General features: G+C 42.9%; 1 protein-coding gene across 3 annotated transcripts; it reads right to left on the reverse strand.

Moving 5' to 3' along the window:
- Positions 1 to 9,763: 9,763 nt before the first annotated feature.
- Positions 9,764 to 109,648, reverse strand: katnal2 (katanin p60 subunit A-like 2). Of its 3 annotated transcripts, XM_041193185.1 has the most exons (16): positions 109,474 to 109,648; positions 96,190 to 96,260; positions 93,922 to 94,088; positions 89,724 to 89,766; positions 79,218 to 79,320; positions 66,840 to 66,929; positions 66,637 to 66,735; positions 56,959 to 57,036; positions 56,325 to 56,423; positions 56,183 to 56,246; positions 48,551 to 48,669; positions 38,952 to 39,043; positions 25,158 to 25,268; positions 13,399 to 13,561; positions 12,294 to 12,396; positions 9,764 to 10,644 (listed from the first exon to the last, which is right to left on the reverse strand). In XM_041193185.1, exons 1-16 carry the CDS (start codon positions 109,528 to 109,530, stop codon positions 10,505 to 10,507), a joined length of 1,599 nt encoding a protein of 532 aa, XP_041049119.1. In that variant the 5' UTR covers positions 109,531 to 109,648; the 3' UTR covers positions 9,764 to 10,504. The 3 variants fall into 3 exon arrangements, with proteins under 3 accessions (XP_041049119.1, XP_041049203.1, XP_041049291.1); XM_041193269.1 differs by lacking the exon at positions 66,840 to 66,929; XM_041193357.1 differs by lacking the exon at positions 56,325 to 56,423.
- Positions 109,649 to 138,565: the final 28,917 nt, after the last annotated feature.

The following is a 138,565-nucleotide window of genomic DNA, read 5'->3' on the forward strand; positions in this document are numbered from 1 at the left end:
CTAGAAATTCTGCTGGGATGTGATCCCAGCAGTCACACCTAGATTATGTCTGTTGTGATACTCTAGCACTGAACCTGCTAAAATTCATGCGATGTTCTTAGCACTGGAAATTAAAGATTATCCTTTGTGTTTGCCTGACCAGGGAGCACTGGACACAAGAATTGAGTACTTGAAATTGGAAAGGAATTTGCACCGCCGTCCAGCCCCTCCCCCCACCCAAGCCACCAGTGGACAGGATCCTTGCTCATCACTTATTTTGTGAGCTTTCCTGCAGTCAAGGCTAGCAGTGTACAATATGGCAAACATTTATGAGTAAATCAATTGTAAACGTATGAAATGACGTAAGTGTGCAATTACCCATTTCCCATACTTTGTATTGTAGGAACACAATGAAATAAGTGCCGCCTTCCCCCAGGATTGATGAGAGAGAGTGGAATTTAATTTTTTAAATCCAGAAGACCTGGCTATAATTGATTTTTGAGAGATCGGGTAACATTAGCACCAAATTCAACATTTAAAAAAATAAATTCCATGTTTTACTGGTTGTTTGGAGCTAATAGAAGAATCACACTCTTGATACTTGTCACACTCATTCCTCAGTTTCATTCTAAACGGGTTCCTGCCAAAGTTATACAAATATCTGTGCTACAAAGTCAGCTGGGATCAAGGTAGGATCTTTATAGCAGTTAAAAGTTATGTCATAGAAAAAAATGTGCCCAATTCTGATCAAGCAGAATATCTAGGCTATGATTTATTGTCTGTGTAATGAGACTAATTTATATGAACCATCTATTCTGAAAAATTTGTTAATTACATTTCATGCATAAAATTGTTGAGTTCTCCTGACACAGAAAAGAAACCCAACACTGTATATGTTTAAAAACTCTATCCTTATTGCTATTTCATATTTTTAAACTGGACTTTTCTGCTGAACAAAGACAACTAAGATGGTTGACGCTCTGATTGGGGGTTATCCCCAGCAGTATCCAGAACAAAAGAATTCTTCTCAGTTTCAGGAATTGTTATGCCTGAGGAGCTACTAACAGACAACCTTGGACTGGTCAGACCAATTTCAAAGGGAAGGCCATCTGCATTTGATAAGCCAATTTTGCTAGCGGAGTCAATGGGTCTACTGAAACAATGGCTTCCCAAATGCCAGACCCTCAACATAAATGGCACCCCTTTCAACCCATAATGGCTGAGGCATTATTAGTCCTGAAAACAAAGTCAACTCCAGACATTGGATAACCATCCCTTTTTGAAGTCATTGGGGAGAAGCAAGGTCACATGACCTGGTCTTTTGAACAGTTTAATATTGTCTTTATGAACTGCACACCCAGTTTACTGTTTTACCATCCAACTGAACAAAGAAGCCGGCTCTGTCCAGGCAGGACAACCGACCCATGTAACCCGAATCTGCTGGAAGATTTCATACCATCATATAACCAGTATAAAACTGACTCAATTTCTGTGTGCCTACTTCATCTTGCGACATCAGCATCACCTGAAAAGCGAATCTTACAACACAGGTCTCCAGCCAACCGAACTCAAAATACCTAAGTGAAAGAATCCTGATTGGGCTTTGAATTTGGGACTCTAAAACTCATGTAAACCAATACTCAGTTTTTCTGTGGTCCTTGTACTGTAAACCTTCTTTTCTCTATAACCCTTTTACTGTATGAATGTGGAGTGAGATGTTGTGGACACTCCTTTTGTGGACTTTGAAAGTGTGAAATGAAGTAATCGTTGGTAGTATAGAGCTTGAGTACTGCTGAAAAAAGACATTTTTGTCAAAGCTTTTTGTCTTGCAGTCATCAGGACAATTGCAAGAATACCAATGTCAGGGGAAGCAACAACTTTATACTGTATAAGAGAGTACTGTGGTTGGCAAGTAGACACTGATTAGTAGAGGCATTACCATGGAGAATGCACCTGTTAATGGTGACTGACAATTAACTGCGAAGCATTGTTTGAAATTTAAACCAGGCAGCTTATCTGGACCAGGCAATGCCCTGAGGAATGAACCAGCAAATAGCTATCACTTACTTTTTATAGCTGAAACATGCTGTTATGACCACAGCAGATGTTAATAGCCGTGCAGACCAAATCCCAGAGGGAAACTTGGCTTGCGGGCCAAACCCTCTTTTTGTATTCTGAAAATGAGAAGAAAACGTACTGATCTCAGCAGCAAGAATTCTAGTAACACTTTTACTTTTAAGCTTTAAAATCCCAAAAGTTTTGTTAGCAAAAGAAAACTTAAGCACACAAGATTACAGATGCACGGTTAAAATCAGTCTTATAAAAGATTCCCCCAAAAGACCCCCTACTTGGTCAGACCCATAAGTAAACATCTTCCAGGCAACATTCCCTTATTATTGGATTTTTATAGTTAAACATTTATATTAGCTAAGGCAAACTGCTGTAGTTTTAATAAAGGCATAACATATGACCTCTCAAACACACTCCCACTCTGCTGTGGAAATCCAAAACTTCAGAACACGACTGCTTTTTGCAGCCCAAGATTTTTCTGACTTGACTGGATGGCCGATTCAAACTGCATCTTCTGCCAGCCTAGAGCTATTTCCAGGAGACCTTCCTCACTCAGCTAAGAGCTAACAACTCACAGCTACCTTAAACTTTCCACAGTAACTCTAAAATACCTTTCCCCCATTTTCATCTCAGGTTCAGTTGTTTTTGCACCTCGAAACTCCAGTCCTTCCAAACATAAAATCTTTCATGTTTCTATTTTGTCTCTGCTTTTGGATCAATAAAATGTAACATACCCTCTTCTATTTTATTTATATATTATATATATATATACACATATATATATATATATATATATATACACACACATACATACACTGTTATTCTGTAAAGAAGGCTGTATGTCTATTTCCCCCAAAATATTTTTAAAATAACATCCATTTTCACACAGGCGCATTGCATGTACGTTTTCTTTCTGTCTGCAAAGAACATGGTCCTGTGTATTATTATATGTGACTTCCAGTACTTGCGAATGTGCCACATTGCGAGCCTGACTGACAATCTTAAATGGCTGTCAGCATAATTTTTAACACAGAGGATTTTTTAGCAAATGTTGACCAATCATGGAATCACATCTAATGTTGGACACTGTTTTGAGCTTTACAACATGGGCTGGTTGGGTACGGTCTGTACCTTGCTCATTGCGAACAGTGGAAGGGACACGCTGGTTGGTATGATCCACCAGTCCTTGGGATGTAAGGTAGCATACCTGGTAGCATGCTGGCACTGTAACTCATACACCACATTACTCGTGTGTGACAGGCAGAACGTCTTTTTGGCTTGGCAGCAGCATCCTGAGATTGGCGAATACCACCATTATTGCTACTGCATAGTAGCAGCATGAACCAGCGAGCTTCGCCTGTTGTTCAAATTTTTGAGATACCTTGCCCTTCCAGTATAATCTGAGGTAAACTGGGCACTCTTCAGGGCTGAAAGTGACCACTTTAGGTCCGTTCATGAGTTTGTGCAATATGCAGCACGAAATGATCTAATTAGAGTAGCCATTACCCTGCAGGATGTCTTTGATGCACCCTATTTCAACATCAAGCTTGCATAGCAAACACATCATCCAACTCTAGCAAATGTCTTTGTTGGGTTCCATGAAAAACATGTCTTCAATGGCATGACACCTAACCTCCTACCACTTGCATATTTCCACTGTGTGGATGATATGCTTGCTATGTTTAAATCTGTAGCAGCATGTAACAATTCCCTTGCCTGTCTTAATGGGACTCCATCCTGTGCTCAAATTCACCTTTGAAATGGAGCAGTCAAATGAACTCCCTTTCCTTGACAAACTTGTTGAGAAATCTGCTAGGGGATTCCCTACCATGATCTACTGCAAGCCTACCTTCACAGGTCAAAACACAGATTGGGATTCTTACAATTCCACACGCCATAAGATTGGCCTTATCGGCAACCTCGTAAATAGGGCTCAACCATGCAAGCTTGTTGCTGAAATAGGGCACATTAAAGATGTCCTGCAGGATAATGGCTACCCTGATCAGATCATTTTGTACTGTATATCACTCAAACTCATGAATGGGCCCAAGGCCGTCACTTTCAGCCCTGAAGTGCATCTACCAATCTACCTCTGATTACCCTGGAAGGGCAAGGTATCTCAAAATTTTGAGTAACAGGTAAAGCTAGCTGTTTCACGCTGCTACTATACAGCAGTAATATGAGTTGTATTCATCAATAACAGGATGCTGCCTTCAAGCCAAAAGAGACTTTCTGCCTATCACACATGAGTAATGTGGTATATGAATTTCAGTGCCGGTGTTATGCTAGGTACGTAGGCCATATGTCCCAAAGACTGGTGGACGGTATCAAACAGCATGTCACTTCCACTGTTGCAACGGGCAAGGTACAGACCATACATGACTAGCCTGTGCTTGCAAAACTCAAAACACAGTATTCAACATTAGATGTGATTCCGTGATTGGACGACATTTGCTAAATAATCATCAGTATGCCAAAAATTATGCTGACAACCAATTTGAGATTATCAGTCAGGCTCGCAATGTGGTGCATTTGCGTGTACTGGAAGTTACATATTAATACACAGGGCCCTGTTCTTTGCAGACAGAACATGTACGCATTGTGCCTGTTTCAGCTAAACAAAAAAAGTGATTGCCATTTACTTGTTCGTTACTCAGGGCAATGCCTTGACCAGAGTCAAGCTGCCTGGTTTAAATTTCAAACAATGCTTGGCCGTTAACTGTCAGTCACCATTAATTGTTGCATTCTCTATGGCAATGCATCTACCAATCAGTATGCAATTGCCAACTAATCAGCACTTTTCTCATACTGTGTGAAGTTATTGCTTTCCCTGACATTGGTATTCTTGTGATTGTCCTGATGAGAGCCAGATGAAAAACTTTGCCAAAATGTCTTTTATCAGCTATACTTAACTAACCTTCTGAGTTAATCCTACTCAAGTTTGCTGTGGATTAGTAATGAAATTATATCACACAAAAATCGAGGAGTTGGGGAAAAAGTACATCATCGCTTATTCTTTAAAACAAACTAATCATCCGTAGTATAGTAATATAAAAGCAAAAGACTGCGGATGCTGGAAATCCAAAACAAAAACAAAAATACCTGGAAAAACTCAGCAGGTCTGGTAGCATCTGCGGAGGGGAGCACAGTGAAAGTTTCGAGTCCGAATGACCCTTCAACAGAACTAAGTAAAAATAGAGGGGAGGTGAAATATAAGCTGGTTTAAGGGGGGATGGGACAAGTAGAGCTGGATAGAAGGCCAGTGATAGGTGGAGATAACCAAAAGATGTCACAGACAAAAGGACAAAGAGATGTTGAAGGTGGTGATATTATCTAAGGAATGTGCTAATTAAGGGTAGAAAGCAGGACGAGCAAGGTACAGATAGCCCTAGTGGGGTAGGGTGGGGTGAAGGAATCAAAAAAGGCTAAAAGGTAGAGATGAAACAATGGATGGAAATACATTTAAAAATACTGGAAGTAGGCGGGAAAAGCAAAATCTATATAAATTATTGGAAAAAGGGGGTGGGGATGGAGGAGATAGTTCATGATCTATAATTGTTGAACTCAATATTCAGTCCGGAAGGCTGCAAAGTGCCTAGTCGGAAGATGAGGTGCTGTTCCTCCAGTTTGCGTTGAGCTTCACTGGAACAATGCAGCAAGCCAAGGACGGACATGTGGGCATGAGAGCAGGGTGGAGTGTTGAAATGGCAAGCGACAGGGAGGTCTGGGTAATGCTTGCGGACAGACTGAAGGTGTTCTGCAAAGCGGTCACCCAGTCTGCTTTTGGTCTCTCCGATGTAGAGGAAAGCGCATTGGGAGCAATGAATGCAGTAGACTAAGTTGAAGGAAGTGCAAGTGAAATGCTGCTTCATTTAAAAGGAGTGTTTAGGCCCTTGGACGGTGAGGAGAGGGGAAGTAAAGGGGCAGGTGTTGCACCTTCTGCGGTTGCATGGGAAGGTGCCGTGGGAGGGGGTTGAGGTGTAGGGGGTGATGGAGGAGTGGACCGGGGTGTCCCGGAGTATTTTGCTTTTATCCTAATTCAAAACCCCTTCTGTTTATGGACAGGTGGTAAGAGGAAAACTATGCTCCCCCAGAGGACTGAAGAAGTCATACAGACTTGAAACATTAACTCTGTTTCTGTCCACAGATGCTGTCAGACCTGTTGAGTTCTTCCAGCATTTTCTGTTTTTATTTCAGATTTCCAGCATTCACAGTATTTTGCTTTTACCAGCGTGCAGGGAAATCTGGGTTTCCTCTCACTGCTCTCAAAACCCACCCAGGTCAAGATCAGGGCCTTCAAGTTTCAGCACAGCTTTTGGGAGACATTGAGGTTGTTAGTTTTTAAAACTTTCAATCTACAACAAACAAACCGATGAGTAAATACAATATGAAAAATGTTTTTGTATTGTTCAAAATCTGATTTTAGGCATTAGAAGTATCAGTCTGAGGAAAAGTGGCAGAGTATTTCCAAAAAAGAATATTGACTTTTTTTTGTTTGATTCTCTTTACTGTCAAGCAGAATTAATTGTTTTACTTTTATTTCTAATCTTTCCCAACCTTAAAGGGTACTTTGGCTTTCGGAGGTTCATAAGTGTATTCACTTCTGTATTGTAAGATATGGTTTCAGGATTGGGCTGCTGAGTCACCTGTGGACACACAAATCATGAAGTTTGGCAGTTGTCATCCTAGTTTCAAGGGACTGATGACAATGTGGGAAATGTGACAGATAACTTGCACATAGCAAGGTACCCACAACCTTGTAATGTGATTGACAGATTTTTTTTAAGTGATGGGGATAACTCCCCTGTTCTTCGAAATGATGCTGAGGTACCTTTTCAATCCATTTGTGTAGACAGACGGGGCCTCAATTTAATTCTTGTCTGAAAGGTGGCACCTCTGATAGTGCAGTAGTGAAGGAGTACTGCATTGAGTGTCAGCCTTGATTCTTGTGCTGGGTCTTGAACCTACAACCATCTTGTCAAAGACTGGAGTGCTATTCACTGATCTAAAATTTCAGACAGTAAATTTTGATTTCAACAGCATGTGGATGAAGGGAAGCAGAATAAAATGTAGGCTGCAGCAAATTTGCAAATTAGGGAGTAAAGGGAAAGTTTAGAGGCTTGCACCAAATTCTGTAATATTGACCAAAATAGGAGATAATAGGGTTGAAGGCTACAGGCCATGTGCTGTTTTTGGAGGCATTGGTTAGGGATAAATATTGTCCTGATCTTCTTTGAATGGTGTCACCAATGGCTTCTTATACATCCACCTGAGCAAGCAGATGGGGTCAAGATTTAATGTCTCATCTGAACCACAGCACCTCTTGCAGTGCAGTACTTCCTTGGTGTGTCAACCTCAAGTGGAATCTGAACCCACAACCTTCCTGCTCCGAGGCAAGAGTGCTACCAAATGAGCCACGTATTTACTGTATTAGCTGCTTTCCTTAATTTTGATTTCTACATTCCCTGCATCTTCAGTTGTTTTGCTTTTTTACTTTGAGCCAATAAAGTTGGTGCAAAAATGTAATGGAAGGAAGTGCATATTCAATGCAGAGTTTAATAGGTAAAGGGTTTTTTATAACTTAGTTATGTGTGCACTTCCAGCTGTCAAACTTCACATGGGCATCATATTTAGGCTATTGTGTACTGCCCAGTACAAATTTCTGTACCCGCTTTTAAAAAGTTCAGAAAGGCAGATAGTCATTTGTGATGCAGGGGAAACCCATTTAGAACCACAAAATACCAGAAACACAATGTGTGCAGCTTCTTACTTGTCTTTAGAAATTACAACTAAAATATCTCAAACAAAGGCTATGGACCTGACAATATTCCGGCAATAGTGCTGAAGACTTGTGCTCCAGAACTGGCCACACCCCTAGCCAAGCTGTACAGCTACAACATTGGAATCTACCCGGCAATGTGGAAAATTGCCCAGGTATGTCCTGTGCACAAGAAGTAGGACAAATCCAACCTGGCCAATTACCGCCCCATCAATCTACTCTCAATCAGCAGTGCTATCAAACGGCACTTGCTTAACAATAACCCGCTGACGCCTAATTTGGGTTCTGTCCAGGCCACTGAGCTCCTGACCTCATTACAGCCTTGGTTCAAACATGGACAAAAGAGCTGAACTCCTGAGGTGAGGTGAGAGTGACTGCCCTTGACATCAAGGCAGCATTTGACCAAGTGTGGCATCAAGGAGCTCTAGCAAAACTGGAGTCGATGGGAATCAGGAGGAAAGCTCTCCACTGGTTGGAGTCATACCTAGAACAAAAGAAGATGGTTGGGGTTGTTGGACGTCAGTCATCTCAGCTCCAGGCTATCACTGCAGGAGTTCCTCATGGTAGTATCCTCAGCCCAACTATCTTTAGCTGCTTCATCAATGACCTTCCTTCCATCGTAAGATCAGAAGTGGGGAAGTTCCCTGATGATTGCACGATGTTCAGCACCATTCGCGACTCCTCAGATACTGAAGCAGTCCATGTCCAAATGCAGCAAGACCTGGACAATATCCAGGCTTGGGCTGACAAACGGCAAGTAACATTCATGCCACATAAGTGTCAGGCAATGACCATCTCCAATAAGAGAGAATCCAACCATGGCCCCACTTGCCTGGATGAGTGCAGCTCCCACAACACTCAAGAACTTGACACCATCCAGGACAAAGCAGCCCGCTTGATTGACACCAACATTCACTCCCTCCACCACCGATGCACAGTAGCAGCAGTATGTACCATATACAAGATACACTGCAGGAATTCACCAAGGCTCCTTCGACAGTACCTCCCAAACCCATGACCACTACCACATAGAAGGACAAGGGCAGCAGATAGATGGGAACACCACCACCTGGAAGTTTTCCTCCAAGTCACTCACCATCCTGACTTGGAAATATATCGCCGTTCCATCACCGTCACTGGGTCAAAATCCTGTAACTCCCTTTCTAACAGCACTGTGGGTGTACCTACACCAAATGGACTGCAGTGGTTCAAGAAGGCAGCTCACCACCACCTTTTCAAGGGCAACTAGGGATGGGCAATAAATGCTGGCCCAGCCAGCGAAGCCCACATCCCATGAATGAATAAAAAAAACTAGGGTTGTGGCCTGTAACCTGAAGAACAATGAACTCAGTAGATTGACTTGGAAAGTTCCCTGGCCAAATAACCTGACTAAACTACAAATGATCTCAGTTGTTTTTTGTGGCTTTAAAGCTCGACCTTATCAGAACAGTGCATTATCATTTCTTGCAAAACATCTTGAGAAAATGCTAGAAATCCCATCTAGTCTGGCAACATCTGTAGGAGAAACAACACAGGTTTTAGGGAAACATTAACTGTGTTTCTCCATTGATAGTTGCTGCATCATCTGCTGAGTATTTCTGGCATTTTCTGCTTACCTACTTACTACTTGCAATGCCAAAGGAGATCTGCTAGTACAGTTTTTTTAGAATTACACTGCAAAAATTTAAAAGACTGAAACATAAAATAATACATTTTTGTATAGATTTCCAGATGACCAAGGGAAGATTCATTTAACATCTCATTATTGCCTTTAGTATTGTGCACGTCTTCCTGACAGGATACTAAACTACCTGTACTTTTAAGTGTGATACCATTTAGTTACAACAAGAATTCTGCAACAGTACTAAATTCAGAAAAGGAATTAGAATCTGTAACTGTTTTAAGGTTTTTAAAAAAAAGTTTTGGACATTTGAATTTTCTAGGCAGCAAAAGTATTTATTTCCCTATCCCACAGACAGTTCACAGGTGTAATTTATCAAAAAATGTTTTAAATCCACACACTTACAAGAGAAGTATCTTGAATTAAAAGTAACGAACTAAAAGAAAATGCTGAGCAGATTTTGGTTCTTTGAGTATCAATAAGGCAAATAATGGTTCTCGAATAACATAAACCTTGTAACACAGGACGGAAAACCCAAATGTCGTGAAGCAGCCATGACTGATGAATGAATGAGAGAGCCAACAAATCACAATTCTCAGGTAATACCAAGAATTCTTTAGGTTTTACAGATTAACTTTGAGTCCTACACAACTCAAACGTGGCATAAAAAGTGAGCTCCTTTTGCTGTTCTTTTGTACATACTTGTTGAAGGTTGTTTTCTCTCCCTGCTACATCTGTGTATATTGTGATATGCTTTCCATCAGGGACAGAACCAACATTCACTTCAATCACTGAGCTGCATGTGTGACTGTTGTACCTGATGACCTTTGTCTGAGCCATTGTCTCCATTTTAGTCTTAAATCTCCCATAGTAGAAAGTCTAGAAACGGTTCTCCTGTTGAATTCAACATAGCAAAACCTTGCTGCCATCTGGCAATTAATTGCCAGCACATTCTTAAAAAGAGAACAGTTTCACTTTGAAAATGTCACAGGATGTTTGCCAGGCTGGAAGAGACAGTGATTTGCTGTAGGTCCCAGTTCTTTGCAAGCTCCAATTCATACTGACTCATATTCACGCTGCCAGGCAGTGTATTTCTGACAAAGATTCTTAGCAGATGGTTTGGTGTGAATTATCACGTCAAGAACATCATTTGTGGAGACTGTTTCCAGTTGAAAAATGGGTAGACTGTTTTTTCCTGAATATAAAAGAAATGAAAATAGTATGCACTTTAACTGGTATTTAGCACCTAAACAGGTGAAAATCATGGCTTTGCTCTAACACCCATGTCAAATGCAGCTCAGATACACTGATTAGACCTGCACTCGCTTGAGAAGAACCAAGCTGTTAACTCTATTTTGCTCTCCACAGACACTGCCACACCTGCCGAATAATTCCATCATTTTTGTTTTATTTCAGATTTTCAGAATTCACAGTATTTTGCTCTTGCGTCCAGGAGTTATGCCTGAAATCGTTTATGCCTTTATTTGCACCTATAAATTGCCTAACAGCTCATATGATGCCTACTTTACCAAATTGATATGCCTGAATGCAACCAGCAATTTGATCTGACCACCACTCTCCCAGACTTAGCCAAAGGCTGGCAATACAGAGACCCAAAACTCAAATGGTCTGCAGCTTGCCGATTTGATGTATGTGAGGCCCAAGTCCCAATTCTCTTAGTTAAGTTAGCCAAACAAACATCAGATTTAAAGGGTGGAATTTAATGGTTGCAGCGGGGGCCTGTGCACCAGCTGGAAAATCGGTGGCAATGCACCATGGCCATTTCAAGAGGTCCGATGGGATTAAGGCCTAATTGGCACCTACCTTCCTGCCATTGGCTTCCCAGCTCCTGTGAGGGGAAGCTCCCCACACAGAACTCCTGATGTGGGGTGGATGATTTTTAAAAATTCATTCACGGGATGTGCAATTCGCTGGCTGGGCCAGCATTTATTACCCATCCCTAGTTGCCCTTGAGAAGGTGGAGGTGAGCTGCCTTCTTGAACTGCTGAAGTCCAGTGCTATTAGGGAGGGAGTTCCAGGATTTTGACCTATTGACAGTGATCCATAATCCACCCTTGAGAGCAGCCAGTCAGCTAGAGGCCAGCAGCTCTACAGTACCAGCAGCCACAGCCGATACTCCAGTGGATTGGCATTGGAGTCCGGGGCAGATTTGCCGTGCCAGTCGGGGGGAGCGGGAGAAGGGGTTCAATTTAAAAGGTCAAGAGGAGAGTCTGACTCCAGGTTCCTCAGTTCTCACTTGCAGAGTGCCCAGCAAGGCGGGACTGTCCTACCAGGACCCAGGCCTACCGACCAAGGTATTCCTGATGATAGATGCACATGGCCTATCCCCAGCAGTGGCAGGATGAGGCCCTTAGGTGGTCCTTAAAGGCCTCAATTGTCCTCCAGGTGAGAACGTTGTCCTCAAACCTACTGCCCTGGCCTTAATTGAAGGAAGGCAGTAAGATGGCAGGATCTTCACCCCATGCCATTTTGGCAGATTGTCCCACCTCCAAACTCGCCTCCGAGAGGCGGGGGGGCGCAGGTCGGGGGCATGAAATTCCACCCACAATAGATTCATCTTGTAAATTTATTACAGACAAGTCTAGTTTCAGAACGTCAGAATACCACAGTGTTGTGGCTGATTAAATAGTAAGCAACTTTTCCCTTTAGTCATACATTTATTTCTTTAAAAAAAGGCTTCGGCAATACAAAATTTAAATAAAGCTATCCTGAAGCCATAGAGATTTGTTTCACGTGCATAATTAGATTACAATTTAAATCAAATTACTAATTACTTTTGTGCAGCTAACCTTTCTGCAGCTAACAAGTTTTTCTTCAGTTTACCTGTTTGGTGATTTTCTAGTGCATCAAAGATCTTTCTCACAGGTCGCATAGCTGCCTCTTTGCAAACCAACTTGATGTCGGATCCAGAATAGTCTTTAGTTTCCTGTTGGTGGAAGTACAGAATGGAATGATACTAGGAATGTGGTTGCATTTTTGTCAAATCCAAACTGATGTCTCTTGAACTGCTCACACAAAAATGTCATACAAACAAAATGTTATCCCTGTTTTTATCTTAACTCACCTAGCAGGAATGGAGAGCTTCTTGAGATAAACTCACCAGGAGGGTGGGTTAAAAATCAAAGCTGCCATGAAAATTAAACCATGAAAGCAGTATTGGGAAAACAAAGAAAGGTAGCAAAAAAAAATTGATCACGAAAGCAAGAAGATGTGGTTCGAAGAGAAGTGGGTAAGTACTTGCATGAGTCAGCCTCCTTCATATGCACGCTGATGCAGCTGCTGCTTCCCTCTTCTGTGCACACCCCTACCTCCCTCCCATGTACATTCCTATCATTGCCTATCTTCTGCATAATTCTACAGCAGCTTCTTGCCTTCTCCATGGTTCTAAGAGTTGGGTGACCAACTCTTAGGCACGCTCCTGCAACTGCCTACCTGCATGCTCCTGTACCTGTTGGTGTCCACTGTGCTCTGTCCAAGATCCACTGCCTCATTTGCCTTTTTTCCCCTGCATGTTTTCCCACCTGCTTATCTCTTCCACATACTGTCTCACCTAACTGCCTGCCTCATCTTTCAACTCCGCATTCTACAGCTTCCCAAACTCAACTGCTGCTCAACAGGATTCTGTTGTTGCCATTTACAACTTCTCTAGACTCCTCTTTTGTTTCTTTACTTGTCCCATTACTGGCCCCAGAACAAGATTTTCATCCAATCAGCCTAGGATAGTTTTCAAAGTTGGGTTCCAAAAGCTAAATAGCAGTAACTATAAACTACTCCACCTCTCAATCCCACCTTTTCTCATCCTGCTACAGTACATATTAGGAACTTTAACGTTAGTATCAACATTAGGATAAACACCACATCATCTTGCATTCGTAACTCAGACAATAATTTTAATGTACAATAATGCTTGGGTCAACGCAATACTCACTTCTCCTAACAAACTATAGTCCAGTTCAGTCCGAAGCTCTACACCACCACTGTTACTCAGAGGAGGCAGCCAGTGCAGAATCATTGCCTGCCGTGCTTCTTTGGAAGGAAGATCTACTAAAATTCGTTTCTCCAGTCGACGTAACATAGCATGGTCCAATTCCCTGCAAAAAAAATACATGTGTCATTGGTCCTGTTTATATCAAAGTGTTCTGAAGCTTCAACTGGTCTGCAGTCAATTGTCCAATTTTAACCAGTTTACATGATCAGTCAATTCATAAATATAGGCACTTGAAAGGGTGTCTTTAGCAGAAACTTTACAAGAACAGTGTAAATGGCCAGAACTCATGAGTTCTGTAATAACATTTGGAAATATTTAAAGATGCTCATGAAATTGTAAAAGTAAACAAACAGCCATTCAAAAAGCTTTAATCCTATTAACTGCTCATAAAACTTTCAATCATTAGTGGGACTTGCAGGTCAGCCAAACATTCATAATGGGATTCTAAAGCACAGCTATGTCAACATAACCTCGAGATAAATATGTTAAAGCCTTTTGAAGTAGTGGAACTGATGCCCACCTGCTCCACTGTTTCAAAAGGCTGAACAGATGGCTAGACTGAATACAATAAACTTTTTAAAGTAGTGGAACAGATGGTCATCCGCTCCACTGCTTCAAAAGCTGAACAGATGGCTGAACTCTAAATCAATGGAAAGATTAAAGCACAGGGTCCAAATGACACATGTCAATAGGATTGAATGCAGAAGAGTGCTTTATCAAGTAGATAATGTACTTTAAAGAATCTCAAAACTTTCACAATGCTGGTTAATGTAATGGTCACTTACCTTTTAAGAACAAAGCCCTAGCATCAATCACTGCATTAAAAACATACTTAAGTTATCAAGCAGCATCAAATTATGACATGTGAAGTTGCTAACAACTTTGAAAACCTACTTGTTCAAAGGGTTCTTACTTTAAAACGATGCCTCTTATCTGACGTGGTTCTCACAGGCTTCAGAAACCCACCTGCCTCGTTGAAAATTTAAACTCCAGAAGCACAAAATTGAGGTAGGCAACGACATGGAAATCCCGAGCTCTGTTTTTGTGGGAGTTGGGTCATCATGTTACACATTTCCCAAGCCAGTCAAAATGGCGACTGGCAAAAATCAAATGGCAATTTTGGAATTATGATCCCCACTCCACTCCATGTGAGTTCACCCCACGTCAGGACTTCAAAGTCCAGCCTGTGGAGTTTGAAGTTCAGCATAAAATACAAGTTCAACAGGTAATAGGGAAAGCAAATGGAATGTTGGCCTTTATTTCAAAAGGGATGGAGTATAAAAATAAGGAAGTTTGCTAAAACAATACAAGGCAATAGTTAGACCACACCTAGAATACTATGAACAATTACTAAGAAAAGATATATCGGCATTGGAGGCAGTCCAGAGAAGGTTCATTAGGTTGATCCTGGGTATGGAGGGATTTTCTTATGAGGAGAGGTTGAGTAGGCTGGACCTATACTCATTGGAGTTTAGAAGAATGAGAGGTGAACTTATTGAAACATACAAGATTCTTAGGGGGCTTGACAGGGTAGATGCTGAGTGGTTGCTTCCCCTTGGAGAGAGTCTAGAACCAGAAGGCATAATCTCAGAGAGTAAGGGGACACCCATTTAAAACAGAGATGAGGAGGAATTTCTTCTCTGAGGGTAGTGAATCTGTGGAATTCTTTACCACAGAGGGCTGTAGTGGCTTGGTCGTTAAGTATACTCAAGGCCGATATATACAGATTTTTAATCAATAAGGGAATCAAGGGTTATGGGGAAAATGCAGGAAAGTGGAGTTGGGGATTATCAGATCAGCCATGATCTCATTGAATGGCGGAGCAGACTCAATGGGCCGAGTGGCCTACTTCTGCTCTTACGTCTTATGGTCTCTGAGCTCAGGAGGACTTGGAGTTTAGGGACAACCAACTGAATTTTCTCAGTCCGTTGGAGGTGGGTTAAGTAGTGAGACCAGGAGCAAATTTGCAAAATAGACTGTAAATTCAGCTATCTGACACGTTCTGTGCAGTTTTGCCAGAGGCAAGGTCAATGCAACAGAGGTTTCATGCCCAGCAGCAGCATGTAGCCATTCTTTCATGGGATGTGGGCATCACCTGGCAAGACCAGCATTGTTGCTCATCCCTAATTGCCCTTAGCTTGCTAGGCCATTTCAAAGGGCAGTTGAATCACAATGCTGTGGGTCTGGAGTCACATGTAGGCCAGACCAGGGAAGAACAGCAGATTTCCTTCCCGAAAGTACATCCTACCAGATGAGTTTTTAAAATAATCGACAATTGTTTCATGGTCATCATTACTGGGACTAGCTCTTTTCTTTCAATTCTAGATTTATTAATTGAATTCAAATTCCACCAGCTGCCGTGGTGGAATTTGAACCCATGGCCCCAGAGCATTAGCCTGGACGTCTGGATTGTTAGTCCAGTGACATTGTCACTATGCCACCGCCTCCCCATTAGGCCTATTAATGGGCCAAATGGGGAGAATGTTGGTGGCAATGCCAGGATCTTCCTGGAGGTGGGGGAAGGTGTCAAAACCTCTACTCAATCACCCCTGGGTAGACCCGCTTTGATGCAACATCCACAGCTGCCAGCCAGACATTGCTGTTGGCCCTCCTATTGGGTCTCCAGGTCCCCTGGTCTGCCTGCCATCTTTAATTGGATGGCGGTGCTGTGTTGGCTTCTTAATTGGCTGCTTCCAGGAAGATAGCAAACAGCGTCTCGCCAAAGCCACTTTGGGTTCCTGACCTGGAATTGAGGTCATCGTTGGAATTGTGACACAAAGAGGAAAATACAGCCCAATGTTCCTGACTGAAGTAAAACAGAACAATTTTTGGACTTCTGATATTGAGCTGGCTCATCTAGGGATTAATATAGATTAACATATTAACCACAGTGAAACATCAAAATTTAATGTAGACAATGTACAGCATAGGTGGCTATTCTGGCCATCATGTCCATACTTAAAGAAAAATAGCTATCCACTCTAATCCCACTTTGCAACTCTTAGTCCATAATCTCATAGATTACGGCTCTTCAAGTACACATCCAAGCTACTTTTTAAATCTTACAAGGGTGTCTGCCTCTACTACCCTTTCAGGCAGTGAGATTCAGATCCCCACCATGCTCAGGGTGAAAGAAATCCTCCTGAACTCCCCTCTAATGCTCCTGTCAATTACCTTAAATCTACGCCACTAGATGTTTACTTCTCTGCTAAGAGAAATAGGTCCTTCCTATCTATTCTGTCTAGGTTGCTCTTAATTTTATATACCTCAACTAAATCTGTCTCTGCCTCCTTTGTTTAAAGAAAAAACAATCCCAGCCTATCCGATCTCATGGCTAAAATTCAACATTTCTGGCAACATCTATGTATATTTCTTATGTATTCTCAAGTGTGGTCACGTCTTTCTGTAACATGGTGACCAAAACTGTACGTAGTACTCTAGTTGTGGCCTAACTAGTGTTTTATACAAAACAAAAGCAGAATTACCTGGAAAAACTCAGCAGGTCTGGCAGCATCGGCGGAGAAGAAAAGAGTTGACGTTTCGAGTCCTCATGACCCTTCAACAGAACTGATGGGGTGGGGTGGGGGGAGAGAAGTGGGGGGTGTGGTGTAGTTGTAGGGTCAAGCAAGCAGTGATAGGCGCAGATAATCAAAAGATGTCATAGACAATGGAACAAAGAAGTGTTGATATTATCTAAACGAATGTGCTAATTAAGAATGGATGGCAGGGCACTCAAGGTACAGCTCTAGTGGGGGTGGGGTGGAAAGACTAGCCCGGCATACAAGATTTAAAAATAATGGAAATAGGTGGGAAAAGAAAAATCTATATAAATTATTGGAAAAAACAAAAGGAAGGGGGAAGAAATGGAAAGGGGGTGGGGCTGGAGGAGGGAGTTCAAGATCTAAAGTTGTTGAATTCAATATTCAGTCCAGAAGGCTGTAAAGTGCCTAGTCGGAAGATGAGGTGCTGTTCCTCCAGTTTGCGTTCAGCTTCACTGGAACAATGCAGCAAGCCAAGGACAGACATGTGGGCAAGAGAGCAGGGTGGAGTGTTAAAATGGCAAGCAACGGGGAGGTTTGGGTCTTTCTTGCAGACAGACCGCAGGTGTTCTGCAAAGCGGTCGCCCAGTTTACGTTTGGTCTCTCCAATGTAGAGGAGACCGCATTGGGAGCAACGAATGCAGTAGACTTAAGTTGGGGGAAATGCAAGTGAAATGCTGCTTCAGTTGAAAGGAGTGTTTGGGTCCTTGGACGGTAAGGAGAGAGGAAGTGAAGGGGCAGGTGTTGCACCTTTGCGTGGGCATGGGGGGGTGCCATAGGTAGGGGTTGAGGAGTAGGGGGTGATGGAGGAGTGGACCAGGGTGTCCCAGAGGGAACAATCCCTATGGAATGCCACTGGGGGGGGGGTGAGGGACAGATGTGTTTGGTGGTGGCATCATGCTGGAGTTGGCAGAAATGGCGGAGGATGATCCTTTGAATACGGAGGCTGGTGGGGTGATAAGTGAGGACAAGGGGGACCCTATCATGTTTCTGGGAGGGAGGAGAAAGCGTGAGGGCGGATGCGCGGGAGATGGGCCAGACATGGTTGAGGGCCCTGTCAACGACCGTGGGTTGAAAACCTCGTTAAGGAAGAAGGAGGACATGTCAGAGGAACTGTTTTTGAAGGTAGCATCATCAGAACAGATGCGACGGAGGCGAAGGAACTGAGAGAATGGGATGGAGTCCTTACAGGAAGCGGGGTGTGAGGACCTGTAGTCGAGGTAGCTGTGGGAGTCGGTAGGCTTGTAATGGATATTGGTGGACAGTCTATCGCCAGAAATTGAGACAGAAAGGTCAAGGAAGGGAAGGGAAGTGTCAGAGATGGACCATGTGAAAATGATGAAGCAGCAGCAAAGTAATCATCGATGTACCGGAGAAAGAGTTGTGGGAGGGGGCCAGAGTAGGACTGGAGCAAGGAATGTTCCACATACCCCATAAAGAGACAGGCATAGCAGGGGCCCATGCGGGTACCCATAGCCACATCTTTTATTTGGAGGAAGTGAGAGGAGTTAAAGGAGAAATTGTTCAGTGTGAGAACAAGTTCAGCCAGAAGGAGGAGAGTAGTGGTGGATGGGGATTGTTCGGGCCTCTGTTCGAGGAAGAAGCTAAGGGCCCTTAGACCATCCTGGTGGAGGATGGAGGTGTAGAGGGATTGGACGTCCATGGTGAAGAGGAAGCGGTTAGAGCCAGGGAACTGGAAACTGTTGATGTGACGTAAGGTGTCAGAGGAATCACAGATGTAGGTGGGAAGGGACCATCACATTCTGAGATCCACACTCAGTGCCATGCGCCGTCATATGAACACACTTGACCTCTCCCTCCAGCAGCACCGCCACACCCTTTTTCAAAGCTGCACGTGCCCCCAGTTTCATTTTATTCTTCGTCTCATCCGACGCCTCAACAAGAAACTTTTTCTCTTTCTCTCAAGTGCTAAGGAACAAAAGCTCCAACAACTCACCGACACCAACACCCATCTAGGACCCTCCACCCCTGCCTGTCCCTCCGTTCCCACCCCACCTTCCAATCCCAGCCCCGGCTGTGTATTCGCTATACCCCCTGACCTTCCCCTCTCCGACGCTGAACGTTCAGTGCTCAGCAAAGGACTTAGTTTAAACCCTTATGCCCTCATCTCAATGAATTTCGGGCTCGGCACGATGCTGAACTCTTCTTCTGCCGTCTTCGTCTCCGTGCTCACTTCTTTGGGCAGGAGTCCTCTCCCCGTTCAACGGATCCTTTTACCCAACTCCAATATTCTCCCTCAACCTGGACCCCTCCCTCTGGTTCCAACTGCTTCCTCTTCACCATGGACGTCCAATCCCTCTACACCTCCATCCCCCACCAGGATGGTCTAAGGGCCCTTAGCTTCTTCCTCGACCAGAGGTCCGAACAATCCCCATCCACCACTACTCTCCTCCGTCTGGCTGAACTTATTCTCACACTGAACAATTTCTCCTTTAACTCCTCTCACTTCCTCCAAATAAAAGGTGTGGCTATGGGTACCCGCATGGGCCCCAGCTATGCCTGTCTCTTTATGGGGTATGTGGAACATTCCTTGTTCCAGTCCTACTCTGGCCCCCTCCCACAACTCTTTCTCCGGTATATCGATGATTACTTTGGTGCTGCTTCATGCTCTCGTTGGGACTTGGAAAAATTTATTAATTTTGCTTCCAATCTCCACCCCTCCATCATTGTCACATGGTCCATCTCTGACACTTCCCTTCCTTGACCTCTCTGTCTCAATTTCTGGCAATAGACTGTCCACCAATATCCATTACAAGCCTACCGACTCCCACAGCTACCTCGACTACAGCTCCTCACACCCCGCTTCCTGTATGGACTCCATCCCATTCTCTCAGTTCCTTCGCCTTCGTCACATCTGTTCTGATGATGCTACCTTCAAAAACAGTTCCTCTGACATGTCCTCCTTCTTCCTTAACTGAAGTTTTCCACTCACGGTCGTTGACAGGGCCCTCAACCATGTCCGGCCCATCTCCCGCGCATCCGCCCTCATGCCTTTTCCTCCCTCCCAGAAACATGATAGGGTCCCCCTTGTCCTCACTTATCACCCCACCAGCCTCCGCATTCAAAGGATCATCCTCCGCCATTTCCGCCAACTCCAGCATGATGCCAATACCAAACACATCTTCCCCTCACCACCCCTGGTGGCGTTCCGTAGGGATCGTTCCCTCTGGGACACCCTGGTCCACTCCTCCATCACCCCCTACTCCTCAACCCCTACCTATGGCACCTCCCCATGCCCATGCAAAAGATGCAACACCTGCCCCTTCACTTCCTCTCTCCTCACCGTCCAAGGGCCCAAACACTCCTTTCAAGTGAAGCAGCATTTCACTTGCATTTCCCCCAACTTAGTCTACTGCATTCGTTGCTCCCAATGCGGCCTCCTCTACATTGGAGAGACCAAACGTAAACTGGCCAACCGCTTTGCAGAACACCTGCGGTCTGTCCGCAAGAAAGACCCAAACCTCCCCGTCGCTTGCCATTTTAACACTCCATCCTGCTCGCTTGCCCACATGTCTGTCCTTGGCTTGCTGCATTGTTCCAGTGAAGCCGAACGCAAACTGGAGGAACAGCACCTCATCTTCCGACTAGGCACTTTACAGCCTTCCGGACTGAATATTGAATTCAACAACTGTAGATCTTTTACTCCCTCCTCCATCCCCACCCCCTTTCTATTTCTTCCCCCTTTCTTTTGGTTTTTCCAATAATTTATATAGATTTTTCTTGTCCCACCTATTTCCATTATTTTTAAATCTTGTATGCAGGCTAGCCTTTCCACCCCACCCCCACTAGAGCTGTACCTTGAGTGCCCTGCCATCCATTCTTAATTAGCACATTTGTTTCGATAATATCAACACCTTCAACTTCTTTGTTCGTCTGTGACATCTTTTGATTATCTACTCCTATCACTACTTGCTTGTCCCTACAACCACACCCCCCCAATTCTCTCCTCCCCCACCCACCCCACCCCCCCAACCTTAAACCAGCGTATATTTCACCCCTTTTCTAACATTGTCAGTTCTGTTGAAGGGTCATGAGGACTCGAAACGTCAACTCTTTTCTTCTCCGCGGATGCTGCCAGACCTGCTGAGTTTTTCCAGGTAATTCTGTTTTTGTTTTGGATTTCCAGCATCCGCAGTTTTTTGTTTTTATCTTATTGTTTTATATAGTTTTAGCATAACCGCCCTGCTTTTCTATGCCTCAGCTAGTTTGTCTTCTCAATTACCTGTCCTGCTACCTTCAGGGATCTGTGGATATGCACTCAAGGTCCTCTACTCTTCTCAGTATCCTACCATTTAATGTGTATCCTCTTGCCTTGTTTGTTCCCCCTAAATACATACACACACTCCTCTGGACTGAATTCCATTTGCCACTTCCCTGCCCATCCATTGATGCCTTCATGCAATTTACAGCTTTCTTGTTCACTGTCAACCGTATAACCAATTTATGTATCATTTGCAAACTTTGGAATCATGCCCCCTACATTTAAACTCAAATAATTGATTTATACCATGAAAAGCAGAGGACCCGCTAGGAGCCCTTTGGAACCCCAATGGAAACAGCCTCACGGTCACAAAAATACCTGTTAACCATTACCCTTTGCTTCCTGCCACTCAACCAATTTTGGATCCAACTTGACACTTATCCTCAGATCCCATCAGCTCTTTTATGCCAGCCTGCCATTTGGGACTTTGTCAAAAATCTAGCTAAGAACCATGAAAACCACGGTAAACTTGCCATCCTCATCAACCTTCCTTTTACCTCCTCAAAAATTTTGATCAAATTATTCAGACAAGATCTTCCTCCTTGAATGCTCCCTCTGCTCTAACACTTCCAATCCATTTTTGCCAAATCACATCTCAGTTTAGTAAAATTGTTCTTTCCTTCATTTAAACTTTCAGCTTTGATCCATTTTTGTCGTTTTCCATAACTACACTGAATTAACTGAATTATGATCACTACCAACAAAATGCTGTCCCACTGGTACCCCTTCTATTTGTGCAGCTTCACTCCCTATAACTAAGTCTAGAACTGCTGCTTCTCTTAAAGGGTTTGCAATGTACTGGCAAAAAAAGTCCTCCTGAATGCATTTTTAAGAAATTTGCAGCTCCATCTTTACACTGATTGTATCCCAGTTAATATTAGGATAGTTGAAATCCCCAACTATTACTACCCTATTGTTTCTGCACTTTTCAGCAACTTGCATTTGCTCTTCTATCTCCCTCTGACTATTTGGGGATCTCGAGTATACTCTCAGCAGTGTGATTGTTTTTTTTTGTTTCCGTTCAACCCAAATGGCCTCATTTGATGATCTAGCACATCATCCCTCCTCAAAACTGGTTGTTTCTTCAATCCATATAGGATTCCCCCTCCTTTTTAATCCCCCCTATCCCATCTAAAAATTTTGTAACTAGGCATGATAAACTGCCATTCCTACCCTTCTTTAACCAATGTTTCAATAATAGTTATGATATCATACTCCCAAGTGTCTATCTATGCCCTCAGTTCATCAGCTGTATTCATAGACTCCTTGCATTGTTGTATATACCACAGGTCACTGAACAACTCCTTTGATGTCTATTTTCTATCCATTGTTTCCTCTGTCTTCCACACTTAGTTACTAATTTTCTGCCTTCCTTTTCCAGCTTTGCTTCTCTCCTTTCTGAATCTATGCTCAGGTTCCCACACCCCTGCCAAGCTTGTTTAAACCCTCCCCTACAGCACTAGCATAAGAACATAAGCACGAGCAGAACACACAGCCATCAAGCGTTCTCCGCCATTCAAATGATCATGGCTGATCATGGGCTTCAACTCCATTTTCTCGCCTGCTTCCCATGTCCCTTAATTCTCAGAAAGCAAAAATCTGTCTATCTTGGCCTTGAACGTATTTAACTAAAATCTATCTCTCAGTCCTCTGGGGTAGCGAATTCATAACCCTTTGAGTGAAGAGATTTCTCCTCATCTCGTCCTAAATGATCACCCCCTTATCCCGAGACCATACTCCCATGTTTTAGATTCCCTGACCAATGGAAATAATCTCTCAGCATCCACCCTATGAAGCTCCTTCAGAATTTTGTAGGCTTCATTGAGATTATCTCCAGAGAATATAAGCCCAATTTACTCAGCCTCTCATCATTGGTCCCTGGGGAGAGGAGGTTGTCCTATCTAGTGAATCTTCACTGTACCGTCTTCAATGCAAGTATATCCTTTCTTAAATGTGGAGACAAAACTGCAGTATTCCAGATGTGGTCTTAGCAAAATCCTGTACAACTGTAGCAAGACTTCCTTCTTCTTGCACTCCCATCCCCTTGCAATAAGGCCAACATGCCATTTGCCTTTCTAATTGTTTGCTGCACCTGCATGCTAACTTCCTGTGTTCCTTGTACCAGCACATCCAAGGCTCTTTGAACATCAACACCACAAGTTTCTCACCTTTTAAAAACTATTCTCTTTTTATTCTTACATCCAAAGTGAACAATTTCATATTTCCTTATATTATACTCCATCTGCCATCTTGTTGCCCAATCTGCTAATCTGTCTATCTCTCTTTGCAGCCTCTGTCTTCCCCACAGTTTACCTTTCCACCTAGTTTGGCATCATCAGCAAACTTAGATATATTACTCTGTCTCTTCATCTAAATCATTAATATAGATTGTAAATAGCTGAGGTTCCAGCACTGATCCTTGTGGTACTCCACTATTCACTGCTTACCAACTATCAACTGAAAAAGCACCGTTTATGCCTACTCTGTTTTCTGTTAACCATGGATTCTATCGATTAACCTCCCAACCACAATATTGGCCCTGGCGCTGTTCAGCAGCAATATCCCACTTTCCCAAAAACAAGTTCTAATACCTCAGGTGTCTAAAGTCTTTTCTCTAGCACCATCTCTCCAACTATACATCTATATTAACTTCATTTTCTGTACTCACTAGTGGCATGGCACCAGGAGTAATCCAGAGATTACTACCTTTGAAGTCCTATTTTTTAGTTTCTTTTCCAGATCTCCACAATATGCCTGCAGGACCTCATCCCTCTTTCCACCTGTGTCACTGGTACCGACATGGATCACAACTTCTGGCTGTTTACCCTCCCCACTCGTAGTATTCTTTAACTGCATAGTGACATTCTTGACTCTGCCACCAGGGAGGCAAAATACCTTCTTGGAGTCACGTTTGTGGCTGCAGGAATGCCTGTCTGTTCCCTTAACTATGGAATCCCTGATCACCATTGCTTTCCTGACTTTCATTCTTCCCCCCCACTCCACACAGCTGAGCCACACATGGTGCTGTGCCCTTGGTCTGGTTATAATCCCCAGAGGAACCATCACCCTCACCAGAATTCGGAACTGAATACCAGTTTGACAGCAAGAGGCATTTAGGGTACTTTCGTGCTACCTGCCTGGACCTCAGCGTCTGGCAGTCATGTATTCCCTTTCTGCCTGCACACTTTTAAGCTGCGGGATCACTACCACCTGGACTTTCCTAGCAAAGTAGCTCTAAGCCTCCTGGATGCAATATGTGACACCAACTGCTATTCAGGTTCTGAAAGCCAGGCTTGAGCTCCACCAGCTGACAACACTTCCTGCACAGTACACAAGAAGCATCCTGGAGTTCCCATATGGCACAGAATGTGCATTTCGTGGAGCTATGGTGCCCTAGCCATCGCTCTATCACTACTAATCAGCTCTGTACTCTGACCTGGGCCTCCTCTCTCATTCAGCTCCATGCTCTGACCTGGATCTTCTCTCCCACTCTATTTATGCTTAACTTGTAATTTTTAGTCTCTTAACTAATTACTTGGTCTGGTTTAAGTCATTGGTAGAGTAAGTTAAATATTTACCTGTAACATGGACCACCATACATATTGGAGGAAAAAAGCAACAGCTCCTTCCCCCTCGGCACCAAATTGCTAACTTTTGCACTCTGTTCTAATAGCTTTGGCATTGGGGATGATATCAGAAATGGGAAACTAGGTGCCCCAAGTATATATATGGAAACTGACCCCAAGGTTACAATGATGGTATTACTAAGTAATAGTATATTAAAAAAACAGAAGCAGAACAAGAATATGTCAAATGTGGCAATGTGGGCAAAAGACAAGAAATTAGTAGATGAGTAAAAGAAAAAAATAATTTCTCACCAAGGTAGGTTAGAAGCTGCTAAAACAAAGACAAGGTCATCAGAACGTGCCAAGCCATCCATCTGGACTAGGAGTTCGGTCTTCATCCGCCGGCTTCCTTCATGTTCTCCCCTGCAATAAAAAAATACAGAAATGATTTCCTCCATAAACAACTTTAGTTTTATTTATTATGATTTTCTGGTTAATTTGTTTCATTCCTTTCTCTCATTCAATTTGTTTCATTCCTTTCTCTCATTCAATTTGCGTGCTAATATTACAGGCTAAAGATCTACTTCTGCAATAAGCTATACTATAATTTGTCACTAGGAAGTGCTCAACAGCAGTTTCATCAGGATTTTTCCCTCTGTAAATCCTAGTTGGAAGTGTCTGACCTCCATGAGGCAGCATTGTTGCAAAAGCGAATTGCTGAGCCAAACCAATGTAGGAAAGAGTTGAAGGTTCAGAAGAGCTTACTTAGGAATTGTACTCAGTTTTCTAGAGAAGGAGCAGTTGCTGTGGACAATCTGAGTGAGATGCAGTGTATATGATCCTAGATAGAATGTGTCAGGTCTATCAGTTAATACATACATACATACATACAATTACATACAAACTATACTTCCTCGTTGAGAGCAGAGGTTGGGAACTTCAACTCCTGGTGGACCTTAGAGCTTTTGCGCATGTGTAGATCAGGAGTGGGCTGCACATGCACAGTTCTGCAATTTTTATGTTCTGTGGGCCCAGCGTGCCTGTGAAGGAAGAAAAAATGGTGCAGAAGTATGGAGCATCATTGCCAACAGAAGTCCCAGGCAAGGGACAAGGAGAAGTCCCAAAGGAAGAGAGGACAGGGAGAGGTCCCAAAAGACAACTCCCAGTCAGGGGACAGGGAGAGGAAAGGGTCCCATTTCGGTTAAAAAGAGATGCAGAGAAACAGGCTCCTACCAGGAAAAGGGCTGAGGGTGACAGACATTAAGTGAAGCGTGCCCAGGAGAAGCCCTGAAGTCCTAAGAAGGCAGCAGAAGGTTGGTGATTCCATACTGTGGGTGTTTGAGGCAAAGCTAACCCTTTGGGGAAATAGTATTTTGCTTGGCTCGGCCAAAGCGCTGAAGCTGTGCTTGAGTGCACACTTGGAAATCCAGGGGAACAGAATCTCGGGAGACAAGATTGAAACTCTGCTGTCCGAGTCGGAGTGACTTTTGGAGAGAATTCCAAGGTTAGATCTTCGATGGTGAAGACTGGAATCCCTCAAGAGGGAGAGAGAAAGAGTTTCAGTGAGATTGGTTGACTCATAGTATTACTGACATCTGGTTGGGTTGTTGAGAAATCCATGGACTGTTTCTTGGTCGTATCTGCCATTTATTGTGTCATGTAGTGTGTTTATTCACAGCTGGCTTGTTAATTCACATGTACCTCATACTTACCCTGAATTTTTTTATATATATATATATATATTTGTTCATGGGATGTGGGCATCACTGGCTAGGCCAGCATTTATTGCCCATTCCTAATTGCCCTTCAGAGGGCATTTAAGAGTCAACCACATTGTTGTTGGGTCTGGAGTCACATCTAGGCCAGACCAGGTGAGGGCAGCAGATTTCCTTCCCTAAAGGACATTAGTGAACCAGATGGATTTTTACAACAATTGGCAGTGGTTTCATGGTCATCATTAGACTTTTAATTCCAGATTTTTTTAATTGAATTCAAATGTCACCACCTGCTGTGGTGGGATTCAAACACGGATCCCCAGAGCATTACGTGGGTCTTTGCCTCCTGACCTTGTACAGTAAAGTTTATTCTTGTTTGTTCAAAACCCGTGGAATTGTGTGGCTTTATTCACTGAGAAGATGTTTTAAATCTCAAAACTTTGTTTACTTTAAAAATATTGTTGTTCCCAACTAGCTCTTACCAAAAACTTGGGGTCTGGTCAAGGATCATGACAAAACAAAGGATCTGTGAAGAAATAACATGACAGGCACACTACAGTAATTATAGGCAACCAGTTTGCGTCCCCATGTATATAACATGAGGAAAATGATATTGAGATCTTACATGGACTAAGGAGATGGGTTGTGGAGTCATGCGTTTTATTTGAAAGATGCAAAGGTGGCTATTGAGATCAATCTGAAATTTCATGATGATCCATTAATTAATGAGAATAAAGGAATTAGAGGCTGATACTGCAAAATATTTCCAAGAAATGCACCTACTTATGTTTTCCTCACAGTCAACTGGCAATTGCAAAAACCCCAGATGGTTACAGCTACACTACTGAGAGTGCTGCCAACCATGGATAATATAGCCAAATGGGAGACATCAATAAAGGGGCAAGGCACTACCATCCATAAAGCAAATTTCAGTCAAAGCCATGAAGACAATGCAATTAGGGATAGACATTGCCAACCTTACCAATGATGTCACATCCCCTGAATGAACAAATAAAAACATCCACAATGAAGTTATGTATAGCAAGGGCCTTGTTTGCAAGTCAACAAACATTTTAGAGAAGCAGTCATTGCTGATTGCCAGCAATATCTGTGCAGGCAGTGATGGGTAAAGTATGTGGGATAGGAAGGATGTTGGTGAGATTTGCTTCCTCTGGGTGAATGGGGTGGGACAGTAGGCAAGAGAAGGAAGATGGAATAATTAGGGCTGAAACTCATAAAGAGACACTAACCCATGCCTGGGGCGATCTTTTACAGAATGGCGAGAGAGGCTCAGAGGGTAGTTGTGGGCTTATCCAAGAGGGAATAAGGAAATAGCTTCAGGACAGTTGGAAGACAGAGGAATAGTGAAAGATTGGGTTAGGAATTGAGGGGGAGGTAGGCAAAGTATCCAAGAAGAGGGAAATGAAATGTATCATGGGTGACAGGTATAGAAGACAACATGAAAGAAACAGAAATAATGAGCTGTGCCCAGAGCAGCATCCAAAAAATGACATGAATGATCACAGGGGTGGCAGTGAGTAGAAGGGAATTTTTTTGGTTATCACGAGTGTATACCGAGGAGACAAAGTGAGGGAATCTAAAGTTAAACCCTGTGGTCCAGTTGTGTGATGAAGTTGACTTGCAGACCTGGTGGAAGTCAGTTTGGAGCAATAAGGAACCAACGTCAAGTTACAGAGGAAGCTGTGGAGAGTGAATCCAGGAGATGTTTGATGGACAAATTATTAGAAGGGACAGAATGGATGCATTGCCGAAGGTTATCCAATGGAAGAGGGCGGGGAGTATTGAAGAGTCAATCATGAGCCATTACATTGATTCAGGAGTCCAGTGGCTGCACGTAGTTGCCTCAGTTACTGTATTAATAGTGTAAACCATTAGGTTCAGTACATGAGCAGAGGAGCGAGATGCCATGTGAATGGTAAACCCAGTGCATCAATGCAGATGAGAGAGCTGGCCCAAGGACCATCTGTAGGTAGATAAGTTTGCAGGCAACTGCAGGAGTTTGAGAAGCCAGTCCAACTTTGTCCAGAAAGGAAGTTCTGTAGGATGACTAAAATCAATGCCATGAGACAAAAAGCAGAAAAGTATTATCATTTAGCAGCTAGGTAGCAGAATCCAACACAGTTTGGAAACTAGCAGGAACACAGTGAAATTTGTTTAGCATAAAGTGAAAAATTCCCAGCAGAGAAACAGAATACTGAAACTTTGGGGGCTGTTAAAAAACGCATATGCTTACCTTAATTTTAAATCGGCAGTCAGAGGTTGGGAACTTGGGTCTCCTGAACATTAGCCAGCTGGGAAGTGGCTGCACATGTGCAATAGCTGTCTTTAGGCTGTGAATTGGCCCTGCACATCTGCACAGAATCAAAGAAATGAAACTGCAGGTCAGGTGACCTGAACCGGAGAGCCATTCCAGAGAAGATGTCCCAGGGAGCAGGACACGGAGAGGGGAACGAGGAAGGGAACAGAGAGATCCCATAAGAAAGTCCCAGGCAGGGACAGAGACAGGGATCAGAAATAGATCCCCAGAAGTCAAGTTAAAAGAAAGGAGTAGAGCAATAGGTTCCAAGTTAAAGAGAGCTGTGAGGAGCAGACTTGAAGTGAAACGGGTGTGAGAGAAGCCCTGAAGATCTGAGAAAGCAACCGAAGGTTGGTGACTCCTTACTGTGGGCCTTTTGGAGCAATGATGTTCCTCTTAGTACAGCCGAAGATCTGAAATTGAGCTTGGAAGATGAAGCTTGAGTGTACTCGAAGATCTAGGGGAAAGGAATCTTGGAAGGTGAGATTGAAACTCTGAAAGTGGTTCCTTGTTGAAACTGTCTAAGAGGGAGCAACGTTTGAAGAGGATTCCAAGACAAGTTCTTCAAATGTGGAGATTGGAAACCCTTGTGAGAAAGACAAAGTTTCCGTGAGACTTGGTATCTCATAATGTGACAAATGTCTGGATCGGTTTTTGAGAAATCCATGGAATTTACTTTGGTTGATATTGCTGGGATGAAGGAATAGTGAATATTGGAATCATCTTCTTGTGTTTGTATTGAGATTTTCCAATCTCTTTGCCTGGTGTAATATAGTTCATGTTCTCTTGTTTAATAAATGTTTTATTCCTTGTGTCAAAAGTTCATCAGCAAGCTCCTGTGAATCTATTCAGTGACTTTCCTCCAGGGTTTCAAAAAAAGTTAGGATCTATCAAAAACAGAATTACCTGGAAAAACTCAGCAGGTCTGGCAGCATCGGCGGAGAAGAAAAGAGTTGACGTTTCGAGTCCTCATGACCCTTCGACAGAACTTGAGTTCGAGTCCAGGAAAGAGCTGAAATATAAGCTGGTTTAAGGTGTGTGTGTGGGGGGCGGAGAGATAGAGAGACAGAGAGGTGGAGGGGGTTGGTGTGGTTGTAGCGACAAACAAGCAGTGATAGAAGCAGATCATCAAAAGATGTCAACAACAATAGTACAATAGAACACATAGGTGTTAAAGTTAAAGTTGGTGATATTATCTAAACGAATGTGCTAATTAAGAATGGATGGTAGGGCACTCAAGGTATAGCTCTAGTGGGTTTTTTTTTATATAATGGAAATAGGTGGGAAAAGGAAAATCTTTATAATTTATTGGGAAAAAAAAAGAAGGGGGAAACAGAAAGGGGGTGGGGATGGGGGAGGGGACTCACGACCTAAAGTTGTTGAATTCAATATTCAGTCCGGAAGGCTGTAAAGTCCCTAGTCGGAAGATGAGGTGTTGTTCCTCCAGTTTGCGTTGGGCTTCACTGGAACAATGCAGCAAGCCAAGGACAGACATGTGGGCAAGAGAGCAGGGTGGAGTGTTAAAATGGCAAGCGACAGGGAGGTTTGGGTCATTCTTGCGGACAGACCGCAGGTGTTCTGCAAAGCGGTCGCCCAGTTTACGTTTGGTCTCTCCAATGTAGAGGAGACCACATTGGGAGCAACGAATGCAGTAGACTAAGTTGGGGGAAATGCAAGTGAAATGCTGCTTCACTTGAAAGGAGTGTTTGGGTCCTTGGACGGTGAGGAGAGAGGAAGTGAAGGGGCAGGTGTTGCATCTTTTGCGTGGGCAAGGGGTTGTGCCATAGGAGGGGGTTGAGGAGTAGGGGGTGATGGAGGAGTGGACCAGGGTGTCCCGGAGGGAGCGATCCCTACGGAATGCCGATAAGGGGGGTGAAGGGAAGATGTGTTTGGTAGTGGCATCATGCTGGAGTTGGCGGAAATGGCGGAGGATGATCCTTTGAATGCGGAGGCTGGTGGGGTGATAAGTGAGGACAAGGGGGACCCTCTCATGTTTCTGGGAGGGAGGAGAAGGAGTGAGGGCGGATGCGCGGGAGATGGGCCGGACACGGTTGAGGGCCCTGTCAACGACCGTGGGTGGAAAACCTCGGTTAAGGAAGAAGGAGGACATGTCAGAGGAACTGTTTTTGAATGTAGCATCATCGGAACAGATGCGACGGAGGCGAAGGAACTGAGAGAATGGGATGGAGTCCTTACAGGAAGTGGGGTGTGAGGAGCTGTAGTCGAGATAGCTGTGGGTGTCGGTGGGTTTGTAATGGATATTGGTGGACAGTCTATCACCAGAGATTGAGACAGAGAGGTCAAGGAAGGGAAGGGAAGTGTCAGAGATGGACCACGTGAAAATGATGGAGGGGTGGAGATTGGAAGCAAAATTAATAAATTTTTCCAAGTCCTGACGAGAGCATGAAGCAGCACCGAAATAATCATCGATGTACCGGAGAAAGAGTTGTGGAAGGGGGCCGGAGTAGGACTGCAACAAGGAATGTTCCACATACCCCATAAAGAGACAGGCATAGCTGGGGCCCATGCGGGTACCCATAGCCACACCTTTTATTTGGAGGAAGTGAGAGGAGTTGAAGGAGAAATTGTTCAGCGTGAGAACAAGTTCAGCCAGACGGAGGAGAGTAGTGGTGGATGGGGATTGTTCGGGCCTCTGTTCGAGGAAGAAGCTAAGGGCCCTCAGACCATCCTGGTGGGGGATGGAGGTGTAGAGGGATTGGACGTCCATGGTGAAGAGGAAGCGGTAGGGGCCAGGGAACTGGAAATTGTTGATGTGACGTAAGGTGTCAGAGGAATCACGGATGTAGGTGGGAAGGGACTGGACAAGGGGAGAGAGAAGGGAGTCAAGATAACGAGAAATGAGTTCTGTGGGGCAGGAGCAAGCTGAGACGATCGGTCTACCGGGGCAGTTCTGTTTGTGGATTTTGGGTAGGAGATAGAAGCGGGCCGTCCGAGGTTGGGCAACTATCAGGTTGGAAGCTGTGGGAGGGAGATCCCCAGAGGAGATGAGGTCAGTGACAGTCCTGGAAACAATGGCTTGATGTTCAGTGGTGGGGTCATGGTCCAGGGAGAGGTAGGAGGAAGTGTCTGCGAGTTGACGCTCAGCCTCCGCGTGGTAGAGGTCAGTGCGCCAGACAACAACAGCACCACCCTTGTCAGCGGGTTTGATGACAATGTCAGGGTTGGACCTGAGAGAATGGAGTGCAGTAAGTTCAGAGAGAGACAGGTTAGAATGGGTGAGAGGAGCAGAGAAATTGAGACGACTAATGTCGCGCCGACAGTTCTCAATGAAAAGATCGAGAGAAGGTAAGAATCCAGAGGGAGGGGTCCAGGTGGAGGGAGAATATTGAAGATGGGTAAAAGGATCCGTTGAACTGGGAGAGGACTCCTGCCCAAAGAAGTGAGCCCGGAGACGAAGACGGCGGAAGAAGAGTTCAGTATCATGCCGAGCCCGAAATTCATTGAGGTGAGGGCGTAAGGGTATGAAACTAAGTCCTTTGCTGAGCACTGAACGTTCAGCATCGGAGAGGGGAAGGTCAGGGGGTATAGTGAATACACGGTTGGGGTTGGGATTGGAAGATGGGGTGGGGACGGAGGGACGGGCAGGGGTGGAGGGTCCTAGATGGGTGTTGGTGTCGATGAGTTGTTGGAGCTTGCGTTCCTTAGCACTTGAAAGAAAGAGAAAAAGTTTCTTGTTGAGGCGTCGGATGAGCCGAAGGATAAAATGAAACTGGGGGCACGCGCAGCTTTGAAAAAGGGTACGGCGGTGCTGCTGGAGGGAGAGGTCGAGTGTGTTCATATGGCGGCGCATGGCACTGAGAGTGGATTTCAGAATGTGACGGGAACAGCAGTCCGAGAAACGTTTTATGTCCCGGAGATACCTGTAATCCTGGGTGGGTTCGAAACATGAGGGGTGGAATTTCAGTTGAAATCCATGTGGGGTAAGTCGGAGACGGAGACAGTCACTGAGAAAGGAGATATGGCTGTGAAAGCGGGTTTTAGTAAACACCTTGTCAAACACTAGGAGAGAAATGGAAAGCAATGAAGGTGAACAAGGCAACAGAGAAATCCGGAAATCTTGTCGCAGAGAGGAACAGAACTTCTTCAAGGAGGTAGGCATTTCTTGAAGAGCAGTGGCAGTCAATTAAACACAGAGATAAAAACAAAAAAACTGCGGATGCTGGAAATCCAAAACAAAAACAGAATTACCTGGAAAAACTCAGCAGGTCTGGCAGCATCGGCGGAGAAGAAAAGAGTTGACGTTTCGAGTCCTCATGACCCTTCGACAGAACTTGAGTTCGAGTCCAGGAAAGAGCTGAAATATAAGCTGGTTTAAGGTGTGTGTGTGGGGGGCGGAGAGATAGAGAGACAGAGAGGTGGAGGGGGTTGGTGTGGTTGTAGCGACAAACAAGCAGTGATAGAAGCAGATCATCAAAAGATGTCAACAACAATAGTACAATAGAACACATAGGTGTTAAAGTTAAAGTTGGTGATATTATCTAAACGAATGTGCTAATTAAGAATGGATGGTAGGGCACTCAAGGTATAGCTCTAGTGGGTTTTTTTTTATATAATGGAAATAGGTGGGAAAAGGAAAATCTTTATAATTTATTGGGAAAAAAAAGAAGGGGGAAACAGAAAGGGGGTGGGGATGGGGGAGGGGACTCACGACCTAAAGTTGTTGAATTCAATATTCAGTCCGGAAGGCTGTAAAGTCCCTAGTCGGAAGATGAGGTGTTGTTCCTCCAGTTTGCGTTGGGCTTCACTGGAACAATGCAGCAAGCCAAGGACAGACATGTGGGCAAGAGAGCAGGGTGGAGTGTTAAAATGGCAAGCGACAGGGAGGTTTGGGTCATTCTTGCGGACAGACCGCAGGTGTTCTGCAAAGCGGTCGCCCAGTTTACGTTTGGTCTCTCCAATGTAGAGGAGACCACATTGGGAGCAACGAATGAAGTAGACTAAGTTGGGGGAAATGCAAGTGAAATGCTGCTTCACTTGAAAGGAGTGTTTGGGTCCTTGGACGGTGAGGAGAGAGGAAGTGAAGGGGCAGGTGTTGCATCTTTTGCGTGGGCAAGGGGTTGTGCCATAGGAGGGGGTTGAGGAGTAGGGGGTGATGGAGGAGTGGACCAGGGTGTCCCGGAGGGAGCGATCCCTACGGAATGCCGATAAGGGGGGTGAAGGGAAGATGTGTTTGGTAGTGGCATCATGCTGGAGTTGGCGGAAATGATGATCTGATCTGCTTCTATCACTGCTTGTTTGTCGCTACAACCACACCAACCCCCTCCACCTCTCTGTCTCTCTATCTCTCCGCCCCCCACACACACACCTTAAACCAGCTTATATTTCAGCTCTTTCCTGGACTCGAACTCAAGTTCTGTCGAAGGGTCATGAGGACTCGAAACGTCAACTCTTTTCTTCTCCGCCGATGCTGCCAGACCTGCTGAGTTTTTCCAGGTAATTCTGTTTTTGTTTTGGATTTCCAGCATCCGCAGTTTTTTTGTTTTTATATTAGGATCTATCAAGTCAGGTTTCACTCTGTGATCTGACTTGTCAAGTATTAATATCAGCTGGGATCATAACAAAGCACATCTGGAACTGGGATAGAGGCAGTGCAATGAACAATACAGTCTCAGTATAAAGCAGTAACAAAATGGCAGTCACAGTAACGCCCAGAAGCCAGTGGAGAAATGCGCTTAAGCCCTGAAGAACAATTTCTAAGTCAGATAGAATCAGTGGTTGTGAGTGTCCAGTTGACACACTTACATCAGGACTAGAAACAGTGTGTGTCAACCTAGATTTATTCAACAGACATGCATCATATTTTGCGGTCTTGCAACACAGCCACGGAATCAAAATCCTTTGTGGGATCCAGGCAAAGATGAGGGCCTAGACCCCTGAAGATGAAAGGGTTTAACTGTTCTTATATTTTACCAATGGTTCTCTCACACAGGGAGACATTAGGGATAGCCTCTCCTCTATCACTAGAGATCCACTAGACTTTTCCACTGCTATTCAGCATGAGTGGACTCCAGACATGCCCCCACCCAGATAAAAGAATTTTCTCCCCGTTGTGGGGGCTGGGCAGGTGTGGGTAGGCGTGCAGCTGACGCCACCCGCAATCAGCCACGTGCTGCCATTTTACATGTGCGGGCCAATTAAGGTCTGCTTTGCGTGACGTGCACCCGGAAGCGCTGAGCACTCCCTGCGCGGGCGGGCGGAGTAGGCTGAGTCAAGCCTGCGTTCTTTCGCACATGTGAAAAAGCGCAGAAATCTCCCTGAGGCACAGGGCTGCCTCAGGGAGATTAGTTTATTAAAAATTTAAATAAAGAAAAAAAATTTTAAAGACATGTCCCCTCATGTGACAATGAGATGGGGCATTCCTATGAATTTTATTAAAAATTTACCTTCATGAAACTCCATCCCACCCATGGATGAGGTTTCATGATAAATGCAAAGGCCGTCTGGGCTCTTCGCCTGCCCGCCAACCTTAAGGTTGGACAGGCAGCTCTGTTAATTATTTTAATTGATATTTAAATGACCTTAAAAGGCCTTTGACAGGTCGGCGGGTGTGCAATCGACTCCGGTGCGTGCCTGCCAAACTGAAGATCTGAATGATGCTCGGTGATGTCGGAACACACGCCCGACGTCACCGTGCGTCATTTTATGCACCGGCGAGCGAAGCCCACCTCCGCACACTGACCCGAAGATTTTGGCCATAGACTCTTCCCATCATCCTGCAAATTTTAGGGATAGACCTCCTACCTGCCCTGTGAATTTTCTAAGTTCAGTTTTTTCCAGTTGTTTGTAAATTGAAAAAATAAGTCACTGAAAACTATTTCTAAAGTTAAAATAAAATTTTCTAATTAATAAGTAAAAAAGAATTATTAGGGCACCTCAATGGCACAGTACAGTGAGTATAACAATGAGTAGCAGATGACAGGTATTTCCCAACAGGCAAGTTGGGAATGCTAGGGGACCTCTTATCAGCAGCTAGTTCAGAGTGAAATTGGTAGAACCTGCAAGACAAGAGCAGGTTTAGGCCAGATCTCAGGTAGTAATTCTTTAAATAAAGGTTGATCAATAACTGGAAGGGATTGTCAGGAAGAGTGTGCTTGAGGACAGGAAATTAGATGCCGGTGTGAGAAGACAATATGAGAAATATGACAATCTGGAAAGATATGAAAGTAGTTGAAGGGGCTTCTTTGTCCAAATCTATCTTGTGATTTTGTCACTTTTTGAAGGTGTTTGGTCACTCACTCAAGTTCTGGGTAATGACAGTTTGTGTCACAGAGAGATAACGCAAAAAAAAATTCTTCTTATTCATTGTAGCAGTTGGATGTCCCATGCCAGTTCTCACTTCCCAATGTCAATTGCCAATTTTTAATCTCTCTGATCTGAATGGGGAGAGAAAGAGATGATAAATGGGTAATCATAATCTTTACTTTTTTTATTCATTTTTATGGGATATGGCATTGCTAGCTAGGGCAGCATTTATTGCCCATCCTTAATTGCCCTTGAAAAGATGGTGGTGAGCTGCCATTTTGAACCGTTGCAGTCCCTGTGGTGTAGGTACCCCACAGTGCTATTAAGAAGGGAGTTCCAGGATTTTGACCCAGTGACAGTGAAGGAACAGTGGTATACTTCCAAGTCAGGACGGTGAGTAGCTTGGAGGGGAACTTCCAGGTGGTAGTGCTCCCGTGCATCTGCAGCCCTTGTCCTTCTAAACGGTAGTGGTCGTGGGTTTGGAAGGTGCTGCCTAAGGAGAGTTGGTGAGTTCCTACAATGCATCTTGTAGATGGTACACACTGCTATCGCTGTTCTTCAGTGGTGGAGGGCGTGAATGCTTGTGGAAGGGGTGCCAATCAAGCAGGCTGCTTTGTCCTGGATGGTGTCAAGCTTCTTGAGTGTTGTTGGAGCTGCATTCATCCAAGCAAGTGGACCATATTCCATCACACTCTTGACTTGTGTCTTGTAAATGATGTGCAGGTATTGTAGACTCACGAGGTGAATTACTCACCGCAGGATTCCTAGCCTCTCAGCTGCCCTTGTAGCCGTAGTATTTATATGGTTAGTCCAGTCAGTTTCTGGTCAATGGTAATCCCCAGGATAGTGAGGAATTCAGCGATGGTGATGCCATTGAATGTCAAGGAGCGATGGTTAGATTCTCTCTTGTTGAACATGTCATTGCCTGGCAATTGTGTGGTGTGAATGTTACTTGCCACTTGTCAGGAAAAGCCTGGATATTGTCTTGCTGCATTTGGACATGGACTGCTTCAGCATCTGAGGAGTCACAAATGCACAATGTTGCACCAATCATCAGCAAACATCCCCGCTTCTGACCTTATGATGGAAGGAAGGTCCTTGATGAAGCAGCTGAAGATGGTTGGGCCTTGGACACTACCCTGAGAAATTCCTGCAGTGATGTCCTGGAACTGAGATGATTGACCACCCACAACCACAAGCATCTTCTTTAGTGCTCAGTATGACTTGAACTAGTGGAGAGATTTCCCCCGATTCCCACTGACTCGAGTTTTGCTATGGGTTCTTGATGCCACACTCAGTCAAATGCTGCCTTGATGTCAAAGGCAGTCACTCTCACCTCACTTCTGGAGTTCAGCTCTTTTGTCCGTGTTTGAACCAAGGCAGTAATAAGGTCAGAAGCTGAGTGACCCTGGCGGAACCCAAACTGAGCATCAGTAAGCAGGTTATTGTTAAGCAAGTGCTGCTTGATAGCACTGTTGATGACCCCTTCCATCACTTTACTGATAATCGAGAGTAGACTGATGGGGCAATAACTGGCTTGGATTTTTTTCATGTTCAGGACATACCTGGGAATTTTCATATTTCCAGGTAGATGCCAATGTTGTAGCTGTACTGGAACAGTTTGGCTAGGGGGTATGGCAAGTTTTGAAGCACCAGTCTTCAGTACTATTGCTGGAATATTCACACCACACAATTGCCAAGCAATGACATGTCCAACAAGAGAGAATCTAACCATCGCTCCTTGACATTCAATGGCATCACCATCGCTGAATTCCTCCCTATCCTGGGGATTACCATTGAACAGAAACTGACTGGACTAACCATATAAATACTATGGCTACAAGGGCAGCTGAGAGGCTAAGAATTCACAGTGCCTTCAGTCGTTTCTTGATATCACATGGAGTGAACTGAATTGGCTGACGACTGGCATCTGTGGTGCTGGTGACCTCTGGAGGAGGCCAAGATTAATCATCCACTCGGATTGTTGCAAATGCTTCAGCCTTATCTTTTGCACTGATATGTTGGGCTCCTCCATCATTGAGGATGGGGATTTTTGTGGAGCCTCCTCCTCCAATGAATTGTTTAAGTGTCCACCACCATTCATAACTGGATATGGCAGGACTGCAGCGCTTACATCTGATCCGTTGGTTGTGGAATCGCTTAGCTCTGTCTATCACTTGCTGCTTGGCACACAACTAGTGTTGCAGCTTCACCAGGTTGACACCACATTTTTAGGTATGTCATATGGTATAGAGTTGACAATTTTGGGATAATGCATTTTTACTGTAACTACATGTTTTCTGTCTGTTCTTAGAAGGTTCAAATTACATAATTTAAAAAAACAGCCTGCAGTCAAAGGTCTAACAAAAACAGATATTTCCCTCGTCAGTGTAGAGAAACAGATGTATAAAGAGGAACAGGAGAATACATTGGGAGACATGGACCAGTATTTTAAGTGAAGGTGTTGGCCTGACACCCTCCACAGCTGAAAAGTCAGGTCGAGGTCACCTCTGCTTGATCGAGTTACCTCACAGCGATTTAACAGCTGCCGGGCCATTAATTGGTTCAGGGTGAGACTGCCATCCCATTTGGAGATCCTGCCTCCTAGAGCTGGCAGCCAATCAAATGGCCAACAGCTCTCTAATCTCATAATCCCAGCAGCGCCACCAGGAGAGGTGGCCACTTGTGGGACAATAGACACCTGCCATGGCACTTGATTTTGTGCATCCACCCTCACCCCCCCCCAAATCTATGGGACGAGAGACAGTCAAAATAACTTTTTAAATATATAAAATGTTTAAGAGTACTGACCCAGGGGCACTGCCACGCTGGCTCATCACTGACTCCAGCTCATCCAGGAAGATAGTAGAGGGAGCATGAAATCGAGCAAGTTCAAACAGCACCTGGGAAATACAATAGGTAATACATTTCAAAAATAAAATTCATAAGTCAAACTAAGGATAATATTGTGCAAAGCAGAAATGGGAAGAAGACACAATATGAAAACTTCCCAAATCAGTGGCACAGGTAAAGCTACAAAATATCCTGTACTGACAGGGGACAAGGAATCAAATAAAAAGGCACAATATGATTCTGAAATAAATAAAATTCATAGATCCCTCTGCACCAACAAAACAAAGTAAGGAACAGCTGAATAAATTGTGCCACAGGATATATCAGAAAAAAATTAGGAAGTCTAAAAACAGATTTGGCTGAAGAAGCCCCACAACTTAACATCTCATCCATCCGGAAAACCAACGCTGTCGTCTTTCTCTTACAGAATCTAGTTGGTTTCTAAATGAAAACAAAAATAATAAAATCTGAGTAAGGGTCTTAAGACCAGAAATGTCACTTATAGACTCAATGGGCTGAATGGCCTAATTTCTGCTCCCATGTCTTATGGACATGCTGCCTGACCTGCTCAGCATTTCCATTCTTCTCTGGTTTTGTTGTCAGATTTCCAACATCATCAGAATTTGGCATCTTGTTTCCTAACTGACTTCAGTTTTCTAAGCCAAAACCACATGCTTCCTGAAAACCATTTATAGCTGGTGATGGTCCTTTATTAAAAGATTGAATTTCTTTTTAAGAATGCTAATCTGGACTCGAGATGAGTTTTCTAACTAAATATTAGCTGTGTCTCTCTGTTATGTACGTAACTCTTAAAAGGGAGTAGTGTCCTACAGTCCTGAAAACATATTTAATTCATCGCTGCTCATTTTACACCTAAAAACTCAGCAACTCCTTAGATGTCCAAGACTTGCTTGATGTGATAATTCAGACAGGTGTTAAATGGGTGAGCAGCCAAGCCATCTGAAACAGATGCTAAGTCACTTAAAGATGTAAACCAGCGTCATGCACATGCAGGTGTTCCACATTCCCATGGTCTTGAATGACCTAACCAAAACTCCTTAATGGGATGGCTGAAGGACATTGAGAAAAAAGGCCTGAACATTTTAAAATTATTTTTTTCGGAGTATAGTACTCGAGTATTGCTGAAAAAGTGTGTACTGATGAATGCAGAATGAAAAGCTTAGGCATGTCTTTTATTTCAGCAATATTATTTTTTTCTGGGTGCAGGAGTAGAAGCATGCTTTAGGACTTTAGCATGTAGGCCATGTTGGGAAAACCTATCTTCACAAATTGGACTTTTCTTTTAAAATTTGGAAGGACATTGCAATATTTGGACCTTTGGATGCTGACCTGAAGTTTTTTTTTTTAAAAAGGTCATAAGTTTACCTTGGAACTGTCAATAAGCATGCCTTTTCCAAGACATCACCTGATCAGCATGGTATTGAAGGTGGGAGTCAGGGAGGGGGGAAGAGCTGTGTGCTTGTCTGCATTGAAATTACTCTATTTGATAGGGAAAAAACCTGGTTTAAAAGCAAAAAGCTAGTGAGTTGCTGGAAATCACATGATGGGTGAGGTCTAAGTTTTGGACTTGTGTTTGAGTTCAGTTGGGACTGAACTGAGAAAGTAAAAGCTGCCCAGCTTGCCTTCTTGCCTTGCCTGGAATAAATTGGTTGTCAATATCCAGCTAAGAATCCTCAGCTCACTGCAGCTTGTCTCTTTTACCCTTTATATCTGAGAGGCTGAGACAAGAGGGATTGACCCGGTTATATTCTCTGCCATGCCGAAACTCTGTGGGCGAGAACCTCAAGCCATCTACTGGGACCTGTCGCCCATCTTCACATGAGGAGTTCCAGATCAACAGCACTGAGACCCTGCAAACCTTATCTTTTATTTTATAACGCCTATCCTCTGAAGCCCATCTCTGCAGAGAGACCCTGCAGAGAAGTGGGGCTAGATAAACTGTGCACTCCTCCCATCCGGTCAAAACAGCCATCAGGTCCTGGGAATTTGTGTTTAGTCCCATAAGTTTCTCTAATACTTTTCCTCTGCTAATGTTAATTACTTGAAGTTCCTCACTCGTATTAGCTCCTTGGTTACCCTCTATGCCTGCTCTGCAATTTGTGTCTTCCACTGTGAAGACAGACAAAACATTTGTTCAATTTCTCTGCCATTTCCCCTGTCCCCATGATAACTTCCCCTGTCTCTGCCTCTAAGGATCCAACATTTACAATAGCTACTCTCATTATTTGCTTGTAAAATCTCTTACAGTCTGTATTTATATTCCTGGCTAGTTTATTCTCATATTCTATTTTTTCCCTTTTTAGCCACTTTTAGTCATCCTTTGCTGGTTTCTAAACCACTCTAAATCCTCAAGCTTACTATTATTCTTTATAAAATTTGAAGCCTCATCCTTTGATCTAATATTTTCCTCAACTTCCCTTTTAAGCCAGAGATGGATCTTACTCACTGAGTTTTTGTTTTTTAATGGAATGTATTTTTGTTTAACATTTTGAATTATTTCCTTAAGATGTTTCCCACAGTGTATTTACCACCATATCTTTTAGTCTATTTACCCAACTAATCATAGCCAGCTCTTCCTTTATACCTATGTAATTGACTTTGCTGAAGGCCAAGAATCATGTTTTGGGCTCATGTATGTCACTCAAAAACACTTAAGCCCATTTTTATAGCTCCTGTCTAAAAACAGATTGCCTCCCCCCTTCGATCTGACCCACTGGCCAGCTCAGTGTGAGAACCAGCTGATTTCTCACCCTCTTAAAGGCTACAGCTCGCCATTAGAAAGAGTCAGCCAAAAGTGGAATTTGGTGCCGACCTCAGGCCAGTACAGATCTTTGTGTAGAACTGACACTCAGACAACTTTGTGAGTAAATTGAATTTCTTGACTCCCAATACTTGCTGTGACATTGTATGGTTCTCTAGGGTGGATTTTCCAGTTCTGCATGCCGTGCAACTGAAAGTTTTTGCTGGTCCATCAAATGATCCATTCTGCCTGCAACGATTCCTGCGGCAGTTGGGACGGGAAAATCCTGGCCCTAGTGTCAGTAACAAACAATTCCTACTTTCTTGAGAAACCAGTGTATGTGTGAGTCTGACAGTGGATATCAACAAGCTATTTAACAATGTAATTAAAGTCAAAGCCAACTTTCACGTAAACATTCCAGCAAGAGTCACCAAATAGTAGTCAGAATGGAAGACCAGCTTATTTTCTTTTCCATGAAGCAGAATCATTATGGGCAGAGATTAGGAATAACAAAGGTCATAAAAAACTGTTGAGGCTATATAGGCCCCCTAACAGCAGTTATATCACTGAACAGCACATTATGCAAGAAATAATTGAAGCATGTAACAAAGGCAACATAATCAAAATGGAGGGTATTAATCTTGATATAGACTGGACAACTCAAATTGGCAAAGGTAATCAGGAAGACGAATTTGTAAATTGCTTGAACAATATGGGATAGTTTAGTGTGAAAGGAACTGAAGGACCAGAATTCTTGAGGTGCATTCAGGAGAACCTTCTTGGCCAGTATGTAGCAAGTCCAACAAGTTCTGGACTTAATTTTAGGCAATGAAGTTGGGCAGGTGGAAGAAGTGGCAGTGGAAGAGCATTTTGGTGGTAGTGATCATAAGTCAGTTAGTTTAAACATAATTATAGAAAAGAACAAAGATAGAACAGGGGTTAAAGTTTTAAATTGGGGCAAGGCCAATTTCAGGAATGGAAATAGCTACTGGATGATAAATCAGTGTCAGAGCAGTGGGAGGCATTCAAAGGGGAGATTCAAGGGGTTCAATGTAAACATGTTCCCACAAAGAAAAAGGACGGGACAGCCAAATCTAGAGCCCTCTGGATGTCAAGGAGCTTAGAGGATAAAGCTAAGATGACTAACAAGGTTAAATAGGCAAATCTAAAGGCATTTTAATGCGTGGAGCATTCGCAATAAGGTAGATGAATTAACAGCACAAATAGATATAATCAGTTATATGATTGCAATTACAGAGACGTGGCTACAGAGTGACCAAGGATGGGAATTGAACATCCAAGGGTATTCAATATTTAGGAAAGACAGACAATTAGGGGAAGGAGGTGGGGTAGCATTGTTAGTAAAGGAGGAAATCAATGCAATAGTGAGGAAGGATATTGGCTCGGAAAATCATGACGTGGAATCTGTTTGGGTGGAGATAAGGAACACCAAGGGGCAGAAATGTTGATGGGAGTTGTCTATAGGCCCCCCAAACAGTAATGGAGATGTAAGGGAAGGTATTAAGCAGGAAGTTAGAGACGCATGCAATAAGGGTACAATTGTAATCATGGGTGACTTTAATCTACATATAGATTGGACAAACCAAGCTAGCAATAACACTGTGGAGGAGGATTTCCTGGAGCTTGTATATGACGGTTTTTTTAGACCAATACATTGAGGAACCAACTAGAGAGCAGACTATCCTAGACTGGGTATTGCGCAATGAGAAAGGATTAATTAACAATCTTGTTGTGCCTTGGGGAAGAGCATCCATAAAATGATAGAGTTGTCAATTAGGATGGAAAGTGAAGAAGTTGAATCCAAAACTAGAGTCCTGAATCTAAACAAAGGGAACTACGAGGGTATGAGGTGCGATTTGGCAATGATGGATTGGGGACCCTTACTTAAAGGGTTAACAGTGGATAGGCAATGGCTAATATTTAAGGAAAGTATGCATGAATTACAACAATTATTCAATCCTGTCTTCCAGGTGGCAGGTGGTGACCAGTGGTGTACCGCAGGAATCAGCACTTGGGCCCCAGCTATTCACAATACATATAAATGACTTGGATGAGGGAATCAAATGCAATATTTCCAAGTTTGCTGATGACACAAAACTTGGTGGGGTTGAGCTGTGAGGAGGATGCAAGGCAGCTTCAGAGCAATTTAGACAAGTTGTGTGTGTGGTCAAACACATGGCAGATGCAGTATAACGTGGATAAATGCGAAGTTATATGCTTCGTTATAGAAAACAGAAAGGCAGAGTATTATTTAAATGGTGATATATTGGGAAATGTGGATGTACAAAGGGATCTGGGTGTCCTTGTACACCAGTCAATGAAAGTAAACAGGCAGGTGCAGCAAGCAATTAGGAAGGCAAATTATATGTTGGCCTTCATTGCAAGAGGATGAGAGTTCAGAAGTAGGGATGTCTTACTGATGCTATACTGGGCCTTGGTGAGACCACACCTGGAGTATTGCATGCAGTTTTGGTCTCCCTACCTAAGAAAGGATATACTTGCCATAGATGGAGTGCAGCGAAGATTCACTAGGCTGATACTGGGGATGGCAGGTCTGTCATATGAGGAGAAATTGGTTCTACTGGGTTTGTATTCACTACAGTTTGGAAGAACGAGAGGGGATCTGATTGAAATGCATAAAATTCGACAGGGCTAGACAGACTAGATGCAGGAAGGATGTTTCCCCTGGTTGGGGAGTTCAGAACTAGGGGCCAATCTCAGGATACGGGGCAGGCCATTTAGGACTAAGATAAGGAAAAATTTCTTCACTCAGGGTGATCAACCTGTGGACTTCTCTACCACAGAAGGGTGTGGAGGCGGGTCACTGAGTATATTCAAGAAAGAAATTGATACATTTTTGGATATTAGGGGTATCAATGGGGTATGGAGAGAAAGCAGGAATATGGTGTTGGGGTAGAGAATCAGCCATGATCATATTGTATGGTAGAGCAGGCTCGAAAAACTGAATGGCCTACTCCTGCTCCTAGTTTCTACATGACTACGTGTCTACGGCAGAAAAGGAGAGCTTATGTTTGACACAGAGAACTCAACACTAGAGAAAGCCGAGAGAAGTTTAGGAAGCGCAGGGCTAAAATCAAAAAGAAAATTAGGAAAGCAAAGACAGGCTATGAAAGAATAATGACAAGTAAAATCAAGGTGAACCTCAAGATGTTTTATAATTAACATTACCAGTAAGAGGATAACTAAGGAAAGAGTAGGGCCCATAAAGGACCAACAACATATGTGTGGAGGCAGAAGATGTTGGTATGGTTCTCAATGAATACTTTGCATCTGTCTTCATAAAAGAGGAATGTGATGCAGTCATTGTGGTTAAGGAGAAGGAGTGGAAACATAGGGAGAGAGGAAGCATAAATAGGATTAGCATCCTTGAAAGTGGATAAATCACCAGGGCTGGAAGGTCTGACCATCATTTTCCAATCCTCACTGGATACAGGTGCAGTGCCAGAGGATTGGAGGACTACTAATGTTGTACCTTTGTTTAAAAAGGGAGCGAGGGACAGACCAAATCGAGGCAGTCTAAACTCAGTAGTGGGCAAATTATTGGAATCAATTCTGAGAAACAAGATAAACTGTCACTTAGAAAGGCATGGATTAATTACTTGTATTCATTCATTCATTCATGGGATCTGAGCATCACTGGTTCATTATTGCCCATCCCTAATTGGGTGGATCTGGGGTCAAATGGTGATGTTAGTGAACCAGATGGGTTCATCAGACTTTTTCAAAATTTCACTGAATTCAAATTTTACCATCTGCTGTGGAGGGATTCAAACCCAGATTCCCAGAGCATTACCCTGGGTCTCTGGAACACTATGCCACCATCTCCCTCTTGATTAATCAAGGATAGTCAGCATGGATGTGTTGAGGGAAGATCATATCTGACTAACTTGATTGAATTTTTTGAGGAAGTAACAAGGAGAATTGATGAAGGTCATGCAGTTGATGCAGTCTACATGGATTTTAGCAAGGCTTTTGACAAGGTCCCACATGGCAGACTGATTAAAAAAATAAAAGCCCATGGGATCCAGGGGAATGTAGCAAGCTGGATACAAAATTGGCTCAGTGGCAGGAATCAAAGGATAATTGTTGACGTGTGTTTTTGCAACCAATAGGCTGGTTCCATTGAGGTTCTGCTGGGCTCAGTACTAGGTCCCCTGCTTTTTGAGGTACATATTAACTGAGTTGGACATAAATATAGTGGGCATGGTCAATAAGTTTGCAGATGACACAAAAATTGGCCGCATGATTGATAACACGGATAGCTGTAGACTACAGAAATATATCAATGGACTGGTCAGCTAGGCAAAAAGGTGGCAAATGGAATTCAACCTGGAGAAGTGTGAGGTGATGCATTTGGGGAGGTCAAACAAGGCAAAGCAATGTGCAATTAATGGGAGAATATTGAGAGATATAGAGGAAGCGGAGGACCTTGCAATGAATGTCCACAGATCCCTGAAGGTAGCAGGACAGGTTGACAAGGTGGTTAAGAAGGCATATGGAATCCTTTCCTTTATTAGCCAAGGTGTAAAATATAAGAGCAGGGAGGTTACGCTGAAACTGTATTAGTTAGGGCACAACTTGAGTACTGTGTGCTGGTCACCTCATTACAGAAAGGATGTAATTGCACGAGTGGGTACAGAGGAGATTTACAAGAATGCAGCTATGAGGAAAAATTGGATAGGCTAGAGTTGTTCTCCTTGGAACAGAGGAGGCTGAGGGGAGATTTGATTGAGATGTACAAAATTGTGAGGGGCCTGGATAGGGTGGAAGGGTAAGGCCTATTTACCTTAGCAGAGTGGTCAGTAACTATGGGACATAGATTTAAAGTGATTGGTAGAAAGATTAGGGGGGAGATGAGGAAAATCTTTTTACCAGAGGGTGGTAGGGGCATGTAACTCACAGCCTGAAAGGGTAGTAGAGGCAGAAACTCAATTATTTTTCAAGGTATCTGGATATGCACCTCAAGTGCCATAATCTACAGGGCTAAATGACCAAATGCTGGAAAGCGGGATTAGGCTGGGTGATTTGTTTTTCGGCCAACACAGACACGATGGGCCAGGTGGCCTCTTTCTGTGCATAAACTTTCTATGATTCTAATATGTTGTAGAACCAACCAGGGTCAAAGCTATTTTAGATCCAGTACTGGGCAATGAGGCATGAATCTCACAGGAAAAGACCCTCTGAGAAAAATTTATCATCATAACATAACTGAATTTCATATTAAGTTTGAGAGCAGTATACTCGAGTCCAAAACAAGAATCTTAAACATAGCCAAACATAAATATTAGGGAAAAGCTGGCTATGGTTGATTGGGTAAATAGATTAAAAGGTGTGGTGGTAAATAAACTGTGGGAACCAGTTAAGTAAATAATTCAAAATGTTCTGCAAGAATATGTTATGTTAAAAAACAAAAACTCAGCAAGAAAGCTTACTAGGGAAGTTAAGAATAGAGATTAAAAGAAGAAGCTTATAATGTTGCAAAGAATAGTAGTACGGCTGAGGATTCGGAGTTTTGTAGAAAACAGCAAAGGACAACTAAGAGTTGCTAAAAAAGGGCAAAAATAGGATATGAGAATATACTAGCCACGAATACAAAAATGGATTGTAAGAGCTTTTACAAGTATATAATATATAACATTGGTCCCTTGGAGGCAGAGACAGGGGAAACTATCATGGGGAATAAGGAAATGGCAGAAAAGCTGAACAAATATTTGTGTCTGTATTCACAGAAGACACAAATTACATACCGGAAACAGAGGGTAACCAAGGAACTAATAAGAGTGAGGAACTTCCAGTAATTAATATCAGCAGAGGAAGGGTATTAGAGATTCTTAATGGACTAAAATCTGACAAATTCTGTGGACTTGAAGGTCTACATCCTAGGGTTCTAAAAGAGGTAGCTGCAGAGATAATGGATGCATTGGTTATGATTTTCCAAAGGTCCCTAGATTCTAGAATGATCATGGTGGATTGGCAGTTTGCAAATGTAGCACAGTTATTCATCAAAGGAGAGAGAGAGAGAGAGAGAACAGGGAACTACAGGCCATTAGTTCTGACATCAGACATTAGGAAAATGCTGGAATCTATTATTAAGGAAGTCCTGGAAAATCATAGTATGATCAAACATACCATCATCGTGGTTTTATGAAAGGGAATCATGCTTGACAAATTTATCAAGAGTTTTTTTGAGAATGTAACTAGTAAGGTAATATAGAGACATAAATGTAATATACTTGGATTTCCAAAAAGCATTGTGAAGTGCCATGCAAAAGGTTAATTGTGAGATAAAGGCTGGAGGAGTTGGGGGTAAGATATGAGCATGGATGGAGGATTAATTAATGGACTGAAAGCAGAGAGTAGGAATAAATGGAGCATTTTCAAGTTGGCAGGTTGTTAACTAGAGGAGGGTCACAAGGATCAGCGTGGGCCTCAGTAATATGCATTCTATATTATTGACTTGGACAAAGAAACCAAGTGTAATGTATCTAAAGATTGGCTCCAGTTCTTTCCTTCATAAACTGGCTTTCTGATTATAGTATGGGGAAGTGTGAGGCTATTCGCTTTGGTAACAATAGAAAAGCAGAATATTTTTTAAAAACTGTGAAACTTTTAAATGTTTAAATTGAGACTTGGGTATACTCAGCTCAGTGCCACATCACACATTGCATTTACTGTACTTAGTAGTAGAAGCCCTAAAGGGAAACATCTGTGGCACAAGAATATTTGACAGAGGAACCAACTGAAAGCTCCCTACCCTAACAAGTTTTTCAGAATCTCCCCTCCATTTACTGACAATGGTAGAGGCTGAAATGTTGAAGAAGGTCGTGTTACATTCAGTGGCGACAGCCTTTGCAAGCAATGTTTTTCCAGTACCTAAACAAAACACAGTTATTAATATTTCATAAGGCATTCTGGAAGAAATTAAACACAAAGTTTTTTCTATCTTCAAAAGAAAAATTAATCAGTTATTATACACAATTTGCAAGGAGCATATAGTAATGATGGATACTTTATAGAAATTTGTTGATAAACGTATATAGCTCACAGCGTGCTGTGTATGCACCATAGAACATCAAGCTTTGGCAACTAACACATTATTGATCAATAAATCATTAAATCATAAACATAATTCCTTCAATGGCCAAATGAGGAAAAGGTACCAGTAAGAGTAGCACTAAACCACGAAACAGAAGATTTCAGATTGCATTCCTTTTTTGTGCTGAATTAGTTAAATGCAACCAGGGCTGCAGTTGGGGACATTGCAAATGGCCTTTGTATTCTGGGCTACTAAGTGAAAAAGTCAGCCAGGGTTCCCACTTACAGTTAAAAGTGTATATCTGTGGCTGGCAGCTGAGTGGGCATGACTCTAATGCTCACTGTGGACAAGTAGTCTGTGAAGTTACTCCCTAGACCCTCACAAGGTACTGGATGAATGCCAGCTCTATGGATTCATACCCTAGTAAGAGTTAGGAGACGAGCAGGAGATGTGGTTAACTGAGTTATGCAGACCAAGGTGGCCCTACGTTTCATCCATCCTCACCTGTATTGATTTGGCTGATCTTAATTGGAGCAGTGATAGGAGTCTTAGTGTCCCCATTTCAGTGTTATTGCTGCATAATGTACTGAAAATTATGAGTTATTAATAAACAATTTTCAGGCGTCAATCTGAGGTCACACAGCATTGCTGTATACTGACACTGTTCCACAGTTAGTTTAGAATTTAGAATTAGGACTCATGGGATTGGGATAATATATTAGCATGGAATGAGGATTGGTTAATGGACAGATAAGAGAGAGTAGGGAGAAACAGGACATTTTCAAGTTGGCAGGTTTAACTAGCAGGGTACCACAAGCATCAGTACTTAGACCTCAGCTATTTGCAATTTCTATTAATGACTTAGCTGAGGGGACTGAGTGTAACATATCCAAGTGTGCTGATGATACATAAATGGGTAAGTAAATGGTGAAGAGGACACATAGGTTACAGAAGGAAATAGACAGGATGGGTGAATGAACAAGAATATGGCAGATGGAATACAATGTGGTGAAGTGTGAATTTATCCACTTTGGCAGGAAAAGTAAGAAAGCTGAATATTTTCTGAATGCCTGAGAGACTGGAAGTATTTTCATTCAAGGGCACCGAGGTGTCCTTGTACAAGAATTGCGGAAACTTAACACACAGGTACAGAAAGCAACAAGGAAGGCAAATGGGCATGTTAGCTTTTCTTGCAAATGAATTGGAATATAAAAGTTAAAAAAGTCTTACTACAGTCACAGAGGGGATTGGTGAAGCCAAACCTGGAAAACCGTGTGCAGTTTTATTTCTTACCTAAGGAAGAACAAAGGATCATAGGACAGTTACAGCAGAGAGGAGGCCATTCAGCCTGTCATGTCCATGCCAATTCTCTGCAAGAGCACAAGAGTACCAAAACAACATGGATTGCAGAGCTTCAACAAAGTAGCTAAAAGGCTCACTAGACTGGTTCCTGTGATAAAAGGATTGTCTATGGGGAGAGATTGAGTAGACTAGGCCTGGAGTTTAGAAGAATGAGAAGTGATCTAATGAAACACAAAAAATTCTTAAGGGACTTGTTGCTGAGAAAATATTTCCCCTGGCTGGGAAATATTACAAGGTTACAGTCTCAGAATAAGGAGTCAACTATTTACAATGGAGATGAGAAGAAATTTCTTCACTCAAAGGATTGTGAATATTTGGAATTCTTTACCTGAGAGAGCTGAATGAGTATATTCAAGACAGAGATCAACAGAGTTTTGGATGCTGAAGGAATTAAAGGACATGGGGATAGTGCTGGAAGAGAGCATTCAGGTAGAAGATCAATCATGATGTTATTGAATGCAGGTTTGAAGGGCCAAATAGCCTGCTCCAGTTCCTATGTCTTATGTTCTTAGTCAGCAGAAATGCACAATCTTAGTAGTGGGTGGTGCAAAGATTGACAGCAAAGTTTGAATTCAGCTCAGATTATCAGAATGAAAGTCGCCACCATGAGTAGCAAAGGTTAAGAATCCTTGGAATACATTTTTATGTAATAATATTGCCTCCTCTTCCACACAAGTGCTATAGAGCTGTAGCTTTGCTGACATGCCCCAATTACATCAGGGGCAGTCACTTAATTTGAATGAAAATCAAGTGACCAATGGGCCTTGTGCAGAATTTGTTTACAAGCAACATTTGCACTCTAACTACACTGGAGTGCAGGTAGTTTCCTTTATAATATGCATAATTAACAGCAAATTCTTAATTTTTTTATATCACAGAATCACACAGTACAGAAGAGGCCCTTCAGCCCATCGAGTCTGCACTGACACATGAGAAACACCTGACCTACCTAACTAATCTCATTTACCAACACTTGGCCCATAGCTTTAAAGGTTATGACATGCCAAGTGCTCATCCAGGTACTTTTTAAAGGATGTGAGACAACCCACTTCCACCACCCTCCCAGGCAGCGCATTCCAGATTGTCACCACCCTCTGGGTAAAAAAGTTTTTCCTCACATCCCCTTAAACCTCCTGCCCCTCACCTAGAACTTATGTCCCCTTGTGACTAACCCTTGAACTAAGGGGAACAGCTGCTCCCTATCCACCCCGTCCATGCCCCTCATAATCTTGTACACCTCGATCAGGTCACCCCCTCAGTCTTCTCTGCTTCAACGAAAACAACCCAAGTCTATCCAACCTCTCTTCATAATTTAAATGTTTCATCCCAGGCAACATCCTGGTGAATCTCCTCTGCACCAGCTCCAGTGCAATCACATCCTTCCTATAATGTGGCAACCAGAACTGCACACAGTACTCCAGCTGTGGCCTCACCAAGGTTCTATACAACTCCAACATGACCTCCCTACTTTTGTAATCTATGCCTCGAATGATAAAGGCAAGTGTCCCATATGCCTTTTTCACCACCCCACTAACATGCCCCTCTGCCTTCAGAGATCTATGGGCACACATGCCAAGGTCCCTTTGTTCCTCAGAACTTCCTAGTGTCATGGCATTCATTGAATACTTCCTTGTCAAATTACTCCTTCCAAAGTGTATCACCTCACACTTTTCAGGGTTAAATTCCATCTGCCACTTGTCTGCCCATTTGACCATCCTGTAGCCCAAGACACTCAACCTCACTATTAATCACCCAGCCAATCTTTGTGTCATCTGCAAACTTACTAATCCTACCACCACCCCCCCCAACAGTCATCTATGTTGTTTATATAAATGACAAATAATAGGGGACCGAGCACAGATCCCTGTGGTATGCCACTGGACACTGGCTCCCAGTCACTAAAGTATCCCTCTGTCATCACCCTCTGTCTTCTACAATTAAGCCAATTTTGAATCCACCTCATCAAATTACCCTGTATCCCATGTGCATTTGCCTTCTTTATAAGTCTCTCATGTGGGACCTTGTCAAAGGCTTTGCTGAAATCCATATAAACTACATCAACTGCACTACCCTCATCTACACACCGGGTCACCTCCTCAAAAAATTCAATCAAATTTGTTAGGCATGACATCCCTCTGACAAAGCCATGCTGACTATCCCTGATCAAACCTTGCCTCTCCAAGTGGAAGATAGATTCTCTCCTTCAGAATTTTCTCCAATAGTTTCCCTACCACTGACGTGAGACTCACCGGCCTGTAGTTCCCTGGCTTATCTCTACAACCCTTCTTAAATAGCGGAACCACATTAGCTGTTCGCCAGTCCTCTGGCACCTCCCCCGTGGCCAGAGAGGAATTAAAAATTTGGGCCAGAGCCCCTGCGATCTCTTTCCTTGCCTCCCTCAGCAGTCTGGGACACAAATCAACCAGACCTGTAGATTTATCCACTTTTAAGCCTGCCAACACCTCCAATACCTTGTCACTCCCTATATCAATTTGCTTAAGAACCTCACAGTCTCTCTCCCCAAGTTTGATACTTTTATCCTCATTCTCTTGGGTGCAGATGGATGTGAAGTATTCATTCAACACTTTAGCGATGTTCTCTGTCTCCACCCATAGATTGCCCCCTTGGTCCCTTAAGGGCCCTACTCTTTCCCTGGTTATCCTCTTCCCATTGATATACTTATAGAATATCTTGGGATTTTCCCTACTTTTACCAGCCAGAGTTTTGTCATATCCCCTCTTTGCTCTCCTCATTGCTTTCTTAAGCTTCACCCTGCACTTTCTGTACTCCACAAATGCCTCTGCTGATTTGCTTCCCTCGTACCTGATAAAATCCTCTCTTTTCCTTCTCATCGTATCTTGAATATCTCTGGTAATCCATGGTTCTCTGGGCTTGTTACTCCTTCCTATCATCCTAGAGGGAACATGTTGAGCCTGTACCTTCCCCATTTCCTTTTTGAATGCTCCCCACTGCTCATCTGTAGATTTCCCCACGAGTAGCTGTTCCCAGTCTACCTTGGCCAGATCCTGCCTTATTTTACTAAAATCCATTCTCCCCAATCAAAAACATTTTTTTGAAACTTGTCTGTTTCTTTGTCCATAACAAACTTAAACTGTACCATGTTGTGGTCGCTACCACTAAAATGCTCCCCCCCTCCACCACCTCAGCCACCTGTCAGGCTTCATTCCCCAGAATTAAGTCGAGCACTGCGCCGTCACTTGTTGGACCCACTACATATTGACCTAAAAAGTTCTCTTGTACACATTTCAAGAAATCCACTCCATCCAAGCCCTTACCACTATGTCTATCCCAGTTAATGTTGGGAAAGTTGAAATCACCTAATATAATCACCCTATTATTGTTTTGACACGCCTCTGCAAATTGTGCACAAATTTGCTCCTCAATTTCCCGCTGACTATCTGGAGGTCTATAATAAACACCTAACAATGTGGCTGCCTCCTTTTTATTCTTAAGCTCTACCACAAAGCTTCATTCGATGCCCCCTCCAAGATATCATCTCTCCTTGCTGCAGAACTGACTCCTTAACTAATACTGCAATGCCTCCTCCTCTTTTACCCCCTCCCCTGTCTTGCCTGAAGATTCTATATCCCGGAATGTTGAGCTGCCAATCCTGCCCCTCCCTTGACCACGTCTCAGTGATGGCTACTATATCTCAATTCCATGTGTCAATCCTCACCCTTCACTCATCTGTTTTACCTGTAATACTCTTGGCATTAAAGTAGAGGCCATCCAGCCTTGTCTTATTCCCTTGAAGCTTATTGCAGCTGTACTCCCTCTGACTTGATTGTTTTACTGTATTATGATGTGTCCCTATTCTGCTAACATTCTGTGTCCCCTCCCCCCGCCGAATTAATTTAAACTCCTCCCAACAGCACTAGCAAACCCGCCCGCAAGGACGTTAGTCCCATTCTGTTTCAGGTGTACACCGTCCCAGTTGTACAGGTCCCACCTTCCCCAGAAACAATCCCAGTGATCCAGGAATCCAAAACCCTCTCTCCCACATCAACTCTTAAGCCACGTAACCCTTCTCTATAAGCTAAAATGATTACATTACAAAATTCTTTAAAGATATATAGCTAAGGAAATCTATTAGGATTTAACAACAGCCTGAAGTGGGGCTGAATTTTTACAGCCCCCCCGCCAGCATATTTGAAGGCGGGGGGGTGGCTTGTAAAATAAAAGGGGTAGCCTGCCTGTAGCTTCCTGCCTAACCCTGACCTGTCTCCCAAATTATGGTGGGTGGGGAAGGCGCCAGGCAACCTCCCAGCCCTTGGACCTATTGAGGCCCTTAAGTGGCCATTACCACTTAAGGGCCTCAATTGAATTCCACCCCTGATGCTATATTAGGTGTTGCAGGGGAAGGCAGAGGCAAGGCAGGTAGTGCAGCAACTTTCACTGTACGGGCTGCTGTCAGGCAGGAAGGGAGGGGACTTCTTTTGAGGGTGCCATGTGCCCATCCTAGTCCCAGCAGTAGCCACTACTCGATTCTGGTGCTGACGGAGCTACAAAGCTGCCAGCTAAATCAGATTGGCCGGCAGCTCTCTAGGCTGGGACTTGCTCCCAGATAGGGGTGGAGGTCCCACTCTTAAACAATTAAGTCTGCCCACAGCATAATATCGCTGTATGGTAGCTGGGTTTCAGGTGGGCAGGCTGATCATGGACTTTTCGGTCGGGGGGTGGGGCACGTACAAGGAATACATCCCCTCCCCATAAAATTCAACCCATGGTTTCATTTTTGTTATTGAGTCTTTTCATTGCTCCCTAGTCCTTATTACTCATGGCATGAATTTTTGTATCTAGAACAATTGACGAACAGGACTTTGGTTTATCTGCCTTGTTATCTAGCTTGTTAGAACTCTCTTGATGGCCGTGGCTGAGTAAAGCCACTATATGTGATGACTCATGCTGAGCTCCAGTTCCATAGATTATTACATTTCTCCAATATTTTGTCCAAGTTATCATTCTTCATATGTGAACCTGCACAGTACTGTCATACTATTTGAGGTGAACATCCTCTTCTTACCTTAATTTGCCCTGATATGGTGTGGTGCTCAGGCATAAAAATGAGGAAGGTCCTGGCTTTGACCTAATTTGAGCTACTTATAGGAATACCACAATTGAACTCAGTGCCCCGAAGAGCAAAAATCAGCCAGGGATTCCTATCCAGTAACTGCTTCTTTCAAGTGTTCATGGGCAGTCATACGGTGAGGAGATGATGTTCACCAAGGTGAAATAGTGTGACGGTATTATGCAGGTTCACATATGAAGAATGATAACTTGCGCAACATGTTGTAGATAGAGTTGCATTTATCTGTGGAACTGGAGCCCAGCATGAGCCATCACATTCAGGAGCAAAATGGGGAAAAATAATTTTTAAAAGTCTCATTCATTCAAAGTATGCTGCCTCTCAAATGTGCGGTTTCACTCACCACAAACGAAGGCACAATGGAGCATCCTGATTTTATTTGTTCCGTCACAGCTGCCTATGCCCAAAGCTCTGGAATTCCTTCCCCAGACTTCTCCACCTCTCTTTCCTCCTTTAAGATGCTCCTTCCTTTCTTTGACCATGCTTTTGGTCATCTGCCCTAATATTATCTTATGTAGCTTAGTGTCAAATTTTGCTTTATAAAACTCCTGCGAAGCACTCAGACATTATATGATGATAAAGCACCATATAAATACAAATAGTTGTTGTTGCTGCTGCCATTATTTGGCACAATTTCAATTTCTCCCCCTAAGGCAAAGCATGACTTAGGACTTTCTGATCCCAAAGCAAGATCACTAACTGCACCAACTAGAACCATTCCTTTCTATACTAATTCTCAAAGACAAGCCATAAAATCCCTTCTGAGTTCTGATGAAAGGCCATCAGCCTGAAACATGAACTCAGTTTCTCTCTGTGCAGATGCTGCCTGACCTGCTGAGTATTGGCAGACTTTTCTGTTTTTATTCCAAAAAATCCCTTACCTGGTGGTCCATAGAGTAATAGTCCTTTCCATGGGGACAAAATCCCAGTAAACAGCTGAGGATACTAGAGGTAAGAAGTACAAAACTAAGCATATGTATAACGAGCAAGCGTAGAACATGATTTTATCTTTAAAAAACTTGCCTTAATAGGATAGACAACAGCTTCTTTAACCAGTCGTTTGGCTGGCTCCAGCCCAATTATATCATCCCATCTCACATTTGGATTATGGAGATAAATATCCTTAAATAGTAAAAATCAATCCAATTTTTAAAAAGTTCTCCAGAAATTGGACACATTATTTTAAATTTTTCTCAATAGACTTGCTTTGCATAAACATTTAAAATAGCAACTAAATTATCTCAATAGACTTGCTTTGCAAAAACATTTAAAATAGCAACTAGAAAAAATACTGGCAATGCCTAACAGGTCAGCCACCAACTAAAAGGAAAAGTACGGTTAACATTTCATGCACGACCTTTCATCAGATTGACCTGTTGTGCATATGTACCAGTTCTGGCTCAATCTCATCTTTTCTTTCTCTAAGTCACATTTTAGCTTGTGTATTATGCTTATATTTCGCAATTACCTGTGCTGAAATGAACCACAAGTACTTGCCTATAGTGCAACACCAAATCTAGAAGTTGAAAGGCTCATTTCTGTTAACCGCAACCCCCTCCCCCCCCCCCCCACACCTTCTACAATCATTTGTTAAAGGCATTGAGAGGCTGTTTAAACTTGTGATACAGATTTTGAAATTCATTTCCCTATGGCTTACCCTACTAACAACAACAGCAAGGTCTCTCAGTTCACCATTCGTTCCTATGAAGGCGCCCAGAGGTTTTATTAGCCGTTCCTACCAAAATAAAATTTCAAGAACAAGAGTAAACGGAAGATGATCATGAATATACCTTATATGCCCATCATTATACTTCCAGTGAATGTCTCATCTGTCAAGCTACACTGCCTGTCACATATTGATAGATTTTTAATCTTTCATTTATTAATGCTGAATTCCATAAATTGCCCTTTCAGTATGGTATCCAGTCACAGGGTCCTCTGCTCTCACAAAGACCAAACTAAGGGGTTCAAGTAGCCCTTAGCTGAAATTTCAAAAGCAGGGTGAACAACAAGAGCAAAATTGCTATTCAAACTGTAAGGCTGTTAAGAACATTGCCTAATGCAAAAATAACAACATAAAAATAAGATTTTAAAAATGTACTGTGCAACAGGTAATTATGGTACATTGGTGATTTAACATGTCATAGAAGTCACATGTCAAGACTACATTGCCTGCTTCAAACTCATATGGCATTTCCTTTTACATCAAACTTTACTGTGCACAATTTTTAAATCACAACCAGAAACTGTGGCAAGAAAAGATTGATATGGAGGTGTGGTCTCCATTTTACACATTAGGAAATGGTAATTCCTATACTAATTACATTAATAATAGAATAATAAAGTGATAAGAGGAAGCAACAATGGATAACTGCCAACACTGCAGCATTTTCTCCTCATAGTTTGGATTATTTTGTTGATCAATACACCTGCATAATCTGACATTAGGGATAAACTGTCACACAAACTTAAAGCAACACACTAGAAGCTTGATCAGCTTAGAAGGAAGAACAAAGTAAGTAGCCCATTTGTAAAATTGAGATATTCTACATGTTGGTTCATGGACCAGTAACTTAGTTCTGCTAGACTTAAAAATGTAAGCTACCTCCCACACAACCCTCAACTGCAATAAGGAAACAAAACTTTCCCAAGTTTCCTTCCCGTCCCAAACGTCTACAGGCCAAAAGGTATACAACAACGCCCCAAGGCATTTCACAGGTGCATCATAAAAGTATGACACCAAGCCACATAAGGACACATCAGGTCAAAAGACCAAAAGCTTGGTCTAAAAGGTATGTTTTAAGAAGTGTCTTAAGAAGGAAAATGATCAGCGGCAGAGAGATGTAGGGAGAGTTTTACAGAGCTTGCGGCCTAGGCAACTGAAGGCACTGTCACCTGTAGAGATGTACTACTGAGGGGCTTTTTTAGTTAAGCAACAGAACTGTGGATTAGCTGCCTGCTTCTAGCAAGGCTACAATACACTCTCTCCAGACTAGGAAAACACTGCCCCTTATAAGATTCCCCACGCTAGGTGTTGAGTGGCTGTTCTGAACACGTGACCCTTACTCAGTAAGGCTGGCCTTATAACAATTACCACATCACCAATGATGGAGCAATTATAATTTGGAATGCACAGGATGCCAGAATTAGAGGGTTGTGGGGTCGGAGGAAATTACACAAAGAGGGAGGGGCAAGGCCATGAAGGGATTTGAAAACAAGGATGAGAATTTAAAAATTTAAAATTTAAAAATCAAATTAGTACTTTATAAAGCAGAAGGTCCTATTTTCAGTTCCCAATCTTCCCTCATTTACTGTTCTCAGCCAAAAAAAGGCTTTTAGAGATGCTATGATTTGTTTGAGTGTCCTGAGGTTATGGTGGGAAAAAGGATTTCATATTCCTAAATGTTCAGTTCATGAATGTGGATGTTGGTTGGGAATAGTACTCTGCTGCTCAGGGACCATCTGTTGAAAGAGAAACAGAATTAACTTCCTGACAAAAGATTATCAGCCTGAAAGTTTAACTATTTCTCTCTCCACTAATGCTGTCAGACCTGCTAAGTATTCCCAACACCTTCTGTTTTTACTTTACACTTCCAGCATCCAGTATTTTAGTTTTGTTTCACCCCAGGTATCACAAATCTTCTGACACTCATGGGTGATGATCTCTTTATCATCGGCAAAGTTATGGAAGGTGTCATTGACAGTGCTATCAAGCAGCACTTCCTCACCAATAACCTGCTTACTTAAACTCAGTTTGGGTTCTGTTAGGGCCACACAGCTCCTGATCTCATTGCAGCCTTAGTCCAAACATGGTCTGTTATAGGGTGTTGGACACGATTTGTAGGTCTTAATGAAATCTTTGTAGTCTTAAGTAGGTTAACTGTTTATATTTATTAACTACAAGAACTATGCACATACATACAATAAAAAAGGTTCAAGCTAGGAGCTGTATCCATGCTTGCCTACGTACAAGGGTCTGTCCACACTAGAATGATCCCTAGGTGTGGGTCATGTGTCCTCTTACATCACTGTGTGGGCGGTACTATACTCAGTCCCACATTAACCGTATTTGTGCCAGACATATTCTACATCTCCCTTCAAGTCTTTATCCAATGTATTTCAAGTTATTCTAATTTACCTCATTCATTTATTTACATGGTTATCACTACCCCATCTCCCCTCTTCAAGTCTCTGAGTTCATAGGCTCAGGCAATCTTGAGGCCTTCTAACCTTCCATATCTCGTTTGCACTACTCCAGGAAGAGTGGTAGGCTTTTCGTTGCAGGTAAACTCTCTTTACTTGGAGGCTGTATCTGGCATCTGGGTATCTTTTTATCCTCTTTTTCCATTACTTAGTGTTGAACCGCTCTTTGTCGATTCAGCAGTTGTGGGGATAGGCGGTGGTTGATCCATTCAGTTTCTTGCAGGGTGGATGAACATTTGTGCTCATCTCCATGTCATTTTTCATCATCTTCCTAGGTTGTTGTGATCTCCTCTGATGGAAGATGGCCTTTCCTGTTATGAGGGTATTTTTTTTTTAGTAAGCTCACCTTTGCGTTTGACTGTGTGGTGTGATGTCAGCAATGGACAGCTGCTACTTGGTTCCAACATTATCTGTGGCACTACCATGCTGGCTGGGAGTTGAGCATTTGTTCTGTGGTCGCATTGTTGACTTCATCAGCAGTCGTCAGAGCCCAAGGTTGAGGCTCTTCCAGATTGCTCTTGTCCAACCTCCACTGGAGGTGTTGTGATAACCATCTGAGCGACTGGCTGGTCTGATCAATGAGGGCTTTTCAGCACCTGTAACATAAAAGGACAAACGTGCTTTGCAACGAGAAAAGACGGATCAGAGCTTAAGTCTCAGTCAGGATACTTTTTTTTTGTTTGAGCTCTTGGGAACTTGTAGTTCTGTATAATTTCTGACAGTGGTTGTCTTGATATCTTCTTCCATTTTGAGGAGATTCAGGGCTACACAAGCATCTCTGCTCAAGAGAGAAAAAGACTGGTTACAGACGATGTACATCAGCTCAAAGAGTTGCCGCCATATCTTAGTGATTCCAGAATTATGCCTACGACCAGAGCCCATAGAGTGGTGTGTCTGTTGTTCAAAGCCAGATATCTCTCAGCCACGGTTCTTTGTTCAATAGGACCGTAACACTGGCTCCCATATCCAATTTAAAGTTTGTGAGCTGGTTGTTAACTGAAATGTCCACATTCTAATATGAAAATCCTGGATCTTTGACCTCAACCTAGGAGCATGGCTGTGTGTCCTTTTGGTGTGCAGTCTTAACCTCATGAATCATCTCTGGGTCTTTTATGTGTTTAGATGTTTTGGCCTTGCACAGTTTGCCAAAGTGTCCGATTCTGTTACATTGAAATCTTTGGGCTGAAATTGCAGGACATTGATCGCGTCAGTGGGGGGATTTTGCTCCACAGTGCTGGTATGGTCACTTTACTGGTTGGTTAGGGTATTCTTTCCCTTGGCCTGGAATATCCCCATTTCTGTGCTGCTTAACTAACTGGACTGTGTGGTTTCCTTTGTACCATGGTTTACTTTCTCCTATTAAAATGGACCTGTGCTGCACACGGAGTTCAGACTGCCTAACGATCTGGATAGCTTTCTCAAGGGTTAGGTCTTCCTTTGCTTGAAGCATGTCATAAGACCATAAGACATAGGAGCAGAAATTAGGCCATTTGGCCCATCGAGTCTGCTCCGCCATTCAATCATGGCTGATAAGTTTCTCATCCCCATTCTCCTGCCTTCTCCCCGTAACCTTTGATCTCCTTACCAATCAAGAACCTACCTATCTCGGTCTTAAATACACTCAATGACCTGGCCTCCACAGCCTTCTGTGGCAATGAATTCCACTGATTCACCACTCTCTGGCTAAAGAAGTTTCTCCTCATCTCTGTTCTAAAAGGTCTTCCCTTTACTCTGAGGCTGTGCCCTCGGGTCCTAGTCTCTCCTACTAATGGAAACATCTTCCCCCATGTCCACCCAATCCAGGCCTTTTTAGTATTCTGTAAGTTTCAATCAGATCTCCCCTCATCCTTCTAAACTCCATCGAGTATTGACCCAGAGTCCTCAAACGTTACGCCACAGAGGGAGGCCATTCGGTCAATCGTGTCTACACCGACTGTCTAAATGAGCATTGTGACTTAGTGTCATTGCCCTGCTTTTTCCCTGTACCCTTGTACATTGTTTCTATTGAAATAATCATCTAATCCCCCCTTGAATGCCTCATTTGAACCTGCCTCCACCATACTTCCAGGCAATGCGTTCCAGACTCGAATCATTCACTGTATGAAAAAGTTCTCTCTCACATCACATTTGCTTCTTTTACAAATCACTTTAAATCCATGCCTTCACATTCTCGATCCTTTGACAATGGCTGCTTGGATCAAATAATCGCAGACATCGGTTTCAGTGCTATGCTTTAGGGTCGCGAAAACACTGAATCCTGGCCTTTGCTGGTCTTTAAGCTGATCCTTTAGTTGTGATTCTTCCAAAATAGTTAATTATTTTTTCCTTTTTGGAATGAGCACAGATGCCACGGGCTCAGGCGCCAGTTGGGAATCTGGTTTTTCCGAGAGTTTTTAAATGGCATTTGTCCAATGAAGGATGGGCAACAAATGCTGGTCTTGCCAGTGATGCCTAGACCCCCATCAAAGATTTTTTTTTAATTCTGACCGCTGAGCTATTTAAAAGTTTCTCAGGATTTTATGTATCCTGGATTTTAAAAGTTTTAACTTACCCATGCTAGGTCTGCTGACTCTGTGCTCTGGGAATTGAAGTTGGATCCCCTGGAGTCTTCTGCTACAGTGAGGAATTTTAAATTTCTGCTTTCAGCTTCCACGCCTTTCTTTGGAGCTTTTCCTAGGCAATTTTCTTCTGCATGTCTGCTTTGAGCTTTTCTTTAGGTCTGTATGCTTCTTCGAATTTTTCTTTAGTCTTGCAGGATTTTTGTTTTCCTCTGCGTTTTTTTGTGAGGTTTTGGGTTTTTCCATTCACTGCCACCATGTTGTAGGGTGTTGGATACTGTTTGATAGGTCTTAATGAAGTCTTCATATAGTCTTAATAAATACGTACAGTCAACCTACTTAACTACAAGAATTATATAAATATATACAGTAAACAGTTCAAGCTAGGAGCTGTCTCCATGCTTTCCTGTGCAGATGACTCCGTCCAACACTAACTGCAGGTCACGTGTTCTCTTACTGTGTGGGCAGTGCTATAGTGTCACTTTAACCCTATATGTGTCAGACCCTTATACTATATTGACAGAAGAGCTGAATTCAAGAGGTGAAGTGATATTATCTGCCCTTGACATCAAGGCAGCATTTGATTGACCATGGCATTGAGGGGCCCTAGCAAAACTGGAGTCAAGGGGAATTAGCGGAATCTCTCCGCTGGTTGGAGTCATACCTAGCACAAAAGAAGATGGTGATTGCAAGTCAGTCATCTCAATCCAGGGACATCGTTGCAGGAGTTCCTCAGGGTAGTGTCCTAGTCCCAACCATCTCTAGCTGCTTCCCTTTTGCTCACAGGATGGTGTTTCTCATCTTAAGGATGGCAATATCATCTGTCAACACTGAAAAGGACATTTTCAACAACTCATTAACCACGAATCCACAGGTGCATCTGATACTCTCCAGGCTATCCCCAGTATCCTGAGGTAGAATTCATAGGTGAACCACCATCAATGGAAGAGCTGCAATAAGTAATTAAATGGATGAAAAACATCATGGGGATCCGATGGTATTCCAGCTGAGGTCTTCAAAGCTGGTGGACTTTTGCTCACATCAAGACTCATGCACTCACTCTACTGATTTGGGAGGAAAAAGAACTCCCCCACACCTGACTTCAGGAATTAGACAATTGTAACTATACTCAAAAAGATGATAAATCATGCAATGGAAACTGTCAAGGTATTTCACCTCTTTTCTGTAGCAGAGAAAATCCTGACATGCATTCTCCCGAATCGCCTACTTCCTGTGGCTGAGGAAATCCTCTTGGAGACATTGTGGTTTTAGACCTTCCAGAGAAACCTCTGACATGGTCTTTGTTGCCAGACAAATCCAAATAAAATGCCAAGAACAATACCGGGAACCCTTCATTGCATTTAATCGACCTGACCAAAGCATTTGACTCAATAAATTGCAAAGCTTTGTAGATTGTCCTCCAGAATTTTGGATGTCCAAGAAAATTCAGCACAATCCTGAAACTGCTTCATGATAATGACTTTTTTAAAAAAATACATTCACAGGATGTGGGCATCGGTGGCTAGGCCAGCATTTATTGCCCACCCCTAATCGCCCTTGAGAAGGTGATGGTGAGCAGCCTTCTTGAACCAACAGTGCTGTTGGGGAGGGAGTTCCAAGATTTTTACCCAGTGACAGTGAAGGAACAACGATATAGTTCCAAGTCAGGATTTGTGTGGCTTGAAGGGAAACTTGCAGGTTGTGGTGTTCCCATGCATCTGCTGCTCTTGTCCTTCTAGATAGTAGAGGTCATGGATTTGGAAGGTGCTGTCAAAGCAGCCGTGGTGAGTTACTGCAGTGCATCTTGTAGACGGTACACACTGCTGCAACTGTGTCGGTGTTGGAGGGAGACAATGATTAAGGTGGTGAATGGGGTACCAATCAAGTGCCAATCAGCTTTGTCCTGGATACCATGAACTTTGAGTGTTGTTGCAGCTGCACTCCATCCAGGCAAATGGAGAGTATTCCATCATACTCCTGACTTGTGCCTTGCAGATGGTGAAAAGCTTTGGGGAGTTAGGAGGTGAGTTACTCTCTGCAGAATTCCCAGCCTTTAAACTGCTCTTGTAGCCACAGTATTTATACGGCTGGTCCAGTTCAGTTTCAACACTCAGTTAATGGTAACCCCCAGGATGTAAATAGTGAGGGATTCAGCGATGGTAATGCCATTGAATGTAAAGGGAAGATGGTTCGAATCTCTCTTGTTGGAGATGGTCATGGTCTGGCACTTGTGTGGCATGAATGTTACTTGCCACTTATCAGCCTAAGCCTGAATATTATCCAGGTCAGGTCTGCAACCTGACTGGGAGATACAAAACAGATTATTGTCAAGCAAAGTTGTGTAATAGACCCCATATTATTTATAATCTAATTTACTGCGGCTATTCACTTCAAAGATCAACAGGCCTCTGGTGTGAGTGCTCAATACCGCCTTGATGGATAACTCTTTAACCTCAGGCACCTCCATCCCAAAAGCAAACTGACCAACATAGATAAGCATGATCTACAGTTTGCAGATGACTGCAGTGTTGTTGCCCACTCTGCACCAGGTTTGCAAGCACTCTTGACTTCTTCAATTCTGCAAACATGAGACTCAGCCTGTCCTTGAATATTGCCAAAACAAAACTCATTTCAGCCTACACCTGGTCAGTCAAATATTCCACCTCCCATATATGAAGGAGAGACTCTGGGATATGTTGAACACTTCCCATACTATATAAAAACAAAAAAACTGCGGATGCTGGAAATCCAAAACAAGAACAGAATTACCTGGAAAAACTCAGCAGGTCTGGCAGCATCGGCGGAGAAGAAAAGAGTTGACGTTTCGAGTCCTCATGACCCTTCGACAGAACAGTTCTGTCGAAGGGTCATGAGGACTCGAAACGTCAACATTTCCCATACTATGGCAGTCTCTTTTCTCAAAAGGGCCCCATTGATGAGAAAATACAACACCAGATCAGCTCCGCCAGCTCAACCTTCTACAAACTATGGCAGCAAGTGTTTGACAACAAAGACCTTCGCAAGTCAACAGAAGTCCTACTGCACAGAGCAATTATTGTCACCATACTCCTGTATTGCAGTGAGACCAGGACTGTGTATCAATGACACTCAAGAGTGCTAGAGAAATTCCATCAGCAATGTTTCTTCTGGTTCCTCAGGATTCAATGTGAGGACCATCAAACAAAAGCTAGTGTCCTTCTTGAAGCCAGCTCCACAGGTTTTCAGGCAAAACTCTCACAAAATCAACTTTGATGGACCGGATACAATGTCTGGATGGCTGAATAGATTTCCCCTGCCAGGTCTAGGGGACATAGTTTAAAAGTAAGGATCTCCCATTTGAGACAGAGATGAGGAGAAATGTTTTCTCTGAGTGTTGTCAACCTGTGGAATTTTCTTCCCCAGAGAGCAGTGGAAGCAGGGACATTTAATATTTTTAAGTCTGAGTTAGATTGACTCCCTGATCAATCAAGAATCTAAGGAGGAAAGTAGAGTTGAGGCCACAATCAGATCAGCCATGATCTTATTAAATGGTGGAGCTGGCTCCAGGGGCCAAATGGCCTACTCCTGCTCCCAATTCTTGTTTTCTTGTCAAAAACAGAAAATGCTGGAAAAACTTAGCAGGTTTGACAGCATCTGCAGAGAGAGAAACAGAGTTAACATCTCAAGTCCGTATGACCCTTCTTCAGAGTGAAAGTGCGATGCAGTGTGAAGGGCAAGTTGTCAGTATTTTGAACGATCGGTAGCAAGCTCCTCCGGGTCATTAATGTCAATGCTGTCATGCTTCAAAGAGAGCTTCAGCGCATCTTTGGAACATTTTCACTGGCCATTTGAGAGTTGATTAAACAAGATACAAGAACAGAAGAAAACAAGATAAAAGCAAAATTCTATGGATGCTGGAAATCTGAAATAAAAACAGAAAATGCTGGAAAAAATCAGCAGGTCTGACAGCATCTTTGGAGGGAGAAACAGAGTTAATGTTTCGAGTCCGCATGACTCTTCTTCAGAGGCTTCAGATAGCTGCTCCTGGGAGGAGCTTGCTACCAATCGTTCAAAATACTGACAACTTGCCCATCACACTGCATCGCACTTTAAGTCATAATGATGATGCAAAGCAGTGATGGTAAAGGAAAGAAAAGGAAGCAAACCCTACACTGAATCCCATTACCTCATGAAACATCCTGTGCCATGTTCTCGAAGATCTGTGGGTTGAGAATTGATATGAAGATCCTTGGCAGAAACTTGCAACCCCGAGTAAACACCATCCTTGGCTATGAATGTTAAAATCCACTAAGTCAAAAATATTCAACGAATGACCAGATCACAGAGGAAACACGGTAATAATTATTTGTTTTAGTTCTCATTTTATGGCACTCTGTCTCTGTACTGAACACTGTACTTAGCATCAACAAATGTGGTGTCTTTGGTACTGAATGTTTTTGCATTAGCACTCACTCTCACATAGGCATAGCAACATCAAAGATCTCAATAATGTGGTCTGATGTTGAGGTTATTTACCAGACATTGTTGGATTTCAGGTGGCATATTCATATATAATAACCTATATCCTGACTCACCGAAGGATCTTGGTTGTAATTCAGGCTGTTTACTGCTATTTCATTAGATGAATCTTTGACAGCATCTTGAATCATGCCTCGCAAGTCAATTATCTGGCCCTGTGTATAATTTAAGAGGAAAAAAATTAAGAAAACTTGCTAGTGTCAATATCAACATCTGTCTAGACATCAATAGCTCCAAAAGTGAGTATTTTAGCACCTACCCGTCTGGGATGAAGTCCATCTCCAACTTTAATGGTAGACACATTCAGACCAAACTCTGAGGTCTCAGGAGGTGTAGACTGACCATTCTCCTGGATGAATCACCAATAATAATAGCATTATATATTAATGGATCAAACTGCTCAAGTCATCAATAGTTCATTTCTTTAGAGCTCCAAAATTGATGAAGGTCCCTGTTTTGGACAGAATTCTTTCAAACTAAACGTTCAGATGAAGAGAAAATAAAAGCATCAGAAATAGGATTGAATTCCTTCCACTGTATTGTCCTGTATCTTTTCTATCTTATTTTCTAAAGAAAAAAGTAATTTCAGTCTGTCAGACATCCTTCATTTTGTGCTACTCTCCCTTTCTTCTATTTCTCCTTCTCCAGGGGCAGAATCTTTGGGTCGGCAAGTGGGGGTAGGCCCTGCTCGCCGACGCGTAAAATGGTGTGCGATGACGTTGGGTGCGCATCCCGACGTCACCACGCATCATTTATTCAGTTCAGCGGGCGCACACAGGAGTCGGCTGCGCGCCCGCCGACCTGTCAAAGGCCTATTAAGGCCATTAAATTGAAATACTTAACTGAGCTGCCCATCTAACCTTAAGGTTGGCGGGCAGGTGAAGAGCCCAGGCGGCTCTCGCATTTTTCATGAACCTTCATCCATAGGTGGATGAGGTTTCATGAAGATTTTTAAAATTCACAGCAAGGGCTTGGGAGAAGGAAGCAGCAAGTGTGAGGGACACAATTGGGGGAGTCAGGGAGTAGGATGTGTGGATATTGGGAGAGGCAGCGAGCCGGAGGATTGGGGAGGTGGCTGGAGGTTCGAGGAGGCGACAGGCTGAGCGGTTGGGGAGGTGGGCGATGAGCTACAGGGTCAGCGAGTAAGAGAGGCAGCGAACTGTAGGGGCAGCGAGTGGGAGGGAAGTAGAAAGAATGCTACCTGGAGAAGTAGCAGGAGTAGTAAAGGGAGGCATTTGCAGACTGCAGCAAATGTCATGCGGCAGAATATCATGTGGTCTAACGCCCAGGTTTAGCGCCAACCAGATTTGGCAACCTTAGCTTGGGACAAGGGGATTCAGAATTTCTTTGATGAGCAAATGGAGGAAGTTCTAAGTAAAGATCAATGTGGAAGCGTACACTGGCAGTTGCACCATAGCTCAGAGTAAAATGACATTAAGAGAGGTGGCTTTTGGAGAAAGGTGGCTATATAAATCAAGTGCATTGAGCAATTAAATTTCAACTATTTAACTATGAAGAAGATTCCAACTGAAGAAGCATTAGGATCCAGTTAATACCTGCAATTCTGCACGAAATACAAACACATTCCTGCACTGCCACCCAGTGGCTTTATAATACAACTCTTTGCAGGCAGACAGGCTACAGCCTGTTCAAAACTTTTGACCAAAATTAGTGTCAAATGAGTACTATCTGAGCAATAACAAAAATTGCTGGAAAAACTCAGCAGGTCTGACAGCATCCATGGAGAGAAAGACAGAGTTAACGTTTCGAGTCCGTACGACTCTTATTTAGAACTCAAGAGATGTAAAAATGTGGTGAAATATATACTGTTTAAGGGGGGTGGGACAGGTGAAGCTGGATAGAAGGCCAATGATAGGTGGAGGCAAAGGAGAGATTGCAAAAGTTGGCATAAACAAAAAGTCAAAGTTGATGGTGGTGATACAGGCAGTATGCTGTCAGACCTGCTGCGTTTTTCCAGCAATTTTTGTTTCTGCTTCAGATTTCCAGCATCTGCAGTATTTTGCTTATATCTTAGTGTTTAATTGACTGCCACTTTTCTTCCAGGAATGCCTATCTTGAAGAAGCACTGTTCTTCTCTCTGACAGGGTTTCTGCTTATCTCTTTTGCCCTGTTCACCTTCATTGCTGTCCATTTCCCTCCTAGTGTTTGACAAGGTGTTTACTAAAACTGGCTTTCACAGCCATATTTCCTTCCTCAGTGACTGATCTGTCTCCGACTTAACCCACGTGGATTCCAACTGAAGTTCCATCCCTCATGTTTCGAATCCATCCAGGATTATAGGTATCTCCGGGACATACAACGCTCCTCGGACTGCTGTTCTCGCCGCATCCTGTGATCCACATTCAGTGCCATGTGCTGCCATATGAACACACTCGACCTCCAGCAGCACCAACTCACCCTATCTCAAAGCTGTCCTTGCCCCCAGTTTCATTTTATTCTTCGTATCATCCAACGCTTTAACAAGAAACTTTGTCTCTTTCTTTCAGGTGCTAAGGAAAGCAAGCTCCAACAACTTGTTGATACCAACACCCATCCAGGACCCTCCACCCCTTCCCATCCTTCTGACCCCATCCCGTCTTCTAATCCCTGCCCTGGCCGTATATTCACCATACCCCCTGACCTTCCCCTCTCTGATGCTGAACGTTCAGTACTCAGCAAAGGACTCAGTTTCATACCCTTACGCCCTCACCTCAATGAACTCTGGGGTCAGCATGAAGCTGAACTCTTCTTCCGCCACCTTCATCTCCGTGCTCACTCCTTTGGGCAGGAGTCCTCCCCCATTCAATGGATCCTTTTACCTGCCTCCAGTATTCTCCCTCCATCTGGACCCCTCCCTCTGGCCTCTTAGTTCTCAATGAAAAGATCAAGAGCAGGTGTCGGCGTGACATCGGCTGTCTCAATTTCTCTGCTCCTCTCACCAACGTTAACCTGTCTCCTTCTGGACTTGCCGCACTCCATTCTCTCAGGTCCAACCCTGACTTTGTTATCAAACATACCGACAAGGGTGGTGCTATTGCTGTCTGGCGCACTGACCTCTACCTCACAAAGGCTGAGGGCCAACCCGCAGACACTTCCTCTGGACCATGACCCCATCAAGCCATTGTTTCCAGGACTGTCATTGACCTCATCTCCTCTGGAAATCTTCCCTCCACAGTTTCCAACCTCAAACTCCCAAACTCGGACAGCCCGCTTCTACCTCCTCCCCAAAATCCACAAACAGGACCGTCCCGGTAGACCGAATCTGTCAGCCTGTTCCTGCTCCACAGAACTCATTTCTTCCCATCTTGACTCTGTTCTCTCTCTGTTTCTCCAGTCTCTTCCCACCTACATCCACGATTCCTCTGATGCCCTACATCATATCAACAATTTCCAGTTCCCTGGCCCCAACCGCCTCCTCTTCAGCATGGACGTCCAATCCCTCTACACCTCCATCCCCCACCAGGATGGTCTGAGGGCTCTTCACTTCTTTCCCGAACAGAGGCCCGAACAATCCCCATCCACCACCACTCTCCGTCTGGCTGAACTTGTTCTCTCACTGAACAATTTCTCCTTAAACTCGTCTCACTTCCTCCAAATAAAAGGTGTGGCTATGGGTACCCGCACGGGCTCCAGTTATGCCTGTCTCTTTATGGGGTATCTGGAACATTCCTTGTTCCAGCCCTACTCAGGCCCCATCCCACAACTCTTTCTTCAGTACATCAATGACTGTTTCATTGCCGCTTCATGCTCTTGTTTGGACCTGGAAAAATTTATTAATTTTGCTTCCAATTTCCACCCCTCCATTTCACTGTCTGCCCGCCTTCCTGAATATTTAAATGGGGCGGGATGACATTGGGGGGGGCAAGCGGGCCCCACCCCCAGCTCGCTGACGGAAAAATTCTGCCCTATGTATTTTACTGTTGCCTTAACGAAAGCGCAACTGGGAGTTAGATTAACTATGGGATTTAGAAGTTATCATAGTAGTAGTTTGTAGATCTATGTATGAACTTAAAAATTTCTTCTATTAATAAAGGTTTAATTTAGTTTTGTAAGAAGGTGGTCTTATTACTACCGAATTCAAGGCACCTCGAAATTTATACAAATTGCAAAACAGTTGTGGCAGCTGTTTCAAATTTCTCTTTGGGATTTGAGCAGCTCTGCATTTACCATCGGCTCAGCCATAACACTATTACCTCACAGTTCACGTATTGTCCCTGTAATTTTTTTCCCCTCTATCCAGTGTCTCTCTATCCTTTTTATAAAACAGCAACCAGAACTGTACATAGTACTCCATGTGCGGTTTAATCAACACCAAATACAAGCTTTGTATAAAAGAAATTTTACTTTTCAATTCTATCCCTCTGGAAATTAACCTTATTGCTTGGTTTGCTTTTGTTATGGCCTTATTGACAGGTGTCACAATATTTAGCGTTTAGTGATTTGGGTGTGCGGACTCTTTACTCCTCTACCCTATTAAGATATTTATTTTCCATATTATACGTGGCCTCTTAATTCTTCGTAATACCTCAAATGTAATATATTTATCTATGTTGAAACTCATTTGTCAATCAGAAGCCCATTCTGCAATTTATTAAATCTTGTCATTTGTAGCAGCCCTCTTTGGTGTTGACTATTCCTCCCAATTTGGTGTTGTCCACAAATTTAGAAATTAAGTTTCTGATTCCAAAGTCCAAATTATGAATATAAATTGTGAACGGTGGTCCGAGCACCGATTCCTGTGAGTTCCCATTCCCCATCTTCTGCCACTCTGAATAGCTATCCCTATATTCTCTGCTTTCTATTTTGCAGCTAGCTAGCCATTCTGCTATATGTTCCCGATTCCGCATGCTCTGACGCTATTCATTAGTCTGTCATGTAGTATCTTATCAAAAACATTTTTGAAATTTAGGTTATAATACATCTACTACATTACACTTGTCAACACTGTTAGCTCTTCCAGAATTCAATGAAGTTGGTCAAACAAGAATGGCCTCTTTCTATGCTGTAAATCTCTCCATGTTTCTAAGGTTTTCCCTTTTGAAATCCATGTTGACTCTTCATCGTTATTGAATTTTTGCTTTTCACATGGTATTCTATTTTCTCTTTTAGTAGATGCCATTATTTTTATTACCACCAATATTAAGCTGGCTACTCAATAGTTCCTGGACATGTTCTATCTCCCTTTTAAGTATGGTATAACATTATCTATCTGCCAGTCCATCCAGAATATGAGTTTCATCCTCTAAGTTTGATCAGTTTGTTTAATATTTCTCCTTTTTCAATTTTATTTGTTTTATTCATTTACAGGATGTGGGGATTGCTGGCTAGGACAGCAATTATTGCCCATCCCTAATTGCCCTTGAGAAGGTAGTGGTGAGCTGCCTTCTTGAACAGCTGCAGTCTCTGTGGTATAGGTACACCCACAGTGCTATTAGGGAGGGAGTTACAGGATTTTGACTCAGTGACAGTGAAGGAACGGCAATATATTTCCAATTCAGGACGGTGAGTAGCTTGGAGGGAAACTTTGAGATGGTGGTGTTCCCATATGTCTGCTGTCCTTGTCCTTCTAGATGGTAGTGGTCGTGGGTTTGGAAGATGCTGCCTAAGGAGCTTTGGTGAGTTCCTGCAGTGCATCTTGTACATGGTACACACTGCTGCTACTGTTCGTCGGTAGTGGAGGGAGAGGATGTTTGTGGATGTGGTGCCAATAATGTGGTGCTTTGTCCTGAATGATGTCAAGCTTCTTGAGTGTTTTTGGAGCTGCACTCATCCAAGCAAGTGGAGAGTATTCCATCACGCTCCTGACTTATGTCTTGTAGATGGTGGACAGACTTTGGGGAGTCAGGAGATGAGTTACTCATCACAGGATTCCTAGCCTCTGACCTGCTCTTGTAGCCACAGTATTTATATGGGTAGTCCAGTTCAGTTTCTGGTCTGGTTGGGAGGCAGTGGTATGGGTATTGTCACTGCCACTGCATTAGTATTCCAAAGATCCAAGGTAATGATTACAGGAACCCGGGTTAGAATCCCACCACGGCAGATAATAAAATTTGAATTCAATAAAAGGTCTGGAATTAAAAGTCTGATGATCACCATGAAACCATTGCTGATTGTTGTAAAAACCCAGCTGGTTCATTAATGCCCTTTGGGGAAGGAAACCTTTTTGTACATCCTTACCTGGTCTGGCTATATGTGACTCCAGATCCAAAGCAATATGGTTGACTCTTAAAAATGCTCTCTGAACAAGGGACAATTAGGGATGGGCAAGAAATGCTGGCCTAGCCAGCGATGCCCACATCCCATGAATAAATAAAAAGAAAAAATGGTAACCCCCAGGATGTTGATAGTGGGGGATTCAGCAATGGTCATGCCATTGAATATTAAGGAACGATGCTTATATTCTTTCTCGCAGGCACTTGTGTGGTGCAAATGCTACTTATCACTCATCAGCCCAAGCCTGGATATTGTCTAAGTCTTGCTGCATTTGGACTGCTTCAGTATCTGAGGAGTCATGAATGGTGCTGAACATTGTGCAATCATCAGCGAACATCCTCACTTCTGACCTTATCATGGAAGGAAAGTTATTGATAAAGCAAGATGTTCAGAGGGAGTTGCCCTGGGAGTCCTCAACATCAACTCTGGACCCCATGAAGGCTCATGGCATCAGGTCAAACATGGGCAAGGAATCTTCCTGCTGATTACCATATACTGCCCTCCCTCAATTGATGAATCAATGCTCCTCCATGTTGAACATCACTTGGAGGAAGCACTGAGGATGGCAGGGGCATGTACTCTGGCTAGGGGACTTCAACTTCCATCACCAAGAGTGGCTTGGTAGTGCCACTACTGGCCGAGCTGGCTGAGTCCTAAAGGACATAGCTGCTAGACTAGGTCTGTGGCAGGTGGTAAGGGATCCAACAAGAGGGAAAAACACACTTGACATCCTCACCAATTTGCCTGCCGCTGATGCATCTGTTCATGACGGTATCGGTCCCAAGTCTGGGAAGAGTGTCCTGTAGTCAGCATCGCAGTGAAGCAGTCTGCGAGGAGTGTCCTGCAGTCAGCAACGCTGTGAAGCAGTCTGGGAAGAGAGTGTCATGCAATCAGCATCACAGTCTGCACTGGAGTGCTGCTTTGAAAGATTGGTGATCCTTTGAGCACTGTCGGGCAAGTATTTACTACTTTTATCGCTTATAGTTTTTAAGGTCTTATTTTGTGGTTCATCATTTGTAAGGGATATATTCTGTAACAACAGGGAGCAGGGAAGGAGGGCCCTAGAGTAATTGATATTATTTGATATTAAGTATCTTTCAAAAGGTTTAATTTAATTTAAAAGGATAAGTCCTGGCAGGAGAGCTCAAAGCTATGTTGTGCTTCTCCGGCTCTACGTAGGAAGCCAGGAACATTTCCAGTGCCCCGGGCCAGCACGTGTGCAGTAAGTGTCTCCAGTTGCAGCTCCTGGAAGCCTGGGTTTCAGAGGTGGAGCAATGGCTGGGGACACTGTGGAGCATCTGCGAGGCGGAGAGTATCGTGGATAGCACGTATAGAGAGGTGGTCACACTGCACGCTAAGAGTCCACAGGCAGGAAGGGAATGGTTGACCACCAGGCAGAGCAAGAGGACTAGACAAGCAGTGCAGGAATCTCCTGTGGCTATTCCCCTGCAAAAAAGATATACCGCATTGGATCCTGTTGAGGGGAATGGCCTCTCAGGGGAAAGCAGCAACAGCCACATTTGCTGCACCACGGTTAGCTCTGCTGGACAGCGGAGGAGTAAAAAGTGTGGGAATGCAATAGTTACAGGGGATTCAATTGTAAGGGGAATACATAGGCGTTTCTGTGGCCGCAAACGAGCCTCCAGGATGGTATTGCCTCCCTGGTGCTAGGGTCAAGGAAGTCTCAGAGCGGCTACAGGACATTCTGAAGAAGGAGGGCGAACAGCCAGTGGTCTTGGTATTATCAGTACAAACGGCATAGGTAAAACAAGGGATGAGGTCCTAAAAGCAGAATATAGGGAGTTAGGAAGTAAGTTGGAAAGTAGGACCTCAAAAGGTAAAAACAAAAAACTGCGGATGCTGGAAATCCAAACAAAAACAGAATTATCTGGAAAAACTCAGCAGGTCTGGCAGCATCAGCGGAGAAGAAAAGAGTTGACGTTTTGAGTCCTCATGACCCTTCAACAGAACACAAAAGGTAGTGATCTCAGGATTACTACCAGTGCCATGTGCTAGTCAGAGTAGAAATAGCAGGATATATCAGATGAATACGTGGCTGAAGAGATGGTGTGAAGGGAAGGGTTTCAGATTCCTGGGACACTGGGACAAATCTGGGGGAGGTGGGACCAATATAAACTGGACGGGTTACACCTGGGCAGGACCGGGACTGATGTCCTAGGGGGAATGTTTGCTAGAGTGGTTGGGGAGGGTTTAAACTAAAATGGCAGGGGGCTGGGAACCTATGCACGGAGTCGGAGGAAGGGGAATCAAGGACAAGAACAAAAGACAAAAAGCGGAATAAGAAAAGTGATAGGCAGAGAAATCAAGGGCAAGAATCAAACAGGGCCTCAGTGAAAAATAGTGGGAATGGGACAAGTAATGTTAAAAAGACAATCCTTAAGGCTTTGTGCCTTAACGTAAGGAGCATTCACAATAAAGTGGATGAATTAACCATGCATATAGATGTAAATAGGTATGATATACTCAGGATATCGGAGACATGGCTGCAGGGTGACCAGGGATGGGAACTGAACATCCAGGGGTATTCAGTATTTAGGAAGGACAGACAAAAAGGCAAAGGCGGTGGAGTTGCATTGTGGTTAAAGAGGAAATTAATGCAATAGTGAGGAAAGATATTAGCTCAGACGATGTGGAATCTGTACGGGTAGAGCTGAGAAAAACTAAGGGGTAAAAATCGTTAGTGGGGGCTGTATACAGACCCCAAACTGTAGTGGTGATGTTGGGAATGCCATTAAACAGGAAATTAGAGATGCATGCAATAAAGGAACATCTGTAATTATGGGTGACTTTAATCTGCATAAAGATTGGGTAAATCATATTAGTAACAATATCATAGAGGAGGAATTCCTGGAGTGTATACAGGATGGCTTTCTGAACCAATACATTGAGGAACCAACTGGAGAACAGGCCATCCTAGATTGGGTATTGTGTAATGAGAAAGGAATAATCGACAATCTAGTTGCGCTCGTAGGGAAATGGTGTTGGGGAAATTGATGGGATTGAAGGCCGATAAATCCCCAGGGTCTGATAATCTACATCCCAGAGTATTTAAGGAAGTGGCCCTAGAAATAGTGGATGCATTGGTGGTCATCTTCCAAGATTCAATAGACTCTGGAACAGTTCCTACAGATTGGAGCGTAGCTAATGTAATCCCATGATTTAAAAAGGGAGGCAGAGAGAAAACAGGGAATTATAGACCAGTCAGCCTGATGTCAGTAGTGAGGAAAATTCTGAAGTTCATTATAAAAGATTTAACAGCTGAGCACGTGGAAAACAGTGGCAGCATTGGACAGACTCAGCATGGTTTTAAGAAAGAGAAATCATGCTTGACAAATCTACTGGAACTTTTCAAGGATGTAGCTAGTAGAGTTGATGAGGGGGAGCCAGTGGATGTGGTTTATTTGGACTTTCAGAAGGCTTTCGACAAAGTTCCACATAAGAGATTAGTGTGTAAAATTAAAGCACATGGGATTGGGGGTAGTATGTTGAGATGGTTAGAAAACTGGTTGGCAGACAGGAAACAAAGAGTAGGAATAAACAGGTCTTTTTCCGAATGGCGGGCAGTAACTAGTGGGGTACCGCAGGAATCGGTGCTGGGACCCCAGCTATTCACAATATATTTTAATGATTTAGATGAGGGAGCTAAATGTAATATCTCCAAATCTGCAGATCACACAAAGCTGGCTGGGAGGGTAAGCTGTGAGGAGGATGCAGAGATGTTTCAGTGTGATTTGGACAAGCTGAATGAATGGGCAAATGCATGGCAGATGCAGTATAATGTGGATAAATGTGAGGTTATCCACTTTGGTAGCTAGAACAGGAAGGCAGTTTATTATCTGAATGGCTATAAATTGAGTGAAGGGAATGTCAATGAGACTTGGGTGTCCTTGTACACGAGTCTCTAAAGGTAAGCATGCAGGTGTAGCAGACGGTAAAGAAAGCAAATGGTATGTTGGCTTTCATAGCGAGAGGATTCAAGTACAGGAGCAGGAATGTCTTGCTGCAATTATACAGGGCCTTGGTGAGACCAGACATGAAATATTGTGTGTGGTTTTGGTCTCCTTATCCAAGGAAGGATGTTCTTGCTATAGAGGGAGTGCAGCAAAGGTTTACCAGACTGATTCCTGGGATGACGGGACTGACATATGAGGAGAGATTGAGTCAATTGGGATTATATTAGCTGGAGTTCAGAAGAATGAGGGGGGATCTCATAGAAAACTGTAAAGTTCTAGCAGGATGTCCCCGATGGCGGGGGAGTCCAGAACCAGGGGTCACAGTCTTGAGGATACGGGGTAGACCATTTAGGACTGAGATGATGTGGAATTTCTTCACCCAGAGAGCGGTGAGCCTGTAGAATTTGCTACCACAGAAAGTAGTTGAGGCCAAAACATTGTATGCTTTCAAGGAGTTAGATATAGCTCTTGGGGCAAAAGGGATCAAAGGATATGGAGAGAAAGCGGGAGCAGGCTATTGAGTTGGATGATCAGCCATGATCATGGTGAATGGCAAAGCAGGCTCGAAGGGCCAAATGGCTTACTCCTGCTCCTATTTTCTATGTTTCTATGATGGGGAAGCCCAGCACATCAGTGCAAATGATAAGGCTGAAGGTAAAACTGGTTGGAGTAGTACGTAACATAAAGAAAGATGGTTGTGGTCGTTGGAGGTCAGTCATCTCAGGTCTAGGTCCAGGTCCACTGCAGGAGTTCCTCAGGGTAGTGTCCTAGACCCAACCATCTTCAGCTGCTCATCAATGACCTTCCTTCCATCATAATGTCAGAAGTGGGGATATTCACTGATGATTGCTCAATGTTCAGCACCAGTCGTGACTCTTCAGGTACTGAAACAGTCCACGTCCAAATGCAGCAAGACCTGGGCAACATCCAGGCTTGAGCTGACAAATGGCAAGTAACATTCATGCCACACAAGTACCGGGCAATGACCAGCTCCAACAAGAGAGTATCTAACCATCACCCCTTGATATTCAAAGGCATTACCACTATCCCCCACTATCAACATCCTGGTGGGGTTACCATTGACCAGAATCTGAACTGGACCAGCCATATAAATATTGTGGCTACCAGAACAGGTCAGAGGCTAGGAATCCTGTGGCGAGTAACTCACCTCCTGACTCCCCAAAGCCTGTCCACCATCTACAAGGCACAAGTCAGGAGTGTGGCATGATACTCCCCACTTGCCTGGATGACTGCAGCTCCAAAACACTCAAGAAACTTGACACCATCCAGGTCAAAGCAGCCCACTTGATTGGCACCACATCCACAAACATTCACTCCCTCCACCACTGACATAAAGTAGCAGCAGTGTGTGCCATCTACACTTGCACTTCAGGAATTCACCAAGGCTTCATGGCACCTTTCAAACCCACAACCACTACCATCTAGAAGGACAAGAGCTGCAGATAGATGGGAACACCACCACCTGGAAGTTCCCCTCCAAGTCACTCACCATCCTGACTTGGAAATATATTGCCGTTCCTTAACTGTCGCTGGGTCAAAAACCTGGAACTCCCTTCCTAACAGCACTGTGGGTGTACTACACCACATGGACTTCAGCAGTTCAAGAAGGCAGTTCACCACCACCTTCTCAAGGACAACAAGGGATGAGCAATAAATGCTGGCCCAGTCAGCGAACCCACATTCTGTGAATGAACAAACAAAAGCAGCTGAAGAAGGTTGGACCCAGGACACTACCCTGAGGAACTCCTGCAGTGATGTTCCTGGAACTGAGATAACTGACCTCCAACAAGCACAACCATCTTCCTTTGCGGTAGGTATGACTCCAACCAGTGGAGAGTTTTCCCCTGATTCCTATTGATTCCAGTTTTGCTAGGGCTCCTTGATGCCACACTCAGTCAAATGCTGCCTTGATGTCAAGGGCACTCTCACCTGACCTCTGGAGTTCAACAGAAATATAATTTCTGATCTCATCTTCTGATGTCTTGTCCACCTGATCCATCTTCCTGGTAAATACTGAAGCAGAATAAATATTGAATATTTCTGCCATTACACTACTGCTGCCTGTGATTTTATTTTGACCTTAGTAGCCTTATTCCTATCCTGACGTTCCTTGTAGTTATGTATAGTAGAATATGTCGCTATCTTGTTTAACATCCCTTCATAATTTAAGTTCATAATTCATCTTTGCACTCCTAATTGTGTTTTGACTTCTCACATCATCAGTGGAAGATCATTATAGTTATACAAGTTGAATCCAAACCCAAGCTCTAGAAGAGAAAGACAGGCAATACTCAAACATACTGTATCACTCATTTCCTGGGCATGAGCATTTTCTCGTACCTTATAGGCCTCTAATTAAAAGATTTAAATCTTTTGAGTTATAAATGTTACAGGTCACATTTCAGTTAACAAAATTTGCTGATACTGACCTGTTTTTGAGTTTTCTGCTCAGTCTTTTTCATTCCAATTTTGGAACATGGACGTTGTACCATGGAGATTTTAGGGAGTGCCTTAGAAGTATAGCTTAGTGTCCTAGAATTGAATAAGAATGTGGTAGAATATTTAATTTAGAAAAGTTATGCAACATAGACTGATGTAGGATATATGCATGGATATATAAAAAATTTTACATCAGTGTGTATTTCCTGTTGACACAAATTAGTTCCTGTTGTCACACTTTTTAAAAATCAGCTTTTCCATTATAAATTCTATATCCACATTTATGTCAACTTGACATGTATATACATTTTCATGACAGATGTGATGACAATACTACTGGTTTTCCCAATTCCACAGCCTTAATTGCAAATAAGTGGCAGGGAGGTATTCATGGGATATCCGAGCAATAGAAGCTGTGATTTTCCTAGCGGAGCCAGAGGAGCACAAACACAAAAGGAATGTTTTACACTTATCTTGGAGAACCTCTTCATTCTTCCTGTTGGCTTACGAACTACTTTAGCCTGACTGAAAAACTATACCTAGAAAGTTATGCTAGCTTCCCTGCACAGACCCTAATTAAAACGTCAGAACCTTCAGATTAGCATTTATCATGAGGTTCCTGCCCGAGCCCAGCAACCACATCTTTGCCTTGCAAAATCAACAATGCTAAGATCAAAGATCAACAGCACAGTCACTCCATTTAAACTGCCCTCTAGCTCCATTCTTGCCCAGTAGGGAAGAGTTAAAATTTCCCACTTGGACTTGCTCCCCATTCTCAATGCCATGGAAAATTGATTTGAAGTTATAAGTATAAGGGCTTTGCAATGCTATTGTGAGAGGCTTGGTGGGACGATATGGAATAATCCACTGATGCACAAAATGTGAAAAGTAATTTATTTCTTCTGAGCGTTCCAATAGGAACCACTTTACTCTCAAAAAAACTCTAGTATAGTTTGTATTGCTAATTTCATTTATCTAAAAAAATGTTTTGTTTAATCATGTAGATCTCTAAAATGTGTACAAAGCATGATAAAGTTTGAAAACCTCCACATAAAAATAATTTGAAAGGAGTGTTGGTTTTGATAGGTAAGGGATGGAAAGCACACAACATGAAAAAGTTCTTCTGCAATCTATTACTTGGCCCAAATATGTTTAGCCCAAACAGAAAAATTTTTTTTCCAAATTCATTCACAGAATTTGGATGTCACTAGCAAAGCCAAGAATTTATTTCCCATTCCTATTTGTCCACAAGAAGGTGGTAGCAAGCTGTCTTCTCAACAACTGAGTGCTATGCCATTTCAGAGGCAGTTAAGAGGTGCTGTGAGGTCTGGAGTCACACATAGGCAAGACTGGTAAGAATGGCAAATTTCCCTCCCTAAAAAGATGTCTTGTGGCGCAATGGTAGTGACCCTTCCTCAGAGCCAGAAACTCTGGGTTTGAGTTCCATGCTGGGATTTAATGGCCATAGAAGGTGCATTTATAACGTAGTCAAACAGGTTGATTATCAATCTGCAAATCCTTCCAATATGCCTATGGCACGCAGTAAGAGTGGGGGAGCCTCCTGGTCAGCTAGAACCTGCAGGAGGCAATGGCAAACCACTTCCATACCCTTACAAGCATAACCATGGACCAACACATGGGAGTCCATGATCGCCAATGCCGTCTTAGAGAATGGTACTTGAAGAAAGGGAAAGGATGTTAGTGAACCAAATTGGTTTTATTTACAACAATACGGTTGTTAGAGTCACTTTAACTGATACTAGCTTTCTTTCTAAAATTCCAGACTTTATGTAATTAACTGTATTTAAATTCCCCAGCTGCCATGGTGGGATTTGAACGTCTCCAGATCATTACTCCAGCTCTTTGGATTACTAGTCCCATAACACAAGCACTCTGCTAAACTTCCCAGAATTAGGAAATTTAGTTTCATTCCCTGCTTGAGCCACACAAGTTCGTAAGTGAAGATCTGAGAAACTAAATAGGCGAAATTCACCATTCAGAAACAAAAATTTGTTCGATAATCTGAAGCCATTCACACAATATATGTATGTATCTTTTAATATTTGCAGATTTTTATATTTTTCAATAGAGCTTTTGTTGCTTTCAACCTCTGGTCTATGTGGCAATATTCACCATTTTAAAATGAGCTCAGTATTACATAATTAAGACTATATAAAATCCAGTAAATAAATCAATGCAAGAGGGTCATTTTTAACGTCATTTTTACTTTGAGAACAAAGTGTAGGAAAGATATAGCTTCCATATCACAGAGAACAAAGTCCATTTAAACACAAAGAGAAACAATTCCAGTCAAACATTGTAACCTTATCAATTTAAATTGTCTTCTTACATGTTTTGCCATTTTGTTTTCAAAGGGTTTATTATTTATTTGCATATTTTTTAAAGTGGGAAAATACTTTAAATCTTTGATTTCTAAAATTAGAAATGACAGAAAACTAGAAGCTCAAGTGCCAGTGTCTGAGGATTCCCAAAAATATAAATATTGTGTGACAGTTTCTATCATTATCAGCCTGGCTGCATCCCATGCCACTGAACCCACAGCAACTTAATATTCATGGTGTAATACTGAAGGAGCAATACCCTGAGAATTGCCTTAAACATATCTTCCATTGGAGTTGGTAATCAGGCTGAATGCTAGGAAAAAGGGCTAATGCTAATTAAACTATGAAAGCTAGTACAAACAAAATATTTGCTATCAGGGCCAGAAAGCAAGCCACTAAGTCCACAGAGCTTGCAAAGGGGGAAAACATAAGTGCCTCAATTTTCCTGTCGGCGATTTGGGGGCAGGGCCCGCTCACCGACGGGAAAGTGACGCAGGATGACGTCGGGAGGAACCAATTTGACAGCTGGGTAATCCCTCCCCGCTCCCATAATAGGGGACCCAGCACAGATCCCTGTGGTACGCCACTGGCTTCCAGTCATGAAAGCAACCTTCTGTCATCACCCTCTGTCTGCTACAACTAAGCCAATTTTGAATTCACCTTATCAAATTACCCTGTATCCCATGTGTATTTGCCCTCTTTATAAGTCTCCCATGTGGGACCTTGTCAAAGGCTTTGCTGAAATCCATATAACCTACAATAACTGCACTACCCTCATCTACACACCTGGTCACCTCCTCAAAAAATTCAATCAAATTTGTTAGGCATGATCTCCCTCTGACAAAGCTATGCTGACTATCCCTGATCAAACCTTGCCTCTCCAAGTGGTGATAGATTGGAATGATTAAATTAATTAATCTGTAGTTTTTGAACGTAACTGGTTGACGTAAGTTCAGTAAGCCAAACTTAGGCATCATTAACTCCTTGACAAAACTGAGTGCCAAAGCCCAGATGGTACCTTGATGAGAAGTTAAAGTGAAGTGTTAAGGTTTCATCTGGGAGACCCTTGATGAATACTTCTGTCAGGGTACTAATCCCAGGGTTCTTACAGCATTCCATAAAAAGCATAAATAAACACTTCTAGAATTGCGTTTCTTCTTTTTGGACAAAATGTAAATATAAACTAAAGTAAGGTGGTGAAAGTCTCCTTCACCATTGGAAGAATTTTCCCCCCAATGGGGGAGAAGTACAGGGGTGGGGGCATGCAGGTGCACCTCCAATTGGCGCCCCCAATTGGGGGCACGCTGCCATTTTACGTGGGCGGGCCAATTAAGACCCGCCCATCGTGACATCCACCAGGAAGCGCTATGCTCTCCTTATGCGGGCGGGAGGGGGGAAATTCCATCAGGTGGGAGTGCGCTATTTCACACATGCGCACGAAAGAGCACACTCATCTCCCTGAGGCTAAGTGCTGCCTCAGGGAGATTGGCGCCAAATTCAAAAATGGTCAACGCACAAAATTAAAATTTCCCTGACGTCCCCTCATGTGACACCGTCACATGAGTTGGGACATGTACATCACTTTCATTCAAACTTTTGTTAAATTTTTAAAAACCAATATGAAACCTCATCCCATCCATGGATGAGGTTTCATGCTTTTTCTGAAGCCCACCAGGGCTCCTGGCCTGCCCGCCAACCTTAAGGTTGGAAGGGCAGGTCCATTAACCAGCTCAGTTACTTTTTAAATGGCGTCAATTGGCCGTTGACAGTTTGGTGGGCGCACAGCTGATTCAACTACGTTCCCGCCGACCTAAAAATTGAAATGCTGTGGGGTGATGTCGAAAGTTCCGTCCGACATCATCCCTTCAGCGAGCGGGCCCCACACCCCCCCACTCGCTGACCTCATTATGTTGGCCCATATCTCCCTACTTGCTGTATGACCTGGATGTGAGAATTAATTGCATGATTTTCTTTAACTGCACACAGCTATATGCAAACTTCAACAGAACCTATAACCATATGTTCATATAATGGCTTGGTGTTACTGAGCAATTGAGCACTCATGAAAAGTGGGAATGTACACATTTAATCTCACATTCTATCAATTCCATATGTAAAAACAAAGTCTTGCACAAGCTGCCCCATCTCTAAGACGGAGGAGAAAAATGTATAGTGATATATTGCAAGGGCTGTGTCCCCTGCCTTCCGGCACATACTTCAAAGGACTGGATGCGTACTGTCAAACCTTCACTATGTCCACAAAGAGCTATATCCCGGTGTACCCAAGGTTAAAATATAGGGATAAATGATAATAACAAGCAAAGTTGCAAGGGTGCAGCAGGAACAAGGAAATTGTAAGTCATGATCATAATTAGAGAAGCTCATCGACCTGAAATTTTAACTCTGCTTCTCTCCACAGATGGTGCTTGACCTGCTGAGTATTTCCAGTATTTTCTGATTTTATTTCAGCTTTCCAGTATCCACAACATTTTGCTTTTGTCATAATTAGAGAAACTTCAGTGATCATTGAATTTTAAAAAAATTATTGAATTAATCAATACATCATCAGAATGCACTACAGAAATGCTGCATTTGGCATTCAGAATTGTGACAGTTTTTCTGAATACCTTCTTGACTCCTGATAAATAATAAGACCAAAAGATCATAAGATGTAGGAGCAGAAATATGCCATTTGGCCCATCAAATCTGCACGGCCATTCAATGAGATGATGGCTGATCTGATAATCCTCAACTCCGCTTTCTTGCCTTTTCCCATAACCCTTGACTCCCTTACTGATTGAAAATTTGACTATCTCAGCCTTTAAAACACTTAATGACACAGCCTCTACGGTAAAGAATTCCACAGATTCACTACCCTCTGAGAGAAGAAATTCCTCCTCATCTGTCTTAAATGGGTGGCCCCCTATTCTGAGATTATGCCCTCTGGTCCTAGACTCTCCCACAAGGGGAAAATAACCTCTCAGCATCTACCCTATCAAGCCCCCTAAAAGAATCTTCCATGGGCAGAATTTTGCCCTTGATGGGTGGGCGGGCAGTCGATCGCCGCCACCAAAACGGGCCCTGCCGCTATTTTAAGTGGGCGGGCCAATTAAGGCCCACCCAGCAGGCTGACCAATGGGAAGCGCAATGCGCTTCCTGTGCGGAGGTGGGGGGGGCAGCGGCGGATTCCCCAACTGTCAGAGTGCACTCTTTCACACATGCACGCAAAAGAGTGCACATCTCCCTGAGACTAAGCGCTGTCTCAGGGAAATCACTGACAGTGTTTCAAACTTCAAAAATGGAATAATAAAAAAATGATTACCATGTCCCCCTCATGTGACAATGTCACACGAGATGGGACTTGTTAATAAATATCACTAAAACTTTATTAAACTTTTTTAAAAACAGACATGAAACCTCATCCTGCCAGTGGATGAGGTTTCAAGTTTTTTCAGAAGCCCGCTGGGGCTCCTGGCCTGCCCACCAGCCTTAAGGTTGGACGGCCTTTGACAGGTCGGCAGGCAGACAGCTGATCGCGCTGTCCACTCACCTTCCTGAATATTTAAATGGGGCGGGATGACGTCGGGGGTTCCTCCTGACGTCATCCTGCGTCATTTTCGTGTCGGCGAGCGGGCCCCACCCCCAGATCACTGATGGAAAAATTCTGCCCTATGTTTCAATAAAGTCGCAAATAAACTCTCAAACTCCAATGAGTACAGGTCCAACCTACTCAACCTCTCCTCCGAAGAAAATCTCACCATATCAGGGATCAACCTAGTGAACATGCTCTGGACTGCCTCCAACGCCAGTATATCTTTCCTTAGATAGGGGAACCAAAACTGTTCACAGTATTCTAGGTGTGGTCTAACTAGTGCCTTGTATAGTTTTAGCAAGACATAACTCTTTTTATACTCCATTCCCTTTGAAATAAATGCCAACATTCCTTTTGCCTTCCCTATTACCAGCTGAACTTGTATACTAGCTTTTTGTGATTCATGCCTTCCTAGAATCCTTCTTTCTCACTGGGATATATCTTTGTTGTGAGGCATGAACTATTTTCTTAAACGTCTGCTATTGTTCATCAACCACCTTTTCTGCTAAACTCCTTTCCCAGTCCATTCCAGCTAATTCTGCCCTCATTCCTTTGTTTCCCAAGTTCCTCACTCTCAAACCGAATGCTAAATTCTACCATGTTATGGTCACTGTTTTCTAGGGGTTCTTTCACTCTGAGATAATTTATTAAACCTGCCTCAATACACATTACCAGATCCAAAATAGCTTGATCCCTTGTTGGATCCACAACATATTGTTCTAGGAAATTGTCTCGAATACACTCTGAATTCTTGTCCGTGGCTACCTCTGCCAATTTGATTTTCCCTTTTACATGAAGATTAAAGTCACCCATGATTAATGTACTGCCTTTTTACATACCCTCAATATCTCCTGATTTATTCTCTGTCCTACAGTGTAGCTACTATTAGGGAGCATACAGACTACTCCCACCAGTGTCTTCTTTCCCTTGTTATTTCTTACCTCCACCCATATGGATTCTACATCTTCCGATCCAAGATCATTTCTTGCTATCGTACTTAATCCATCTTGTACTAACAAAGCTACCCCACTATCCTTTCTTTCCTGCCTGTCCTTTCGAAAGGTCACATTCCCCTGAATATTTAGTTCCCAGCTTTGATGTTCTTGTAACCACGTCTCCATAAAGGCTACAAGGTCATACTCATTGACCTCTATTTGTGTCATTAATTCTTTTATTTTGTTCCGAATACTACATGCATTTAAGTAAACAGCCATTCATTTTGCCTTTTAACCATTTTTTTCCCCTTTGATCCTATTTGCTGCTTTTTTTTTATGTTTGTACATTCTGTCCCTTCCTTTCACACTCTGGGTATCAATATCCTTGCAATGCTGCCATATCCTTTTGCTTTGCTCTGCTAGCCTACTTTTGTCTCTCCAGAACCCTCCCCCACTTTATTTAGTTTAAAGCCCTCTCTACAGCCCTAGTTATTCGATTCACTAGGACACTGGTCCCAGCACAGTTCAAGTGAAGCCCATCACAACGGAACAGTTCCTTTCTACCCCAGTACTGATGCCAGTGCCCTGTGAACTGAAACCCATTCCTCCCAAATCAATCTTTAAGCTGCACATTTAACTCCTTGACTTTATTTACCCTATGCTAGTTTGCCTGTGGCTCAGATAATAATCTCAAGATTAATACCTTGGAGGTTCTGCTTTTTAATTGAGCTCCTAACAGTTCAAATTCTTTCAGCAGAACCTCCTTTCTAGTCCTATCAATGTTGTTGGTACCAACGTGGACGATGACGACTGGATTCCTCCCCTCCCTCTCCAGCCCTGAGGAGATGTCCTTAACCCTGGCACCGGGCAGGCAACACAGCCTTCGGGACTCAAACTCACTGCTGCAGGGAACAGTATCTATCCCCCTAATTACACTGTCCCCTACCACTACTACGTTCCTATTTAACCCCGACATTTGAATGGCTCCCTGTACTGTGGTCAGTTCTTTCATCCTCCCTGCAGTCCCTGATCTTGTCCACACAGCTTGCAAGAACCTCAAAATTGTTGGACAGTTGCAGGGGCCGAGGCTCCTCAGACACTACCCACTGGGTCCCCATACCTGCTTCACCTGCAGTCACACCCTCCTGTCCCTATCACAGACCAAATTTGAATTATCTAATCTGAGGGGTGTGACCACCTCCTGGAGCAAAGTATCCAGGGTAACTATCCCCCTCCCGACGTGGCGCAATGTCTGCAGCTCGGACTCCAGCTCCTTAACTCAGATCAGAAGTTCCTCGAGCTACAAACACTTACTACAGATGTGATCACTCTGGATCACCTTGGTGTCCAGCAGCTCCCACATGCTGCAACAGCAACATATCACCTGTCCTGCCATCGCTATCGTATTATACTTAATTACTTAATTAATTACTCTAGTATCCCTGCTCTTTACACCTGAAGAAGCCCCTGCTCTTTCCATTTTATTGTAATTTTTTTTTTTTTTACACACCAGTATTGATAAGACAGAAAAAAGACTAGAGACCTAAACACAAACTAAAGGCCTTACTTTTACTTCAAAGACTAGAAATGCTCACCAATCCTACTACCAAACAGCTGCTCTCCACGCTCTTTAATGGTCTCTCACTCTCTCAATGTTAAAGGCCACACTGCTTCTTGCACTTCTTGCTGTTAATGGCCCCACTGCTCCTCTCGCACTCTCTCACTGTTAGTGGCCCCGCTGCTTCTCTCGCTGTTAATTTGTAAATAATTGGTAACACCACTGCCCAGTGTGGAACTGGGACATGCTGACAGAGGACGGGGGAGCAGGGGATGTGGTCTCAAATTCAGCCTCTAGCATGTAATACTATAATTGGTCATTACATTTGGCCATGGCATGTCTGAAGTAAAGAGAATGCATATTGGCCAAGGTTTCCACTATTGATTGCTTTTCAATATTCCTGCTGAAGAATGCTTAAAGTGCAGTTATTGGATAAGGATATCATTAGGGTCCAGAATTTGCAGGGTTTTTGACCACAAACTATTAGCATTTGTTTTCATTACCCCTCTGAATCTGAGCATAATTTCAGGATATAGAGTAAGTGTAGATGAACAAGGAAATCCTGAAATTGCAGCCTGCACTATGCAAAACCCCCCACCCGTCCTCCACATGAGACAGCAATCAGTGAAATCTACTGATCCAGTGATAACTTCTCCTTTTCCATTCTCATATCACAGTTAGGAACCATTAAAAGTTAAGATGGCGATCTGAGTAATAACTAGCTGGACAAACCATCTGGTCATGAAAACAAAGAACAAAGAAAAATACAGCACAGCAACAGGCCCTTTGGCCCGCCAAGCCTGCGCCAATCATATTGCCCGTCAACTAAAACACTTTGCACTTCCAGGGTCCATATCCCTCTATTCCCATCCTATTCATGGATTTGTCAAGCTGCCTCTTAAACATCACTATCGTACCTGCTTCCACCACCTTCTCTGGCAGCGAATTCCAGTCACTCACTACCCTCTGCATAAAAAAACTTGACCAGCACATCACCTTTATGGTTTTCTCCTCTCACCTTAAATCTATGCCTCCTCGTAATTGACTCTTCCACCCTGGGAAAAAGCTTCTATCTATTCTGTCCATGCCACTCAATTTTGTAAACTTCTATCAAGTCGCCCCTCAATCTCCATCGCTCTAGGGAGAACAATCCAAGTTTCTCCAACCTCTCCTCATAGCTAATAACCTCCAGACCAGGCTGCGTCCTGCTAAACCTCCTCTGCACCCTCTCCAACACCTCCATATCCTTCTGATAATGTGGTGACCAGAATTGCACGCAATATTCCAAGTGTGGCCTAACCAAGGTTAGCATGACTTCCCACCTTTTATACTCAATACCCCTGCCAATGAAGGCAAGCATGCCATATTCCTTCCTGACTACCTTATCCACCTGCATTGCCACTTGACCTGTGGACCTGTACACCCAGATCCCTCTGCCCATCATGTGTAATTAATTTTTTTTGAAGTTTTTTCATGATATTTCATGTTCTACCTTCATCTCATGTGTATGTCCCAATCTTTATTACACTCAGGGTAATTTTTTTTTTTAATTGAGTATTAGCGCTTTTCATTTCCTGTCTGGCTGTCTGTGAAATTTCTTGAATATGAGGGCTTGATAACATCATTAAATCTTGGCGCTAGGATTCTCCATTAAAGAAAGTTCAAATCAACTGCACATTGAGAGAGGTAAGTTTCTTGCCACGGAGATCACAAGATCTCCAACAAGGCTTGCTTCAAAGTCAGCAGTGAGTGCCCTTGCTTTGATGCTGACTGCTAAATCCAGGCCCAGGTGTTTTGCATTCCTGGTTACATAACTGCTTGTTTCATTAACTTGAGAATGATTATCACCCGCAGAATCACACACACACACACAGCAGGAGTTAGCAAGTTCAGCAGAGGACAGAAAAAGCAAAAATGTGGCCTTACATCTTATTCCATTGTATGAAATTAAGGTGATATTTAAATTAGAGGTGCAGGATACTAATGAGTTAAGAAAGAGAGACTTTTTCATGGTGTTGTATGTAAAACCTCAGTGTTATATTTGGATTTGGAATGTTTTCTTCCTTTACCTCTTCAGTTTTCCTCCACTCCGTGTTTGTAATTTTGTATTTTCTATAAAAACAAAATAAACAAAGTAAGAAAATACCATAAGTTAAAAAATATCTCCAGTCTTTTCACTTTAAGCACTTTTGGATGTTTAAATGAATAAAAGGTGAAAACAGTTAAAAACTTAACAGAGAAAATCTGGAAAATTCCACTACAGCCTCTTTTAAGCTACTAAACCTAGATATTTTTTATTCATTTATGGGATGTGGGTGTCGCTGGCATTTATTGCCCATTCCTAATTGCCCTCGAGAAGGTGGTGGTGAGCTGCCTTCTTGAACCACTGCAGTTCATGTGGCGTAGGTACACCCACAATGGTGTTCGGAAGGGATTTCCAGGATTTTGACCCAGCAACAGTGAAGAAATAGCAATATATTTCCAAGTCAGAATGGTATGTGGCTTGGAGGGGAACTTGCAGGTGGTGGTGTTCCCATGCAACTGCTGACCTTGTCCTTCTAGATGGTAGTGGTTGTGGGTTTGGAAGGTGCTGTCTAAGGAGCCTTGCTGAGTCCTTACAATGCATCCTGCAAATGGTACACACTGCTGCCACTGTGCGTCTGGTGGAGGGAATAAACATTAGTGGATGGGGTGCCAATAAAATGGGTTGCTTTATCCTGGATGGTGTCAAGCTTCTTGAGTGTGTTGGAGCTGCACTCATCCAAGCAAGTGGACAGCATTCCATCACACTCCTGATTTGGGCCTTGTGGATGGTGGACAAGCTTTGGGAAGTCAGGAGGTGAGTTACTCACCACAGGATTCTGAGCTTCTGACCTGTTCTTGTAGCCACAGTATTATGTGGCTTGTCCAGTTCAGTTGCTGGTCAATGGTAACCCCCTGGATGTCCCCCGACGTCATCCCGCCCCATTTAAATTTTCAGGAAGGCGGGGGCACAACAAAATCAGCTGCGGGCCTGCCAACTTGTCAATGGCCAATTGAGGCCATTGACAGGATCATTTAAACAATTAAAAGGACCTGCCCATCCAACTTTAAGGTTGGCGGGCAGGCCAGGAGCCCCGGCGGCAAATAGAGAAAATATGAAACCTCATCCAGCGGCGGGATGAGATTTCATGCAGGGTTTTAAAAATTTAAATAAAGTTATTCTGCAAATTATGCACATGTCCCATCTCACGTGACATTGTCACATGAGGGGGACATGTTAGGGATTTTTTTTTCTCTATTTTTAATATTTTTCAAAGTGGAAGCGATCTCCCTGAGGCTGCACTTAGGGAGATGTGTGTTCTTTCGTGCGCATGTGCCTAAGAGTGCACTCTCGCTTTTAGGGAATCCCGTCCCCCACCTGCACAGGGAGCGCACAGAGCTCGTCACGTCGGCCGGGCCTTTAATTGGCCCGCCCACATAAAATGGCGGTGCGGCCCACTTCGCTGGCAGGGATCAGCTCCCCGCCTGCTGGAGATTGGCTCGGGCCCACCGGCCCGAGAGGCAGAAAATTCTGCCCTGATCTTATGATGGAAGGAAGGTCATTGATGAAGCAGCTGCAGATAGTTGGGCTGAGGACACTACCCTGAGGAACTCCTGCAGTGATGTCCTGGCTGACGGAGAAAATTTCTACACTGTCACAAGGAAAAGCAGTTTGGGAAAATCTGACGTCTTCCCTAATATAAGTGCTTGTGTAGATTGTGCACCAGAATTGAACAAATCTCCAAGAAACAGAGTCTGTTTTTGTCAACACAATTAAGTCCTGGTCATTTTTCAAGAAATCATAAAGAAAATGATGCACAGTATCTTTGGTTTAGAGAAAACTTGTGATGTCCTGGGAACTGAGATGACTGACCTCCAATAATCACAACCATCTTCCTTTGGGATCGCTATGATTCCAACTTGCAGAGAGTTTTCCCCCTTATTCCCATTGACTCCAGTTTTGCTAGGGCTCCTTGATGCCTCACGCAGTCAAACACTGCCTTGATGTCAAAGGCAATCACTCTCACCTCACCTCAGGAGTGCAGCTCTTTTGTCCATGTTTGAACCAAGGCTGTAATGAGGTCAGGAGCCGAGTGATACTGGCAGAACCCAAACTGAGTGTCAGTGAGCAGGTTATTGCTGAGCAAGTGCCACTTGATAGCACTGTTGATGACCCCTTCCATCACTTTCCTGATGATCGAGAGCAGACTAATGGGGCAGTAATTGGCCTGATTGGATTTGGTCTACTTTTTGTATACAGGGAATACCTGGGCAATTTTCCACATAGCCGGGTAAATGCCAGTGTTGTAGCTTGACTGGAACAGCTTGGCTAGGGGTGCAACAAGTTCTGGAGCACAAGTCTTCAATACTATTGCTGGAATATTGTCAGGGCCCATAATCTTTGCAGTTTCCAGTGCCTTCAGCCATTTCTTGATATCACGTGCAGTGAATCGAATTGGCTGAAGACTGGTATCTGTGATGCTGGGGACCTCCGGAGGAGGCAGAGATGGATCATCCACTCGGTACTTTTGCCTAAATCTAAAAAGATAGGGCTGAAACATTTTGGGTCATATCAACCCAGAATTATATTAGAACCTAACTTCTGTACTAAGAAATCTCCAACCCACCCAAAACAGGTCCAGTTCTTTCCTGAAGGGTTACAGCAAATAGGCATTCATCATACAAACTGATAAATTTCCAATTCCACCACACTCTTAGGAGGGGATAAATGGTCTAACATTCAAGCTAGTTCTGTCCTTACTTAGCTTGTAAACATAACATTGGTCCTATCTAACCTGTCCAACTAAAATAATTGGTTTACATGAGCACAATATAGTCCCTTCATTATTTTATAAACCTCGATCAAATAGCACAAATTGCACTTCTCTTATGTTTACAGGCTCATTTTTTCAATTCATTCATGGGATGTGGGTGCCACTGGCTGGGCCAGCATTTATTACCCATACTTAATTGTGCTTCTTCAGAGGGCATTTAAGAGTCAACCACACTGCTGTGGGTCTCGAGTCGCATGCAGGCCAGACCAGGTAAGGACAGTAGATTTCCTTCCCTAACGGACATTAGTGAACCAGATGGGTTTTTACGACAATCGACAATGGCTTTGTGGTCATCAGACTTCTAATTCCAGATGTGGTGGGATTCAAACCCAGGTTCCCAGAGAATTACCCTGGGTCTCTGGAATACTAGTTCAGTGAAAATACCATTATGCCATCACCTCCATGTAGCTATGGTAGTTTGGACTGGGAATTAATCCTGTGGACCTCTTCTGAAACCCTACCCAAAGTCACAGTATCTCCACTATGCAGAGGAGACCAAAAATTCCACAAATGCTCACGATACCTTTAGGCTTTTTTTAAAAAAAACCTGTAAGTCAAATCTCTAATGTCCAAAATAAGAGTTTAAACGAGATTTTAAAAATACATACTTCACAACAACATGAAAGCACTTATCCATTAAATTGTCTTCATTAATGTTTATAAAATTAAGACCTCAGTCTCTTGCAAAAACATAGGCTTAAATTTTGACCATTGCTCTGACTTAGTTGAATGTAGATTGTATAGTCCAAACTTGTGTAGAGAAGCTAATTCCCTCAGATGCAGCAGTACTAGTAAGTTATACCAATGGATCAGTTTTCTTTAGTATCACACACTTTCTACTCAGAATTCTGAAAAACAGGATGACTTTTTAAAGCTTTGAGGTAATAGTTGTATAATATATTTTTTTTAAAAAGGTGCGTGTGACTGGATGGGAAAATGAATGTTCCGATACACACCTGTTACAGCTTTTACTTAGTGTAATAAACGTCAGCAAGTGCATTAAATTGAATAAGGAGTGAGATAAATGAGCCATGGTGAGAGGCTGTGAAAACATGGGGTGGCGCGGAAGAGTGAGAAAGAGAGCATCTAAAGGGAGGGAGATATTTTACTTTACTGTTCGTTATATTTTCAATATAAAAAGACAGTTGAATTTTGAAGCCAATTAAGATCTACAGGTGGTTTGCTGATAGTTGGAAAAGTTAACTGTTAATTCATTGCACTTGTAAGACAGCTCCTAATTGCTAAGACCTATGAAACAAAGAGAGATACAAACACATACAAATAAGCAATAATTTTGCATAAATGCCAAACTCCATACCTTTCTGTAGAATTTTGACTTTGCAATGCAGAATGAATTAACTATCCCTATATGCAGTTGCATTTCAACAAATTGTGACCATGTATAACTTACCATCATCAGCTGATTTTTTAGTTAATTTTGGATACCGTTGAAATTTGACATAATAGTAGCTTTCATATTCCATTAGGATGGTTTCCAGGTCAATATTATCACAAACTTCAAAACGTCGTAATCCTAGACTAGTTTCTTGTTCCAGTGTATTTGCCGTATCTATATAACTATTCAGTTACAGAGAGAGTACAGAAAGGTAAAGTAAATGCCAGTTGACTGTATAATTCAAACATTGATAAAACAGACACTATCCAAAGAAAATTTTAAAAGCAAAAATAAAACGCTTAAAAATACACAAGATTATTCCATCTGCTGAGGGGACTATTTCCATTATTCAGATTCTCATTTTTGACCTTATTCCACATTTAGAAGAAATATATTTAAATGTTTTTATAAAGAAAACTTCTTTGTCTAAATGTGTGATACATATAAATGAGATGTAAAGTGATTAAATGCTAATGGACATTGAAGTTGTTCCTCCAATGACTGTGAACAATTATGCAAAGTGATAGTCCATTCTGGTAATCATAAACATGTCATGGCCATTGTTGGGAGGCCTCTAGTGCCAGGCTATTAGTTGGGGTTGTCTGGTACAGGTCCCTCTCATGTGCAAATACAGTTAAATAAAAACTCCCTGACAACAATGTTTTCAAAAAAATAGAGCTACTAAAGCAAACTTTTGACAGTCTGAGTTAGACTGCAGGAAGGTAGTTGAAAGTGATTAGTCGAGCAAGATGAACCAATCATATTAGGAAGCAGGACTTACTTATTTTTTTTATTATTATGCAGCTAAACAGTTCCGATTTAATTAAGTGGATCCAATTAATTGTGTGTTCACTTGCTGTGGAAGTAAGTTATACCTGGCCTTGTATTAACAAGAGTTTCCCGGGTCACCCATAAAAAAAAAGATTGCAGCGAAAGACATGGGGCATGCGCAGAAGACAAGAGTACCTGATTTGAATTATAAAGCAGTTCTATTATTACACCTCCGGGCATTGCTGTTGCAGATTTAATGGACTGTACACACAAACCACTGAAAGTAAAATGCTCAGGATACTTACAGGAGTGACCAGCCTCACTGTACAAGACAGCATATCTAAGTCAAGACGATGATTACTTGCGTTCAATGTAGTAAAGTATCTCAAGGCACTTCATAGGAACATTACCAAACAAACATTGACACCAAACCACACAGATATTAGGACCGGTTACCAAAAATTTAGGTAGAGTTAAAGAGAGTATAAAAGGAGGGGAGAGGTTTTGATTTCAGAGATTGGGAAGGGGCAAGGCCAGATAGATTTGAAAACAAGAATGAGAACTTTAAAATCGTAGCACTGATGGACCAGGGCCAATGTGGATCAGTGAGCACAGGGTGGATGAACTGGATCTGATATGAGTTAAGATACTGACAGTAGTGTTTTGGATGAGCTCAAGTTTATGGATGGTGGGAGGCCAGCCAGGACACCATTCTAATAATCAAGTCTAGAGTGAAAAACAGCATAGAATCGAATCAGAGAAGGGCAAGGCTACAGAAGTAGACACCTGTGTCCTTGGTGACAGAGGATATGTGGTTGGAAGCTCAGCTCAGGATCAAATAAATAGGATGGCAAGGTTGCAAACGGTTTAGCTGAATCAGACAGTGGCTAGGGTTAGAGATGGAGTCGGTAGCTAAGGAACAAAGTTTGTGGCGGAGACCAAAGACACTGGCTAAAGACAAAAACCTAAACTTGTATCAAAGATATTCTTGGAATTACAGACAGCAAGATAAGACACAGAAACAAAAATGAATGCACTTGGCAAGCAGACTAATTGATCTGCAGAAAAAATTAAGCCTGCAGTCAGCAGATAGTTGTCTTAAGAATTTACTTATCTCCTGCAGAGAAGCATACAAAAATACCTGGAAAAACTCAGCAGGTCTGACAGCATCTGCGGAGAGGAACACAGTTAACGTTTTGAGTCCATGTGACTCTTCAACAGAACTAAGGAAAAATTGAAAAGTGGTGAAATATAAGCTGGTTTAAGGGGAGTGGGACAAGTAGAGCTGAATAGAGGGCCAGTGATAGGTGGAGATAACCAAAAGATGTCATAGACAAAAGGACAAAGAGGTGTCGAAGCTGGTGATATTATCTAAGGAATGTGATAATAAAAGGTACAGATAGCCCTAGTGGAGGTGGGGTGGGGGAAGGGATCGAAATAGGCTAAAAGGCAAAGATAAAACAATGGATGGAAATACATTTAAAAATAATGGAAAGAGGCATTTGCACTCACCCTTCTTCAGTTAAATGGTGCAGAATTAGAATCAATAGGTTCTTGCGCCGAGCTTCTGATCGAATTTCATCCTGTAAATAAGAAACAGAGGTATTAATAGCATTTCAACAGCATTGTTAATATATTAGCAAATTTATCACACATCCAGTGAATTAGCATTTATTATAAAACAATTTGGGAATCAAAAATCTACGGACTGAATCCCAGCACGGACTCCTGAAGAGGTGCTGGATCAACAGGAGGGGCCTTCTCCTCCCTCCCAGAAACATGATAGGGTCCCCCTTGTCCTCACTTATCACCCCACCAGCCTCCGCATTCAAAGGATCACCCTCCGCCATTTCCGCCAACTCCAGCATGATGCCACCACCAAACACATCTTCCCTTCACCCCCCTTATCGGCATTCCATAGGGATCGCTCCCTCCGGGACACCCTGGTCCACTCCTCCATCACCCCCTACTCCTCAACCCCCTCCTATGGCATCACCCCATGCCCACGCAAAAGATGCAACACCTGCCCCTTCACTTCCTCTCTCCTCACCGTCCAAGGACCCAAACACTCCTTTCAAGTGAAGCAGCATTTCACTTGCATTTCCGCCAACTTAGTCTACTGCATTCGTTGCTCCCAATGTGGTCTCCTCTACATTGGAGAGACCAAACGTAAACTGGGCGACCGATTTGCAGAACACCTGCGGTCTGTCCGCAAGAATGACCCAAACCTCCCTGTCGCTTGCCATTTTAACACTCCACCCTGCTCTCTTGCCCACATGTCTGTCCTTGGCTTGCTGCATTGTTCCAATGAAGCCCAACGCAAACTGGAGGAACAACACCTCCTTTTCCGACTAGGGACTTTACAGCCTTCCGGACTGAATATTGAATTCAACAACTTTAGGTCGTGAGCTCCCTCCCCCATCCCCACCCCCTTTCTGTTTCCCCCTTCCCTTTTTTTTTCTTCCAATAAATTATAAAGATTTTCCTTTTCCCACCTATTTCCATTATATAAAAAAAAACCCCACTAGAGCTATACCTTGAGTGTCCTACCATCCATTCTTAATTAGCACATTCGTTTAGATAATATCACCAACTTTAACTTTAACACCTATGTGTTCTATTGTACTATTGTCGTTGACATCTTTTGATGATCTGCTTCTATCACTGCTTGTTTGTCCCTACAACCACACCACCACCCCCCCTCCACCTCTCTGTCTCTCTATCTCTCCGCCCCCCACACACACACCTTAAACCAGCTTATATTTCCACTCTTTCTTGGACTCGAACTCAAGTTCTATCGAAGGGTCATGAGGACTCGAAACGTCAACTCTTTTCTTCTCCGCCGATGCTGCCAGACCTGCTGAGTTTTTCCAGGTAATTCTGTTTTTGTTGAGGAGGGGCACTTATTTTGATGAGCTCAACGAGAACTAATGTTAGGGACACATCTATAATGCCTGCTTTGCCATGCAGCTGGAAAAAGTTTGCTTTAGTAGCTCTTTTTTTGAAAACATAGTTGTCACGGAATTTTTACTTAACTGTATTTGCACAAGAGAAGACCAGACAACCCCTACTAATAGCCTGGCCTTAGAGGCCTCCCAACAATGGCCGTGACGTGTTTACTGATTACCAGAATGGACTATAACTTTGCTTAATTATTCACAGACCTTGGAGGAACAACTTCAATGTCCATTAGCATTTAATCACTTTACATCTCATTGTATCCACACTTTTAGAAAATGAAGTTTGCTTTATAACAACATTTAAATGTATCTCTTTTATAAATGTGGAATAAAGTCAAAATTGAGAATTTGAATCATGGAAATTGAAGGGGTTGCGGGGTGTGGAACTCCTAGACTATCTCAACTTTGGTCAACAGGATTGATCCAGTTTTTATTATAAATAAATATTACATTTTAAGGCTCCAAGTTCACCTTCCCTGAGGCCGTCACTGGCTAGGCCAGCCTTTATTGCCTATCCTTATTTGCCCTGGAAAAGGGGGTGGTGAGCCGCCTTCCTGAACCACCACAGTCCATATGGTGTAGGTACACCCACAGTGCTGTTAGGGAGGGAGTTCCAGGATTTTGATCCAGTGACAATGAAGGAACAGTGATATATTTCCAAGTCAGGGTGGTGGCTTGGAGGAGAACCTCCAGGTGGTGGTGTTCCATGTATCTGCTGCCCTGGTCCTTCTAGATAGTAGTGGTCGTGGGTTTGGAAGGTGCTATCTAAGGAGCCTTGGTGAGTTCCTGCAGTTCATCTTGTAGATAGTACACACTGCTGCTACTACTATTACATGATCTGTAAGGTACGATTCCATGAGTATAACAATGTCAGGCTGTTTCTTGTCTCATCTGTGAGGCAGCTCTCCCAATTGTGGCATAATCCCCCAGATTTTAGGCAGGAGGACTTTGCAGGGGCGACAAGGCTGGGTTGTTTTCGGTGCCTAGGTCAATGTTGGGTCATCCGTCTGGTTTCATCCATTTTTATTGCCTTCGTAGCAGTTGTATACAACTGAGTGACTTGCTAGGCCATTTAAGAGTCAATGGCATCACTGCGGATCTGGAGTCACATGTAGACCAGATCAGGTGAGGACAGCAAATTTCCTTCCCTAAAAGACCTTAGTGAACCAGATGGGTTTTTAACGATAATCAACAACGATTCATGGCCATCATTGGACTTTTAATTCCACATTTTTACTGAATTCAAATTCCACCTTCTGCTGTAGTGGGATTTGAACCCAGGTCCCCAGAGCATTACCCCCTGGGTCTCTGGATTATCTGTCCAGTGACAATACCACTGTGCACTGCCTCCTGAACAGTGGGAAACCTTTAAAGAAAATGTTCAACAAAATTACATATTATCAAAAAACAAAAACTCAAAGAAACCCCCTGTCCATGGTTCACTCAAAAAGTCAAGGATAGTACTAAATTAAAAAAAAGAGGCGGATTATGTTGCAAAGAATAGTAGCAAGTCTGAGAATTGGGACTGTTTTAGAAACCAGCAAAGAGCCACCAAAAAGCTGATAAAAAATGAAAAAATTGAATATGAGAGTAAACTAGCCAGAAATATCAAAACAGATTGTAAGAGCTTTTGTAAATATATAAAAACAGAGTAGCTGAAGAAATGTTGATCTCTTAAAAGCAGAGATAGGAGTAATTATGAGAAAACTGCAGAGGCATCGAACAAATATTTTGTGTCTGTCTTCCTAACAGAAGACAAGAGTTGCATATCAGAAATATAGAGTACCTTAGGGCTAAAAAGATGGAGTAAATTAAGTTAATAAGCAAAGTAAAAGTACTGGAGCAACCAAAGGCCTAAAATCTGACAAATCCCCAGGACCCAATGGCCTACACCCAAGGGTTCTAAAACAGGAAGTTGCAGATGATTTACCAAAATTCCTAAGGCCTTGAATTTTAGTAATGGCGGAAGGGCTCTGTGCCTTTGCCAAAATAGTGCCAGAGTTCTGATTGTAGAAGTCCCTCCCCCGAACCCAGCATCACCGTTTTCACTGGGGTTTTGGGTTGAAAAACAGGGGCAGATTGCACTTTGCACATCCACACATCCATGGTTCACAGAAGCAGCTGCACATGTAAACAACAGCCTACAAACAAAAGCAATTTTCGTTACTGCAATGTCCAAAACATGACTCGTGAGCTTTAGACATTTGAGGAAAAGGTCTAAAGCTGCCCGAGTTATTTGGAGAGGTAAGGTATGCTTTTGGAGAGGTACGGTATACTTTTGGGTTTATTAAGAGTAGAACATGAATGTGCGTATAAAGTGGATAAGCTCTGTGGAACTGTCAAGCTGTCAAGTTATTTAAATCCCCAGGCCCTTTTGAATAAAAAAATTCAGCCTGCAGTTGAAAATAAAAATCAGTGCTTGCTATTTTACTGCTTATTGTCATCAGCCTGAGGGTTATCATTATTGCATTAGTGCTTACACAACCTATTATTACTACACTGGGGTCCTAAAAATTTACAGTTTGCTTAACACCGCCAAGTGATTAGAAAGAGATGTGGGGCTATGAAGACAAATGTTTGTTTTCATTTGGGATCAAGTTCTTGAAGGGATTTAAATGTTATAGATTAGAGTTTTTTTTTTAAAATATAGTCAACTCTTCAATAGATACTTAGAACTTTATTACATCTCACCATGGCACCTGAGATCTGCCCATGGTTGATACTAAATGATTTGGCATGGAGAATGTAAGGGTAAAGTGTGGTGGGGGTGTCAAGGGATGGCATGAGTTGGCATATAAAAGGCCATAGGGTTGAGTGGGGCATGGGTAGTAGGGAAGCCTTCGAGTGGGTGGGAGCATGAGATGACATAGATGAGACATGAGGAGTGAGGGGGTGTGAGTTTTTCTTATTCATTCATGGATTGTGGGCTTCACTGGCTAGGCCAACATTTATTTCCCATCCCTAATTCCCTTTGAGAAGATGATGGTGAGCTGCCTTCTTGAATCACTGTAGTCCATGTGCTGTACGTACACCTACAGTACTGTTAGGGAGGGAGCTCCAGTATTTTGACACAGTGACAATGAAGGAACGGCGATATATTTCCAACTCAGGCTGGCGAGTGGCTTGGTGAGAGGAACTTCCAGATGGTGGAATTTGCATGCGTCTGTTGCCCTTGTCCTTCTAGATGAGAGCGGTCATGGGTTTGGAAGGTGCTGTCTAAGGAGGCCTGGTGAGCTCCTGCAATGCATCTTGTAGATGGTACACACTGCTGCCACTGTGTGTCAGCAGTGGAGGGATTGAATGTTTCCAGATGCAGTGCCAATCAAGTGGGCTGCTTTGTCCTGGATGATGTTGTGCTTCTTGAGTGTTGTTGGAGCTGCACTCATCCAGGCAAATGGAGAGTATTCCATCACACTCCTGATTTGTGCCTTGTAGATGGTGGACAGGCTCTAGGGACTCAGGAAGCGAGTTACACGCCACAGGATTCCCAGTTTCGGTCTTGCTCTTCTAGCCAGTGTTTATATGGCTAGTCCAGTTCAGTTTCTGGTCAATGGTAACCCCCAGAATGTTGATAGTGGGGGATCCAGTGATGGTTATGCCATAGGATGTCAAGGGTTAGAATCTCTCTTGTTGGAGATGGTAATTGCCGGGCACTTAGAGTAATAGAGTTAGACAGCACAGAAACAGGCCCTTTGGCCCATCATGTCCATGCCAGCCATCAAGCACCTATCTATTCTAATCCCATTTTCCAACACTTGGCCTGTAGCCCTGTATAATTGTGTTTCAAGTGTGCATCTAAATACTTATTAAATGTTGTGAGGAAACATGTGGAAACAACTTGTGTGGCACAAATGGTGCTTGTCCAGGTCTTGCTGCATTTGAATATGGACTGCTTCAATATTTGAGGAGTTGTGAATGGCGCTGAACATTTTGCTATCATCAGCAAACTTCCCCACTTCTGACCTTATGATGGAAGGAAGGTCATTGATGAAGCAGCTGAAGATGGCTGGACCAAGGACATGAATCTGAGGAACTCCTACAGTGATGTCCTGGAACTGGAATGACTGACCTCCAACAATCACAAGCATCTTCCTTTCTGCTAGGTATGACCCCAACCAGCAGACAGGACCCCCCACCCTGATTCCCATTGACTCCAGCTTTGTGAGTGCCTTGATGCCACACTTAATCAAATGTTGTCTTGATGACAAGGGCAGTCACTCTAACTTCACCTCTGGAGTTCAGCTTTTTTGCCCATGTTTGATCCAAAGCTGTAATGAGGTCAGCAGCTGAGTGGCCCTGGAGGAACCCAAACCAAGTATCAGTGAGCAGGTTATTGCTAAGCATTGCCGCTTGATAGCACTGTTGATGACTCTTTCCATCAGTTTACTGAGAAATCGGGAGGAGACTGATCGGGCACACATTGGCCGGGATGGAATTGTCCTGCTTTTCGTGTACAGGACATACCTAGACAATTTTCCACATTGCTGGATAGATGCCAATGTTGTAGCTGTACTGGAACAGCTTGGCTTAGGGGTATGGCAAGTTCTGGAGCACAAGTCTTCATTACTATTGCCAGAATATTGTCAGGGTCTATAGCCTTTGCAGTATCCAGGGCCCTCAGCTGTTTCTTCATATCACGTGGAGTGAATGGAGTTGGCTGAAGACTGGCATCTGTGATGCTGAGTGCCTCCAGAGGAGTCAGAGATGGATCATCCAATTGGCATTTCTGGCTGAAGATTGTTGCAAATGCTTTAGCCTTATCTTTTACACTGATGTGCTGGGCTCCTCCATCATTGAGGATGGGGATATTTGTGGATCCTCCTATTCCAGTTAGTTGTTTAATTGGCCACCACCATTCACGACTAGATGTGGCAGCACTGCAGAGCTTAGATCTGATCTGTTGGTTGTAGAATCGCTTAGCTCTGTCTTTTGCTTGCTGCTTAGGACTACGTGTGTACCAAACAGCATGTGTCGTAGCTTCAACAGTTTGACACTTCATTTTTGACTTATAAAATGTCCTCTGTCAACAAGGAATGAAATCGGATGGACCACGCCTGGTACTGCTCCTGGCATGCCCTCCTGCACTCTTCATTGAACCAGCTTTGATCACCTAGCTTGATGGTAATGGTGGAGTGGGGGATATGTGGGTCATGAAATTACAGATTGTGTTTGAGTACAATTCTGCTGCTGCTGATGGCCCACTGCTCCTCATGGTTGCCCAGTCTTGAGTTGCTAGATCTGTTCGAAATCTATCCCATTTAGCACGGTAGTAGTGCCACACAACATGATCGAGAATATCCTCAATGTGAAGCCGGGACTTCCATCTCCACAAGGATTGTGTGGTGGTCACTGCTACTGATAAGGTCATGGACAGATGCATCTGCGGCAGGCAGTTTGGTGAGGATGAGGTCAAGCATGGTTTTCCCTCCTGATGGTTCCCTCACCACCTACCAGAGACTGAGTCTAGCAGCTATGTCCTTTAGGACTCGGCTAGCTCAGTCAGTAGTGGGGCTACCAAGCCACTCTTGGCGATGGACATTGAAGTCCCCCACCTAGATTACATTCTGTGCTCCTGCCACCCTCAGTCCTTCCTCCAAGTGGTGTTCAACATGGATGAGTACTGATTCATCTGCTAAGGGAGGCCAGTACCTGGTAATCAGCAAGAGGTTTCCTTGCCCATGTTTGACCCGATGCCATGAGACTTCATGAGGTCCCAAGTCGATGTTGAGGACTCCCAGGGTAACTCCCTCCTGTATGCCACCTCTGCTGGGTCTGTCCTGCCAGTGGGACAGGACAGGGATGGTGTGGTGGTGTCTGGGACATTATCTGTAAGATATGATTCCATGAGTATGACTATGTCAGGCTGATGCTTGACAAGTCTGTGAGACAGCTGTCCCACTAGTCCCCAGATGTTAGCATGGAGGATTTGCAGAGCTGACAGGGCTGAGTTTGCCATTTCCGCCGCCGAGGTGGTCTGTCTGGTTTCATTACTTTTAGACTTTGTAGCGGTTTGACACAAGTGAGTGACAAGGCTGTTTCAAAGAGCAGTTAAGAGTCACATTGTTGCGGGACTGGAGTCACAAGTAGAGCAGACCAGGTAAGGAAGGCAGATTTCCTTCCCTAAAGGGCATTAGTGAACCAGATGGGATGGTTTTTTTATGACAATCGAGAATGGTTTCATGGACTTAGACTAATAATTCCAGATTTTTATTAAATTCAAATTTCAACATTCCAACCCGGGTCCCCAAGCATTACCTTGGGTCTCTGGATTACTAGTCCAGTGACAATACCACTATGCCACCATAAAGAGTGGGCAGAAACAAGTTGGCAGGCTGTGACTAGTGGAATGCTGCAAGGATCAGTGCTGGGGCTTCAGATATTTCTCTCTCTTCAGGTATCATGCCCTAGGAGGGCATTGGCAACCATCGACATCCATCTGTTGGTTCACAGTCATGCTTGGCAAGGTACTGCAGTGGCATGTCATTGCCTTCCAACAGGTTCTAGCTGACCAGGATACTCTTACCACTTGCCATAGGCATATTGGAATGCAGGTTTATAATCAACCTGTTTGGCCACACCATGAACACATCTTCTGTAGCCATCAAGTCCCAGAGTGCGATTTGAGACCAGAGCTTCTGGCTCAGAGGCAGAAGTGCCACCACTGCATCGCAAGATATTTACAACCTATATAAATGACTTTGATGAAGTGACAGAGAGTAAAGTATTTAAGTTTGCTGATGATGCAAAGCTAGGTTGAAAGATGAACTGTGGGGAGGACGAAGAAAGGCTGCAAAGAGATCTAGATAGGGTAAGTGAGTGGGCAACAAGATGGCAGATAGAGTATAATGTGGAGAAATATGAAGTTATTCACTTTGTTCGTAAGAATAGAAAAGCAGAATATTTTTCTACAAGGTGTGAAACTTGCAAATGTTGATGTTCAGAGAGACTTGGCTATGCTTATAGAAAGAATGCAGAAAGTTAACATGCAGGTACAGCAAACAATTAGAAAAGCAAATGGCAGGGGGATTGGAATACAGGAATAGAGAAGTCTTGCTACAAGCATACAGGGCTTTGGTGAGACTACAGTATCAGGAATACTGTGTTCAGTTCTGGTCTATTTAAGTAAGATATATTTACATTTGAGGCAGTGCAGCAAAAGTTCACTAAATTGGTCCCTGGGATGAGGAGGTTGCCCTATGATGAGGGACTCAGTAAATTAGGCCTATAATCTCTAAAGTTTAGAAGAATCAGAGGTGATCTCATTGAAACATACAAGATTCTGAAAGGGCTTGACAGGGTAGGTGTTGATAGATTGTCTAGACTGGTCAGGGAATCTAAAACACAGGCACAGTATCAGGATAAGCAACCAATCATTTAGGACTGAGATGAGGATAAATTACTTCACTCAAAGGGCTGTGAATCTTAGGAATTTTCTAGCCCAGAGGGCTGTGGATGCTCCATTGTTGAATACATTTAAGATTGAAATAGACAGATTTTTGATCAGGGAATCAGGGATATGGGGAGCAGGTGGGAAAGTGATGTTGACACCCAAGAACAGCCATGAGATTGTATTAAATGGCAGAGCCGGCCCGACGGGCCATATGGTCTACTCCTGTTCCTTTTGCTTGCATTCCCTAATCTCCTCCAGTCCTGCAACCCTCTGAGATCTCTGCACACCTCTAATTCTGGCCTCTTGTGCATCCCTTATTTTAATCATTCCCCACTGGCAGCCCTGCTTTCAACTGCCTAAGCCTCAAGCTTCAGAATTCCCTCCATAAACCTCTCCACTTAAGACACTCCTTAAAACTGATATCTTGATCAAGATTTTGGTCATCAATCTCCTCTATCTATTTCCTGCCAAATGTTGTGTGCTTTGTTTTTCATTCGTTCATGGGATGTGGGCGTCGCTGGCTAGGCCAGCATTTATCATCCATCCCCAACTGCCCTTGAAAAAAGGTGGTGGTGAGCTGCCTTCTTGAACTGCTGCAGTCCATGTGGTGTAGGTACACCCACAGTGCTGTTAGGAAGTTCCAGGATTTTGACCTAGCGAACACTCCCATGAAGCATCTTGGGATACTTTACAATGTTATAGGTGCTATATGATTGCAAGTTGTTGGATGCTTTCGCTTTTCTGCGAGACCAAAATTTCGATCTCAAGAGGCGCTATAAATGCAAGATTTTTATATAAAATTAGCCACGAGCAAAACCAATGCTAGATACTGACTGAAGATCTCCCAGTCTCTGCTAATTAAAAAATAAACTCTGCTCCAAATTTATAATAATTTACCGATTTTGTTGACATGATTTCAGGCAGCCATATTCCTGATTTAACAATTATTAATGCTTACATCAATAACAACTTGTATAAGAACAACATCAGATAAGCACAAAGGAAAAATGAACAGTTCAGCAAGAAAGAGGGAAATTTAGTGGGGGACCAAAGGCACCTTTGAAATGTAGATTTTTTGTGAGATTATGAAAGCAAAGCACAGGCACATGGTGACTAAATGACAAGCCCCCAGGGATCAGGAGTTAGAGACAATACATGCGTGGGCATAAAGTTGGAAAAGATCACTCAAACAATGCATTAAAGAGGTCAAGGAATCTGAAATCGATTTATAGGAGCAAGTGGAATGTGACAAAAATAGGAGGAAAGGGCATGTGGGATATGTGTTAATAAGTTCCAAATTAGGTGAAGTTTGTGGAGAGTGGGATGAGCAGAAACAAAGTGAATGGAAATAGAGATATAAAAGCGAGTGTTTGAGAGGTTAATAAATAGTTTGACAATGAATCAGCAGTGCATTATAGCTAGGATGCAACAGGACATTGTGCACTTCTGGATTTAACCAAAAGAGGCCAATTTGGGGTTGATAAGGTCTGGACCAGAAAAGTGTAAGTTTTGGCGATGTCATGTTTTTATAATGATATAAAGGCACCAATCACTCAGAAGGAATGGTGTAAACACATTGTGGGTTCATTTATTGAGACTAGGCACATGAGAACATATATGCATGGTTGAAAGCTTGAGCACATCAACAGCAGAACTGTGCGTGCTGTGTTCTGCTCACAGGCCAAAGTGAAACTGAGACTGTATTACATGACACGCTTCCTTTTTAGTGAAGGCATGCTGCTATCCTGAAAGGCATATTGCAACAGGCAGGAGCAGAAGAGGATTAATTTTACAGGCATTTAGCGGGAGGAGGAAGAAAACTCTTGACTCCTCCACCTTTAGTGTTAATTAGGCAAGCGTTCAACTGGAAAGTATACAGCAAACAGCCTGGAAAGTTAGTTCATGGTGTAGGTGTGCAGGGAAGGTTGCATGCCACATACAAACTGACATCAATGCATGCCAACAATTTTGTGGCGTGCAAACAGTGACTGAATTAGACAACGCATTGATGTTTTGTTTTCTATGGCTGGTGCATTTACCATTCTTAATGCCAACTCTGAAGAGAAACTGCAAAACATTTTGGACAGAGTCTTGAGTGACAATGAGAAGAAAGGGCTGAGCATAAATTGTAAAAAAGCAAAATATCCAGTAGCGTCCAAAAAGAAAATCATATCAGAATCGTAAGGTCACAGTGAAGAATGAAAAGGTCACACAGGTAGAGAAACTTTGTTACTTAGGAAGTATGTTAACATCAGACAGAAAATGCGACCTAAAAATAAGACGAAGGATTGGAATGGCCAAAGATGCATTTCAAAAAATGGAAAAGATTATGATCAACTCAAAATTAGACATGAAAACAAAACTGAGAATCCTGGAATGCTACATCACACCAATTTTGACTAACGGAAGCAAGTTTTGGGCTATCAGTGAAGCAATGCAGAGAAGAATTGAGGCTGCAGACTTGTAGTTTTTGAGGCGAATAATGAAGATATCTTGGAGAAATCACATTACCAATGAAGAAGTACGAGTAAAATCAGAGGCCAAAGAAACTGCTGACCAAGATCAGGAAGAGACAGTTGCAATTTCTTGGGCATGTAATAAGAAATCGTGAGTTGTAGGAGGCAGAAGGTGATGACAGAAGGATGCTGTAATGACTGGAAGCCAGTGTCTAGTGGCATACCACAGGGATCTGTGCTCGGTCCTTATTTGTCGTTTATAGAAAAGACATAGATGACTATGTGGGGGGCAGGATTAGTAAGTTTGCGGATGACACAAAGATTGGCCGGGTGATTAACAGTGAAGTTGAGTGTCTTGGGCTACAGAAAGATATAGACGAGATGGTCAAATGGGCAGATAAGTGGCAGATAGAATTTAACCCTGAAAAGTCTTTGGAACGAGTAATTTGATAAGGAAGTATTAAATGAACGGCATGGCACTAGGAAGTTCTGAGGAACAAAGGGACCTTAGCGTGTGTGCCCATACATCTCTGAAGGCAGAGGGTCATGTTAGTGGGGTGGTGGAAAAGGCATACGGGACACTTGCCTTTATCAATAGAGGCATAGATTACAAAAGTCATGTTGGAGTTGTATAGAACCTTGGTGAGGCCACAGCTGGAGTACTGTGTGCAGTTCTGGTCACCACATTATAGGAAGGATGTGATTGCACTGGAGGGGGTGCAGAGGAGATTCACCAGGATGTAGCCAGGGATGAAACATTTAAGTCACGAAGAGAGGTTGGATAGACTTGGTTTGTTTTCGCTGGAGCAGAGAAGACCGAGGGACGACCTGATCAAGGTGTACAAGATTATGAGGGGCATGGACAGGGTGGATAGGTAGCAGCTGTTCCCCTTAGTTGAAGGGTCAGTCACAAGGGGATATAAGTTCAAGGTGAGGGGCAGGAGGTTTAGGGGGGGATGTGAGGAAAAACTTTTTTACCCAGAGGGTGGTGACGGTCTGGAATGCGCTGCCTGGGAGGGTGGTGGAGGCAGGTTGCCTCACATCCTTTAAAAAGTACCTGGATGAGCACTTGGCGTGTCATAACATTCAAAGCTATGGGCCAAGTGCTGGTAAATGGGATTAGGTAGGTAGGTCAGGTGTTTCTCACGTGTTGGTGCAGACTCGATGGCCCGAAGGGCCTCTTCTGCACTGTGATTCTATGATTTAGAAAGTCTGATGCTGATGGGAAAGATGGTAAAAGGGAACAATCGTTCTAAAGAGCCAAGCAAACTAGGTGCCTCCAAGGAAGATGGTCCACCCCTCCAATGAAAAATTAACATCAACATCCATGGTTGCCAACGCCCTCTTTAGGGCATGGTACCTTAAGAGAGAGAGAGAGAGAGAGAGAGGTTCCTTCCCAATCCTGGTAAGAGTGAGGAGCTCCTCCCGTGCAGTTGGGGGCGCTCCAGAGACACAATGCGATGCCGTCTCTATGGAAACGCCCGATTCCACGAGCCCAACGCTCGAAGCAAACTTCAATAAAAATAATCAAATAAAAAGAAAACCTTTGTCCTACTGCGTGTGATACAAAAAATAACAACATTTCAATTCAGGAATAAATTTCCTCATCTTCTGTCCGGCTTCTGTCACGTCGTTTTAAACCAAAGTTTTTCGCCGTAACTCGGGAACAGACAAATAAACATCAAACCGTAGAAATTATTATTAATAATAATTACAGATTGCATTATTATTTAATATTTTAATTACATTAAAATAGAAGCACGTTGCTAGTAAATATCGATTTAATCTGATGTTAAAGCAATTAACCCTTATCAACGCCAATGGTCAAAACGCATCATAAAAAGTAACAGCACTCCTAATATTCCCATGACAAACTTAGATATTAAATTAGATTAAAAAAATACACAGATATTTATAAGGTAAAATTAAACTTGAACGTTTGTAAAACTATTTTTCATTCTCATTTCGGAGCCGCATTGTCGTAACTTACAGCCTCTCTCGCTTGGTGCGCAGTTTTTAATGTTTGATAGGAGAGTTCCAAAGACATTGTCTTGTTTTAATATTTTTTTTTCGCCTCCTTCGTTTTATATTGTTAATGTTTTCACATCAAAAATTTAACGGGGAGGAAAATTAAGCCGGAGATCCAATTTACCCTTGGCATGTGATTGACATGGATCATAAACCAATCACATTCTCGGCTCGGCCTTACTGGGGCGATCTATCCAATCAGCAGTGACCATCGGAGTGGGCGGGACTCTAGTGATTGACGGTTTGGAGGGGGCCGATGAAACTTTAGAGGGGAGGGAGGGAACAGCCATTTAAATCATGAGGTTCGCTACCTGACACACAACTGCATCGAAACTACTGCAAAAAACCATGTTATTCAATCCAACTGGTCAATGCCTGCATTCATGCTGCACACTAGCTTTCCTCAAACCCTACTTCACCTCACCCTGTCAATATAGCCCTCTGTTAACTTGTCCCTCATTACCTTATCAAATTTCCCCTTAAGTGCTATTCAACTCAACGATTTCACCCTCTGAAGAGTCATATGGACTCGAAACGTCAACTCTGTTTCTCTCTCTACAGGTGCTGTCAGACCTGCTGAGTTTTTCCAGCATTTTCTGTTTTCGTTTTAGATTTCCAGTGCCTGCAGCATTTTGCTTTTATTTCACGTGGTAGTAAATTCTGCATTCTAGCTACTTGCTGGTTAAAGGTGTTTTCTCCTAAGCTCCTTTTTGGATTTATTAGTAACCATCTTATATTTATTCACCTATTGTCCCATGACCATCACCTTTTGCCTTGCACCATCATCCCTTTTGTTACTTAACCCCTCTTGCCTTGCAACCTATCACAAATCTTCCAAACTGTTCTTTTGGTGTAAGTTTCCAGGCAAGGCCAGGTGTTGATAGCTGACATTATTCAAACAGCGAGGAGTTATTTAAAGGAGATGGAGGTGGTGGCCCAGCTATCCAAGACTATCCAAAACTTACTTTCCCCTCCACCCCTGCCACACTGTCCTAACTTCCCAAGATTTAATGCAAGATGAAGGGGTTGTCTTATCAGGAAAGGTTAAGCCGGTTGGGCCTATACTCATTTAAGTTTATAAGAATGAGTGGTGATCTCATTGAAACATATCTGATTGTGAAAGGGCTTGACAAGCTGAGAGGATGTGTCCTCTCATGTGGGAATCTAGAATTTTGGGTTACAGTTTCAAAATAAGAGGTCTCCCACTTAAGACGGAGTTGAGAAGGAATCTTATTTTATTCTTTCACTCGTCACTGGCTAGGCCAACATTTGTTGCCCATCCCTAATTACCCTTGAGAAGTTTGTGGTGGGCTGCCTTCTTGGGCTGCTGCTTTCCATGTGGTGTAGCACACACACAATTAGGAAAGGAGCTCCAGATTTTGACCCAGTTATAGTTCCAAGTCAGGATGGTGTGTGACTTGGAAGGGATTTTGCAGATGGTGGTGTTCCCATGCATCTGCTGCCTTTGTCCTTTGTGTGTTTGGAAAGTCCTGTTCAAGAGGCCTTTGTGAATTGCTGCAGTGCATCTTGTGTTTGATACACACTGCGCTGCCACTCTGCGTCAGTGGTAAATGTTTAAGTTGGGGTGCCAATCAAGCAGGATACTTTGTCCTGGATGGCATCAAGATTCTTGAGTGCTGTTGGAGCTGCAAACATCCAGACAAGTGGAGAGTATTCCATCACACTCCTGACTTGTGCCTTTTGATGGCAGACAGGCTTTGGGGATTCAGGAGGTGAGTTACTTGCCACAGAATTTCCAGCCTCTTCTCTTAGCGGGTTGTTAATCTTTTGAATTCTCTACCCAGAGACCTGTGGAGGCTGAATCATTGGATATATTCAAGGTTGAGTTAGACAGATTTTTGATCTCTGAGGGAGTCGGCAGTTATGGGGTCTGGCAGCAAAGTGGAGTTGAGTACACAATCAGATCAACCACGATCTTGTTGAATCGCAGAGCTATCCAATTAGTCCCATTACTCCCTGCTCTTCTCCGTAGCCCCCTATACATTGCCATTCAAGAAATTATCCAATTCTTTTTAGAAGGAGGTGCCATCTTTCAGATGTGACATTAAACTAAGGCCCTGCCAACTCTCTCAGGTGGATGTAAAAGATGGCACTATTTCGAATAATTGTAGCTTGCAGTTTTATGATAGCTAGTTTTGAACTCGAAATATGTGGACCACGTCTACCCTATCAAATCCCTGAAGAATTTTGAAGACCTCTGTAAGGTCACCCCAATGATGAAAATACAGGAAGTATTTCCAGCTGCAGCTACTCAAAATCCGTGTTTCGGAGATGGACCTGCAGCTGAAGTCACTTTGGAGCATTCACAAGGGTGAGATCTTCGTGGATAGCACATGCAGTGAGGTGGTCACACCACAGGTATAAAGGGCACAGGCAGAAAGGGAATGGGTGACCATCAGACTGAGTAAAAGCACAAGGCCTCCCAGACTTTCTGTTTTGGATACTGCTTGGGGAGATGGTTTCTCAAGGTAATGCAGCAAGTGCCAAGGCCGTGGCACCACGAGTTGCTCAGCTGCACAGGAGGAGAGAAAAGAGAGTGGGATAGCAATAGTGATAAGGGATTATATCGTAAGGGGCACAGATGGATGTTTCGGCGGCTGCAGACATGGCACCAGGATAGTATGTTGCCTCCCTGGTGCCAGGGTAAAGGACATCACTGAGTGGCTGCAGGACATTCTGAAGGAGGAGGGTGAACAAGCAAAAGTTGTGGTCCATATTGGTACCAATGACATAGGTAAAAAGAGAGATGAGGTCCTGAATGCAGAATACAGGGAGCAAGGAAATAAATTAAAAAGTAGGACCTCAAAGGTAGTGATCTCAGGATTGCTCCCAGTGACCATAAGACCATAAACCGTAGAAGCAGAAATGGGCCATTTGGCCCTTCGAGTCTGCTCCGCCATTCAATTGCGATCATGGCTGATCTGATAATCCTCAATTCCACTTTCCTGCCTTTCCCCAATATTCCTTGATTCCCTTACTGATTAAAAACCTGTCTATCTCAGCCTTGAATACACTTAACAACCCAACCTCTACATCCCTCTGTGGTAAAGAATTCCACAGATCCATTACCCTCTGAGAGAAGAAATTCCTCCTCATCTCTGTCTTAAATGGACAACCCCTCTGGTCCTAGACTCTCCCACAAGGGGAAACAACCTCTCAGCATCTATCCTGTCAAGCCCCCTAAGAATCTTGTATGTTTCAATAAGGTCGCTTCTCATTCTCCTAAACTCCAATGGGTACAGGCCAACCTACTCAACCTCTCCTCATAAGAAAATCTCTCCAGACCTGTGATCAACCTAGTGAACGTTCTCTGGACTGCATCCACTGCCAGTATATCTTTCCTGTATATATTTCCTTACATAAAGGGACCAAAACTGTTCACAGTATTCTAGGTGTGGTCTAATTAGTGCCTTGTATAGTTTTAGCAAGCCCTCCCTATTTTTATATTCCATTCCTTTTGAAATAAAGGCCAGCATCCCATTTGCCTTCCTTATTACCTGCTGAACTTGTATGTTAGCTTTTTGGGATTCATGCATGAGGACCCCCAAATCCCTCTTGCTTCAGCTTTCTGCAGTCTTTCTGCATTTAAATAATATTCAGCTCCTCTATTCTTCCTGCCAAAGTGCATAACCTCACATTTTCGCACATTATATTCCATCTGCCAAGTTTTTCCCCACTCACCTAACCTGTCTATATCCCTCTGTAGACTCTTTGTGTCATCTTCACCACTTGCCTTTCCACCTACTTTTGTGTCATCCACAAACGTGGTGACAGGACATTCACTTCCCTCATCCAAGTCATTAATATATATTGTAAATAATTGTGGCTCCAGCACTGATCGCTGTGGCACTGTACTAGTTACAAGTTTCCATCCTGAAAATGCCCCCCTTATCCCAACTCTCTATGTTCTATTTGTTAGCCAATCCTCTATGCATGCTAATATACTACCCCCAACACCATGGGCTGTTATCTTATTAAGTATCCTTATGTATAGTATCTTCTCGAACATCTTTTGGAAATCCAAATATATTACATCTACTGGTCCCCCTTTATCTATCCTGCTTGTTACCTCCTCAAAGAATTCTAATAAATTTGTCAGGCATGATATCCCTTTCATGAAGCCATGCTGACTCTACTTGATTATATTATGCATTTCTAAATGCTTTGTAATCACGCACTTTATAATAGACTCTAACATTTTCCCAATGACAGATATTAAGTTAACTGGTCTATAAATACCCTTTTTTTGTCTCCCTTTTTGATAAAGGGTGTTACATTGGCAGTTTTCCAATCTTCTGAGACTTTTCCAGAATCTAAGGATTGTTGGAAGATTACTACTAGTCTATCCACTATCTCTGTGGCTACTTACTTTTATATCCTAGGATGCAACCCATCAGGTCCGGGGACTTATCAGCCTTTAGCCCCATTAGTTTCTCTGGTATTTTTTCTTTAGTGATAGTTATTGTATTCATTTCCTCACAGCCTCTTGCCCCTTGATTATTTAGTATTTTTGGAATGCTATTAGTGTCTTCTACCATGAAGACTGATGCAAAGTATATATTCAACTCCTCTGCCATTTCCTGGTTCCTCATTATTATTTCCCCAGCCTCAGACTCCAAGGGGCCTATGTTCACTTTGGCCTTGCTCTTCCTTTTTATGTATTTAAAGAAGTTCTATTGTCCATTTTTATATTACTTGCTAGTTTACCCTCAAAGTTCATTTTATTCCCCCTTTATTTATTTTGGTTATCTTTTGTTGCTTTTAAAACTTTCCCAATCCTCTTGCTTATCACTAATCTTTGCCACATTGTATGTATTTCTTTCAATTTGAAACTACCCTTAACTTCCTTGGTTAACCATTGTTGGTTTATCCCCTTCCTAGAATCCTTCTTCCTCACTGGGATATATCTTTGTTGTGAGTCATGAACTATTTTGTTAAACGTCTGCCATTGTTCATCAACCATTTTTTCTGCTAAACTGCTTTCCCAGTCAACTCTGCCCTCATTCCTTTGTAGTTCCCCTTATTTAAGTTTAGCACAGTTGTTTTCAACCAGGTTTCTCACTCTCAAACTGAATGCTAAGTTCCACCATGTTATGATCACTGTTTCCTAGAGGATCTTTTACTCTGAGGTCATTTATTAAACCTGCCTCATTACACATTACCAGGTCCAAAATAGCCTGACCCCCTGGATGGATCCACAACATACTGTTCTAAGAAACTATCCCGAATACACTCTATGAATTCTTGCTCATGGCTACCTCGGCCAATTTGATTTTCCTAATCTACATGAAGATTAAAGTCATCCATGATTAATGTACTGCCTTTTTTACATGCCTTCATTATCTCCTGATTTATTCTCTATCCTACAGTATTGCCACTGTTTGGGGGCCTATAGACTACTCTCACCAGTGTCTTACCTCCACCCCTATGGATTCTACATCATCTGATCCAAGATCATTTCTTGCTATCGTACTTACTTCATTTCGTACTAACAAAGCTACCCCACCACCCTTTCCTTCTTGCCTGTCCTGTCGAAAAGTCACATACCCCTGAATATTTAATTCCTAGCTTTGATGTCCTTGTAACCATGTCTCTGTAATGGCACAAATAAAACAGCAAGTGATTTGGAGCAGATAAAAGAGTGCAAGGGGAGGGAGCAGATAAAACAGTGTGAGAAGGGCGGAGCAGATAAAACAGCACAAAGCAGATAAAACAGCAAGTGAGAGGTGGAACAGATAAAACAGCTCAAGGGTGGTGGAGTAAACAGTGGCCTCTATTTGTGCCATTAATTAATTAATTTTCTTCCAAATACTGCGTGCATTTAAGTAATGAGCCATTAATTTTGTCTTATTACCATTTTATCCCCCTTGACCCTACCTGCTGCTTTTCTTTTGTGTTTATACACCCTGTCCCCTCCTGTCACAGTCTGGGTGCCATTACCTAAATATCTGCTCCACCTCACTCACACCATTTTATCTGCTCCCTTCCCTTGCACTGTTCTATCTGCTCCACCACACTTGCGCTGTTTTATCTGCTCCCTCCCCTTGCGCTCTTTTATCTGCTCCCTCCGCTCACGCTGTTTTATCTGCTCCCTCCTCTTGCACTTTTATCTGCTCCACTGCTGTCACACTGTTTTATCAGCCCCGTCACTCTCATGCTGTTTTACCTGCTCCCTCTCCTCGCACTCTTTTATCTGTTCCACTGCTCTTGCACTGATTTATCTGCTCCCTCCTCTTACACTATTTTATCTGCTCCCTCCTCTCGCTCTGTTTTATCTGCTCTGCTGTTCTCGTGCTGTTTTATCTGCTCCCTTGCCTCACGCTCTTTTATCTGCTACACCGCTCACGTGCTGTTTTATCTGTTTCACCCCTCTCTGCACTGTTTTATCTGCTCCACACTGTTTTATCTGCTCCACACTGTTTTATCTGCTCCACTCCTCTTGCGCTGTTTTACCTGTTTCACCTCTCTCGTGCTGTTTTATCCGCTCCCTCCTCTCGTGCTGTTTTATCTGCTCCCTCCTCTCGTGCTGTTTTATCTGCTCCCTCCTCTTTCTCTGTTTTATCTGCTCCTCCACTCTCACATGTTTTATCTGCTCCCTCCTGTCGTGCTAGCGTGATCAGGGATGGGAGAATAGGCCAGATAGATGCGTGGCTGGAGATGGTGCAGAAGGGAAGGATTTAGATTCCTGAGACATTGGAACCGATTCTGGGGAAAATGGAACCCATACAAGCTGGAGGGGTTGCACTCCAGCAGGACCAGGACCAGTACCCTCGCAGGAGTATTTGCTAGTACTGTGCAGGAGGTTTTAAACTTAAGTGGCAGTGGGTGGGAACCTGAGTGGGGAGACACAAGAGAGGGAAACAAAGATAGGAACGAGAGACAGAAAAGTAGAAAGCAAAAATGGAAAGTAGATGGAACAAAGGCTAATAGCAAACCAGGCCACAGTACAAGAAAGATGAGATGTGTAAAAATGTTAAAAAGACAAGTCTAAAGGCACCGTATCTGAATGCACAGAGCATTCACAATAAGATAGAGAAATTAATAGGGCAAATAGATGCGAATAATATGATTGCGGGTACAGAGTCATGGCGGTAGGGTGACCAAAACTGGGAACTGAATATCCAAGGATACTCATATTTAGGAAGGACAGGCAAAAAGGAAAAGGAGGTGGGGTGGTATTGTTAGTTAAGGATGGAATCAGTGCCATAGTGAGAGAGGATAGTGGCTTCGAAAAATCTAGATGTAGAATCAGTCCAGGTGGAACTAAGAAACAAGAAGGAGCAGAAAACATTAGCAGGAGTTATATATAGTCTCCAAACAGTAGTGGTAAGGTAGGAGATGGCATTAAACAGGGAATTATAAATGCATGTAACAAAGGGTGGCTTTAATATACATATAAATTGGGCAAACCAAATTATCAATAATACTGTGGTGGATGTATTCCTGGAATGTGTACGAGTTGGTTTTTTAGACCAGTATGTCAAGGAACTGACTAGGGAACAGGCTACCCTAGATTTGGTTATCCTAGATTTGGCTGACTAAAGTAAATTGGCAAAGTAGGTTAAGGGATAGGTCAATACAGATGCAGTGGCAAACCTTTAAGGGGATATTTCAGAATACATAGAATAGATACATTCCAATGAGTAAGAAAAGTCCAAGGGACAGACACACCATCCGTGCTTAACCAGAAAGGGTAAAGATAGTATCAAATTTAAAAGATAAAGCATTTAATCGTGCAAAGATAAGTGGAAGGACAGAAGATTGGACAGAATTTAAGGAACAGCAAAGAATGACTAAAAGATTAATAAGGAGGGAAAAATTAGAATACAAGAGAAAGCTAGCCAGAAATATAAAAACAGATAGTAAGAGTTTCTATAAATATTTTAAAAAGAAATAAGCTAACAAAGTAAGTGTTGGTGCTATAGAAAGTGAGTCTGGAGAATTAATAATGGAAAACAAGGAGATGGCAGATGAATTGAACTAGTATTTTGCATCAGTTTTCACTGTAGAGGATACAAGTAACATTCCAGAAGCAGCTATAAACCAGGAAATGGAAAGGACAGAAGAACTCAGGAAAATTACAATCACCAGAGAAGTGGTACGGAGTAAATTGTTGGAGCTGTGGGCTGTGATGAGCCTGGGTCCTTATGGACTTCATCCTAGGGTCTTAAAAGAAGTGGCTAGTGAGATAGTTGATGCAAAAATAAAAACAAAAAAACTGCGGATGCTGGAGATCCAAAACAAAACAGAATTACCTGGAAAAACACAGCAGGTCTGGTAGCATTGGTGGAGAAGAAAAGAGTTGACGTTTCGAGTCCTCATGACTCTTCAACAGAACTAGATCTAGTTCTGTTGAAGGGTCATGAGGACTCAAAACGTCAACTCTTTTCTTCTCCACCGTTGCTGCCAGATCTGCTGAGTTTTTCCAGGTAATTTTGTTTTGAGATAGTTGATGCATTGGTTTTAATTTTCCGAAACTCCCTAGATTCAGGGAAGGCCTTATTAGATTTCCAGAAGGCATTTGATAAAGGTTAACATCAAAAGTTATTGCGGAAAATAAAAGCTCATGATATAGGAGGTAACATATTGGCATAGATAGAAGATTGGCCGGCTAACAGTAAGCATAAAGTAGGCACGAATGGGTCTTTTTCAGGTTGGCAAGATGTAACGAGTGGTGTGCCACAAGGATCAGTGCTGGAACCTCAACTATTTACAATTTATATAAATGACTTGGATGAAGGGATGGTTGCCAAATTTGCTGATGACACAAAGATAGGTAGGAAAGTAAGTTGTGAAGAGGATATAAGGAGGCTACAAAAAGATTTAGATAGGTTAAGTGAGTGGGAAAAGATCTGACAGATGGAGTATAATGTAGGAAAATGTGAAATTGTCCATTTTGGCAGGAGGTATAAAAGAAGCATATAATCCAAATGGTGAGAGATTACAGACCTCTGAGGGATTTTGGTGTGTTTTTTAATTCATGGGATGTGGGGGTTGCTGGCTAGGCCAGCATTTATTACCTACCCCTAATTGAAAGGGCATTTAAGAGTCAACCATATTGCTGTGGGTCTGGAGTCACATGTAGGCAGGACCAGGTAAGGGCAGCAGATCCCCTTCCCCTAAAGGGCATTAGTGAACCAGATGGGTTTTCACAACAATCAACAATGGTTCCATGATCATCATTAGACTTTTAACTCCAGATTCTTATTGAATTCAAATTCTATCATCTGCTATGGTGGGATTCAAACCCAGGTCCCCAGAGCATTACCCTGGGTCTCTGGATTACTAGTCCAGAATAATACCACTATGCCATTGCACCCCCTTAGTGTCTTAGTGCATGAATCACAAAAGGCTAGTATGCAGGTACAGCAAGTAATTAGGAAAGTTCATATAATGTTATCATTTATTGCAAGGGGAATTGATTACAAAAATAGGAAGGCTGTGCTTCAGTTATATAGGACACTCGGGAGTCCACATCTGGAGTACAGTATTGGTCACCTTATTTAAGGAAGGATGTAAATGCATTGAAAGCACTTCAGAGAAGGTTTACCAGACTTGTACCTGAAAAGGGTGGATTGTCTTATGAGGAAAGGTTGGACGGGCTAGGATTGTATCCACTGGAGTTTAGAAGAGTAAAATGCAACTTGATTGAAACCTTTAAGATCCTGAGGGATCTTGACAGGGTGGATATGGAGAGGATGTTCCCTCTTGTAGGAGAATCTAGAACTAGGAGTCACTATTTAAAAATAAGGGGTCACCCATTTAGAATGGAGATGAGGTGAAATATTTTCTCTCAGAGGGTTGTTAGTCTTTGGAACTCTCTTCCTAAAAAGGCAGTGGAAACAGAGTCTTTGAATATTTTTAAGGCAGAGGTGGATAGATTTATGGTAAGCAAGGGGGTGATAGGTTATCGGGAGTAGGAGGGATGCAGATTTGAAGTTATTATTAGATCAGCTATGAGCTTATTAAATGGCGGGCAGGTTTGAGGGGCCAGATGGTCTAATCCTGCTCCTTGTTCGTATGTTCGTGTGGTATTATGCAATGAGAAGGGGTTAATTAATAATCTTGTTGTGTGGGGCCTTTTAGGGAACATGACCATAGCATGATAGAATTCTTCATTAGGATTGAAAGTGAAGTAGTTTGATCTGAAACTAGGGTCCCAAATCTAAACAAAGGAAACTATCGAAGTATAGGCATGAGTTGGCTAGGAAAGGTTGGGGAACTTCATTTAAAGGTGGATAAGCAATGGCTAATATTTAAGTAATGAATGTATGCATTGCAACAGTTATATGTTCCTTTCTGGCACAAAAACACAAGAAAAGTCTAAGGACATGATAACATGACACTTAGAAAATATCAATGCGATTAGACAAAGTCAACATGGATTTATTAAGAGAAATCATGTTTGACAAACCTACTGGAGTTTGTTAAGGACGTAACTAGCAGAATAATAAGGGAGAACCGGTGGTTGTGGTGTATTTAGATTTTCAGAAAGCTTTTGATAAAGTCCTAATAAGAAGTTCATGTACAAAATTAAAGCGATTAGGTGTAATATATTGGCATGGATTGAGAATTGGTTAGCAAACAGGAAATGGAGAGTAGGAATAAATGGGTCCTTTATGGCAGGCAGTGATTAGTGGGGTACAGCAGGATTCAGTGCTTGGGCCCCAACTATTAACAATGATTTGGATGAGGGAACTAAACGTAATATTTCCAAGTTTGCTGACAACATGAGACTTGGTGGGAATATGAGCGGTGAGGAGGATATTAAGAGGCTTCAAGTCAATTTAGAAATTTGAGTGAATGGGCAAATACATGGAAGATGCAGTATAACATGAATAAGTCTGAAGTTATCCACTTCAGTAGGAAAAACAGAATGGCAGTGTATTTCTAAAATGGTGATAGTTTGGGAAATTTTGATGTACAAAGGGACCTGGGTGTCCTTGTACACCAATCACTGAAAACAAGCATGCAGGTTCAGCAAGCAGTTAAGAAGGCAAATAATACATTGGTCTTCATTATGAGAGGACTTGAGTAAAGGAGCAATGATGTCTTACTGCAGCTGCACAGGGCCTTGGTGAGACAACACCTGGAGTATTGTGTGCAATTTTGTCTCCTTACCTAAGAAAGGATATACTTGCCATAGAGGTAGTGCAGCAAAGGTTTACCAGACTGATTTCTGGGGTGGAGGGATTGTCACATGAGGAGAGATTGGGTCAACTAGCCCTGTATTCATTGGTGTTCCCCAATGAGAGGGGATCTCATTGAAGCATATAAAATTCTGACAGGGCTGGACAGACTGGATGCAGGGATGATATTTCGTCTGGCTGGGGGGGTCTAGAACAAGCGTTCACAGTCTCAAGATACCAGGTAGGCCATTTAGAACTGAGATGAGGAGAAACATCTTCACTCAGAGGGTGGTGAACCCGTGGAGTTCTCTACCACAGATGGTTGTGGAGGCTAAGCCATTGAATGTACTTAAGAAGGAAATAGATAGATTTTTAAACTCTAAAAGCATCAAAGGGTATGGGAAGAGAGTGGGAATATGGCATTAAGATAGAGGATCAGCCATGATCATATTGAATGACGGAGCAGATGACCTACTCCTGCTCCTGTTTTCTATGTTTGCTGAGGTTCATTGATCAACAATGAGAAGTGCAAATCCCACCTGATTCTTTGCATTTTGGAGGCACTGCAGTTAAAATTCAACTTCAATGAGGAAGTACGACAAGTGGTGGCTGATCACCTGCCTCTTAAGTATCCTACCCGATTTTCTTTACCATCAAAGTAAGTCAGCTTCAAACAGCAGTTCGGATGGTGAGGGAATGGAGTTTGTAGTGGTAACCAAAGATAATGGCTTCAATCTTCCTAATGTATAGCTGGAGGAAATTACAACTGAGCCATGAATGGAAGTCAGTTGCCAGAACACTGACAGCACAAAGTGATTGGAGAGTTCTGAATGAATGGTGGAGGGCAAATTGGAGTGTCATCATCATAAATGTGGATGCTGATTCTACTCCTTTAAATGAATTTCCTATTCCTAGATCATTGAGCTGCATATAAGGAAGGTGGTTTCCGCTAGCAACTTTGCAAATAAATGTAAATGAAGGTCAACCACAGAAACAACTTTGGCCCATGCTGATAACTTCAGAAGTCCATCACCCACCCACGTTTGTTGCAATTTTAAATTGTATCTTCATCATCTGACTCAACATGAATACAGGAAGCCACTATCAAATAATAGATATTTGTGTAATAATGTGTAAACCAAAAGGGGATACAATTCACTGTTTTTGAATGTATGAGATCATGGTTCCAATTGACAACAACAATATGATGCAATTAATGCATTAGTAACAACTGCAGTGAAGGAAGGATAATTGTAATGGCTTCAAGTTCAGTGTCTGATAATCTGGAGTTAATTACTTAAAAATAACAGTCTATAATATTTAGAAATATTAATAGTTTTAAATGTATGATCATTTATTCAAAAGGGAATCAATACTTTGTTACGATCCCTGGCCAGACCCCGGGACAAGGGGTGAAATCTAGCTAGGGATCAATAATGTTTTGCTTAAAATAGATAAAGGTTGAGATTCAAGATGCCCGATTTTAGAATAAAGCCACAAGATTCCATGAATTTTGAACAAACGGAAACAAATTTTACTATTGAAGTTTGGAGAGCTAAAACAATTTGCAATATGTATTTATACTCTAACAAGTATGAGGTACATTTTTTTTAATTCATTGGATGTGGACATTGCTGGCTAGATCAGCATTTATTGTCCATCCCTAATTGACCTTGTTCAGAGGGCATTTAAGAGTCACCACATTGCTGTGGGTCTGGGGTCACATGTAGGCTAGACCAGGTAAGGACAGCAGATTTCCTTCCCTAAAGGACATTAGTGAACCAGATGGGTTTTTATGACAATTGTTTCATGGTCATCATCAGACTTTTAACTCCAGATTTTTTTTTTTACTGAATTCAAATTCCAATATCTGCTGTAGTGGATTTGAACCCAGGGCCCCAGAGCATTACCCTGGGTCTCTGGATTATGAGTTCAGTGGCAATATCACTATGCCACCACCTCCCAATATGAATTAACAGACAAACTGTGGTCTATCACACCACACTACAGAATAAATTAAAAATGCAATCGAGACAGAGTCCATGGATTTCTCAAAAACCCATCTAGATGTCAGTAAATACCAAGTCAAACAATCTTGTTGAAACTCTCGCTCATGAGGGATTCTCAACTTCACCTTCGAAGACCCCACCTTGGAATTCTCTCCAAAAGTTGCTCCCACTCTGACGGCTTTAATAATGGCCTACCTCATAATGTTGCAATCTTGCCTTCCGAGCTTCCTTCTCCCTGGATTCCCAGCTCTATGCTTCAGCTTCTACTTACTCACGTAATTTTAGCTCTTTGCTAGACTGCCAGTTTCATTAAGCTGGCACTGCCGCTAAGTTTCTCTGAGCTCCTAATTCCTGGGTGTATCTCGCTATAAATAAATTCCAAGGGTTCATTTGAGCCCTCTTTACTTACCAGGGCTTCCCCTGAGTCCTCTTCTCAGCTTCTCAGAGCTAACAGCAGCACTATGGCTGCATGGGACTTCGTCCTCCTGCTCCTGAGTCTCCTGATACTGGTTGCTTCAAGAGCTATTCACTGACCCTTGAACTGATTCGGTGACCTAGCAAAACACTCCCAGAGGGTCCCAATCTTGTTACAATGCAAGAACTAATGTAACAAGCATTGGAACATCTTGTACCTTACATGTCACAATCATCACAGACTGCTAATTTAGCACCCAGGGACACAATGAATTGAAGTCATAACAACCTGAAAATAAAAAGTTTGCCAGGCTATAAGGAAAGAGTGCAGCAGCACTAGTTGGATAGCTATTTCAAGAAGCTGGCAAAGGCATGGCATGCTGAATAGCCTCCTGTGCTATAAAATTCAATTACAAATTTTGCTCATTTCTGGTGGTAATATCTTATTGTCAAAGGATAATCACTTTTGTTACTGTTATGACATGACAGATGATGTGTGCCATGCAGATCAAATCCACGAGGGAAACTTGATCACCTGATCACAACTGTTTTGTAATTTATATTTTATTTCAAGATGCGTGCCCTGAGATCAAAAGTAATAAGACTACCATGACTTCAGAGGTTTTTAAAACACTAAATTTTACATGACACACCCTATGCTTCTTTCTTGTATTTGGAATATTTATTAAATAATTTACTTCACTCAGTTTCTTTTCAATCCTGTATGGCCCACTAAACCTTGCCTTTAATGTGTCACTCAGTACTGGTAACAAAAAAACTAGCATTTTCCCCCCAGCAACAAACCTACAAACTGTAGCTTTCCTTTCTGCCTTCACTTTCATCATTTGCTGTGATATCTTTAAATGTTCCCGAGTGAACTCACATGCTCTGTCCATCTTTCTCTGAAGTTTGATACATAATCCAGGAGAGCAGTTTCTGAATTTGGACCCACCAATTTCTTGTGAATCAGTTTCAGTGGTCCCTCACCTCATAACCATAGACCAATTTGAAAGGATTAAAAACAGTCAATGCATTAGGAGCATCCCTAATAGCAAATAACAAGAATGGAATCCCTCTATCCTAATCCTGTGTTTAGTCCTGACTATACGCCATCATCATTGTTTTTAAAGTTTGATGCCATCTTTCCAAAGCCCCTTGTGACTCAAGATGATAAGCTGTTGACTTAAACTGTTTTATCTCGAAACTGTTCATTACTTCCTCAAACAGCTGTGACATGAAATTTGAACCCTGATCTGGTTATATTGCTTTTGGTAAACCATATCTTGTAAAAAAAAAAGTTACCACAACACAATTCTCTTTGTTGTAATATTTCTCAAAGGTATCACTTCAGGAAACCTTGTAGACACCTCCATTATTGTCAGTAAGTACTGATTTCCACATTTAGTCTTAGGTAGGGGTCCTACACAATCAATCATGACCCTAAAAGAAAGGTTCTTCAAATGCTGGAATTGGAATTAAAGGTGCTGACTTAATCACTGCTTGTGGCTTCCTATTACCTGACATGTGTGACATTTCTACAGCATTTGGTTACATCTCTATGCAATCCAGGCCAATAAAAATGTTTTTGTATTTTTGCCTGTGTTTTTCTAATTCCTAAATGTCCCCCCACTGGAATTTTATGAGCTATTCTCAGGATCTCATTTCTATATCCAAGTAGTATAACAATCTGATGTAATTTCTTCCAGTTTTCGTCTGCTAAAACATGATACGACCACCACTTCCTTACTAAGACATTACTCTTAAGGTAATAGTATTCTGGAATGCATTCTTTTTCTGTTTAAGCTGTCTGATATCTCATTTGCAGATCCTTTCTCTGTAACTCTACCAACTGCCTTGAGTTAAATACCTCAGCTGTATTATCCTCCGTTCTTTCTTCCTAAACAATCTTATCAAAAAAACAGTGCCAGATAATTGGACTTTAACACCTTGCCTCTGCTTTTTAACTTCCTGTTTCAACCTGTGAGCCTGTGATCTTGTTATTACACAGCCTGGAAACAATCCAGGATGCTCTTTCTGCAACATTTCTGTTAAAAACACCTCTACAGGCTGCTCAGTTACTATAGGTATTACCCACATCTGTGACCCAGCTATATCATGATCTAAAATAAATTGAACCCTTGCAATGGGCAATTTTTCCACTACCCCAACAATCACTTCACCTGTTTTCCACTTACTCATTAAATTTACGTTCCACAATGGAATAGGTTTAGCATCTCCACTTATTATCACCTATTCCTGCAATACTCCCTCTGAACAACAAATATCATGATCCCACAACATTAAAGATTGACTAGCCCCGTGTCTCTTAAAGTTTTAATACCTTTACCTACTCCACCCTGTACACATGGAAAGACTTCCCCCTCACATTCAAAATCTTTAAATATTTCTGCAACCTGCTCCTCAGAACTCCTTTGGTAAATTGTGAACACATTCCCACATCTTTACCTATCACTGATTCTTCTTGTTTTACCTGTACACAGCCATTTGTTTTTTCATGTGCCTGAACTTTACAACCCACTGTACTTTTACTTCCAGAACTTTTCTGCATCCCAATAATTCCAACAGATTATCCCTGTAATTTCCAACACACTGACTTTGTGTGTCCAACTTTATTACAATGAAAACACCTCTTCTACCCTCAGCACCCTCCTTCTTATTCTGAAAAAAACTTCCTGGGAATTTCCACCTACACCTTCTCTTCCCTTACAACCCACCTTCCTATCACCTTCCCACTTTCTATCCTTCTTTGGTTTAAAAGGGCGATGAAAAAGGATTTAGATCTATGAACTAACTTATAATCATCAGCTATCTCTTACCGTTTTAACCCTCTGTTCCTCCATATGAGTTCTCATTACCGAAGGAACTAAATCTTTAAATTCTTCCAAAAGAATTACTTCTCTAAGATAAAAACAAAAAAACTGCGGATGCTGGAAATCCAAAACAAAAACAAAAACAGAATTACCTGGAAAAACTCAGCAGGTCTGGCAGCATCGGCGGAGAAGAAAAGAGTTGACGTTTCGAGTCCTCATGACCCTTCGACAGAACTTGAGTTCGAAATCAAGAAAGAGTTGAAATATAAGCTGGTTTAAGGTGTGTGTGTGGGGGGCGGAGAGAGAGAGAGAGAGAGAGAGAGAGAGGTGGAGTGGGGGTGTGGTTGTAGGGACAAACAAGCAGTGATAGAAGCAGATCATCAAAAGATGTCAACAACAATAATACAAAAGAACACATAGGTGTTAAAGTTAAAGTTGGTGGTATTATCTAAACGAATGTGCTAATTAAGAATGGATGGTAGGGCACTCAAGGTATAGCTCTAGTGGGGATGGGGAGAGCATAAAAGATGTAAAAAATAAATAAATAAATAAATAAATAAATATTTTTTTTTTCTCTTTTTATAATGGAAATAGGTGGGAAAAGGAAAATCTATATAATTTATTGGGAAAAAAAGAAAAGGAAGGGGGAAACAGAAAGGGGGTGGGGATGGGGGAGGGACATTGGAGAGACCAGACGTACACTGGGCGACCGCTTTGCAGAACACCTGCAGTCTGTCCGCAAGAATGACCCAAACCTCCCTGTCACTTGCCATTTTAACACTCCACCCTGCTCTCTTGCCCACATGTCTGTCCTTGGCTTGCTGCATTGTTCCAGTGAAGCCCAACGCAAACTGGAGGAACAACACCTCATCTTCCGACTAGGCACTTTACAGCCATTCGGACTGAATATTGAATTCAACAACTTTAGGTCGTGAGCTCCCTCCCCCATCCCCACCCCCTTTCTGTTTCCCCCTTCCTTTTCTTTTTTTTCCAATAAATTATATAGATTTTCCTTTTCCCACCTATTTCCATTATAAAAAGAAAAAAATATATATTTATTTATTTATTATTATTTTTTTTTATATCTTTTATGCTCTCCCCACCCCCACTAGAGCTATACCTTGAGTGCCCTACCATCCATTCTTAATTAGCACATTCGTTTAGATAATATCACCAACTTTAACTTTAACACCTATGTGTTCTTTTGTATTATTGTTGTTGACATCTTTTGATGATCTGCTTCTATCACTGCTTGTTTGTCCCTATAACCACACCCCCACTCCACCTCTCTCTCTCTCCGCCCCCCACACACACACCTTAAACCAGCTTATATTTCAACTCTTTCTTGATCTCAAACTCAAGTTCTGTCAAAGGGTCATGAGGACTCGAAACATCAACTCTTTTCTTCTCCGCCGATGCTGCCAGACCTGCTGAGTTTTTCCAGGTAATTCTGTTTTTGTTTTTGTTTACTTCTCTAAGAGTTGCATATGTTATCTCTATCTCTAATGCCCATATCCACCAGTCAAAATTACTTTGTTTTACTCTCTCAAACTCAATATAAGTTTGCCCAAGCTGTTTTCTCATATTCTTAAATTTCTGCCTGTATGCCTCAGGAACCAACTCATATGCACTCAAAATAACCCTTTTTTATCACATCATAGTTCACTGACATTTCTTCTGAAAGTGAAACAAAAACCTCATGTGCTCGACCCACCAACCTGGATTGTAACAACTATGTCCAGTTTTCCTGTGGCCATTTCATTCGTTTAGCTATCATCTCAAATGAAATAAACAATGCCGCCACATCTCTTCCCTCAAACTTCGGAAGCACTTGCACTAATTTAAACATCTTCCTGTTAGGTTTTGGTTAAAGTTTTTCTCATCATCAGAACGTACCTCAGCATCTGATGTCTCCTTTTTAAAGTACAGCTTTTTAAGCCCGTACTCTATCTCTTTCCTTCATTCTCTCTTACCTTTCTAACTTCACCATTTCAAATTCCCTTTCCTGTCTTCTTTCTCTGGCCTTTCCATCAATTCCCTTTCTAATGCCCTTTCTCTTTCCTTTTCTTGTTCTGCTGCCTCTAGTTCCAGTTGTTTCATTTACGATTCTTTTTCCTTACCGTTTGCCTCAAATTCAATTTTTCTCAGTTCCGTCGCTTGTTCAAATTAAAGCCTCTTAATTTCCAACTGAAATCTCACAATCTCCAGCTGTGACTCACTAGCGGCAGGTATCACTTCCAACTTCAAATGCTGTGCTATCACTTCAACTGTGTTTGCTTTCTTTGCCTCTACAGGTAACCTCAACTGCAACTTATCCACCAACTCTGTTAGCTTAACTTTAGATACTTTTTGTAACCCAATCAGAGTTAAAACTTCTACTTTCAAAAAGGTTTTAGCCATGGATACAGCCATTTTTGCAGTCTCACCACTTTAAAAATACATTACACCAACTCCTGAAATCAAAATGCCTCTCGTACTCTTAACCTTAAGATTTACCAACTTCAAATCAATCAAGGAATTTCAAATATATCCCACAAAGAGCCCCCAATTTGTTATGATGTGGCAGATGATGTCTGCCAGAAGGATCAAATCCACGAGGGAAATCTGATCACCCAGTCACAACTGTTTTGCAATTTTTATTTTATTTTGAGATGTGTGCCCTGAATTCAGAAGCAGTAAGGATACCATGACTTCAGAGGATTTTTAGAAAACTAAATTAAACATTTATTAACAAAAGAAAAGGTTTCAAGCACATACATAGGTCTACAAATTACTACTATAACTCCTAAAACCCCTAATTAGTCTGGCTTCCAATTACACCCCCATCAAGGCAACAGTAAAAACAAATAGATTTAAACAGACTCAGGCAAAACAACACAATACCCTGGACAGTGGAATTCAAAGCAAGTTTTCTTAGCTTTGGTTCCTGTAGACAGCAACTTGATGCACAGAGGCTAACACTTGTGTTAGATCTTAGAATGTCTTTCCCTCTGACACATAGCCTCATCTCCTTTATACATGTTTCTCCCTTCTAAATGCAAATTCCATTGTTCTGATGTGTCTTGGAACTTTACCCCTCTCATAATACAAACCTTTTCATAGTACTAATTTTATCAGTAACCTTTGGAGAAAAAAAACACACTGTTTAGCCTGGCTTCTTCTGGCTAGTGACATCTTATACCATCTCTTTGAAATTCAAATTTACCTAATTTATCTAAAAATGCAAATGTTCCTTACACCCCACATTCTAAAACTTCAGCCATGTTTACATATTTAGCATTTCAAACCTAGCTTCTTTTAGATGACTCAAAGCCTCCAGACCAGCGGTCTCCAATTCAGTTAAATCCTACACACACACAAGGCAGAAGTTTTGACTGAGTGGGCAGGCGTGCGCCGACTGCTCAATCATAAAATAACACGTGATGACAGCGAGTGAGAGTCCCGACATCATCGCACATTCGCGCAATATTTCAGTCAGTGGGCGCGAGTAGGAGTTGGAACTGCACCCACCATTAATTAAGAGGCCATTAAAAAGGCAATTGACATTGATTTTACATCGCCTGTGCGATTTCGCGCTGGTCGCACGGGCAAAATGGGCAGGCAGCCAGCCAACAATTTGCAAAACCTCATCCACAAGCAGCATAAAAAGGGTCAGTAGCATTGGCAGTGGGGAATTTGGTAGATAGTTTGCTACTGGTAACTTATTGGTACTTGGCAGCTTCATCTCTGTTCGGGTCTTCATTCTTAGCATTTCCAGGCTTCATTTCAGGTTTCCTTGGCATCTCCAAGGACCTCAGAGGATTCAGACCATGTGGACCCTTCCATGTATCAGACAACCTTCTGTAACCCTGGTAATGGGGATTATGATCTCCGCTGGAGGCACCGCCTCTGAGGGGGAAGAGAAGGTCAGAAGGGGGAGGGGGCCAGGTCATAGAGTTATACAGCACAGAAACAGGCCCTTCGGCCCATCCTGTCCATGCTAACTATCAAGCATCTATCTATTCTAATCCCATTTTCCAGCACTTGGCCCATAGCCCTGTATGCTATGGCATTTCAAGTACTCATTTAAATACTTCTTAAATGTTGTGAGGGTTCCTGCCTCTACCACCTGAGGGGGAGGGAGTGTGTTCCAGATTTCAACCACCGTCTGGATGAAAAAAGTTTTCCACAAATCTCTTCTAAACCTCCTGCCCCTTATCTTAAATTGATGCCCCCTGGTTATTGACACCTCCACTAAGAGGAAAAGTTTCTTCCTATCTACCCTATCTATGCCCCTCATAATCTTGTATACCTCTATCAGGTCCCCCCTCAGCCTTCTCTGCTCTAAGGAAAACAATCCTAGCCTATCCAGTCTCTCCGCATAACTGAAATGCTTCAGCCCAGGCAATATCCTGCTGAATATCCTCTGCACCCTCTCCAGTGCAATCACATCCTTCCTATAGTGTGGCGATGAGAACTGTATACAGTATTCCAGTTGTGGCCTAACTATTTATACAGCTCCAACATAACCTCCCTGCTCTTATATCCTATGCCTCAGCTAATAAAGGTAAGTATCCTTCTTAACCACCTTATTTACCTATGCCGCTGCCTTCAGGGATCTATGGACATGTACACCAAAGGTCCCTCTGATCGTCTGTACTTCCAAGGGTCCTACCATTCATTGTGTATTCCCTTGCCATGTTAGTCCTCCCAAGATGTATCACCTCAATCTTCTCAGGATGAAATTCCATTTGCCACTGTTCTGCCCATCTTACAAGCCCATCTATATCATCCTGTAATCTAAGGTTTTCCTCCTTACTATTTACGACACCACCAATTTTTGTGTCATCTACAAATTTACTGATCATACTTCCTATATTCACATCTAAATCATTAATGTACACTACAAACAGCAAGGGTCCCAGCACCAATCCCTGCGGTACACCACTAATCACAGGCTTCCAATCACAAAAACAACCTTTGAACATCACCCTCTGCTTCCTGCCACTAAGCCAATTTTGGATCCAATTTGCCAAATTGTCCTGGATCCCATAGGCTCTTACCTTCTTGACCATTTTCCCATGTGGAACCTTATCAAAAGCAAAGATGTCTCAATGCAGCTTGCAAGGGAGCGACTTGTGGGAGGAGAGGTGCAGGCACAAGGGGCACAGGGCCAGCAGGTAGTCCAAGGTGTTAGGGGTCGCAGAAGCTGCCACTATCCTGCTGCCAGGGTTTACAGGCAGCGATGCAGCTACCTCAATATGTGCCATGCCGATGGAGGTTCTGCCTCTCAAGGAAGACAGTGACCTCAGTTTGTCAGATAATTGGGCCTGAGATCAGCTCTGACTGTGTAGGTGGACACCCCATGCTAGTGGCTCTGAAGGTCACAGTGGCCCTCAACTCTTTTCAGAGGTCAGTGGGGGATCTGTGTGGACTTTCCCAATCAGCTGTCCATTGTTGCATCAAACTGGGGACAGAGGCTCTGTTCAAGTGGGTGTTGACTTTCATTCATTTCCGTATGGACGAGGCCAGACAGACTGAGAGAGCCAGAGGCTTTGCAGTGATTGCTGCGTTCCCCCACATCCAGGGTGCACTTGACTGCAAACGTTTGCCCATCAAGGTGCCAGCGAGTCAGCCAGGTGCCTTCATTAACAAGAAGGGATCCCAGTCCATGAATGTAACCACAGGATGCATATTCTGCAAGTCTGTGCAAGGTACACTGGCAGCTCCCATGATACATACATCCTGAGACACTCCCAGGTGCTGAGGCTCTTCAGTGCTCCAGCCTAACTGGACGGATAGCTGCTGGGTGACAAGGGCTATCCCTTGAAAAGGTGATTTATTTGGCCTCTCCGCCACCCAAGAACAGAGGTAGAGCAGCGGTACAACAGGGGCCATGCTCCACAAGGACAGTGATAGAGAGAACCATAGGTCTTCTGAAGGTTCGCTTCCAATGCCTGCACCGTTCAGGGGGAGCACTACAATACTCCCCCAGAGCAAGTGTCATTGATCATGGTTGCATGCAGCACTCTCCACAATGTGGCACTGGCAAGGGGGACCCACTGGAGGAAGAGGATCTTGATGCAACTGCACAGGCCCCAGATGATGAATCCAGTAGTGAGTCCAAAGAGGAGCACAGTGAGGAGAATGCTGAGGATATAGAGGCAGACCTCTGTAACCTCCAGGGAATCAGGGGCACCAGGGATGCTGCGATCCAACTTCACCTAGGCTACAAAATAAGCACTACCACTTCACGCCAGGTCTGCCGCCTCCATCCCGGATGTCTGAAATGACCCTTTCCTTTGACCCAAAGTCCACTCAGTGCCTTTGCAATAAAGTTTAGTGCCACCCACATCCAGCATTACATGGGTACCATGCATCACATTAAATAAAAATGATGAAGCATACTCAGGCCATTATGACAAAAGAAAATTTATCTCATTTTGACAGTCCAAACAAATTAATAGAATCTTCTCTGGTCTTCAGCCCCAGGCTAGTACACATAAACAAAACATTGCATCACCTGTGACCAGTCCCTCCTGCTTCAGATGCCTTAAACTTACGTTTGCGAGTGCCAATTCTTGGTGCTCCCCCCTCATTGGCGGTGGCATTGGAGGCAGCCTGCTGACTCTGCTGTCCTGTTGGCCTTGATGACCTTGGCAGTGGTCCTCTGGCCAGTGGAGCCTGTGCTGGCCCCACCTGGGAGGGAGCGGCCAGTGCCACGTCTGGCATCTCCCTAGTCATTGCAGCCTCATCAGATGCCACAGTCACTGGCAGAGGGGAGGAGGAGCTACTGCATCATCCAGGGCCTCCTGAGAGGACCCCGCAGAGACGACAGGCTGCTCATGTGCCTGGACCACCCTACTCACCATTGATGGACGGGCACCCAGCTGGGATACTGAGCAATGCTGATGCTCCAAATGGACTCCTCCATAATGGAGACCATGGCATGTATACCCTCATGGATCTTCGCCCGTTATGACACAGCAGTTGGTAAAGGCTAAGTTATTTAAAATCCCAGAGGGAAACTTTAAACAATTGTCATAACCTATGTTTTCAATTGGTATGTTCGAGATACAGCTCTGAATTCGGAAATGAAACCATCAAGCCTCCAGAGGTTTTTTATATAAATTAAAACATTTATTAGTTTAACAACAAATATAAACACGAACACATGTCTACAAATTACTACCATACTAACTTTTAAACAAATCCTCAAATTAATCACTCCCAGATAATCTTCCCCAAGGCAACAATAACCCACAGACTTAAACAGACACCAGGCAAAGCACATTTTATCTTACAAATTCAAAATGTGGTTCCTTTCAATCTGGTTCCTTCGCATAGTTGTAAGCTTACAGGTGGCATGCATATGACTCACATACAAAACTCTTTTTTGTATATACCTAGCCTTCCCTTTGAATGCAAATTCTCATTGTATCACCAGTCCCTTTGAATTCCACCTCTATTAATAATAAAACCCATTTCATAGTACCAATTTTATTAGTAATATAAACATATTGGTGTCTCCTAGCTAGGTTTCACCTCCATTCTTTGAATGGTTTATTCAACAAAATGCAAATGTACCCTGTACCGTACTGTTTAACATCTCAAAATGATTATACATCAAAGCACCCAGACTAGCTGGCTTTAATCCAGTTAAAACACACACACACTCACACCCACAGACACAGACCCTACCACAAGTCCAATTTCAAATAATTTCCAATAAAATTATATACATTAACATCTTCATGACACCAACAGATCCTCTTGCATATCTCACTGGACATCCAGCATCTACCGCCTAATGGACGATTCCAGAGGCTCATCATCTGCCTTCAACTCAGCATCGTCCTGGTCTCCAGGAGCTCTTTGACTGCCAGCGCTCTGGGCACTCTCTGCCTCCGCCTGCACTTCAAGTGAATGTGAAGTATCCTCACCGCTGAGCCCCGACGTTCTATCCGCCGATCTAATGCCCATTGAGATGCTGGTATCTGCGCTGGTGCCTGGTTCAGAGAGTGGGTATGATGCAGGTGCATCAGGAGCCGATCCTCTGGCATCAGGGGTGGCTCTTCAGGGTCCTGCAATTTGGTGCATGGTGCCAAATGTAAGGGAGAACAACAACATGTCATTAATTTAAGTCATCACACTATCATTGTGCATGCCCTCACCCTGGAGCGATCATGGAGAACTGCATCATGGTACCATTGTCTTTCAATGATCCTTGGGAAATGCAGTTTTGAGGCTCCCATCAATGATGGGACCACACAAGAATGTCTGCACCATCCAAAACTCTCACTTCTGTGCACTGCACTTATACCTTCATCTGACACCCCAGCCTCTCCGCTGCTGGTTGACCGCAGTGCGTGCCGGCTCTCCATCTCCAAGGCATCCTGCTTGTATCTCGTGAGGATTAAGATGTTTTGGGGTCCCCCGTCAGTCTGTGACCTTTCAATGTTCTTATGGGCCATCTTCTCCTGAAAGGATAGAGGAGCATTGATTACTCCACTCTCTACCTGCAGTGCCTTTGCAGCCTGGCTAACCCCACCTGAGGAGCACCTTGCAGGGCATATCCAAGTCGTGGCCCTCGAGCCACAAGGCACTCAGTCCAAGAAGCCAGGGCTCATCCCTTGGCCAGCTCCAGAGTCACTGACAGTTGGCACTCAGACTCTAACACCCCTGAGCTCCATGGGGGGATGGCAGCCCTTAACACTTCAACACAATGATCCAGGCCAACACAGTACTCACTCTTCCTGAGTGCAGCAGGCCATTAAACCGCTTGTTGCACTGGACCCAGGTGCACCGCATAACATCATGGCTACTAACCAGCACTGCCACCTCCTCCCAGGCAGAGCAAGAGGACTAGGCAGGCAGTGCAGGAATCTCCTGTGGCTATCCCCCTGCAAAACAGATATACCGCTTTGGATCCTGTTGGGGGGAATGGCCTCTCAGGGGAAAGCAGCAACAGCCACATTTGTTGCACCACGGTTGGCTCTGCTGCACAGGAGAGGAGTAAAAAGTGTGGGAATGCAATAGTTATAGGGGATTCAATTGTAAGCGGAATAGATAGGTGTTTCTATGGCCACAAGCGGGACTCCAGGATGGTATGTTGCCTCCCTGGTGCTAAGGTCAAGGATGTCTCAGAGCGGCTACAGGACATTCTGAATAGGGAGAGTGAACAGCCAGTGGTCATGGTATACATTGGTACAAACGACATAGGTAAAAAAAAAAGTGATGAGGTCCTAAAAGCAGAATATAGAAAGTTAGGAAGTAAGTTGGAAAGTAGGACCTCAAAGGTAGTGATCTCAGGATTACTACCAGTGCCATGTGCTAGTCAGAGTAGAAATAGCAGGATATATCGGATGAACCCATGGCTGAAGAGATGGTGTGAGGGGTAGGGTTTCAGACTCCTGGGACATTGGGACCAGTTCTGGGAGAGGTGGGACCAGTACAAACTGGATGGGTTACACCTGGGCAGGACCGGGACGGATGACCTGTGGGAATATTTGCTAGAGTGGTTGAGGAGGGTTTAAACTAAAATGGTAGGGGGATGGGAACCTATGCAAGGAGTCAGAGGAAGGGGAATCAAGGACAAGAACAAAAGACAGAAAGTGGAATAAGAAAAGTGATAGGCAGAGAAATCAAGGGCAAGAATCAAACAGGGCCTCAGTGAAAAATAGTGGGAATGGGACAAGAAATGTTAAAAAGACAAGCCTTAAGGCTTTGTGCCTCAACACAAGGAGCATTCTCAATAAAGTGGATGAATTAACCGTGCAAATAGATATGATATGACATGATATAGTCGGGATTACGGAGACATGGCTGCAGGGTGACCAGGCATGGGAACTGAGCATCCAGGGATATTCAGTATTTAGGAAAGACAGATAAAAAGGAAAAGGTGTTGGAGCTGCATTGCTGGTTAAAAAGGAAATTAACGCAATAGTGAGGAAGGATATTAGCTCCGACGATGTGGAATCTGTATGGCTAAGAGCTGAGAAACACTAAGGGGCAAAAAATGTTAGTGGGGGCTGTATATAGACCCCCAATCTGTAGTGGTGATGTTGGGAATAGCATTAAACAGGAAATTAGAGACGCATACAATAAAGGAATATCTGTAATTATGGGTGACTTTAATCTGCAAATAGATTGGGCAAATCATATTAGTAACAATACCGTAGAGGAGGAATTCCTAGAGCGTGTATGGGATGGCTTTCTGGACCAATACATTGAGTAACAAACTAGAGAACAGCCCATCCTAGACTGGGTATTGTGTAATGAGAAAAGAATAATTGGCAATCTAGTTGTGCTTGGGGATGAGTGACCATAATATGATAGAATTCTTCATCAAGATGGAGAGTGACGTAGCTGATTCTGAGACTAGGGTCCTGAATCTTAATAAAGGAAACTACGATGGTATGAGACCCGAGTTGGCTATAATGGATTGGGAAACGTTACTTAAAGGGACGACAATGGATAGGCAATGGCAAACATTCAAAGAGCGCATGGATGAACTGTAACAATTATTTATTCCTGTCTGGACCAAAAGTAAAATAGGAAAGGTGGCCAAACCATGGCTTACAGGGGAAATTAGAGATAGTATTAGATCCAAGGAAGAGGCATACAAATTGGCCAGAAAAAACAACAGACCTGAGGATTGGGAGCACTTTAGAATTCAGCAAAGGGGGACCAAGGGATTGATTAAGAAGGGGAAAATAGAGTACTAGAGTAAGCTTGCGGGGAACGTAAAAACTAACTGTAAAAGCTTCTCTAGGTATGTGAAGAGAAAAAGATTGGTTACGACAAATGTAGGTCCCTTACATTCAGAAACAGGGGAATTTATAATGGAGAACAAAGAAATGGCTGACCAACGAAATACATACTTCGGTTCTGTCTTCACAATGGAGGACACAAATAACATATCAGATATGTTGGGGAACACAGGGTTTGGTGAGAGGGAGAAACTGAAAGAAATCAGTATTAGTAGGGAAATGGTGTTGGAGAAATTGATGGGATTGAAGGCTGATAAATCCCCAGGGCCTGATAATCTACATCCCAGAAATTAAGGAAGTGAACCCTAGAAATAGTGGATGCATTGGTGGTCATCTTCCAAGATTCTATAGACTCTGGAACAATTCCTACAGATTGGAGGGTAGCTAATGTAACCCTGCTATTTAAAAAGAAAGGTAGAGAGAAAACAGGTAATGATAGACCAGTCAGCCTAACATCGGCAATGAGGAAAATTCCCGAGTCCATTATAAAAGATTTAATAGCTGAGCACGTGGAAAACAGTGGCAGAATCTGACAGAGTCAGCAGGGATTTATGAAAGGGAAATCATGCTTGACAAATCTACTGGAATTTTTTGAGAATGTAACTAGTAGAGTTGATGAGGGGGAGCCACTAGATGTGGTTTATTTTGACTTTCAGAAGAGATTAGCACGTAAAATTAAAGCACATGGGATTGGGGGTAGTGTACTGAGATGGATAGAAAACTGGTTGGCAGACAGGAAACAAAGTGTAGGAATAAACGGGTCTTTTTCCGAATGGCAGGCAGTGACTAGTGGGGCACCGCAGGAATCGGTGCTGGGACCCCAGCTATTCACAATATATATTAATGATTTAGATGAGGTACTAAGTGTAATATCTCCAAATTTGCAGATCACACAAAGCTGGATGGGAGGGTGAGCTGTGAGGAGGATGCAGAGATGCTTCAGTGTGATTTGGACAAGCTGAGTGTATGGGTAAATGCATGGCAGATGCAATATAATGTGGATAAATGTGAGGTTATCCACTTTGATAGCAAAAACAGGAAGGCCGACCACTATCTGAATGGCTATAAATTGAGGATTCGAGTACAGGAGCAGGGATGTCTTGCTGCAATTATACAGGGCCTTGGTGAGACCACGCTTGGAATAATGTGTGCAGTTTTGGTCTCCTTATCTGAGGAAGGATGTTCTTGCTATGGAGGGAGTGCAGTGAAGGTTTACCTGACTGATTCCTGAGATGGTGGGACTGACATATGAGGAGAGATTGAGTCGGTTAGGATTATATTCGCTGGAGTTCGGAAGAATGAGGGGGAATCTCATAGAAACCTATAAAATTCTAACAGGACTAGACAGGGTAGATGCAGGAAGGATGTTCCTGATGGCGGGGGAGTCCAGAACCAGTGGTCACAGACTGAGGATACGGGGTAGACTATTTTGGTCCGAGATGAGGAGAAGTTTCTTCACCCAGATAGTGATGAGCCTGTGGAAATCACTACCACAGAAAGTAGTTGAGGCCAAAACATTGTATGTTTTCAAGGAGTTAGATATAGCTCTTGAGGCAAAAGGGATTAAAGGATATGGGGAGAAAGCAGGAGCGGGCTACTGAGTTGTATGATCAGCCATGATCAAAATGAATGGCGGAACAGGCTCAAAGGGCCTACACCTGCTCCTACTTTCTGTGTTTCTATGTTTGATAGCACTGTCAATGACACCTTCCATCTTTGCTGCTGATCGACAGTAGATTGATGGGGTGGTAATTAGCCTGGTTGAATTTATCCTGTTGTATTCTGTACAGGACTTGCCAGGGCAATTTTCTGCATTGCCAGGTAGATGCCAGTGTTGTAACTCTTTCGAGTACAAACCTGTTTCCATCTGTTTTAGATGAAGTTACATTGTTTCATAAT

The sequence above is a fragment of the Carcharodon carcharias genome, chromosome 1, assembly GCF_017639515.1.
Source record: "Carcharodon carcharias isolate sCarCar2 chromosome 1, sCarCar2.pri, whole genome shotgun sequence".
NCBI classification, from domain to species: domain Eukaryota; kingdom Metazoa; phylum Chordata; class Chondrichthyes; order Lamniformes; family Lamnidae; genus Carcharodon; species Carcharodon carcharias.

Coding starts and splice junctions, on each gene's coding strand:
- katnal2 (XM_041193185.1), bottom strand. CDS start 109,530: ATGTCTTTGGAACTCTCCTATCAAACATTAAAAACTGCGCACCAAGCG. Junction 57,037..66,636: donor ATTACAACCAAGATCCTTCG/GTGAGTCAGGAT, acceptor TTATTTTGGTAG/GAACGGCTAATAAAACCTCT. Junction 48,670..56,182: donor ATTACTCTATGGACCACCAG/GTAAGGGATTTT, acceptor TGTTTTGTTTAG/GTACTGGAAAAACATTGCTT.